The sequence below is a fragment of the Glycine soja genome, chromosome 4, assembly GCF_004193775.1.
Source record: "Glycine soja cultivar W05 chromosome 4, ASM419377v2, whole genome shotgun sequence".
NCBI lineage: Eukaryota > Viridiplantae > Streptophyta > Magnoliopsida > Fabales > Fabaceae > Glycine > Glycine soja.
Window position 1 is genome coordinate 5,950,854 of NC_041005.1, and position 121,896 is coordinate 6,072,749.

A 121,896-nucleotide genomic window follows, 5' to 3' on the forward strand; every position below is an offset into this window, starting at 1 on the left:
AGCAAGATGTTTTTCGGTTTCACCATCGACTTTGTCATATCAGCAATAATTTTCTTTTCTTCCTTAGTCAATCGCCCGGCGTATGGATGTCCAACTAAGGACTTCGCCAATTCATGATTATGAATCCCACAGATCAACTTCACCATCCAACCTTCCCCTCCACGCACTGGTTTCCCACGAAGCCTGAAGGGACAACCACATTTCCTACTCCCGGTGTCTTTTCTAACGAATTCTTTATTTCTACACTTGTACGTACCACTCCTTTCACACCCAATTAACACAAATGAACTTCTTCCTCTGCTACCGGTCTCTGTGTCAGATCTCATAATCACTACAACAAATCCATTTTCATGGGCAACTGTTCGAGCCCATTGCAAAACATCATCTCGAGTAGCGAATACCTACAACGCAACCCTAACACATTAATTTTCGTACAAACCATCAATTCAACCAATGACTCAAATTATCTATGATTACCTGAGATGTATTAAAAGCATTTGAACAATCGACATGTCGTTCATTCACTCCACATTCTTCTTGATTATCATAATCATAATCCATATGAACTTCTTGTGACATCGCAAAGTCATACCTCCATTGATCTTCGTCCATCTTAAGGACATATGCATCATACACAAGTACATTCAAATTATCATATAACCACATCCAAAAATTTACTACACCTTAAATAACAAACATATTAATAGGACATATGCATCATACACGACTATATTAAAATTATCACTATATTCTAAATTTATAACTACATTATTTACTTAAACTAAACTTATCACTATAATAAACAACTAATAAAACATTTTTGTACCATTATACATTTAAGTTACCTAAATCATTTAATATTATACCATTATACCTAATTAAATCAATAATCCACAACATATATAAACCAGAAATAAAAAAAAATTATAAAACAGAAATATATATATATATATATATATACCATTATAAAACAAAAAAAATTATAATCCACAATATATATCATTATACCTAATTAAACCAATAATTCATTATTAACTAACAGAAATATATATAAAACAGAAATTAAAAAAATTATAAAACAGAAATTAAAATAAATTAGTAATAATTTAACATTCCGGAAGAAGGTTTTCCGGAAGTTACGAAGGCCAATTCCGGAAGAAGTGCTTCCGGAAGAACTTCTTCCGCAATTGGCCTTCACCACTTCCGGATGAAGGTCTTCCGGAAGTTACGAAGGCCAATTCCGGAAGAAGTGCTTCCGGAAACTACTTCCGGAAGACCTTCTTCCGGAATTGGGCTTCGTAAATTCCGGAAGACCTTCTTCCGGAAGTTAAGAAGCCCAATTCCGGAAGAAGGTCTTCCGGAAGTAGTTTCCGGAAGCACTTCTTCCGGAATTGGCCTTCGTAACTTCCGGAAGACCTTCATCCGGAAGTGGTCATTCCGGACCTTCCTCCTTCTGTGCCTAAAATTTCTTCCGGATACATTTTTTACTGTTTTTCTTCTCTAAAAGCTAACCGGAAAACGAAATAAACGCGTACCTCGGACAAAATAGGAACAACAGCCACTAATAAAACTTCAAATACGGAACACGGGACCACCAAATCTTCAAATACAGACTGCTGAAGGGACCACCACCGAAACAACAGCAAACGGAAGAAACAAACAAAGCAAACGGAAGAAGAAACAAAGAAAACGGAAGAAGAAACAAAGCAAACGGAAGAAGAAACAAAGAAAGCGCAGTAAAACACAGCCTGAAGACGTTAATTTAAAGAAATTTACACAAGGGCAAAATCGTCATTACATACGCATTATAAAAAAAAACTAACTTCCGGAAGAAGCTTCTTCCGGAAGAAGCTTCTTCCGGAAGACAACGGAATTCTTCCGGAAGAAGCTTCTTCCGGAAACATTCCGGATGACGTTCTTCCGGAAATTGTCTGTGAGTATTTCCGGAAGACACAAATTGATCTTCCGGAAGAAGATTCTTCCAGAAACTTTCCGGAAAAATTATTTCCGGAACTTTTCCGGAAGAACCTTCTTCCGGAAGAATAATTGCTGAAGGGCAGTTTCGCCACTTCACTGTTTGCTGGGTGCCCCAGCAATAATGCTGGGTGCACGTAGCAACTCCCAAAGGTTAGAACCCACTAACCCAACCTACCGGCGCGGCCTGCTCCTCCAACATGGGCCGACCGTCCTTTTTCCTAAACTAAAGAAAGCTCCTGTCTTGGATGGAGTTGCTTAATTTAATACAAACATTCAACAATAGAAACATTAACATCGTCATCCCCTTAAAAAAAAAAGGAAAAGAATTTAGCAAGTGCACAAAACAAAACAAAAAGAAAAAGAGAGAGAGAGAGAGTTAAAAAACAAAAAGCGAAAAAGGAAACGATATTGCGAATTAGGAATTTCATGAGGCGGTAGCAATGCAGGAGGGGATGATGACGAGAATGGGATTGAAAGGCCTATGACTCATTCCAAATATTTTCCCGTTTGAATTATTCCTTGAGTGCGTGATCGTTTTTGAATATCAGTCAACGCGTTAAGAATATAATTAACTTGCTTCTTTCGCTAATTCAGGTATCCTATCCCCTCTTTTTTTTTTAATTATCCCTTCTCAACCCTCTCTAATCCCCTGTTAAAGTAAATTCAATTCTATTATTTACCCTCTTTGAGTAACTATAACCATACCATATGATTGTTATTATTATCATTTATTTAACATGAGAATTAAGATTGCTTGCTGCTATGATGATTCATTCCTGTGAATGACTTTGGAAATGTTGTTTCTTAACAGAACCGAGGTTTGGTTTGATAGTTAATTATTCAAGTTGAGGAATAATTTGGAATTGTGATTGTGATGCTTTTGATGAACTCCATGCTTCCTTTGGTAGACTTTTATGGACTTTGTCTCGCCATAGCTACATTCTGAAGCTCCATTTGACACTCACCCCTTGTTGATGGCGCGCCCTACTCATCATGTCATTGACATCACGGGGAGTTCCCGACCTTCCACTTCGTCTTCTTCCACGCCCCATGATAGGCTTGCCAATGATGTGGATTTTGGTGCCTTGAATTCTAGGACTAGAAGGCGAGGGGATACTACGCGTAGTAGGCAGCATAGGAGTCCTTTGAATTCGGGTTTGTGGATATGTGTTGAGTTAGTGATCACAGTGAGCCAGATTGTTGCATCGGTTGTTGTTCTGTCTTTGTCAAAGCATGAGCACCCGCATGCCCCGTTGATTGCTTGGATTGTTGGGTATGCGTCCGGTTGTGTTGCTACCCTCCCTTTGCTATATTGGCGGTATTATCATAATCGTGGTGTTCGGGAGCAAGAGTCGTCTCAGGCCTCTCCGAGGAGTAATGATCCTTCAGGTACACTTCTTTCCGATTCAACGACCAATGGAGGGGAAGATGCTCCGGCATCTTCCAGAACTAGAAGCAATCAAGAGTCGTGGTTGATGAATGCAAGGTACTGAGTTGCTATTTTGTTAATTGGTTTTGCTTAAATTCAAATGTTTTGCCGTTTGCTGTTTTGTTTTTGTCTTTGCATAATGCTGAAAGGGATGAAAGCTATAGTGCCAAATGAACTATAAAGCTTAATGTTTGTTTGATTCTCCTTACTATTGTGGAAGATGGGTTTGTTTGAGAGCACAGGATTTGTTTAGAATTTGAACATTTTAGTCTGCAAGTTTTAGCTTTTAGCTCATAAGGGTTTTGATTTGGACATTATTTCCTTCTCTCATTGTTCTGTATGATCAAATATGTACGTTTGTTACAAAGTGTTTTTGATGGAATACTTTAACCATTTAATCAGCATTTCTTGTGCTGATCACATTTCATATGAATATGGTCTTCTTGGTGCTGATTTGCATTTCATCATGGTTTTTGTGCATTTGTAAATTTAGAAGTTGCATTTTCTTTTAGGGGTTGTATGGAGAGAGTATTATTGAAAACATGTGATGTGATATTAATTAATATTACACCCTAAAGAATTTACAAGACTTGGGAACCTTAAGGAAAGAGCTAAGGTTGTTTCTTGATTTTTGCTGTTTGAGAGATTCAGTTTTGAAAATTTAGCGTTCAATCATCAATTCCTATGACTTAATTTGGAAATAACTTATGAAGTTGCTAAGCTTGCCTGTACTTGTTTAACAGATTGAAGCTACTTGTGGAATACTTCAAAATTGCTGTAGATTGCTTTTTTGCTATATGGTTTGTTGTTGGAAATGTATGGATTTTTGGAGGACATTCATCTGCTGATCAAGCACCTAACTTATACAGGTATAGCCTCTCAGCAGCTCTTACATTTAGCATGTGTTTGGTAAAACATTTTTCAAGAGAAATAATTTTTCAAAAATTCTCTCATGAAGCTAGCAAAAATAACCAATTGTTTATCCAAACCAAGTTGAACAAAATACACAAATAATCTTCTGATTTTTTAGAGCTTCCAGATTTTATCTGCTTCCTTTTGCTTGGCAGGTTATGTGTAGTGTTTCTTACTTTTAGCTGCATCGGTTATGCTATGCCCTTCATTCTCTGTGCAACAATTTGCTGCTGCCTGCCTTGTATAATTTCCATCCTTGGAGTTAGAGAGGATATGGCACAAACCCGAGGTGCATCCTCTGAATCAATTAATGCTCTGCCGACTTATAAGTTCAAAATGAAGAGAAATAAAAGCAAAGGGGAAAGCAACTCAGCTGTTGGTGAAGGTGGAGTTGTGGCTGCAGGAACTGAAAAGGAACGTATGATCTCTGGAGAAGATGCAGTAAGTACAACCTGATCTTTATTTATTCTGGATGCTTAAGTAAAACTTTATAACACCCTAGCATTATTTCATTGTTTGTCTACTGTCTAGCTACACGCCTACACCATGTCCAGTTGGGTAAGAAAAACCTTATGAAAAATCATGTATCTCATAAAACTGGACACTTTGGATTTGTCTATGGAGGGACCAATCTTAGGCAAGCTTGAGTATATACCTAATAAGCCTGTACAAATTCTTCATAGTTTGTTTCTTTAAGTTACTGTGTAACTGATGTCCTCTTGGAACCTTTTTCCCACCCATAAATCTTAAAATATTTTTCGTCATATATGCTCAACCTCAATCCTTTAGGCAATTAGGGTTGATTTGATGTCACTGCTATTTCATCAACTTTTGGTAAGTGCTAGAAAAAATTCTATAATTGCCTATGTGAGAGTACAATACTCGCTTCTGTTACAATCTAGCTTTTATACTAGATCTAAGAGTCCTACAATGCAAGCTTCTAACAGTTAGCTGCCAGCTGTCACTAAGCAGCTGGGTCACTAACTCCCACACTCTTTTCTCACTTTACCGAGTACAATACTCACATATTGCCTGCTTAGTCTTTGTAATAATTGATATTATAAATTGAGAGCCAGTTTTGTGGCTTACGGGTAACTATGCAATTTCATGATGTAAATTGAAACTAAATAGGGAGATCCATTTATTTTCCTACCTGATCATTCTCTTTAGTTTTGCCTATCCTATCTATCATTTTTTAAGCATTCATTGGATATTGTCTGCTAGTCTTCCTTCCATGCAATAGTGCATAACTGCATATGCTTATTAGAAATCCAGAATCCCTGATTTCTTGCTGCCCCTGTTGTTTGTTGAGTTACACTCCTAATTTTCAAGTTTCTCTGAATCAGTCTTTTGCAGATCCTGTTCTTATATGCTTTCTTGTACCAGGACTTTGGATTTGATAATTCTTTTGTTATTTTGTGATGACTTTAATTTTTTTTATGTCGAATAAGTTTGTGTAACTGGCCTTGACTGTGTTACTGTAATTTCTGTTATTGTCTGTAGGCTTGCTGCATCTGCCTGGCTAAGTATGAAAATAACGATGAGCTGAGAGAATTGCCTTGTTCTCACCTATTTCATAAAGATTGTGTCGACAAGTGGTTGAAGATAAATGCTTTATGCCCCCTTTGCAAGAGTGAGGTTAGTGAGAACGTAAGAGGATCAGTCTCTGGGGTAGATGCCAACCAACATGAGGGTGAAAGCAGGGTTGAGAATGGCCTCACCAACACCTCATCGTAATGTAGTTTATATACATAGAGTCATATACACACTTTGTAGTCTTGTAAAGCTTTTCCTATGCTACCAACTCTTCATTGGATGGATGTTTGATCCTGAGGTCAATCATTCCATTTCATTTTTGTTCATATATTTTCTTTATCTCGCTGGAACTTAAGTTGGCTGATACATGGCTATGGCCTTCTGTATCCTGCTGTTTACGCTGCTGAATTATAAGTGAATGGAAATTATACTTGCAGAGGTTTTGCTTCTCGTAGCTCAGAAGGTTTAAGTTGAATTTTGATGGGAGAGAAAAATGAGGAGAAAGTGGAAAAAGAAAAAGAAAATGAATGATAGAAACAATATTTATGAATGTGAATATCTTGTGTATTTAGTATATATTGACATCTTAGTATTTCAATATTTATAATTTCTTTATGTAAAAAGTTAGAAATATTTTTTTTTGCTTTATTTATGTTTGAGTGATGTAGATGAAGTTTTCTTTCAAAATTTTACTATTTTATTAGTCCATGTGTATTTTTTTTGTTAATTTTAATATTAGATATTTTTCAGTTTTATTATTTCTTTTATAATTTTCAACTTTTTAAGCCTATGTTTGGTTTAAAGTTAAAAAAGTATTTTTGTGAATCTTAATAGAAAATTGTGTTCCATGGTATGAATTGAGAGGAAAAGATTTGTTGTAAGAACTTTTAAACTCTATTTTAATCCGCGAATATGCCCTCAGTCATTTTTATTACTACTGTTTTTTTTATATATATAATTCATTACTTTAGTTTGTGGGCTAAGTGCGTTAGATGGGTGTTGCAACCAGGGCCGTGGTGGTATGGTAAAAACTCAAAACGATAATGTTTTGAATTGTTAAGGAGTTGCCACTAATATTTTTTACTAGAAAAATATTGGAAAACCTTTTTATGCGAAAAATAGTCTTTGAGATTTTGGTTTGGGAGTCCATTACGCGCAGGAAAGGTGTTAGCATCCTATGACATTTATTATTTTTTAAGTTTCCTTTAATTAATTAAACAAATAACTTTTAAAATATTTATCTCACCTTAAAATACAACTAAGAATTAATTATAACAAAAGCTATGAATTTATTCATCTAATTATTTTTATTTTTATTTTATTTTTAATTTTGATAAATTTTGTGTTTTATTATATTTGATTTGAAAACAACACACTAAATGGAGATATGTTGAACACTAAACAAATTGAAAACAACTCAAAATGACTTATGGTTTGGTCTAATTTTTTTAATTTGCTAACTTGTTGATTCGGTGGTAAACTCAAATCGAGTTTTCTTAAAATTTATCGAGTCTATCAAAAGTTTACTAAAAAGATAAGTTATACATGAGTCAACTCACAAAAGATAAGTAGACTTGTTAGGAAAAGAAGTTTCCTACATGTGCTGTAAAAATAGTCCTAGATTGCACATTGAGAACACAATTAACTCATCTCTTGTTATTCTCAAAACAAAAGCACCAAAATATTTTTAATTTTTTTTTTGTTCCACTTGTCAAAGAAGTTGACAAGAGAAGTTAATTCTATTCCAAACAACTAATATAGAAATAAGATTTTGAATTAGAATGATTTAATTCAAGTTGTATCTTGTCAATGACCATAACTAATGTCGGGTCTGCTGTTGCACAAGAATCTGAGTGAGCCAATAATTTGCTTGAACAATGTTGCATCAACGGGCTTTTCATCCAGTTCTTCTGTTAATTTCAAGTTTGGCATCACGAGTACTGAGACTGTGTTGCAATTCTCCATATTAAAGCGTTTCAGAACCTCACCAGTGTATTTTCTTTAGTGTAGGAAGATTCCCTTCTGTGTATGCATAAATTCAAAACCAAGAAAATAATGCAAGATTCCAAGATCTATCATGTCAAACTCTGACTTCATCTTTTCTTTGAATTGCTCTATTTCTTCATCCTCGTCTCCTGTAATGATCAAATCATCCACATACAGGCATACAAATAGCAAGTTCTTGTGCTGAGTTTCCTTTACATACACACCAAACTCTACTGTGCATTTCACAAATCCTTGTTTGCCAAGGAAATTGCCAATCACCCTGTTCCAAGCTCGAGGGGCCTACTTGAGGCCATAAAGAGCTTTAAGTAATTTGTATACTTTGTGTTCCTTCCCTTTTATTTCAAATCCTGGTGGCTGCAAGATGTATACTTCTTCTTCTAATGGACCATTCAAAAAGGCAGTTTTGACATCAAGCTGACATATGGTCCAATTCTCGAACTAGCAATAGCAATAACTAATCTGATTGTTTCCATTCTTGCAACTGGGGCATATACTTTTGTATAATCAATCCTTGGTTTCTGAAGGAATCCTTTTGCAACGAGCCTGGCTTTGTGTTTTGCAATTGAGCCATCTGGTTTGAGCTTTACTTTAAACACTCAACTCACATCAATTGGATGTTTATTATGTGGCAAATCAACCAGCTCCTGGGTTCTATTTTTCTCTATGGCATCCAACTCTTCTTTCATAGCAGCCTTCCATTCTCTGATGTTCAAGGCCTGCTTCCAATGTACAAGTTCTGTGACAACCATAAAAGCGAACTGTACCATTTCACCAACATCAGAGATTGAACTGTTATTGTACAACTCATAATCTGCAAGTCTTGTGGAGGGAAATCTTGTTCTCTATGACCTTCTTATAGAAGGTTGCATTGAGCTAGCAGGGTTAACATCCTTGGCTCTTGGACTGTCCTCAAGAATATATGAGTTGTGAATTTTATAATCATTTTCCCACTTCCAGGCTGCAATTTCGTCTACCACGGCATCTCTACTAACCACGACATCTCTGCTAATCACCACCTGCTGCTTCAAGGGGCTATAAAGTTTGTATGCACCAGTTGGATGATATCCAACTAGGATAAGAGCTTCACTTTTATCATCCAACTTCTTCCTCCTTTCGTCTGGGATGTGTCTATAGCTAAGAGACCCAAAGATCCTTAAATGATTTACTGTAGGCTTGTCTCCGGTCCAAGCTTCTTCAGGTGTTATAGATTGAAGTCTCTTGGTGGGACATCTATTCAAAACATAAGTTGTTGTGGTGACAACTTCTCCCCAGTAGCAATTTGGTAGTCCTTTCCCTTTAAGCATACACCTAGTCATATCCAATAGGGTTCTGTTTCTCCTTTCTACCAAGCCATTGTGTTAAGGTGTATAGGGAGCTATTACCTCATGTTCAATTCCTTTAGCTTCATAAAATTCTTTGAACTCCTTAGAGTTATATTTACCCTCTCCATCTGTTCTAAGGATCTTTAGCTTCAATTCAGATTGTCTTTCAACTGATTTGACAAATTTCACAAAGAGAGAAAATACTGCACATTTCTCTTTCAACAGATATATCCAAATCTTCTTGGTAAATTCATCCACAAAAGTTAGGAAATACCTGTTACCACCAAGGGATGGAGTATCAAAGGATCCACACACGTCTGAATGAACTATTCCAAGAGGTTGTTTGGCTCTTTGTGGTGCCTTGGTTTTGAAGGCTTTTCTGGGTTGTTTGCCAATCAAGCATCCTTCACAGGTTTTCTGTGGCGAGTGAATGGATGGCATTCCAAGCACCATTTTTTTGTTGCTTAGTTGATGCAGACTCTTAAAATTTAAATGACCATATCTGTAATGCCATAGCTAGCTATCTTCTTCCGTGTTAACAATGGACAAGCATTGAATTGCAGCAGTACTTAAATTCACCTTAAAGGTCCTATTTCTGGATAATGGTGCCTTGAGAACTAGTCTTTGTTTATCATCAAAGATCTTAATATGGTTTCCCTGCATTGCCATGGTAAATCCTTTCTCAAGGAGCTGCCCCAAGCTAAGTAGATTATTTTTCGTTGAAGATACATACAATACATTATGCATATATGTTGTCTCTCCATTCTTTCTTGTGATCATCACCTTCCCAATACCTTCTGCAAGAATGGTGCTATTATCTGCAAACCTCACACTAGTGGTAACATTTGGGTTGAAATCAACCGGCCAATCTCTATTGTCTGTCGTGTGGTTCGAGCATCCGGTGTCAAGATACCAAGAAGAATAGTCTTATTTACTACTCGTGGTTACCATAAGCAAAACTTGGTCTGAATCAGATCCATCTTCTTTCTGTGCCAAGTGTGCCTGATCATTCTTCTTGCATTTGCTATGGGCATTGTTGTTGTCAATCTGCCAACATTCATGGGCAAAGTGCCCAAATTTATCACAATTGTAACACTGGATCTTTCTTTTGTCAATGGGCCTCTTACCATCTTGACTTATGAAAGAGTTGCCTCCTCTAAAACTGGAATTATCACGCTGCTCATTTGAATTGCTTCCAAGAATATGCTCTTGGGAAGTTGAACTTTGTGTTTCTGCATTTTGATCACCACTTATACCTTCTCTCTTTCTTCCTCTTCCACTTTTGGTCCAGCCACCACGACCTCTAGACTTGTGGTTGGTTCTGGCTTGAAGTGCCTGCTCTGCAACTTTATTATTATTCTTTCTTTCGAGCACCGTTTGCTCGTGTGCCTCCAGGGAGTTTTGCAATTCTTCCACATTCATATTCTCAATATCTTTCGATTCTTCAATGACTACTACAATGTGATCAAAGTTGGGTGTTAATGTTCTGAGCACCTTCTCCACAATCTTTGAATCAGCCATTGCTTCATCACAGGCTCGCATTGAGTTTGTCACCACCTGAATTCGATTAAAATAATCTATGATGGTTTCCTGCTCTATCATTGATAACAACTCATATTGTCTTCTGAGAGATTGTAGCTTGACCTTCTTTGTTCTCCCAGTATTGCCATATACTTGTTGCAAAATATCCCATGCTTGCTTCGAGGTTGCAGCTTGTGAAATTTTTTGGAACACGTTTGCAAAAACACATTGATGCAAAAGAACTCGAGCCTTGCAGTCTAGTCGCTTGTTCTCTCGATGCAACTCCTTTAGTTATGCAGTTGGATTCTTGGAGGGTTCTTGAAACCCATCTCTCACGATTTCATCAAGTTCTTGGAATCCAAGAATAGCATCCATCTTCACACACCAATCTTCATAACCGTTCCCATCAAACACAAGGAGATTTCCAGGTATGGCATTCACAGCAGCCATAACAACACGCCTGCAGCAGTGCTCTCAACAACAACAACAATGTTGCTTCCTTTTCATGGGTCCCTGTCTATGCACAAGCTCTGGTACCAATCTGTTAGAGCAAGCTAGATACACATCTGCACACTGAGATGAATAAGAGGAAGCATGAAGATAAATGCAAGATGAGAGAAAATAGATTTTCTCATTAACTAACTTTTTGTCAATACAGGAAATGAGTTTTTATATACAACAACATACAACTGGATGGTATGTATATCTGTAACCATATTAACTAACTTTCAGATTTTTGGATTACACACCAACATACCTCATCCTAATGTAGCTTATAAACATGCAATGATGCAATCATATACACAATTTGTAGTTTTCTAAAGCTTTTCATATGCTGCCAACTCTTCCTTGGATGATGTTGCAGTGATATGTTCAAATTAAAGTATATAATGGATATTTGATCCTCAAGTCAATTCATTCCATTTCATTTTTGTTCATATGTTTTCTTTATCTTGCTGGATGTATGTTGTTGTTTATGCAGCTGAATTGTAAGTGAATGGAAATTATACTTGCAGAGGTTTTGTTTCTCACAAAGTTCAAGTAGTTCAAGTTGAACTTTGATGGGAGAGAAAATGAAGAAAAAGGAAATGAGTGATACAAACCAATTTTATGAATATGAATTTGAAGAATATTTTTTTTTCGGGTATCATTACTCAAAGTGAAGTCTCTTTTTCATTTATATATCGATCTGTAATTGATATTTTGCCATTTTCATTATTTTTTGGCAATTGTTTTCTCTATGTAGAAGTATTTGTTCCTAATATTTCAATGACAGACTAATTATAACAATTAAATTATATTACAGTGTAATTATTTCATTGAAAACAAAAATTGAATACATGAAACTTTAATAGAGAAGAAACTGTAGCTCGTAATAAAATAACCGCCCTCTATAAAAGAAATAGTATTCAAAGATACAAAATTTTGAAAAGTTGTATCACATTTTGTGTAGTTTCTATGTTCTAACTTCCAACTCAATTTTTTAATCGTTTGATGATTTAAAAGGTAAGAAATTTGAAATTGATAAAAAATAGTGAATGTTTAGTTTTATGTTGAATTTTTGATAAATCACATCAAAAATATGATTTCAAGTATTTGTATTTTTTTTATCATCATGATATTGATGTAAAGTATGCATTAGTTTTACTGATTATTAGATATTGTTTAAAGGGATCGAACTCAGGACCATTGGGATCAATGACTTATTGATAGTATTTATATTTGATTTTATGTTGTAGTTCTAGTTGAAATAGTTGTAGGTAAGTTTTGCATTCATTTAAAATTTTTAGGTAGTTTTAGGTAATTTTTTTATATTTAAAAACAAATTCTAAAATGTTTTAACATAAAAAATATTCAATTTTTTCAATATTTCTAAATAAAATTTAAAATTAAAATAAGATTTCAATGATCTTATATTAACAGTGTAAAACAATTTTATATTATAAATCAAATCATCAATATAATAGGTATTCTTATAAAAATTAACAATGATTGGATAATGAAATAAAATTATTTAACATTATCAATACATATCTTATTTTCTCTCTAGATAATATATACAAAATTAAAATAATACATGTAATATGCACAGTAAAAATTTAATCAGAATACACATTTATATTCTATCTTCTCATTACAAAATATTATATAATTAAATAAATTTATTTTTCATTTATTGTGAGTATAAAGATTTTTATACTATGAAGCAATTAAAAAGCATCCTACTAATATATTGATACTATCATTTAATCAAATTGTCATATATATATATATATATATATATATATATATATATATAATTGTTAATTTTTATAATAATTTTTAAAAAATTATATTTGTGATAATTTTTAAAAAAATTATATTTATGATAATTTTTAATTAATATGCAATATAAAAATTAATTAACAATATATTAAAATTAATTACCTTATATAATAATCCATATATATATATATAAATACCAAAAATTAATTAAATTAACATTAAAAATTATATAGTACTTCCCTTCAAAAAAAATAAAATTACGTAGTGCTTGGGAAATTTTTTGTTTTTAAAATATAGAAAAAGGAAAAGAAGGTAGTGGAACGACGCGTTTAAGGATAAACTTTAGAAGAATCAGGAAGTTGAGATGCGTTTAATATCGCGTGACTTGTTGATATATCTTCTCGCTATAGTTATCGTCTTCTTCCTTTCTCCGTCGAACATCCTCTTTAGGGTTTCCACTCTGCTTTCAGCGCCGCCCATACATAGCAGCTCCCATTCACTTCTTTACAACTTTGCTTTGTCCAGGTACCTCATAATTCTCCATTCGTTTCGTTCTATCGATTGTTTTCTACTTTTCTCGGTTATATGACAAAGTAACACTTGCTCGTGCCATTGATATTGCTTCTTCCGCTTTTCCGACATTAAATTCAATTACGGGGATTCATCTGTCGAATAATTGGCATGTGTTGTGGTTCTTTTTTAGCTTTTATTCGATGAGTTGATTAATTAATTGTTGGTGTAATTTAATTTCATCGGTGCTCTTTGTAATTGTTAGATTAACGAGACTGTTATGGTGATTGCTATGAGATTAGATGTCTGTTGTTTATTTGTTGTGTGATTTGTTTGAGTGTCTCTCACTCTCTTGATTTGGGGTTTGTAACGTGTTATGAACTGTGTGTGTAAAATTTATGTTTGAGTCTCTTGGCATGTGTTCTTCTTTTATGATTTTATTCAATTAATTAATTAATTAATTGTTGGTGTAGTTTAATTTCATTAGTGCTCTGGGGCTGGGCTCCACTGTGTAATTGTTAGATTAAACACTTTGGGATAGTATTTTGTTTTATGTTGGATGAGACTGTTATCTTGTGGTTGCTATGAGATATCTTGTATATTTGTTGTGTGACTTGTTTGAGTGATTGAGTGTCTCTTGATGATGGATTGATGGGTGACGTATCGTGAACTGTTTCTGGTGTGTTTTGTATACTTTATGTTAGATGATACTGGTCTGAAATGTCCAACAATCTGGTTTCAGAGCCGATACCAAGTATGCAGATGGCTCAACTGGAGCCCCTTATGAACAAGGTTGATTCATCAGGGAGACAGGTGGAAATGGGGCTCTTGGGTCCTGTATCCAGTGATGTTATTGTGTCACAGTCGCAGGGAACCTCGAATGAGCATGTTGGATTGTTGAGAGCTGTACCTGGTGAAGCAAGTAATCCAGGAATGCATCAAATTCTGTCCGCTAACAAACACTCCATGCTAATGGATATACTTCCAAACAGCTCAGGGCCACAGCAGCAGCCAACAACTCCCAAGCGCAAGGCACCGATGGAATTATTGTCCAGTAGCTCCTTTAACAAGCGGGTTGCACAGATGGGAAGTAGACCTTGGTTGCAGCAAGTACCTAATGTATCAAATAAAGGTTCTCTGCAGATGCAATCCCCATCACATGCCTCTAGGACACAACATTTGGCAGCTTCTAGTAAGAGAAAAACGCAGTTGGATAACACTCCCAGTAAATCTGGGACACCTCGGTCCATGAGTTCTAAAAGTCAAAATACACAGATGAAGCAGTCCTCCAAGGTTCAAACTGAATCATCTGATAGTGTTAGGTCCAAGATGAGAGAGTCTTTAGCTTCTGCTCTGGCCTTGGTTTGTCAGCAAGGTAAACTTCAGCTCCCAAACAATAATACACCAAATGATGCTGCCAATAGTCAGGGTAAATTAGAGAACAGCTCTCAATGTGCTGGATCAGCACCTGCTTCCATTGATGCTTCACTGGAGCAAAGGAAGGATATTTCTCAATCAGTTAATTCTTCTTTTGCTGATGCTGATTCAGTTGGCAATGTGGTGGGAGAGCACATGCAAAGTACAGCTTATGAAGATTTTCCAGAAAAATACAAGGACTACGAAGCAGGACCCACAAACACATCAAACAATGAAAGCATACTGAGTTCTATGCATGTCTTGAACCGTGATAAGCAAGATTTCCAGTCAAGTTACTTTTTGACTACTGATGCTGTTTCTTTCAGTGACGGTTTCTTTATGAAAGATGATCTTTTACAGGGAAATGGTCTTTCATGGGTATTATCTGATATGGTCGATGTGGGAAATCAAAGGGAAAGTCAAATTAATATAGAGCAGAGATCAGAACCTGAGGAATCAGGTGGAGGTTGTAGGGTGGAGGTCCCTTTGCCTAAACTTTTGGCATCAAGAATAGAGGCAGAACTCTTCAAACTGTTTGGAGGTGTGAATAAGAAGTACAAAGAAAAAGGGAGGTCTCTTTTATTCAATTTAAAAGATCACAATAATCCTGAACTTAGAGAAAGGGTCATGTTTGGTAAAATTCCTCCAGAACAATTATGTTCTATGACAGCTGAGGAACTTGCTTCAAAGGAGCTCTCTCAGTGGCGGATAGCCAAGGCTGAGGAGCTTGCTCAAATGGTGGTTTTACCTGATTCAGATGTTGATTTTAGACGTTTGGTCAAGAAGACACATAAAGGTGAATTTCAAGTGGAAGTTGAACATGAAGACAATGTCCCTGTGGAGGAGGTTTCAGGTGGCACAACCTCTGTGGCTCAAAGCCAAACAATAAAAAAGGATGTGGAAGATGCTTCTCCTTCCAAACCTGATGTGAACACTGATGGTGAGAAGGGAAATTTACAGAAGGATGATACATTTTCCATTACCATTTCTTCCAACGACGGGGCTGATCCCATGCAAGGGCTTATGACTGATGATGCATTAAAGGACCCTGACTTTCTTCCACCTATTGTATCTCTTGATGAATTCATGGAATCTCTTCATTCTGAGCCACCATTTGAAAATTTACCAGTAGAATCTGGGAAAGTGACACCTACCTCAGACAAGGATGATTCTGGGGTTGGATCTAAATCTAAATCTGCTGATTTAACACCAAATGAGCAAGCTGATGTCAACGCTGATAATAAGTCTGAGAAGTTTCAGAGCACGCGTGTGAATTCAGATGCTGAAAAGGAGAAAAAGATTAATGCTGAATCTGGGGCCATTTCTTCTGATGCGGGATACTGTGGGAGTCAAGCTGACATGAAGTCAACTGATGGTCATACCAAGGAAAGGTCAACTGATGATGTGAAGTCTGCTTCTAGCGATGCTGAGTTGAGAGGCAATCAGTTTCATCTGGAAGAGAGATATGGTAATAATAATAGGTACTCAAAGGATGCAGTTCTCACTAAGGGTGAATGCCTCTGGGAGGGAATGCTTCAACCAAATATCTCTAGCACTCATTCAGTCGTAAGCATCTTTAAGAGGTAGTCTACTTATTGAGTACATCTTTAGCTGTGAACTTTTATGCATGGATTTTGATTGCTCCATTTTTTTCATTTATTATATGTATGTTGTAGCGAGGATCGTGAACTGAATAGTGTCATTCTTTTTCTTAACCGGATCAGAGTTCATTTTTTCCAAACCCATCCAACTCTGAAGATAATTTGGTTCATAGTTATCAAGAGAAACTGAACCATATTATCTTTAGAGTTGGACTGGTTTGGGTGGTGGACCACTTGCCATTATCTTTAGAGTACTTCTTCAGTGATTTTTTCTGATCTTACATTAATATTCTTTGTGAAGTGGTGAGAAAACTGCTGCTGAAGACTGGCCTGGGTTTCTTGAGATCAAGGGAAGGGTGCGATGTGATGCATTTGAGAAATTTCTGCAAGACCTTCGACAGTCCAGAAGTCGGGCAATCATGGTATCTCAAGTTTCCTTTTGTTGTGCTAGAGCTAGATTTGAATATTGTCTGTTGATCTCACCACCATCCATAAAGAAAACAAAAAAGGGAAAAAATGTTGCAGTTTGATGCTATTTCATTTTTTAATTGCATGTTTAAAATATCTTGAGTTATACAATTTGGTTGTTTCTTTTCCCTTGCTGATAAGGGGGCAGTGACGTGGTTGGGGGGTTGTCAAGGAATGACGCAAAGTTTTTAAGACTGGCAGGATGAGGTAGAAATTGTGTTATGAAACCATGAATATGTGTTATGGTGGTAGAAATTGAATATTTGGATTTAGATTTTTTTAAAAAAATGTTACTGTTAGAATATGTATTACGAGATTGAATTGATTTTGGTAAATATAATATGATAGCTGGTGACCGGAACTAATTTCTCATCCTTTATGCGATTGTCTCCAGGCTACGAAAATTTCTATATCTATATATAGATATATAGATATAGATATATAATATTTTGACAAAAAATGAAAAATGGGGCTAAAAAACTCAAGAATGAGTTCTATATTAAAAATAATGCAAAAAATGTCCCGAAACTTCTCTTATTTTAGTTGGAGACCAAACTGACTGTGTTTTGATGTGATGCATGGGACCATAAGAATGTGAATACGCTTCATGGCTTGAGTCAGACCACTTGCCTTTTGATGTTATAGTACCTTTTCTGAAGGAAATCTGTATAACTAATGAGAAACTTTCTTTTTGGGCTAAGTAAAATTAAATGTTTCTCTGTATTGCAGGTTTCACATTTCGTTTCCAAAGAGTCGGATGATCAATCAACTCTCAGTGAGGTAATGATAATAATGTTAGTTTGGTTCTCATGTCTACTTTTTAGCGGCGGATTGTTTTTGATATATATGATGCTTTTGCATGCAGGTGGCTGACTCGTACGTTTTGGACGAGAGAGTAGGGTTTGCTGAGCCTGCCCCTGGAGTTGAACTTTACTTTTGTCCACCTCATAATAAAACAGTTGAAATGCTCTGCAACATAATTCCAAAGGAACAAATTGAGGAAGTTAATTCTATTGATAATGGCCTAATTGGTATTATTGTATGGAGAAAAACTAATTTAACTTCGTCTATATCACCCACCACTGAATCACATCACAAACATAGCTCTAAAAGACAATACTTCAGTAGGAGACAGCAAGATATAAATATGAATGCCAATTCTACCCTTAAAGCAGTGCCCTCTATGGGTGTTAAGATGACTGAGAATGATGATGATGACGTGCCTCCCGGATTTGGGCCACCAGTGGCCCAAGTGGAGGATGACCTGTCAGAGTTTAGTTTCTGTTCAAATCCATCACACTTGGGTCAAAAACCAATGGGGTCATCAAATGTGGTCCCATTACACCCGGTTAACCCAGCTCCACCATGCCCTGCAGAACAAATGAGGGAACTTGTACACAAATATGGGCAAAACAAACCAAATGTACCTTCGATAAACTGGCAGGATAAATTTGGGGGAACAATTCAACCCTGGAATGATGATGATGATGACATACCTGAATGGCAGCCCCAAAACTCCCAGAATCAGTTTCCTCCCCAACAGACAATGCACAACTTTCATCTTAGACCTCACATTTTGAATCAATCATTTCCGGGTTCACAGCAACAGCCAATCATGACACCACAATATCTGCAACCCCCAATGAATGTGACCCATGGCCAACGAAATTTTGACCCTCAGGGGGTTCCTTCTCCACAGGGTAGCAACCTACAGCCAAGAGGTGGACCACCCTATGCGCAAGGCACTACCTGGCCTCAACATGCGTCTAGCAGTACAGGATATTAGTTTCTTTCAGTAAAGTTTAGTTTCCTCTTTCATATACTGTAGTATGTAAGCTTATTGTAAGGTGTCGAGCTATTTTTTTTTTTCTGTAGCATCAATACCTCGTAGATCAAACAAATGAACATTTTTCTCTTGTTTTAGTTTTGCCAGCAGTAGGTGTTACGTTGAATATATACGAGGGCAAAACAATTTTCCATGCTTTAGTTTTTACCGTAGTTTTAAATTTCCATAGTGCTTTCGTTACTTTGTCTGTTTTATATAACATTGCAACATGCATACTATATGTTTGGGAAGCAGTTGAATTTAATGCCAATAAACTTTCAAATGAAAGTTACAATATATAGTTTTGAAATTTTTGTATTGTAATGCATAATTTTTTGGTTCATCAGTATGATTTAAATGCTAATCCAAACACATATATTACGGTCTTTGTATTACTCGTAGTCGTACGTACCTTGCTTGATCCTTGGGATATTTGCTTAAATTTTGATGTAAAAAGTGTTTTCAACGAGACTATTTTGGTATTTTTCTTCTTTGATAAGGAATCTCGTGAATTCTGCACCAATCAACGTGCACGTTTGAAAGTCAAGGAGAAAGGTATAGTCGTGGTTTATGTGAATAACGTAAAATGGCTCGTATTTTGCCTATTTTTTCTGGTACGAATAAGTATTACTCTCAATAAACAACAAAAATGACGTGCTAGAATCATTTTACCGGAGTTTAGTATCGCGAGAGGTTCTGGGCATCCATGTATCTGAATCAACACGTGGCCCAGATGCGATTCTGAATATTACCATTAAAGCAAAGAAAAGAAAAATGAAACTACAGCATCATTGTCTTGTTTACAACCCAAAATACCTTTGCACAAGATGTATGAACAAACTTCCTTTCGACTGCTACATGCAATTTAGAACCTATTGTATATACGTCTTTAGCGAAGAATTACAACAATGAGAAGGACCCATATACTATAAATCGTTGAGGAAAAAAACACAAATGATGAAAAAGAAAACCAAGGATCACCTATGCGAATATGAGAAACATCAAATAGGCATGGAGATAGATGACAACATTAATTCAAAGGAGCAAAGTCAACTTCCCAGTGCTCGTTTGAGTCCTGCTCGTTGCTCATGGGTCAACCTTGTTGGAAACTTCACATCAAATTTGATCCTCAAATCACCCCTATGACCAGGCTCCTTTGTTATTGGCATCCCTTCATTTGCTACACTCATCTCATAACCAGGGCTCACTATGTCACTGACTGGGATACTCAAACTGCGTCCATCAAGTGCCGTGAGATTTATTGTGGTTCCTCCAATGGCCTCTGCCAGTGACACCCTTTTGCTCACAATGAGGTCATTGCAATCTCTCTTGAACAAATCATGAGGCTTCTCATCAATCACAAACACAAGGTCTGCTGCCAGTTGATTTGGTTGCTGATTCCCTTTTCCCGGGAATGTAATCTTTGTCCCTTTCTTCCAACCCGGCTTCACATCAATGGTTAGTATCTCTGTTTCCGGAATTGCTTGCCTGCAATTTTTGCCATCATAACCTTAGAAGGTCATTGTAAAAATATTTACATCCTCAACTACTTAGAAATCATTAGGATTGACTTTTATGCCATAATTTATCATTTATAGTAAGAGTCTAACAATCATATATTGTCATTCAATCACAAATCATCAAAAGTCAACAAACTTTATCATGAATGATCTACTTACTTTGACTTGAAAACAACATTAAAATGGGAATATAGAGGTTAGTAAGATAATTGTACTTACCCGTTAACATCCACGACACTCCTTGAGATCTTCATTTTCCTGGTAGATCCAGAGTATAACTCCTCCAAACTACAAGCTAGTTTGGTCTCCACTGGTGGTGGCTTCTTTGGCATGTTCCCCCGTCCTGTTCCTGTACTATACGTTCGAAAATTATTGTCAGTTGCACTGAATCCACCAAATGTTGTTGCCCCTCCATCAGATGGGAACCTCTTGGACCTTCCTGGCCCTGATGATCCAAATCCAAAAGGGCTACTTCCAAAGAATTCTGCAAATATATCCTCTGCGTTTCTGGGATTAAACCCACTTGATGCCGGTTCATTACCTGGTGGTGGCCTATCTTTCAGCCCTTCCTCTCCATACTGATCATAAACCACCCTCTTTTGTGGGTCGCTCAGTACCTGAATTCACACAAAAAAATTTCTCAATTTTTTTTCTTCACAATCCAACCCCATTAAATCTCAAATTTGCAGTTAATAACAAACTATTAAAATTGTAATTGCACCAAAACAAGTACTACTTTTTTATTATATTCTAGCATTGCACAAAACTATAAGATAGTTTTTTTTTAAGCATGGATTTGGATAAGGGAACTCAATCTCAAGCAAAAAAACTGACAATAATAACTGAGTGTCATAAAGCTCTCATTTCTTTAGAAGTTCACATGTAATCATTCAATTTATGACACCACACTTTGATACAGAATCCACACAGAACGACTCTCTCAAATTTTGTCACCATGAGTATAAAATCACCGATGTGCCTTGCACAATCATATTGACGCAATTCTAACCTTTTAAAAAAAATGAAATAACCGTGTAATAAGAAACAAAAGGGGTGAAAATTTCATTGTTCTTTCTTTATTTTTTCCTTCCCTATTCCCGCTAACCATATTATTTCAGATGTTATCAAATTCTAATGGCTAAACAGACATTAAAAGAAGATAAAAAACGATGGGAAAAGGTTTCTTGCTTCGTAAGCCTCAGAGATCTGTTTGAAAGTTGCTTCTGCTTCTTTTTTGTTGGTGGGGTTCTTGTCAGGGTGCCATTTCATGGCCAACTTTCTGTACGCTTTCTTCAGATCATCCTCCGAAGCATTTCTGTTAACCTTCAGCACATTGTAGTAATCCAAACCCATGTTTTATTTTTCTTTTTCCAACAAAAACTCGAATATTGCAATTGTTACAATAAGAATCCGGACTCCAAAATACAAAACCTTCAAACTTATACTCTTTTCATGGACACCCGATTACGAATTTCAACCCTTCTTCCATCAAAGTTTAAAACTTCCTTGGAGGGTCAATTGAATATGTGAGCTGACATGAAAAGAGAACAAGCATTGCTTAATCAAATCAAATGACAACAATTCAGAAATAATCCGGAAAATTGCAATTGATGTTGTCGGATTGTAGCGTTCAACGGTCTGCTATTGTTGAATAGAAAAAAATTTGAATGCAACGCCACCGTTGGAAGTGCACGAATATTCTTTTCTTTTCAACAGACCAAAAACTCGTTGAAATTAAACGGAAAATTTAGGATCATCGAAATCGACGACAATAACTGTGACCGAGAGCGACGGGAGATACGTACGGAAGTAAACTCTCAAATTTGTCCACAGCATATATACGTATTATTTGTTGAAAATGAATAGCTCTAAAATCTTTAAATTATAATGATTAGTTATGTTCATTGCTATTAATATAATAAATAGTCAATTTTTGTCCTTAAATATGTAATTTGTGGATAAAGGATTGAAAATACAAAATTTAGTCCTTGAATAATCAAAAGTAAGATAAATATATCAGGCCCTACTCGTCACCGTTAATAATCACCGTTAATAAAATAGCCTAAATAAGATACACACAAATTTGTCACTGAAATGACTGGTAACATGGTCATTTCTAATTGTCAGCATAGGAACATATTTGTCATATAATATTTTTTTTTTTTTTACTTTTCATCTCCCCACCTTCTGACAATATGTGTCTTTGAAAGATAAAAATACAAAATTTAATCTCCGAAAGTATAAAAAAATACGATAAATATATCCGGACGTTAATAGTAGATTATGACTAATTGTTATAATTTAAAAAAATTTATAATGATTATGACAAAAGGATCAAATTAATAATTTAATATTTTTTTTAACTTAACTCATCTTAAATAACAAACAAAAGTCAATGTACATTTAAAATTTTCGATTTGATTGTTAACTCAAATTCAGTTCATAGAATTAAGGTTAAAGAGGTAAAAGTAAAAAAATAAAATATAATAAATAATTATTTTTGTATTTGCTTTATTAACTTTAAATTAATGATAAAAACTCGTAAATTAAATTGAGTCTAAAAGAAAAAAAAATACTCATTTTATAAACTCGTAAATAATTTTTTATGAAAGGTTCAAGTAAAAAAAATGTTTATTATAAATCATTATAGTTAAATTAGATCCATAAATAATTTTTAGGAAAAATTACAATTACAATGATACTTTTAATTTGTAAAAAACACTCACCTTCTTTGGAATGATTTTTTTTTCAAGGTTATGATTTTTTAAATGACCAGTCAATAAAAATTAATTGTGTATGATTTAAAAAAAATTAATTTAAAAATCCACAAACTTTTATTATAATTTATAATTTGATGTCATTACATATACTAATAGACATTCATATTTTATTATGAAAATTAAAAATAATAATTAAATAAATAGTGTTTGATTAAATCAAAATAATGATTTTCTTATCATTTTACAGTAAAAAAAATTCTTTTTTTCCTCTCTTGATAGCTTAAAAATTATATAACGGAAACAAACACTTATCAGTGTGATATAGCTCTCCCAAAATTTTGTCTCAATCATTATAAATTTTTTCAAATTATAATAATTAGTCACAATCTACTATTAATGTCCGGACATATTTATTGCACTTTTTATACTTTTAGGGACTAAATTTTATATTTTCATCTTTTAGGGACACATTTGTGAACAGAGAGTGGGAAAACGAAAAGTAAAAAAAATATTGTATGACAAATATGTTCCTATACTAGCAATTAGAGATGACCACGTTGATAATCATTTTAGGGACAAATGCGTCCCTTTGTGCTACATAAATTATTTTATTAACGGTGATAGACGGAAGTTAACACCGCCTATATTTGTTGCATTTTCTACACTTTCGGGGACTAAATTTTATATCTTCATCTTTTCAGGGACACATTTATCCGTGAATTACACATTTAAGGACAAAAATGACTATTTACCCTAAAAATAAATGTATACAAAATTTACGATTAAATCAAAATTGGAAATTTTTTAAAATGTGAAAACTAACCAACTAAGCTACATTTTTTAATAATAAAGATTATGTTTCACAAAATACTTAAGTTAATTTTTAGTTTTTTTACTAGCTAAAAAACTTATTTGACGATTTGGCAAATAATTTTTTTAATAGTTTTCAGTATTTTTTGAAACACTACTTGAAGTAGTGTTTTTTGAAAACATTATCTTTTAAATTTTTATATTTTTTTTAATTTTTATCTTCAATATATTTATTCAATTTTCTAAGTAAATTTTTTTAAATAAATTATAATTTTATTATTGTTCTGTTATTTTATATTTTTTTAATTATATATTTAAACAATTAATTTTATTAAATAGTTATATTTTAATAAGCTAACTTCGCAAGCTTTTCAACTAATTTTATTAAAACATCGGAATGAATATAATTAAATATGTTCATGATGCACATTATTTGTAACTACATGATAATGAGTATGAACTAAAGAATCTGAATACTTTATTCTTTTTTTGTTTTTTTATACTCCAAGTTTTTAATTTTATTAACATAGATTCTTTAATTAAAAGTAAAATTATTCCAAAAATAGAATAAACTATTCTAACCAAAATTGATATATATATATATATATATATATATATATATATTATTTGAGATCTTAAGTGAAAACAATTGTACATATATTGTCTGAACTAATTTCTTATTTTATAAACAAGAACTGTAATCAAGTTGGTTTTTTCAGTTAAAAAATATGAATTTTGGTCGATTGATAATTTATTTGCATTATCATGTAAGTTCTGCTGAAACTTACGCACGATGTATATTAAGCACACAATCCATTGTAGAAAAAAATACCATACGTTTGTAATTTTAATTATTATCACTCTTGTTATGTCAAATAATAAAGACAAAAGTCTCATTCAAAAGTAAATCCTTTTAATAATACAAAGTTAACAAATTCATATTGTTTAGTCATACATAATAAAGCCTTCTTCATTTTTTTTTACAATAACAATAATAAGAACTTTAGGATCCTATATAAATTATCCAAACTCTCCAGTAGCTTGTTCACTAATGTTATTCTACCTGTTTCCTTGTTTTTAGAAAATCATATATATATATATGAAATGATTAAATTATATCGGTGTAAGTTTGATGATTATTATATCATTTTTATAATCTGATATAAAATATAATTTTTATTTATCCAATTATTGAATTATATCTATATATTTCTAAGATTATATATATTAAATTTTATCAAAATTGAAAAATAATAAAAAGGTAATCAAATAATTTATATTTTAAAATATTTATATTAAATTAATTTTAATCTATAAGAATAAAGTGATAAATAATTTTGAATTAATATAAAATTTTGCACATACTATCTATGTGAAATAAATAATAAATTTTAAAAAAATATTATTCAATTAAAAGTTATAAAATAATATAATAATTGTTAAATAAATCAGCTGTATCTTTTATTCCAGGTAATTATTCGTCTAAAAGAAATTTTAATCATTATTTATTTATTTATATATTTTTTAAAACAAAGAACGAAGGGGTAGTCATGGGTCTAATCCAACTTGAACCTGATCTGATCGGGTAAAAAAAAATTAAAATTAATAAAGGAAATTTGTAATATGTGAAAACACTCAGTTATTGTAAAAAAATGACAGCAAAAATCTACATCATACAACTATGCATCAAGATTACTAGTTAGTTGATACTTGATAGTCTCATTTACATGTACTTAATTTTATTATAAGCTTGACCATTCAAATAAATATAAAGGATTTATATTTTTGGTTCTCCTTTCTTACGTCAACCAAATGTTCTCACAAGATACAATATATACATACTGTAAGAAATGTCACTTATTGTTATTGCGTAAAAGGAATTAAGAGAGGTCAATAGAATTGTCGCTTATTGACTTGTATTATATCCCCATTGCAAAATCTCTAAAGTATTTCACAAAGAACAGTGCAGATAGACAACCAGATACTTGCAATAACAATTGACAAGTGAAAATCACTTTCATTTAGTTTTCTGTTTTCCATTTTACTATCTTTTTTGGTCTTTCATTTCATACAAGTGAAAGCGGCACAATTAATGGCCCACAGCACAAGTAACATAAGGCGCAGCTTGCTTAGAACTATACAAACCACAAAAAAAACGAACCATGTATATGTGTGCTGTCCATAGTAAACTTAATTCCCTATTTGTACACTTTTGCACCAATGTGAGTTGCAAATTTACTCACTTGTTAGTTGAAGCAGAATCAGCTGCAGGTGCAGATTCTGAAACATTATCGATATCCTGTGTCTCAGAAGACTCATCACACTCAAACTGTAAGGTGAAAAAAATTACCGGTCAGAAAGTGTAACATAGAGAAGTATTGTGCACATTGCACATAAAATTGAATAATTCCTTTATGCTGTTGTGAAATGACCCAGACTCCAAAAGTACTCAGCTCCTATATATGCTGGTGTTTGAGCAATTACGAAATTCTAGGGAGTATTGCTATCATTTTAACTTCTCGTTATCATTTGCAAATATATCGGAGAACATAACAAATATTCTCCCTTGCATCAGGTTCTTCCAAGCAGTGACATGTATGAAAACACAATAGATCACACGAAAAGTTAAAATACACACGCAGTGTATGAAAACACCAAAGGCCACACAAAAAAATGGACAGTATTATGCATTAGAGAAGACAAAAGGCATCTTTAAAAAGAGAAAGACTAACCACTAAAACAAAGGAAGAAGGAAGACATGAAATATGAAGAAACAAATTTAGAGGGAAAACAGAATTCCATAACTTAAACTTTGCCTTTGGCAATCTCAAAATAATCACTTTGTAGGGTTTAGCAAACATAAGATGAAAATCTTTGCTTCCATGCAATGCAACCTGAAGATGACAATCTATAAGTAGAAAAAACAGATTGGGGATTTCCACTCATCAGCATCATACCATATCCAGTGATTCATTCAAAAAATACTACTACTGCATATAAAGGCACAAAAGTTATAGATAATATAAAAACCTTGAAAAATAAAAAAGATTAATTACCTCAAGATGGTTTTATATGAGTTGGTGTTACTTGGTGCCCAATTAAACGATCAATAATAATAATAATAATTAATAAAGGCAATTACCCCATTTATTATACACATTTACTATTCTTAAATTACCCTTCAACTACTTTTAAAAATCACTTGCAATCACAAAGTAGTTACTGTCAAATATTTTTCTTCAACATGACATTTATTATGTATAACTATTAATAGATGCAATGATTCCATTCAGTATACAGACTTACTATTTCTAATTTATCCTTCAACTACTTTTAAAAATATCACTTACAATCACAAACAATTATGTCTAATAACATTTCAGGATGACAATTATTACAATTATATCTAACTAGAAAAACAAAAAAGACAGTTAGTTTTTCAACTACTAATAATAGTAATTTATAACTATTAATAAAAGTAATTATCCCTTTTGTTCTACACATTTTCTAAGATAACTTTGCCCTCATTGTTAGATTGTTGAAAAAGAAAAACATGTACTAGTTAAAGGATAAGTTGGGAAAATAAGGTAAACTGACATGAAAACGTGTATTTCTTTCTCTTCTACATTTTTTTTTGCGTCCTTTGCTCTCATTCTACCCACCCACGAAAGCAACCCCCTCACCGTTTTACACAGTTAAGAAAATTGAAATAATCCTTCAAATGCAATGCTACTGGAACGGTTCATACCAATTTTGACATACACGATCCTTTGGTCTTTACTATCCAAAATAGTCTCCCATTTTCTACTCAAGTCAGAAGGCTCTCACAAAATATGTTTGATCCCATTTTGCCTTTTCTATTTTTCCTCTTCTTTTCCGTTTTTCTTTTTGGCACATTGCTTCGCCTTGATCTCCTAGAGATTTTGGATTTGACCCATTTTGGTTTTTAGGTTCTTCTCTCTGATCAATGGTTGTTGCAGAAAATTTAACAATTGCCTTCTTAAATTTGCATATAGCGGAAGAAGTTTCCAGTGAATATCATTTAATTATCTTATATGACAGATAATATTAACTTATTTCAGTTGAGATTCTCAAATTTAAAAATAAAAAATATTAAAATTTTATTGATAAGTATAATCAATTGAGAAAATCTTTACAAGGCAAACATGTAACAACTATTCAAGTTTATTATTTTTACTAGCATTTTTCGCACTTGGTGCTTGTGGAGAAGAAGACAATAGTGTCCGCATGTTTCATGTTATTAAATTTGTAGTATAATCAAACTCAGTGTGACGTTTTTTAAAAGTGAATAAATTGTGGATGATGTATTTACAAAGAATTAAGAAGAATAGGTAAAAAACTATTTAAATTTAATATTTATTATTTTATTAGTATGCTTTCTTACCGGTTAACGAAAAATAATGATGATAAAATTGATAGTTGATTCCTGTGATTACAAGGAAGCTAAATATCATCCCAAAATTCATGTATTGTTTGGTTTATCAATTAAGGAATATTTATTATTACCAATTATCAAAGTTTTATACATGAGCAATATTTTTACTTTTACTTTGATTCCCAAAATATTTCTAACATTTTTTTTTTGTGTATATACCTAAAGTTCTCTATATTACTGTTATACACTCCAATGCATATAGTAATATAAATTGAAAAAAATATTTCAATTTTAACGCAAAAGCAAGCAAGAGAAATAGAAATAGAGACACACAAGCATGACAATGTTTGTGTTTCCCCTAGCAATAATTAAAATAAAGTAAGAGAAAGGATTTGTTAAGGGTGTTGACAAATTGAATTGAATCGATTTTGAAAAAAAAAATCATTCAAACCAATCATTTTGTTTTTTTTTTAATTTATCCTTCAATTTATTTAATTTAAAATTTTAATTCGATCTTATCTTATTCAATTTAAAGCCATTTGATTGAATCGATTTTTTTGTTTTAATCATATTTTTATTTATTTTTTAAAAAATATTAAATAAAAGATAAGATATATGATAAATTAAATGAGGAGAGATCAAATTAGACATACATAACTTTGATAACCATTATATCATTTTTATAATTTAATATAAAATATAATTTTTATTAAGCCAATTAACTGTTAAATTATATCTATATATTATTAAGATCTTAAGGATAATCTGTGTTAAATATTATTAAAATTAAACATCAATAAGAAAGTCAATTTTTTGTTTAGGAAATAAAAGTGGAAAAAAAATGCATGAGCAAAAACATAGTTAATTCAAAATAAAATAAAAACGCTTCTTATCTCACAGTCACACCACTAAAATTTATATAAAGTAAAATTATTATTACTAAAAAGATTAAATTGATTTATTTGAAAAGTAACCGGTGCTATGTATTTTACTGTTTAGATTTAGATTTATATTTAAATTAGACTTCTAGCGGAGGACAAATAAGTAGTACTTTTTTAATCAAAATTTATTAAAAATTATACTACTACAATCTTGTGGTGAGACTTATTAAATATAGTAAAAAGTTTGCTTTTCTCTAGATTTAGTGTATGTTTTAAAAATTTGCACGATAGGCTGATGAAACAACAATTGACACAAGCAGAACAAAATATATATCCTATTAATCCCAAATTATATTAATAATAATTTTTTGGTGTAATCATATTAATAATAATATAGCAATAGAGTTTATTATTATTATTAATGTAATATTAATAAAAAATATTTAAAATTACACAAATTTCGTATAATTTTTTCCCATGATATGTGAGCTAACAATTATACAAAATACTATTAACAATTGTAGTTGTGGAAAAAATATTTAGGTTAAATTGATCCCGAGTCTCCATATTTTGCATCAAATTTTAAATTAGATTTTTTTACCTTTTTTTCTTGTTTTAATTATTTCTTTTAATTTTTAAATTGGATTTTTTCCTCTAATTGTTTAAATTTTATTTTCATAATTGATATTAATAATTTTAAAATTTAATTCAATAATTAGATAATGCTAATCCATTAAATCCAACTAAGTGTACTTCATAAAATAATTTTAAACACTATTTAATTAGAGAAAAAAGATTATATACTAACGACATAAATTTTTTTCATAATCACCAATAATCACAACAACCTATTATATAAGATACTTTTAATTATCTTAAAATAATTCAAACAGTAATTTATTATTAGATGATAGTATAAAATTATTTTACATTGTTAGTGTATAGATATTAAACTCATTTAATTATATAAAAAAACTACTTTCTTTAAAAAAAATATATAAACTACTTCATTATAAACCCATTTTTAAACAAAGAATTAAAAGATAATTATGAGTTTAACTCAACCTATTTAAACCAGTTAAAAGTAAAGTAAAAATCTCGAGTCACATGCTCATACATGCATAAATGAAATTGATAGAGTTGAATCACATGCACATACATGCATAAATGAAATTGATAGAGTTGAATATATCTTCCTTTCCATTGCAATTACAAATCCCAAGCAAAATCATTTCATTTAGTTTTATTTTTTCCTTTTACAATATATCTTTTTTGGTCTTCCACCATTTCATACAAGTGAAAGCTGCACAATTAATGGTACACGTCAGAGTCAGACCAAAAGCAAAATAAGGCGCCGCTAGCTTAGAACTATGCAAACCACAAAAAACGAACCATGTACGTGTGTTGTCCAAGGTAACCTTCCCTATTTTTACACTTAATGCACCAATGTGAGTTCCAAATTTATTCACTTTTAAACTTATGCCAGATTTGACGGAGCACTAGCTTTAGCTGCTGGTACAGATTCTGGAGCATTCCCAATATCCAGTGTCTCACAGAAGACTTATCACCATTAATCTGTAAGGTAAAAACGATTACTGGTCAAAAAGTAGTATAACATAAAGAAGTAGAACGTATATTGCATATAAATTGAATAATTAGTTAAAGCGATATGATTGTGAAGTGACTATGACTACAAAAGCACTCGCTCCTAAGCTAGTGTTTGATGAATTAAGTTAACCAATGTATGATAATTCTAGCAATTCATTATATCAGGAAACAGATTGCCCCTACGTTAAAAGGTAAGAGAAATTTTAGGGACTATTGTTAACATTTTAAATCTCATTATCATTTGCATATATATTAGAGAGCATAACAAATCTTCCTTTGCATCAGGTCCTATAAGCAGTGATATGTATTTCCATCCCTTAAACAAAATAATAGAAGGAAAATGAAAGAAAGGTTAAAACATACACACACATAACAGCGTTTGGAAACACCAAAGATCTCACGGAAATGGACACAGGATTATGCATTAGAGCAGAAAAGGCATCTCCAAGAAAAGAAGACTATCCACTAAAATAAAGGAACCATGAAGACATGAAATATGAAGAATGGCCATTTAGAGGGAAAACAGAATTCCATAATTCAAACTTTGCCTTTGGCAATCTGAAATCACTTTGTAGGGTTTAACAACCATAAGATGGAAATCTTTGCTTCCATGCAATGCAGCCTTAAGATGATCACATCAGGGAGAAAATAAGTATTAAAACAGAAAGGGGAAATGGACTGTATAAGTATTTCCAAGTAGAAATTTCCATTCATCATCACCATCATCATCATATTCATACCATATCCAGCGATTCATTTAACACTAACACAGACTAAACAAAAAATACTGCATAAACGCACAAAACTTATAGTTGACAAAGCCTAAATTAAATCTTGAAATAAAAAACTTTGCCTCATCATCATCAAAGTGGTGGAGCAAGTCAATTGAATAATCCAGATCAGAACTGTTTGCCAAGTATGCATCTCTAAGGGACTGTTTAGCATAATCAGGAAATGCCGACTTTAGATATCCAAGTTCCAGGTCAGCTTGTCGCACTTTCCATTCTGTCACATTCTTCACTTGCAAAGACTGAGGCATGTTTTTAGTCTTAGATTGAAGAAGGTGCTGATTGTACTGAGGTTGAGGATGTGACTCACCATGATTCTTGGAATCTTTTTCTGCATTCCCTTTAGATAACAAGTTTGAAAATTTCATGATTCTTTCATACACCCTTTAGAGAGTGGAACATGTGGATTCAATGAAGACCTTCCTTTCAATGTGGACTTGATTCTTGGAACCCCATGCGCACAAATCAAAGAATCATACAACAAAGTTAGTAAATTCAATCAACCTAACACATTACTAGTGTATATTCTTGAATGAACTTCCTTTTAATTTCATTTTAATATTCTTCAATTCCAACAAGATAACAAGTTTGAAAATTTCATGATTCTTTCATACACCCACTACTAAAACCTCATTTTTCTAAGTAGTTTATAAAAAAGAAAAAGGGGTTCCAAGAAAATTATGGAAGTGAAATTTTGAGTTTGGACATGAATGCAGGGAAGAAAATAATATGGGACATGAAAGAGAGGAGGGAACAAACCAAAACCAGTTGAACGCGGAACTCTGATTGATAGACGAATGAATTGAACTCTGAAGAAATTTGGAAAAGGGAAATGGTTTTATATGATTTGGTGTTACTTGGTGGCAATATATATATATATGGGACCACTTGACACGTCACCGTTCCATTTCATTTCACTTTTTTCATATTTAAAAGTACCCTTTTACTTTTTTTAAAACAATCCATCCTTAATACAGATTTCAATAGCATTACTTGAAAAAAAAAGCTAAGAAAAAAAAGAGAGAGAGAAAGACAAGACATATTATCATGATGAAAAAAAGCCAAAATAATTTTTAGATGTTTTGTTTTTTTTTTTATTCTTGCCCTAACATAAAGCAGCTAGAGTGTCTTCTTGCAAAAGACATTTAAATTTTTGTTCATTCTATTTTTCCTTCTTTTTCACCATTATTTATTTATGAATTCTATTTTAATTTTTGAATTTAATAATTTTACAAAATGAATATAGAAAATAAGCAAAATAAAATTAAGTGTGTCATTTTAGTCTCCAAAAAAAATATTATGATTATGTATTTTTTATTCTTTAATGTCGTGTCAGTATTAAATCATTATATGAGTCATCACATTAATATGCTAGAATCATGTTATTCACAAATAGAGTTGTTAGTTCCCTAGCTTTTCCATAGAATTCCATAATTTATATATGTTACCTATAATAAAATATAAAACATGTATTATTAAATGTGAGTTGTAGAGATTCAATTGCAAGTAGGGATGGGAATAGGGCAGGTCAGGCCAGACTTTGAAAGGCCTGAGCCTAGCTTATGATGAATCTTTGAAGCCTGAGACTGGTTTATAACCTATCAAAGGCCTGATAGCCTTTTTAAAAGTCTTCTTCACAATAAATATTTAATATTTTATGGAGTAGGAACGTAATATGAAAAGTTAAAGAAAAAGGAAAGTCAATCAAAATAATAAAATGGCACATGACTCACACCTAAATTGTAATTAAAGTCCTTGATTATAGGAATAGAAGTTTATGGCGCACTAATGTGTAATCAAAATTTGACAGTTTTAAAAAAATTAATTGTATTTAAAAAATAATTATATATATATAAATAATATAAATATATATATAGATCGGTCCATCAGGCAAGGCTTTTTAATAAGCCTGAACCTACTATTTTAATTAAATAGGCCAGTTCAGGTCAGACTTTATGTAAGCCAGGTCGTAGGCCCCTGTAGGCCGGCCTAGCCTATTCCTACCCCTAATTGCAAGTAAGAATTTTTTTCTTAATTTGTTATCTCTTTTAAACTATTTTTTTCATATTTATTTTCAAATTAAGTTTTAATATTTTCAATTGTTAACAAAAAAATTATGATAAATTATAATTTTGATCATTTCGTCAATTGATCGTCTAAAGTCAAATATTAACTTTGATATGATGTATTATTATTAACATGATGCTTACATAGGCTGTTGACGTGATGTTTTAATAAGAGGTTAAAAAAGTAAAACATAAAAAAATATTGATAAAAATTGATGACCTTTACTTAAAATAAAATAATAAACAACTAAGTCTCTTACTTTGTTTAATCAAGTTTTATAAACACTAATTTATATATATTATTAGTCAAGAGTTATCAATTTTTTTTTTGAATTATAAAAATTTATAAATTAAAATAAAATATTTAAATATTTAATTTTACATGTATCTATTTACTTTATAAAACTTTATTTTAACATAAATTAATAAATTATTATATATAACAATGTGTTCTTATTTTACTATAATTTTTTTAAAAAAATTACATAAACTAATATATAGATTATTTAACAAAAATTATGCAATTTATACAAATTATGTAAATTTAAAATAATATTAAATAATATACAAATTACAAATTTATTAATTTTTATAATTAAATGAAAAATTGTATTATTTATATATAAAAATAAATTTACATAATTTGTATAAACAATTTGCATATTAATTTATGTAATTTTCTTGATTTATATAATTAGTACTAAAAAATTATTCAATAAATAATTTTTTATAGTTAAAATATTAACATGCAATTTTCTTAAAAAATTAAATATTATTTTTTAATTTAAATAATTAAAATAAAAACAATTTACATATTAAAATAAATTTACTTAATTTGTATAAATTAATTGATGTAATTATATTGATTTATATAATTAGAGTAAAATAATATATATATTAAAATCACTTTACAAAATAATTTATATACTAATTTATGAAATTTAATTATAAATTGGTAAAATAAAAATAAAAATATGTAGATTATTCAAAATGAAAATATATAAAATGATATAAATAAAATTAAAAATATTTATATATTAAATAATTTTTAATTTTTTTTATAAATTTTAAGAATTAGAAAAATAATAACTCTTGACTAATGATATATAAAAAATAATATTTATGAAATTAATTAAATAAAAAAATATCTTGATGATTTATTATCTTATTTTTTAATAAAATATCATGAGTTCAACATTCAAAATCTTTTTATTTTTTCATTTTATTTAATCTTTATCACATAAGCGTTATGTCAAGCACTTATGTTTTGATTTAGAACATAATTTAACCAAAAAATTATTGTCTAAATATTTATAATATTTTTTTTATCCAATTGTTGATGCTTAAAAAAAACTAACATAATGATGAATAACAAATTAAATTTATTTTTTACACTAAATTAAATATAAACAAAACACAATAAAGTCCATCCAATTTATTTTATTTTTTAAATAATAATAACTAATGTTACATTGAACCTATTTAACCCATTCTGTGTGAGAACAAGTTGAGACACATGAGATGAGATGATGTCAGAATAGAATGGAAGACTAGAGTAAGAGTAATAAAAGGAAAGTGTTGGAAAGTGAGATAATGTTACAGTACTGTGGTAGTAGTGGATGACACAACTGAGAGCTTCCAATGGTTTTTCCTTCTTCCTCCCTCTCCCTCCCCCTCTCGTTCTTCCCCATTCCCACTCTGCTACCTAATAACCTCATCTTCAGGTACTCCTACTTACTTAACCCTTTCAATAATTTCTGTTTATTATTTACTCTCTTTTTTCTAAACCCATTATTATTATTTGCCTATGTTCATCAGAAACAATAACTGGACAATCCTTAACCAACGCAAATGCCCATTGTCCGAGGAAAGACCACGCTTTTCATGTTGTGCTCTAAAACCCACTTCACAAAACAGGATTTTTAGAAGGGATTTGATGCTGTTGGGGCTTACTTCGCTCTCTCTACCAATGCCACTTTCAGGTATCTCTCTTTCATTCTTCGCGTGATGTTGGTGTTTGTTAAGAAAAGATGAGATTTTAAGAACTCATGTTGATGTTGGCTATGTGTTTTATTGTGTGATACTCATACAATTGAGACATGTTTGCTCTTATTATGTCTTGCAGTGACTCTTGCTGAAGAAGAACCGAAAATGGCTTCATTTCTTGATGAAATAAATGCCTATTCTTATATGTACCCTGTTGAGTTGCCTTCCGATAATTTTTCCTTCAAATGGTATGCCAACTACATACATTTTATTTAGGGTAAAATGTGTTTTAAGTTCCCCCAAGTTTTTGATCAAAATTTGTCTTAGTCCGTATATTTTAAAAACGGTGGTTTTGGTCCTTGTATTTTCTGAAATATGGTGGATTTGGTCCCTCGTAATGTCAAAACAATCTATAGGGTCAAGTATGAAATCCACGAAATTTTAGAAATACATGACTAAAACCCGTTTATAAACTGTAGGGACAAAAACAAATTTTGATCAAATCTTATTAGATCTAAAACACATTTTGCCTTTTATTTATTTATTCATAGTAAGTAAAACGATAGAAACTTCCAGCTTTATCTAATTTTTTTTACCCCATTCAACAGTGTCAGTACTCAGTAATATATCCAGTGAGCTTCTTGATCCGATGGGATTTAATGCTAGTGCATTTAACATAACTATATTTGGTTTACAACTCCACTTTTTGTCTGGAATTTTTCCTTGACTATGATAGGAAGCTAACTCTTTCCATATATTTAAAGGATTGAATCCAGAAAGCCTGAACGATATTCATCAGCAGCACCACTTTCTCGTAAGTTTTGTTCTTTTCCTTTGCAAGGCAAAACCTATCTTATCAATAATTTCAGAATAGAGGTCATGTTTCATTGTGAACTTGTTAGTTGTTAAAACTGCCATTTATATTTAATAGCTACCAGCTCTGTGGTTAAAACGTTTGAATGATAGGTACTTTTCACTAGACAATACTGATCTTTTGCTTAAAGATACTGGATGCCTGCTTTGTAATTTTCCTTTTCTGGATAAAAATTGCGCTGTAAATTCCATGCAGCTGATGCACGCCTGCGCATTGTGTCTGAGCGTGTTGACTTTATTGATAATGTTATCATTTCTGTCACGGTATTTTCTCAACCTCATGCTCATTTGATGGAGTTTTAGTTATCGATTCAAGGTTTTTGCACTCAATTCAGATAGGTCCACCAAATTCAAGCTATATAAAATCAAAGGATAAGAGTGAATGGACTGCAAAAGATGTTGCTGATTCAGTTTTAGCTGACAGATCTTCACTGGTAACTGGTCACTCCTTTATTACTCATGGTTTTTGTGTCTATGCCATTCTTATTGAAAACAAAATTTGTACTCTTTGGAATCATTTCAAACCACAAGAAACTGCTACCCAGTTGGTTAGTTTACCATTTATATTTTTGGGCACTAAGGCTAGGGGAATTGAGATAATAGTTTCAGTGTTTCACGACGTGCAGATGTATGTGCTATTATTGTTTAAATATTAGTCACCCTTCTAAGCCAGTAACTTTTGGATTGTCACATTAAATGTCTCATGTTGTTGAGATCAATATGGATTCTAATGGATTATTTAAGCATTTATATATGCAAAGTATCATGGTCTTTTGAACTTTATTGTTTAGACAGACAGAAGTAACACCCAACTATGCACATCACAAAGTTGCATTAATCGTGATCTGCATTGGAAATCCTTCAATTTATTTCTGATAACACCTTTTTGCAGCGAGTTACTTCAAGTCAGCGCTTAGAAGAGAGTTCAGTCCTTAATACTCATTCTAGTGAAGTAAGCCTCATAAAATTATCTTTATTTCTTGGATTCCAGTATTTAATGGATCTTTCTCTCTCTTTTTGTGTGTGTGAGTGTATACGTGGGTGGGTGTGGGTTTGGGGGGGGGGGATATCTAGTCATGAGGGGAGTTGATCTTGGTCATATTAACATACATGGATTATCAAGATTGTTTTAACTAGTTTTAATCTTATCCATTTATTTGAATTATATGGTTGAGATTAGCCCCTGTCATGCTATCATCTGTCGCCTAATATGCTTCCTATATTATTATGAGATTTGCTAAAGTACATTCACATATTCACTGTGAGTTATAACTTTATTTTCTTAAAACACATCCATCCAATGTATAGCTTGTTAAAATACTCCTTGTAAAAAATAGGTAGGTGCACATTACCAAACCTGCTGATGTGGTTTGCTAATGTACAGTCACCTGTTTTTTAGGAGTATTTTAGCAAGTTACAACTTCATTGTTCTTAAAATACAGTCAAGGTGTAGCTTTTTAGAATACTATTTTAAAAAACAAGTGGATATGTATAACATGTTAGATCAAATATAAATATCTGCTGATCAAATGCATTCATTAGATGTCTTCAAATAAGAACAGGAAGATCTCCAAACATGTTTTTGTTTGTTAATGATAATGAATATCCCAGAGATTAAAAATTGTTACTACATTTACATATTACATATTTAAGTTGAAGTTTATGCAGTGTAGCTTATCTGTCTGTCTCCTCACAGATTGATGGTGAGATGTACTGGTATTATGAGTACCTTGTTCGTAAAGCACCTTTGAGACTTGTTAGTACTTCCTTTTGCTATATTTTTTTCATGGAAAGAATGTGGCTGTAATGATTACTTTTAATTTGCAAATCATCATTGTACAGACTGATGAATCAAGCACTTACAGGCATTATCTTGCTTCAACAGCTGAAAGAGATGGTATATTTTCAATTTGTTTTTTCATTGGTATAGATTATTTCTACCTTTGCACATCTAATATGAGACTGTCTGCATATTGATACAATTATACAAAGTGCTTGAAAGCTCCTGTTGGAAATGATTTTATTCTCTTTTCTATTCCATTTCTCTTTCAATGAGAGCCACACTTGTTTCAGACGTACAAGGAACAATGGGATGAAAAACAAAACAAGACAAAATTATATTTCTCTTTGTTATGTTTTTATGGGATCACCAATGTGCTAATTCACATGCCATTGTTTCTCTTTATGCTACTTCTGAGCTTTTCAAGCTATATTATTTTTTTTGGTGTTGCATTTTAGAAATTGTCTTCTCCTATTACTAAACACTTGATTGCAGGTTATTTGTACTCTATCAGTGCTTCAACCGTCAGCCCTCGGTGGGAAAAAGTACCCTTTCTCTCACTCTCTCATGTCTGCATGTGTTAATGTTTATTAGTTGAAATGATTATATAAGAACCTGTAGAAGCAGCATAAAAACAGTTAGGAAATGAACTTCAAAATATGTAGCACTTCAAAATGTCCCGAAATGATTATATAAACGCTGACTGGGAACAAGTCACACTTTTTCATTAGTGTTTGTAGAAAAGAATAAAAGAAAGTTATTCAATTATCAAAAGGGGGTTGTAGAACCTGAAAATCAATGGCTAGGTGAATATTTTCTTTTCAATTTTACAAAACATAAACAGTATGATATGTTTAGAAGTGGTAATAAAAGCAAAATGGTTTGATTTTTGCTGAAATTCATGAATGAGTTGAAATGTTGAGACCTATAGTTGTATTTGAAATCTTCCGACCTTATTCAAGTTTGACATTTCTTTATGATTTTTAAGGCTTGGAGTCATTCTCTTGAAGTATTAAACTCAAGTCCATTTTGGATTAGCTTTTAACTCATTTGAGTTTGTTTTTTTAATTAAGATCAGTATTTAATACCTAACATACAAAAAAGCCCTCAAGAGTTTATATGGAGGAGTTAAACAGAGAAGTTTTAGGGCTATAAATTGATTTTAACTTGTACAAAAAGTTTGGTTCATGCTACTTTTTATGATTCGTTTTATTTTTCTTCTTCTCTTTAAGTGTTTATTGAGAAACTTATCTAAAATGTGGCTCAAAGTATTACCATTCTAAATAGAATTTCTTTGTGGTGTGGCTCTAAGCATACAATGTATTTGATGCAGCTCGGTCCTTTCCTTGATAAAGCGGTGAGTTCGTTTCGTCTTCTTAGTCCAACAGAAAATTATGTTCCTCCGTACAAAGATCCCTGGAGATTTTGGTGAAAACTCGTTTTTATTTTTAATTGTATTCATGTGATCATTTTTTAGGCGTGAAGTTTATGTAATCATTTAATTGTTCTTCGAAGAAGGCAAATCGAAATAGCATCCCATTTTATAGTTAGATTCTTGCGAAGAGAAGAGAGCAGAACTTGACGCCTTGTAAATTGTAATTGTATTTTTGCTAGATTTTATTTTATTTTTTTCAGCCCATATCATTTTTTATTTTCAATCTTTGTTTTAAGTGTGGTTCCGTTTTCTTTCTCTTTTTTTTTTTTTTAAAAAAAAAAAGACACTTGCTAGGCTTACGGAGAGGAGTTAAGAAGATGAAAAGAGTGGGAGGCATTGTACATTTAACATTTATAATTATATCGATTGCTTAACTAATTGATTTGTTCATAATAAAAGAAACTAATTCAGTTGACTTGACGAGACTAGCAGATGTTTTATTTAAAGCATCCCCAATGCGGTTTTTTCAAATGAGTTTTTTAAGTTATTTTTTGTGGTTTTTATAGTATTTTATGTGGTTTTCACGGTGTTATATCATTATCATTGTGAGAAATTCATACATAATTTCATTTCAATGGAAAGAAATTTTAAGAAACTTATATTTTTATTTTTTACTTACTTATGATATTATTATATATAAAATTAATATTTTTTATTGTTAAATAACAATTTCTTGAAGAAAATATAAATTTTATTTTTAAAAAATTCTTTATGTCTCCTAAATTTGTTGTAATGAAAAAGAAATTATAAGAAATAATTTTTTTATTTAAGAAATTTTTCAAAAAATCTTCGTTGGAAATGCTCTTAGATTTCTATCTAAATTCATTTTGAATAATAATTTTTTTCCTATTCCATATGCTTATTTTAGTACAATATTTTGTGAACTTTCTTGGAAAAAACAATAAAGCATTAAGCTTATATTTAGCCTTTTTGTTGTGGTTAAATTGTTAATTGAGAAGTGATTTCATCTGTTTATTTACCTTAAATCTCAGTAATTCATGACCATTTCATAATTCATTTTTTCAAATAATAAAATTTCTGAACTTTAAAAAATTAAAATAAAAGAAATCAATCTAAACAAGGAACTGATATCATGTGAGATATTTTAATTCTCCAGTTTGTTAGTTTAGAATTTTTATTATATTTTAACATTTAAAAATGAATTATAATAAAAAAAATAAATGAATGGTTGAAAGTGAAGATAAATAAAAAAATTAAAATTACTCATAGTAATTTAATTTCAATTTAACAGGAAGAACTTATTGTCCCTTTGGAGATCGCAGGGCAACAACCAAACTACGATACCAAGAAACCAACCCAAGAATCTTGGAAACAGACTCTAATGCATAAAGGATAATAAAAACTTAACATTAACCCGGGAACCAAAAAAAGAACACAATTGAATGCTCTGGTTGGGTCACCTCAGACTCTAGAAATATTCAAAAAATATATTTATTCTTACTAAAAATATATATTCAAAAAACTTGTACCGAAATAGTTACTAAAATACTTGTAGAAATAGTCGAACTTAAAAAAAAAAATAGAATTCTTACTTAAGATTTTGTCAAAAAATAATGAAAATAATTTCTTTTTTATTATCATTTTCTTCATATTTATTTTTTAAAAATATATATATTTGCACCACATCTCTCGGACAAGAATCGACCTTAGACATGAACAATTTTTATACTTATAATATAAACCTCTAACAAGAGGGTTCAGTGGTTCGGACTTCTGTGAGGCTGAAAAGAAACAAAATCCTCTTACACTGCATCCCTCATTCTAATCAAGCTACATTTCTTTTCCATTAATGTTGAATTTCTATACAAAACTAAGGTGGGATTATTAACAAGCTCCAACTGAGCAAAAGAATGAAATGCATCTTCACTACTTCTACCATTACAAAGAGTACCCCAAAAAATTCCCTCCCTTTGAACAAAACATGAGGTAAGTTTGATATTGGAATGAATTATTCAAGCTGCATTTACCAAGGTAAGACTGATTTTCCCAAGGAAGGAGCAGATGTTATTAGGATATTAGTTAATCCTGGGATGCAGAATATTCAAAAAGTACGCATTTGGACGAGCCATTTTTTAGGCACAGATGCAAACGACTTGTAAGTTTATAGGTCAAGGTCCATTCCATTGCCATCTGTGACTCCTTCATTTGCCTAACGATTCTGGCCTGCAAGAAAAACAGTTGCTTTAGATAATGATAATAATAATAAGCTTACCAATGAGTAACAATAAAGCCTGCTGTTCCAACATTGAAAGGATTTGGCAACTAATGAATGCTTCTACATGTGATGTAAGAACAATTAGATGATGTGTTATGGATACTTCAGCATGTCTGGTTAATGATAACCAAATATTTTCCCATGAATAAAAACCCACTCACTGGTCAGGGAAAAAAAATGATAAAAAGCCATTATTATATTCAGCAAAAAAAGAAAAGAGATAAGGAAAAAAAATCCCAGTTTAGAAATAGTTAATTATTCAGCTAAGTAATGATAGTAATGATGTCTACACTCCAAAAGGTTATTAATAAGTAACCATTTATTATTCCTAAACTATTATATACATGAGAAAATAGTGTATGCAGTGATTGTGTAAAGGGATTTTACAATGTCATCTAATTACAAATTATCATGTATGGTGAGTTTGTTGACTTCTACAATAATTACTTTAAAAGTCATACCCATAATGATTTTTTAATTAATTGACATTATAAATTCTTTTACACTGATAATACACAGAAATTGTAATATATATTAAGAATACTTTCTATGTTCTTCTCCATTACATTTTAACTATCATGATCAAAATAGAGCTTTTATCATCTGTTGCTTTATTTACAAAGAAACATTACAACTAATAATTTCCCTCTATTGATATACAGATCAATTGACAAGTGAAGTTGGCTGAAATTAATAGAAATCCAGTTCTTAGAAAGCAAAGCTTTGAAATATAAACTAATTTGATTATAATTACCTGAATACGTTTCCCAAGCTGGACTTCAACATCTGTACCAAATGATAAATTAGCAGCAAGTAACGTGAAAGGATCTACTGTAGCACCAGAAGAAACCAAACTAGGAATCTGAGGAGCGTAAACCAACTTCCACTTAGCCAGACCAAACTGTCCCTTCCCTTCTATTCGTGGCATTAGCTTTTCAAGAGTAGCAGTTGCAAGCTTTTCAAATGCAAGTTGACCATTGTTTTCCAAAATGGATTCTGCTAACTGACTATCAAGTCTTCTGGCAACCTGCATGGGTTGAAATAATTAACAAGACCATGCTGCCAGAAGGAAAAATCATGAGCATTGATCTTTCATAGATGAAACTATTGACTAACTTTAAAACTTTAGAATAATTAGGGCAACTTTTAGATCCAGCAGCACATGGAGATTTTTTGTGACCATAACACAGTTAAAGTGAATCCTGCCTAGGGTAGCTTTGCTATTCTTAGCCGGTCCCAAGCCCGGATAAAAGGAGAGGGTTGTGTTAGGCTTTCGACAGCCAACGTTAAACTTTGTCGAATCTCTATGACATGGATCAATTACGTAATAATGTGAATGCTAGGTCGTTGCCCGGAAGCAACGCGCTGTATGGCTCGAGTACAGTGTCAAAAGAGCAAGGGCCGCTGCATCGCCGCCCGGATGTAGTGAAAAGTAAGCAAGGGTTCCCACATTTTCGTGAACGGGTGTGGGTAAAGAAACTAGTTCATGACAGGAGGATTCGCTTTGGTACATGGAATATAGGCACACTTACTGGAAAATCTATGGAAATAGTGGATGTTATGGTGAGGAGGAAGATCAATTTTATGTGCCTACAAGAAACTAAGTGGACAGGTGAAAAAGCGAAAGAATTAGACAACTCGGGATTTAAGCTGTGGTATACGGGAAAAATCAGATCAAGAAATGGGGTAGGGATTATTGTGGACAAGGAGTGGAAGAAGGATGTCGTGGATGTAAGAAGAGTAGGAGATCGTATCATAGTCTTAAAATTAGTAGTGGGACAGGACACCTTTAATGTTATTAGTGGGTACGCACCTTAGGTTGGGTTAGCAGAACACTTTAAGGTAAAATTTTGGGAGGATCTAGAAGGGGTACTTCAGGATATACCCCAAGGAGAGAAAGTTTTCCTAGGAGGGGATCTCAATGGACATGTAGGTAGCGTGGCTAGAGGTTTTGAGGGGGTGCATGGGGGTTTTGGCCTAGGGGAGATGAATGGGGAGGGTAAATCCATCTTGGAGTTTTCGGAGGCTTTGGATCTTTCTATAGCCAATACATGGTTTAAGAAAAGAGAGGAACATCTTATCACTTACAAAAGTGGAGGGACATGTTCTCAGATAGATTTCTTCCTTATCAGGAAGTCTGATAGGAAGTATTGCTTGAACTGTAAAGTTATCCCGGGAGAGAGCTTGACTACCCAACATAGAGTTTTGGTTATGGATGTAAGAATTAGAGATAGGGCAAAGAGAAGAAGTCCTCTGGTAGCACCAAGGATCAAATGGTGGCACTTGAAGGTTGAGAAACAAGGAATCTTCCAACAAAAGATATGGGAGGGTTGATGTGGACAATCACAAGGAAGTGCAAATGATATGTGGAACAAGATGTCTCAAGAGATTATTAAAGTGGCTAAAGAGACGTTGGGTGAATCTAGAGGTTTTGGACCTAGGGGTAAAGAATCGTGGTGGTGGAATGACAATGTTCAGAGCAAAGTTAGAGTAAAAAAGGAGTGTTTCAAGGAGTGGTCTAGGTGTAGAAATTCTGAAACTTGGGACAAGTATAAGATAGCTAGAAATGAAACCAAAAAGGCGGTGAGTGAGGCAAGAGCCCAAGCTTTTGACGGACTATACCAAGCTCTAGGAACCAGGGACGGAGAAAGATCTATATATAGGCTTGCTAAGGGTAGAGAGAGGAAGACTAGAGATTTGGATCAAGTAAAGTGTGTTAAGGATGAAGAAGGCAAAGTCTTAGTGCATGAAAAAGATATCAAGGAAAGGTGGAAGGCGTATTTCCACAACTTATTTAATGATGGATATGGATATGACTCTAGCAGTCTAGACACAAGAGAAGAGGACCGGAACTATAAGTACTATCGTCGGATTCAGAAACAGGAAGTAAAGGAAGCGTTGAAAAGAATGAGTAATGATAAGGCGGTGGGGCCAGACAACATACCTATTGAAGTGTGGAAAACTCTTGGAGATAGAGGTCTTGAGTGGCTCACCGAACTCTTTAACGAAATTATGAGGTCAAAACGCATGCCGGAGGAATGGAGGAGAAGCACGTTAGTGCCAATCTATAAGAACAAGGGGGATATACAAAATTGTGCAAATTATAGGGGAATCAAGCTCATGAGTCATACCATGAAATTATGGGAAAGAGTGATCGAACGGAGATTAAGAAAGGAGACTCAAGTTACTGAGAATCAATTTGGTTTCATGCCGGGAAGGTCGACCATGGAAGCGATTTATTTATTACGGCGGGTGATGGAGCAATATCGCATGGCCCAACAAGACTTGCACTTGATTTTTATTGACTTGGAGAAAGCGTATGATAGAGTGCCTAGAGAGATTTTGTGGAAAGCTCTAGAGAAGAAAGGGGTTAGGGTTGCATATATTCGAGCTATCCAAGATATGTATGATAGGGTATCGACTAGTGTTAGGACACAGGGTGGAGAGTCAGACGATTTTCCCATCACAATTGGTTTACATCAAGGGTCAACCCTTAGCCCTTACCTTTTTACCTTAATTCTGGATGTCCTCACGGAACAAATCCAAGAGATAGCGCCGAGATGCATGCTTTTTGCAGATGACATAGTCCTCCTTGGAGAGTCGAGGGAGGAGTTGAATGAGAGGTTGGAAACTTGGAGACGAGCTCTAGAAACACATGGCTTTCGCCTAAGCAGAAGCAAATCGGAGTATATGGAATGTAAGTTCAACAAAAGAAGGAGGGTTTCTAACTCAGAGGTGAAAATAGGAGACCATATTATCCCTCAAGTCACACGGTTTAAATATCTTGGGTCTGTAATACAGGATGATGGGGAAATTGAAGGGGATGTGAATCATCGCATTCAAGCAGGATGGATGAAATGGAGAAAAGCATCGGGGGTGTTATGTGATGCAAAGGTACCGATCAAGCTAAAGGGAAAGTTTTATCGGACTGCGGTAAGACCGGCGATTTTGTACGGAACAGAATGTTGGGCGGTCAAGAGCCAACATGAGAATAAAGTAGGTGTAGCGGAGATGAGGATGTTGCGGTGGATGTGTGGTAAGACTCGACAGGATAAAATTAGAAACGAAGCTATTAGAGAGAGGGTTGGAGTAGCGCCTATTGTAGAGAAGATGGTGGAAAATAGACTTAGGTGGTTTGGGCATGTAGAGAGAAGACCGGTAGACTCTGTAGTGAGGAGAGTAGACTAGATGGAGAGAAGACAAACAATTCGAGGCAGAGGAAGACCCAAAAAGACTATAAGAGAGGTTATCAAAAAGGATCTCAAAATTAATGGTTTGGATAGAAGTATGGTACTTGATAGAACATTATGGCGGAAGTTGATCCATGTAGCCGACCCCACCTAGTGGGATAAGGCGTTGTTGTTGTATAACACAATTAAAGTGAATGTTAATGTGCACACACAATGGTCTAATACTATTTTTTTTTTTTTTTATCAGCAAAGACAATATATATATATATATATATATATATATATATATATATATATATATATATATATATATATATATATATATATATATCCGAGTACCAGAGATACAAAGATTACATATTTGTGATAGTTCATACAATTGGTTCCGGATATCAGACTTAACACAGTCTCAATAGGAACCAAAAGCTGACTACATACAAGAGTCTATATCTACTGTTATCCTATAGCTGCTAGCCTCAGCTAATAAACAAAACCTGCTCTAAGATTACTTGACCATTGGTTAAAATGGGTTGTAAAATCTTTCTCCAAACTTTTAAGCCATGTCCAGAGTAAGAATGTTGCATCATCCAACAATTTGTTGCCATTGAAGGTTTCATTGAAAAATAGTATCTTGTTCCTCTGCTGCCATATGGACCATGTCAAAGCCAACCACCAACACTGCCACCTATTGATCCTTATTCCATCAGCCAAACCAGTTACATGTTGAAGGAAATGTTGCCTTGGGGTTTGCGGGAAAGCACCTTGGATATTCATCCAAGACAAGGATTCCCACCATACAGGAAGGATTTTGCTGCAATGGATAAATAAGTGGATTGCATCCTCCTCCATGCTCCTGCAGAATGGACAGCACATATCATTGATCTCAACCTGTCGTCTTTGCAAGTTTGTTTTTGTTGACAATCTATCTCTAAGTAATCTCCAACCGAAGACTGAAATTTTGTTTGGAATCTTTAGTTTCCATCAAAACATCCATTATGATTCCCCTCTGTTGTTTTCCACCCTTAACATATTATAAGCACTTTGTGCCGAGTATTGACCACTTGGATCAGCCTTCCACACCCAATCATCTCTTCCTATGAAGTACCGACACAGATACGGACACCAGACACGACATGGACACGTGGACACCTCACCTCTTAAAAAAGTTAATGGGATGCTGATTTACTTATCAGTGTCGGTGTCGTGTCGGACACAGACACGGACACGTGTGAGACACCCGGACATGGCAAGGGGATGGGGTGTCCGTGCTTCATAGATCTCTTCTATGTGGCTGTATTATCTTGCCTTCAACATCTCTTAGGAAACTAACAGCCATGGCAATCTCACTGTCGAAAAGTGGCCTCCTCCATATGAATTCCCACTCCCACCTTGTGTCCTTGTGAGCTCCCATCTGTCGGATGACCTGATTTTGCTGACAAGAAATGAGATATAATCTGGGGTATTTTGCTAATAGTGTTTCCTCCCCAGTAACCCAACTGTCCTCCCAAAACTTGATCCTCTCACCACACCCAACCCTCCACAACGTTCCATTTTGAAGAGTCCGACCCTGTTGCGAATGATGAAAAGCCATTTTAAAGTCCCTCCACCATATGGATTCGTTGGTGTCCCGAGATGTTGCATCCAAGCTCCTCCAGCCACCATATTTTGACTCCAATATCCTAGCTCATAATTCTCCTTGATGCTGAAATAGACTTCATTTCCATCTGCAATGCAAGATTGAAAGTCTTAATGTCCTTGAGGCCCAATCCCCCTTTTTCTTTTGGGAGGCACACTGTCTCCCACTTAATTCAGGCAATCTTGTTTTGCTCAGATCCGCCACCCCATAGGAATCTGCGTTGTAAACACCAGCTTGTCCACCACTCTACTAGGGACCCTGAAAAATGAAAAGAAATAAATGAAAATTGATGTTAATACCGACTGTATAAGGGTCACTCTCCCCCCAAAAGAAATGTGTCTTTGCTTCCACTTTGTTAATTTTCTCCCACACTTGTTAATGATAGAATCCCACAACTGACATCGCCTCAGGTTTGCCCCAATGGGTATGCCCAGGTAAACGAAAGGAATGACCAGCAAGTTACAATTCAAGTAGTTGGCCGCATCTTGCTTCCATTGGTCCGACACTCCAATTGCTTCAAAACAGTTTTTTACAAAGTTAATTTTTAGGCTTGATGTGAGTTCGAAGGTCCTCAGGATAGCTTTGATAGCCTTGACATTCTCCATTGATGTCTCGCCAAAGAATATTGTGTCATTCGCAAATTGTAGGATGCTTATTCCCACATTATTTGAGTCCACTGGGAATCCTCTGAACAAATTTTTTTCCACAGCTTCTCTCATCAATCCATTTAGAGCTTCAACAACAACATTAAAGAGAAGGGGTGCTAATGGATCCCCTTGCCTAAGTCCTCTTTGTGGAATGAACTCAGTCGAGGGGCTTCCATTCACTAGTATCGAAAGAGACGCAGATCTTAAACATCCCTCAATCCATTTGATCCATTTGGAGCTAAAACCTGTCCTTCTCAGCATGTATAACAAGAATTCCCATGAGACTGAATTATATGCCTTCTCATAGTCTACTTTAAACACAAGGTATGATTTTTTACTCCTTTTAGCTTCTTCGATCACCTCATTTGCTATTATCACACTGTGCAACAGATGTCGGTCCCTTATAAATGCAAATTGTGTTTCATCTATTATGAGTGGCATCACCTTCTTCAGTCTTTTAGCCAACATCTTGGACACTATCTTGTACATATAGCCTATTAATGAAATAGGTCTATAGTCATTCAGGATTTGTGGATCAGCCACCTTAGGAATTAGGACTATAAAAGATGCATTACAATCCCTTGGAAAAGTTCCATTGACATAGAATTCATCTAGAAACCGAAGGACATCAGGTTTGATTATTTGCCAGAATTTCTTGATGAACTTGAAGTTTCGTCCATCTAGGCCTGGACTTTTCTCACTCTCACAGTCCCATATAGCCCGTTTTACTTCATCCTCCTGAAAGCGTCCCAACAGCATATCATTTTGTTGTTGACCAATGGTCTGAAAACAGATTCCATCCAACCAGGGTCTATGATGATCAGGTTCTTGAAATCTTTGCAAGAAGAACAATCTGACTTCCTCTTTCACTCTTGCCGGTTTGTTAATCCAGGTTCCATCAATCATCACTCCTTTTAGAGAGTTGTTTCTGCGATTAGCATTCATCATCAAGTGGAAGTACCATGAGTTGCAATCGCCTTCTTTAATCCATCTTGACCTCACCTTCTGCCTTAGAAGAGACTCATGTGATTGAGCAGCTACCCATAATGCTTCCTGTAACTACTTCCTTGTTAACACTTCTTGGGGAGATAGTTATCTATGGATTGTGTCCTCTTCCATTTTGTTTAACTCAGCCTCAATCTTCTTGACCTTCTTAAAAGTACTTGAATTTAAGTGTGAGGAAATTTCACTCACATGACTCTTGATATTCATGTTTCAGCTTACAATTTATAGAGTACAAAGCATAAGAGAGAGAAAGGGGGAAAAGACAACCTAGCCTAGTCTATGTGACAGCCTAGTCTAGTCTATGTCTGCTGACTTCTAAAACAAGGAAAAAATATTTAGTAATGATGCATACAAATCTAATTTAGAAACCCCAAAAGATATTCAACACTCCCCCTCAAGCTGGAGCATATAGATCATATGCACCAAGCTTGGAACAAATAGACTGAATCCTAGGTCCTCGCAATGACTTAGTCAAAATATCTGCTGGCTGATCATTAGAGCTAATGAACTCAGTGATAATTTCTTTGGACAATAGTTTCTCCCGAATGAAATGATAGTCAATTTCTATGTGTTTGGTTCTCTCATGAAAGACTGGATTTGAAGCAATATGGAGAGCGGCTTGGTTATCACAATATAACTTCATCTGCCCAACTTCACAGAATCTCAATTCTTGAAGTAGTTGTTTGATCCACATAAGTTCACATGTAGCCATGGCCATAGATCTATATTCAGCCTCTGCACTGGACCGGGCAACAACAGTTTGCTTCTTGCTCTTCCAAGAGATAGCATTCCCTCCAATGGAAACACAATATCCGGATGTGGATCTCCTATCCATAGGACAACCAGCCCAATCTGCATCACAATACCCAGATACTTGTGTATTACCTTTGTCTTCATAAAGTAATCCTTGTCCTGGAGCTCTCTTAATGTATCTAAGAATACGCATAACAGCATTCCAATGATCAACATGAGGATTTTGCATAAATTGGCTCACCACTCCAACAGCAAAGGAAATATCAGGTCTTGTAATGGTGAGATAAATGAGTTTTCCCACAAGTCTTTTATATCTCTCGGGATCAGGACACATTTCACTCTGATCTGCCAGAAGCTTCAGATTTGGATCCATAGGACTATCAACAGGTCTACAATTCTGCATGCATGTTTCCTCCAAAATGTCAAGGGCATACTTCCTCTGAGAGATCACAACGCCATCTCTTGACTGAGCCACCTCAATACCAAGGAAGTACTTCAAATATCCCAGGTCTTTGGTCTGGAAATGACTGAATAAGTGCTCCTTTAGCTGAACAATCTTAGTAGCATCATTCCCTGTAATCACTATATCATCAACGTATACTATCAAATAAACACATTTCCCAGGGGATGAATGACAATAAAAAACAGAATGATCAGCCTCACTTCGTTTCAACCCAAAAAGTTGAATATGACTGAATTTACCAAACCAAGCTCGAGGGGATTGCTTCAACCCATAGAGAGATCAACGCAGCTTACAAACAAGACCATACTCCCCTTGAGCAACAAACCCAGGAGGTTGCTCCATATAAATCTCCTCCTCAAGATCACCATGGAGGAAAGCATTCTTAATGTCAAGCTGATGAAGAGGCCAATGACGCATGGCTGCCATAGCAAGAAACAGACGAACAGTGGTGATTTTAGTCACAGGAGAAAAGGTGTCACAATAATCAAGGCCATAAATCTGAGTATAGCCTTTAGCTACCAATCGAGCCTTAAGCCGATCAACCTCACCATTAGGCCCAACTTTAACTGCATAGACCCATCTACAACCCACAGTCTTCTTGCCAGGTGGAAGAGGAACAAGTTCCCAAGTACCATTATTTTCAAGGGCCTGCATTTCATCAATCATAGCCTGTCGCCATCCAGGATGACTAAGTGCCTCATGAACATTAGAAGGAACATGGTGTGAGGATAAAGAGAAAACAAAGGAAGAATATGAAGGAGACAAGCGATGGTAACTCAAAAAATTATAAATAGGATGAGGGTTGCGAGTGGATCGAGTACCTTTTCGGATGGCAATGGGCCAGGCTGACTCAGAGTGATGAGAGACAGGTGAGGAAGCAGGATCCATGGTTGGAGGACTAGTTGGAGAAGGATGAGAATCACGAGGGGAGGTTTCAGGTACTGTAGAATCAGCTGGCCGTGTCCTGTGATGATATGTAAGCAGAGGTGGAGAGACAACTTCAATTGAATTTGGTAGAGAAGATGGGACTTCATTGACATTTTGGTCAGAGTTACCTAGAGGACAAGGAATTGGCAGTACTTCCTGGAGAGAAGAAGAATGATCTACAGAGGATGAGAAGAAAGGTGTGTCTTCAAAGAAGGTTACATCTGCAGACATATAATATCGTCTTATGATTGGAGAGTAACATTTGTAACCCTTTTGAAGACGAAAATAACCCAAAAAGACACATTTTACTGACTTAGCTGAAAGTTTGTCTAAATCAGGGGAAAGATCATGGACAAAACAAGTACAACCAAACACTCTAGGAGAGACATGAAACAATGGGTCATGAGGAAAGATAATTGAGTGAGGAATTTGGTTTTCAAGAGAAGAAGAAGGCATCCTATTAATTAAGAAGCACGCAGTAAGTACTGCGTCTCCCCAGTGATGTGTAGGAACATTAGAATTTAACATTAGGGAACGAGCAGTTTCAAGAAGGTGACGATTTTTCCTTTCAGCTATGCCATTTTGTTGAGGTGTATGAGGACATGTGGACTGGTGTAGGATACCTTTTGAGGATAAAAAAGAGGAAAGATCATGAGAGAAATATTCTTTTGCATTATCACTTCTGAAAATCTTGATTGTTTTTCCAAATTGATTTTCAATCTCATTGCAAAACGACTTAAATATGGGCAAAAGTTCAGATCTATCTTTCATTAAATAAACCCAAGTACATCTGGAGAATTCATCAATGAAGGTTACAAAATATCGAAAACCAAAAGATGTAACACGACTTGGTCCCCAAATATCAAAATGAATGATAAAAAAAGCCGAATCACATCTTTGTACAGTTTAAGGAACTGATGACCTAACATGTTTTCCTAGTTGACAAGACTCACAGTCTAAGACTTGAAGGTTTTTAAGACTAGGAACCATTATTTTTAGCTTGGATAAACTTGGGTGACCCAGACGATCATGCAAAAGTTTGGGTTTTGAGGATGCAAAACAGGATATCGGAGAGCTGGATTCTAAATAATACAGTCCTCGTGATTCACGTCCTTCTCCAATCAGTCGACCCGTCCCATGTTCCTGAATAACAAAGGAATTAGCGGTAAAGGTTACTGAACAATTTAATGAGCGAGTCAACTGACTTAATGAGATTAGATTATATGGACACTGAGAAACAAATAATACAGAATTTAATTTCAATGAAGGAGATAATGATACTTGACCACTTCCTTGAGACGCAACTTTGGACCCATTGGCTACAGTAACAAGGTGAGGAATCTTTGAAAAGAAAATAGATGAAAAGGAGGACTTGTTACTAGAGATATGATCAGAGGCACCTGAGTCAAGTATCCAAGGGCTAGGACTTCCGATTGATTGAGAAACACATGCTGTTGAGAAACATGGTACTGATGAAGATGATGCTTGATTGCTGGATTTCTCGGACTTGAGCTTCAAATACTCTTGGTATTCCTCATCAGAAAACTTAGACTCAGATTTTTCTGACTTGGATACCTGTGCCACTTTGTCAGGGAAGCCATGCAAAGAGTAACAATTTTCTTAAGTGTGACCCATCCTCTTACAATATGTGCATTGCGGACGTCCACTTCTTCCATTGCGGCCTCCTCTACTGTTACGGCCTCCCCCTCTCCCACGAGGTGCCACCATGGCTGATGTTTTCACAGCATCAGTGAGATTTTCATCCTTCAACGCATGAGGTACACGGAGAAGCCTAGTAATGAGAGAATCCATCGATGGGACTTGATCTCCAGCTAGGACCTGATCACGTACATGATCAAAATCTGAGTGTAGACTCCTCAAGATAAGGACCACAAACTTGTCCAGTTTCCTATTCACCTCTTCCAACGAATCAGCCACAAGAAACCTTCTCAGCTCTTCTACTGCTGCCCGAGCTTTACCCATATGTGCAATCATGTCATGGTTAGATTGCTTGAGAGCTGTAACTTTCACAGTCGCATCAAATAGGCTTTGAATATCGTTGGCGAAGATCTCTTGGGCCTTCTTCCAAAAAAGATGACATGTTTTAAAAGATCTGAGAATTTCCAAAACATCTTACTCGACCGATTGCCACAGAACAGCACATAGTTGATAATCTACCTTCTCCCATTCAAGTTTCTTGTCGTTTGGAACAGCATTGACGTTTTTCTCTAGGTGGTCATGGTACCCTTGACCAAGAAACCATAACTCAACTGAAGCAGACCACGACAAATAATTTTTCCAATTGAGCTTGGCAGTTGCAATGGTTGAGGTTCCAGAAAATGAAAAAACAGGACCAGAAGTAGCCATTTTGACCCAAAAAAAAAATTCCGGCGAGATTCCGGTGGCCAGAGTGTGGCGGCCGGCGGCGGCAGATGGTGGCCGGAGGTGGCGGATGGTGGCGGTGGCGACGGTGATGGCCGGAACCTGCTCTGATACCAACTTGAATTTAAGTGTGAGGAAATTTCACTCACATGACTCTTGATATTCATGTTTCAGCTTACAATTTATAGAGTACAAAGCATAAGAGAGAGAAAGGGGGAAAAGACAGCCTAGCCTAGTCTATGTGACAGCCTAGTCTAGTCTATGTCTGCTGACTTCTAAAACAAGGAAAAAAATATTTAGTAATGATGCATACAAATCTAATTTAGAAACCCCAAAAGATATTCAACAAAAGTATCTCCAAAGTGTTCCCTATTCCAAATCTTCAACCTTTCTTTGAGTTGTTTTATTTTTTCTTTAAGCACATAACCTCCCCATCCCTACTGCTGATTGGAGGTCCAGCATTCCTGAACAATTAATGGTCTAATACTTTGAGTTACTTGTTTGGCTTCAACCGGGGATTTTTAGAGCTTAATCAGCTCAAGGACTTGTTCCATCACTAACAAGACTGGACCAGTTGATCCTAAACCCTAAACCCAATTAGGAGGATATGGGACCCCAAGTTTCAAATATGATTACAATTTACAACTCTTATATAATAATGCTTCTTCAGCGAATAGATAACAAAAATAACTAAATTGGCTCATGCACATGCGAGAGTTCATTCTTTTATTATTTGTTGTGAAATGAGTGAAGTTGTTGACTTGTTGTCTTCCATTGAGAGTGCTTGTGATTGATTTATTTCATGGGTTAATAGAGAACAAAATTCACAAAGCCATACATTAAAAAGAAATAAGTTTGGCAGTCAGAGCAGGAGTCTCTTAGAACAGAGAGAATAAGAAGTCCGACACATCCAAAAAATTACAAGTGCAAATAATGGCCATTGGATGGCAAAGTTACTCAAGTTTACATTTTCCCCTTGCATGTGTTTTTTTGGTAGAATAAAATGACACTGAAACTTGCAGGGTAAGTGTAACTTTTAAAAAAGAATCAGCATAGATATGAACCTTATATGCGTCGTGTTTGACAATGACAACACATGTTACAAGTTGAACACAACACTATAGTTTAGAGCTCCAGATTGATCAAGCAAGATAATGGAGAGCAGTGTCATTTACCTCAATTGGTGACAGTGCATCCTGTTCTACAAAGTCCTGCCAATTGCTAGCTCGACGATGAATTCTATATTGCCTCTCAGATCCAACCAAGGTTAAATCTAGCATAGGATCTAGTCCATTATCAGGCTCAAACCTTGCAACATTGAGATGCTCCCGTTTTAACCTCACCTGCATTTAAAATGAATTTTATCAACCTAAACAAAGGCTTCAGAAAGTTAGGGGGAAAACCAAAACAAAACTATCCGAGAAGAAACTGTGATTACTGTTCATAAGAGTTTCAAAAAAAACTTCACACAAACCTGCATTGCGACTAGATCAACTTCACCATTCTCAAATGTCAGTGTGCCCCTAGGTTTTATACATTTGGGATGGGCAAGACCATTCAACTCAAGCTCTCCACTAACAGCAAAATTAAGGATGAAAGGATAAACTATCTTCAACTCTGGTCCAAGCACAAGCTTCAGATTACTAAGGCAGATTCCTATATTTGGTTTTATCTGCACTTCCTCCATATCCTTTTCCACCTGAATTGACTCATTGACTGCCATGTGTTTTTTTTTCCAAAGGAAAATATCATCATATACCCAAAAAATATTAGCTAGTTCCCTAGAATAGAGCTATATCACACAAAAAAAAAAAGCAAATCTTTCCAAATAAAAGGAAATAAAACAACAAACTTGTACTTGTACATAGAAAAAAATGGAAATAGCATCCTAAAGTAGTACTATTTACAATAAGACAGAAATAAACCTATCCTACAAATCTGTTCTAATAATAAAAAATCAACAACAGTAACTAGTAACATAATTATTCCTTTTATATTTATAACATAAAAAGTGTAACTTTATCCTCTACAGTTCTTTTTTCAATCAACTCTTTCCTCAGCCTACATAAATTTTCATTGTATCCCTTTTCCTTCTTCACAAGAAAACGTAAAAGCATGTTTATAATGTTGTATCAAATTGATATTTTCATTGGTAACATGATGTTACTAATTTTAAACATTAATTGCACTTTACCATCCTGACTCATTACAAGTTTGAATGCTGAAGATTACTATCTAAAAGTTATGATCATGATAGTTACATTGATATCATCATGGTTTATCACAATGCTAACTTCATGGTTGGCAGTTAAGCAAAAATAATTTGAGTAAAAATGTATATGCATGATTTAGATTGAATACACGCAGAGTCATTAATCCAGAGTAATACATTCACAATAATAAGCAAGTCAATTCTGATTATAGAGCAATATTATAAGGCAATGGGAGAAGATCACATGCTAAACCACGTAAAGTATTACCACAGTCAGAGGATTGAGAATTTTTGGCCATCGGAGAAGCAGCTTCTGAGCCAAAATACCGTGAAATATATCTTGAAGCAAATGATTTATCAACGCTACCACGGGGAAGTGCAGATGGATATGATGGGAATCCATTGGAAGCAGCACCACCCTTATCATGTGGCAAATACACTTCTCCCTGACTAAGTTTAATATTTCCTGAAATGTTAGGTTGCAATATGGAACCAGTTATTTGCACCTGGGAGTTGACCTGGCCACTGACAAAAGTAGGGGTTTTTTAAAATAAAAATCATATAAGGCAAATAAAATGTAATAAAATAAAAGTTACATTGTCAAAAGTCAATAATATTTGAGATTTGATGATCACATTAGCTTCATACATCCATTAATAAGTCAAAACATAGCTTAGATCCCTTGCGCAAGGTAAAAAGCCAACCTTAAAATATTTTTTGCCTGCACTTCTAGAACTTCACACTTAAACTCGATCTTGTCATTGAGAGCTGCTTCCTTTGTTCTGAGGGGAAGGTTCCCTTTTACAAGCAGCTTTCCCTTTCTGCCTATCCTACTCTCCAGTGAGGGGATGGATAACCTGTTTGATTTCATGTGCACAGTTCCACCAAAGTTGGTCAGTGAATTTCGGAACACGGGTGAAGAGATAGATGCCCTACATAATGATGCATATCCATTAAGCACTGGTTGGTCAACTGTACCTCTGACCTGTTAAGTCAATCCACATGACAATACTTCAGATAAGTAAAAATAATTATTTAACAAAAATCTATTGACATCACCCACCTCAAGCATGATATCAGCACTGCCATAAAGCCAATTGGCATAAGGAGTTAAAGCTGTTACTAGCATCATTCCCCCATCTTTTATATCAACATCAACCCTGACTTCTCTAACATCTAAAATTTGCCAATTTAAACCTTTAAGGCTTTCAGCTAATTGAGTATTCCAACCTTCTTCATTTCTACGTCTAGAAACTTTTTTGTCTCTGGCATCATCGGTGGCCCCCATGTTCTTCTTTTTCACCCATTCAGGAGCCCAAGTAGCCCTATTCTTATCTAATTCCACATCTTGCTGTGACATGTTACTTTGGAAAAAAGTAACAGGAATAGCTCCTTGAATTAGTACATGACCATTCTGGATCAAAGGTTCAAATTTTGCATTGAATAGAAAACGATTGGTTGAGGTCAGAGAGGCAACGACTTCTGCTCGTTCAAGAACAATTCCACCAATGGCACCATCAAGTAGCCTAATTTGAGCATCACATTCTGGTTTTGCTAAACTTCCTCTAAGATCTCCTTCCATATGCAAGATCCCCCTAATGGGTGCTAACAATTGCCACAGAGAATGAACAGCGTTGGATGCTGTAGAGTCAATGATCTGAACTACTGTTGGTATCAGACTAACAGGAAAGTTTAAGACAGCAAAATGAAGGTTGGATTTAGGTCCTAACAAAGTTCCATCAGCATGAATTGTGGCATTATCCTTCTGGATCAAAATTTTCTCCAGGTGCAAGCCATCAACATTACTATAAGTACCAACTGCCAAGACACACTGAGTTTTGTATTCTCCCCACTCCCAATCCTCCCCATGAAAGTCAAATTCTGCCTGAAATGGAATTGAATGGAAAGCCATTCATCAAAAAGTAGATGATTTATGCCAACCGCCAATAATACAAACAACAATAAATTTTTACCAGGGTGTCTCCATTCCCTCCACCACTTGCATTGAGAGAACCATGCCAGCGACCTTTGAGTTCAAGTAAACCAGGAAGGCTCAAATCTTCAAGAACATCATTTGACGGAACATGATGCTCCCTTATTAACTGCAAGTTGAGTATCATTAATGACAAACAAAGAAACTTCAATTTTTGCAGTGAATATCATTTGAATCATGAATAAAATTTGGATCATGAATTAGATACAATTTGATAGGTGTTTTTGGTGTCATTCTCAAATCAGAATTAGAGTTTCATCCCATTAATCTAGGTTGACAACTAGACATTTAATGCAAACCTTTATTATATAGATTACCGAGTTGAAACTCCAATTTTGATTAGAGAACAACACCAAAAGCACCTAACGAACTACATCTAAGTTGTTTCCTTAATAAATAAACATTACATGCCCAGTTCATGTTGGGAGCACAAACTCAGATGCATCAAGTATATTGTGGCTTTTGAAAAGAAAATAAAATATGATTCCTTGATGATACCTCAATCAGTTGTTGAGTGCTCATAGAATATAATCCTATCGACTGCAAACTTTGAATAAAAAAATCCTACAAGTGACATGGTAACACGCATAATCAGCATTCTATTTCTTAAAAAACTAAGTAAACAGGATGAACCACAGGTTTTAAGGTAACACACATTAGTATTATCTTTTCTCAAGGTCTATATATGTAATAAAAAACTGACAATCATTAAAATTTTCAGCAGATACATACCTGCAAACATATACAACATAAAATTATAGGGAAAAATTATTTCAAATATGTTATTGAAACTTGAATGTTCTATTCTATTAATTTACAATTATAACTCAAAAAACAGAGGCTGATTAGAAAATAGAAACAGAAGCATGGTGATATAGCTTATTTATTCAGATTCTTCAACCCTATAGTATATTCTTGTTGCCCAAGTTGAATTAATTTTCATACTTATGCTTCAAGTCCAGTAAGGTTAATAAATTTAATTATGGCCTCCATCACTTATTGAGTTCTCAAAAGAATAATCGGAGGCAGAAACAATGATTTAGGAGATAGATATTTGTTATAGGAATAAAAATTAATAACAGTATAACACCAGTAAACCTCCAAGAAAACTAGTACTTTACACACAAAGGCTTGTCATCAATACAATACAATACAGCAACAAATCCAACAATGAAGCCTTATCCCAACTGGATGGGTTCAGCTACTTGCACACAAAACTAATTAAAAAGAAAGTATTGGCAACATTAATGCATCAGTAACAACAATAACAACCAAGCCTTATAACACTCAATAGGGTTGGCTACATGGCACACAACACACTTAATGAGTTAATGCTAATGGGCTCTATCAAAAACTAAATCTTCAGTAAAACTATTTAGAGCAAGTTTCTTTCCTTTTTTCCTATAGATTCTCCTAAACTTTTTTGTCTTATTTAAAAAATTATCATAGCATAAAACTTCCTTAACATGAATGGAGATGAACAAACCCCTCAAATAGAGTTCAGTTCTCATTTACCAGGGTTTCACTGTCCTCAGCCTTTTAGATGCTAGAGTTTGACAGCTACATTTTCAAGATTTAATGCCCAAAATCGATAGAAAATCAAAGAGAAAGAAGTCTAATTCCATTTTGTACAATGCAAGTATTCTTGTTATCTTACAAAGAAGTTATTTAACTGGTTATAAACTTCAATTTGATATAAGAGTAAGACAGAATGTGATTTGTTATCTATATTCATTTTTTAACCAAGAGTGATATAGTTATTATCAGTTCAATGGTAGGCTTTAAAGCTTTCAACAAGAAAAATTTCAATATCACTGAAATTTGTACTTGATTAAAACTCAAGCAACAAGAAAAACAAAAAAGCCACAAGCATGAAGAACCTAAAATTGAATTTGGCTTCCTCTAGCTTTATACCTACCCATTTTTTGGAAAAGAAAAAATGCTTTCGGTGTGAGTTGGGGAAGGCGAAGCAGGGAAAGCCAAAGTACATTCATATAAACTTGAAACCTTAAAAAGTAAAAATGTGATGTTCTATGGTTTTCAATAGCACCAAATAAACCATGTGGTTAGACTCCTGAATTAACCAACTCACATGTTACAAAGATAGAATCATTAGCAAGGTATCTAAATCAACTGATCTAGAATCTGACAATCAATGACATATAAAGCATAATACAACCTTTGATCTTGAAAGAACAGCAGGATCCATACTTCGAGAAAGAAGCCTTGCAAGAGGGAGCATCTCAGCAACCTCAGCTCTGGGAACTTCAAGTTTCATTCTCCACCTACCCATCGAGGATATAACACTACCAAGATGCCCAGACAAGAACCTTTTTAAAAAGCCATCCCCTTTTATGTCAACAGGGTTATCATCTCGAGTGCCAGGTAATACATATTCACCTTGCATTTCATAATAACTGTAGCTTTGTTCCAAAATAGTTTTTTCAATAGTGATCTGAACAATAGAACATCAACTGACAATCAGTAACAAAATTAACATAATTTACAGTTCAGAAGAAGTTTTTATTTGTGCAACATAACCACAACATAATATCATTACTCATTACTACGACAATGATTCATAATACGGTCTTATTTCTGTTACAATATTCTTAAAATATGGGTTTGGGCCTAACTCAACCCAACCAAACCAGCTTGTAGTCGATGTGGGACTAAGCCACAACCCTCAAGGCTGCAATTCAGGCAGCCTCAAAGAGGCCACAAATACGGCAGGCTAGGGGTGACTGCAATTAAGGCAGCTTTTCAACACCTATAACAGACAACAGCTGTTCTAACAGAATGACAGCTGGCTAACTAATGCTGAGTCAGCTTATCACTAATGTACAAGATACAAAGAGTACTCTTAACACTGAGATATACTAAGTACTCTATCAATTAGGCAATTATTTTCTCTGTAATTATTTCTCACGCTATATAATAATACACTCCGTTGTGTACATTGCCACACGGATTTAGTCTCATTTCTTTCTTTCTCTTATTCTCAACATAAGAGAATGAACTTAGGAACTCACAACATCTCCACTCCACCTAGCTGCCACATCCAGGGCTTCACCAAGCACTCCATTGAACTTTGGCTGAAGTACAGATATGATTCCATGTCCTCTTCTTTTTTGAAGATTAAGCTGGATTTCTGCCTGAAAAAAAAAAGGCAACCAGTTGAAAAACACCACATTATTTTCCTTACATGACCATTAAATAATGCCTTCACCAAGTCATCATTCAGGCAGGACTGAACAGAAAAAGGGAGAAGTAAAGAGTTAAAAAAAAATCTGATTGAAATGCCAAAAGTTGGATATTTCTGCCTGAAAAAAAAAAAAAGGCAACCGGCTTAAAAACACCACATTATTTTCATTACATGAGACCATGGCCATTAATAATGCCTTGACCAAGTCATCATTCAGGCAGGACTGAACAGAAAAAGGGAGAAGTGAAGAGGTAAAAGAAATGGCAACAAATCTGATAGAAACATCAAAAGTTGCGTATTAGAATTATTTTCCTCTAAGTTGTATGCTGTGTACATTTTTCATGTATGTGCATCTTTGCTATGTTTTGTCTTAGAAATATCTATACTGCTATAGAAAGGGATTCCTCCATTTGATGTCCACTTTTCTTTTACCAAAATAAAAAGTTAGATTTTTATTGTAATTTTAAATCGGAAAAAATCACCATTTTAAGGTAACCACAAAGTCCATCTTATAGACACCGTCCCGACATTTTAAGGAATTTTATTTTAAAAACTATTTTAAAAGAATATTTGTCATGTCTTTATATGATTAAATAAAAGTATATTCTTTTCTACCACCATCATAGGTACCCCTCATTATAAAAATATTCTAGACTTCTCCTAATAACTTGAGCTTTTGGGATACTGATCCTTAACACTGATTAGAACCTACTGTTTTGTGTACATCCTTTAAGCCCAAAGGCTTTTACATAAGCAGGTACACATATTAACTACAAATAATCATTGCTTGATTTTGTAGCAGTTTAAGATTTGGAGATGTTTATCAACTACTAATGATCATTTTTTGTCCACAAAGCCCTCTTACATTTACTCTATAAGCAATCTAGGGTCAAACCTCAAGATGAACTCATGCAGAACATAATATTGAAAACTGTCTAATCTCCCTGACAAAACTGGGTCAACTTCATTATGATCAAAACGTGCATTGGAGGTTACAGCAAAGGACAAGGATAATAAGGAATTATGAAGCCAAATTGGTAATATTACCCTCTGTATAGTTCCCTTGAGAGAAGCAAGTTCCAGCTCATCAAGTGGAAAATGCCATACCTACAAGTACGGCCCACAAAAGCAAGAAAAATGAAAAGAATGATTTTCAACATTAACTTTTGGGCTAATATTGAGTGCCAAAAAATATGCCAGCATAGAAACAAACATATCTGGATTCAAACATTGGGCCCAATATTTAAATATAAGTACCTCCAAGCTAGCTGAATGACATGGTTGAAAATCTACATTAGCCCTCAACTGGCCCTTATGAAGGGAAATGGACATCAGTTGTCCACTTTTCAGACCACTTTCACCACTGAGCTGTAGTGGCCCAACAAAATCCATCACAAGACTTTCATCAGGCCTACCAGAGGCATTCAACTGTGCTCCAATAAAGAATGGAAGTTAGAAAATCTAATATATTATTGTATAGCCAGACAATATGAAATGGTTTGCCACAAGGAAATCCAAAACTTGCAGACATAAAGATGTCTACCTTTCACAAATAACTAATTTTTTTTTAAATGTGGAGACTATGGTGGAAATTTTCCTTTTGGAATTAAATATAAATATAAACTTGTACAAAGGAGAAATATGAACAGGTAACAATTCACGTGTGAATGAGTTGACCAAGACTTAAAACTACGCTGATATCAATCACTTTTCTTAACTAAGGGAGAAAATCATAAGCAAAGCAAGGCCAGCATAAATTGTAAGGAAGAAGCAGTATAACCAGTTCATAAGTTTCTACACTGAAGAACCCATTCTTTCTCTAAAAGAGTTTCATCTTGAAGGCCAAATCTGATTTTTTGTTTCAGATAACGTTATCTTGTTTTTTCAGATGGGTTAGGCAATTTTGCCTTGTACTCTTTTTCCTGTATGCAGTACACCTAGTACTACATTATATATAAAATTATATATAGATTTTTGCTGTGCAAAAAAAAAATCTTGAAGGCCAAATCCAGCCTTTTTAATTTTTATTTTTTAAAAAAATGGATCCAACAAACTGCTATGTATTAACTTAAAACTTGCACATAAACCAATTCCAGGCTTTATGTATCAAACATCCTCAAAATGATTTTGGTGTGTGTGTAGGTGAGTGAGGGGTTAAGTGAATCATGAATTCACTGTATGGGAATACATGTATAGATTTCATCCATAAAAATATAAAACATGATAATCAATGGATATTTCAAAAAGGACTTCTTGGTAAAAATATTGCTAGTAAGGAACAATTAACCATTCAACTGTTAAATTAAGTCAACAAGCAGTTACTTATTAACTGTTCTTTCAACATATTAGCTGCTATCCCAATAATTGCTATGCATTTAAAAACTTCTTACCCCCATCCCCACCCATATTTAATACAAATCTCTTTGGTGGAACCCCTAGTCCATGATTTTGTAAACCCACTCCTCCCCACCACCCCCACCCCAACAAAAAACAAAAAAAAAAAAAAAAAACAGAATCATTGTCCATGATTATACTACAATGTAATACTGCCAAGCAGTTTGTTAAATTCATAATATCTCAATGAAAGATTTTTAGGAAGAGAAAAGTTTATTCATCACCTTGATGCAATCAGGAGAAACACTCAATGACCCAGACATCTGAGGTGCAAGCATCAATTGATTCAATTTGAGACCAGAGATTGAAACCTCACCAACAAGACTAGCTGCACTTCCTTTCTCCAACATTTGCACATGCTGCTTGTTCTTGTCAAAATTATGTTCAATAATAGTGGTACTAGGTCTTAAAACCTTTCCCTGAAACTTGATCCTTCCGGTTGCTTTCAAAATCAAAGCTCTTGGAAAATCCAATGTATAAGGCGTGACCAAACTAAAGAATTCAAATCCACGCATGTGCAAATCAAACTCAACTCCACCAACAGTGAATAGACTGGCTCTCGGTGCATAAAACTCTTCTCTTTTAGAAGAAAAATTATCAGAAAAAGATGTTTGAACTTTCATATACAAATCTAATGCAGCCGAAGCAGAATTAACAGTAATGAAATCATGTGAGATTATGATATCTCCTTGCGATTTACCTGGGAAAAGGGCTCTGTGGGAGGATTTGAGGCACCTTAAGGATTCTGATCCAAGTGGCCTATGGTGCTTTTTAGGGGATTTCAACACCATTAGGAATCAGGGGGAGAGAATCAGTATATCTCAGAGGTCTGATGTTGTTTCAGATATCTCAGACTTCAATGACTGGATATCTGAGATGGAGCTTCAGGACGTAAGATGCTTTGGGAACAATTTCACTTGGTTTAGGCCCAATGGCAGTGCCAAGAGCAGACTAGATAGATTTCTGGTGTCTGATCAGTGGCTATCCTTGTGGCCTGATACCTCCCAACATGTCCTTCAAAGAGATTATTCGGATCATTGCCCAATCATTCTGACAACGCAGATGGTGGATTGGGGCCCTAAGCCTTTTCGGGTGGTGGATTGGTGGCTTAACCATAAAGGGTACCACTCTATGATTAAAGAAGCCTGGAACTCAGATATGCAGGGCGGATGGGGGGGAGTTGCTCTTAAAAATAAGCTGAGGAATCTGAGATTGGTTATAAAACAATGGTGTAAAGAGAAGGGGGACATCAAAGCTTCTCAGATTCAGAACCTGAAGCAGAAACTTCATGATTTGGAGAACTTAGCTTCTCATAGAACCTTATCTGTTTCTGAAGTCATAACCAAGAAATCTCTACAGCAACAACTGTGGGATGTTTCAACTGCTTATGAATCATTGCTGAGGCAGAAATCTAGGGCTAAGTGGATCAAGGAGGGCGACAGAAACACAGCCTATTTTCACAAATTGATAAATTTTAGAAGAAGCTCAGGTGCTGTTCAGGGCATTCTTATTGATGGTGTGTGGGTCCACCAACCAGACCTTGTTAAGCAGGCAGTGTTCAATTTCTTTGCTGAGAGGTTTACTGAGCAGAATCATCATAGACCTACTTTGGATGGGGTCTTCTTTCCCTCCATAGACCAACATCAAAGAGAGGGGTTGACTGCTCCCTTTTCTGACATAGAGCTCAAGGATGCTGTTTGGAGCTGTGCTGGAGATAAATGCCCGGGCCCGGATGGTTTTAATTTTAATTTTATCAAGGAATTTTGGGGGATGTTGCAACCTGATTTTAGAAGATTTGTGGATGAATTCCATGTTCATGGCTCTTTTCCTAGAGGGAGCAATGCATCTTTTGTGGCTCTTATCCCCAAGATAACCCAACCACAGTCCCTAAATGATTATAGGCCCATATCGCTCATTGGTTGCATGTATAAAATCATGGCTAAGCTTCTAGCAAACAGGTTGAGGGTGGTGCTTCCAGACCTAATAGATGAAAGGCAGTCAGCCTTCATAAAGAATAGGCATATCCTTCATGGAATTCTTATTCTTAATGAGGTGGTGGATGAAGCTATTCGGAGGAAGAAGCCTGCTATGATATTTAAAGTGGATTTTGAGAAAGCCTATGACTCGGTCTCTTGGTCTTTTCTGGATTATATGTTGATGAGATTAGGCTTTTGTCTTAAATGGAGAAAATGGATTTCTGCTTGTCTCCAAACAGCTACAATTTCAGTCCTAGTAAATGGGAGCCCCACCAAGGAGTTTGTTCCTTCTAGAGGATTGAGGCAAGGGGATCCTTTAGCCCCTTTGCTTTTCAACATAGTGGCTGAGGGGCTTACTGGTATGATGAGGGAGGCTTTGAACAGAGATCTGTACTCAAGTTTCTTGGTTGGGAGACAAAAAGTGCCAACAAACATTCTGCAATATGCAGATGACACAGTTTTTATTGGAGAGGCCTCTTGGGAGAATGCTGTAGTCCTGAAGTCAATGCTGAGAGGTTTTGAAATGGCATCGGGCTTGAAGATCAACTTTGCCAAAAGCCAGATTGGTGTTGTGGGGGTACAGGCCAGCTGGATTCAGGAAGTAGCAGATTTTTTGAACTGTAGACACATGGATTTTCCTTTCTACTATCTGGGTATGCCTATTGGTATCAAATCATCAAGCAGGGTTGTATGGGAGCCTATGATATCTAAGTTTGAAGCTAAGCTATCCAAGTGGAACCAGAAGAACTTATCAATGGGTGGTAGGGTTACCTTGATAAAGTCTGTTTTGAATGCTCTCCCTATTTATCTCCTATCTTTCTTCAAGATCCCCAAAAGAGTGGTTGATAAGCTGGTATCTCTCCAAAGAAATTTCATGTGGGGGGGAAATCAACAGCTCAAGAGAATCCCTTGGGTAAAATGGGAAGTGGTTTGTCTTCCAAAGAGTGATGGAGGTTTGGGGATAAAGGATCTGTCCAAATTCAATGCAGCATTGAGGGGGAGATGGATTTGGGATCTAGCTGTTAACCACAATCAGTTTTGGGCCAGAGTTCTCATTTCCAAATATGGTGGTTGGGTAGACCTGCAGAGTGGTAGAGATAAAGCTTGGCATTCCCATTGGTGGAAGGACCTTAGAAGACTCTATAATCAGCCTGATTTCCACAGCATCCATCAGAATATGGTTTGGAGGGTTGGTTGTGGGGACAAAATCAAATTTTGGCAAGATACCTGGCTGAGTGAGGGATGTAACCTTCAGCAAAAGTATAATCAACTCTATACCATCAGCAGACAGCAGAATCTCACCATTTCTGAGATGGGAAAGTTCTCTCAGAATATTTGGAGCTGGGAGTTCAAGTGGAGAAGGAGATTATTTGATTATGAGTACGCGATGGCTGTTGACTTCATGGATGATATTTCAGGCATATCTATCCAGAATCAGGCCCTTGATAGCATGTTTTGGAAAGCTGACCCTAGTGGTGTCTACTCCACCAAGTCAGCCTATAGGCTTCTGATGCCATCCATCAGCCCTGCTCCGTCCAGGAGGAATTTTCAGATCCTTTGGCATTTGAAAATCCCCCCACGAGCTGCGGTTTTTTCTTGGAGGTTGTTCTTGGATAGACTCCCCACTAGGGGAAATTTGTCCAGAAGAAGCATTCCTATTCAGGATATTATGTGCCCTCTTTGTGGCTGTCAACATGAGGAGGCTGGGCATCTTTTCTTCCACTGCAATATGACTAAGGGGCTGTGGTGGGAATCCATGAGATGGATCCGGGGTATAGGAGCTCTTCCAACTGATCCGGCTAGCCATTTTATTCAATTCTGTGATGGGTTTGCTGCTTCGAGTAACCACAGTAGGCGGGGCATGTGGTGGATTGCTCTATCTATTACAATATGGCAGCATAGGAACTCTCTCCTGTTTCAAGGCACTCTTTTTGAACCGCAGAAAGTCTTGGAGGAGGCATTATTTTTAGTTTGGTCTTGGCTAAAAGTTGGAGACAAAGGTTTCAATACATCTTATAACCACTGGTCTACCAATCTTGTGGAGGCCTTTGGTTAAATGATATCTGTATTGGTGTCCTTTGTGTGGGGCTTTGTTGGGGTTTGGTTTTTTTGTTTTTGGAAGGTGGCACCTAGTGCCTTGTAATTGTTATCTTCAGTACCCCTGGTACTGTTTAGTTTATTAATAATATTCTAATTTTGCCTTCCAAAAAAAAATGATATCTCCTCTAGCATCACTGAAAGGCCCTTCTGCCGTCGGTGCAGTCCATTTTATATCAAACCTCCTGCAATTAAAAAAAATGATTAAAAAGAGTCATATTGAGACAGGAAAGGAGTATTAACGAGTTGGGACAAGCCAACAGGAAGTACAAGAGATATCCATGATGAAAAAGTGGAGAAATGATTGATAATATAAATATATAATAAGCAACAACATTACTAAATCTTAATAAATAAAAACTAATCAAAACTGAAAAAAGTAATAATCTTACGGTCTTAAAAGAGATCCTGAAAGTTTTGTGTTTTCACTTAAAACCCCAAATTTGAGTGGCACCAAATGATGATAACTGGGAATATAGCGAAGCATAATTTTTTCAAAGGCCAAACTTCCAGAGAAGTTTGCATCTATTGCTGTCTCATCATTCACAGCCTGAGAGCAAAATAGTATACATTAGCAGGGGTGAGGGACAAACTGTAGAGAAAAATGGGGCAACGGCATACACATGGGAAAAGACATTCACATTCTGAAATTTTGTTTTAGTCAAATCAATGAAACCTGCGAATATCCTGATTTGTGAGTGTGAGAATCACTACCTCAGTGTGTGATTAATTTATCACTTGACTGTGTCATGGATTATGGAAGAAAGACATTTAAACTTTAAAGTGAAAGAGAAAGAATAAATTAGTATCCTAAGCAAACAGGTGACAGAAAATGCAAATAATTTATGGATAAAATTCATCCCCTCCCTAAAAAACAGTCATAGAATAGAATAAATTAGTATCCTAAGCAAACAGGTGACAGAAAATGCAAATAATTTATTGATAAAATTCATCCCCTCCCTAAAAAACAGTCATAGAATAAGTGTGTATAATGGTGGCAAAATTAGATGATTGTGCCAAAGCTTCCAAGAAATCTGTCCCCCCTCAACGTGCTAACTATTTGCTTAATAAAAGCATGCTATCTCACGGATAAGAAAAGAAAAAAACAATGCATGCTTTCTAATAGATTACAGGTAGAAATATACCTCTGAGCATATCCATACAGTCCCAGCCCCTCGAATTTCACCACCATCCACAAGGCTCGCTCTAATTCCATACAAATCAGCAATCTGTGCTATGCAATGGAAGTGTTACCAAACATAAACAATGAGTCACAACTCTGAAGTCTGAACCACTGTGTGCAAAATTATTACCACTTTCAACTTACACAGCTATCAGTGTTGAAAGTGAAATTGGCAGATACATGTGAAAATGGTACACGATCAAATGCTGCCAATGCTCCAGCCTCCTTACTTTTAGCAAGTGCTTCAGATGCTACAGTTGTAGGAGTGTCAACATGCAAAGAAGAGAATGTCCTTGAAACCGTTCCAGTTCCCACAAATATAGGAGTATCCAGTGGGCCTTGACAATTAAATAGAGCAGTTATCGATCCTGCTAGCTGCAATAATTAAACTTTAGTTATGAAAAAAACAGAGAAATAAAGGATTGATATTGCATCAGCTAACATTTTGGTTAAATTATAAATTTAGTCTCTACACTTTCACACTGTTTTTTTGTTTGTCCTTACATAAAATAAAATATAAAATAAAACCTTACATTTGGTTCCTATAAGGAAAATCATTTATGAATCAATCCTGTTGTTTATTGAAATTATAAGAGTGTTAAATTTGTTCCTATACTTGACACCGTTTTTCATTTTAATCCCTTAACAAAAAAAGATAGCATTGCATTTAGGTCCCTACATGTAAGTCTATATGTAGGTCCCTACAAATGACATGCTGTTTTTTTTTGGTCCTTATATGAAAAATACTCTAACCCCGTCATAACTTTGGTAAATGGTGAGGACCAATTTTGCTAAAAAAAATCATATAGGGATCAAAATGTAGGGTCTTCAGGTAAGAACTCATTGAGATCTCACATCGACTTTACATATGGCCAAAGTAGAGCCTATAAAGGCTTAGGTAATTTGCACCTTATAAGCTAGCTTTTGGGGTTTAGTTAGGCCTGGCCCAAATTCAAGAGAAAAAAACTAGCATACCCCAGTGCCCAGAGGCTCCTCACTATGCGAAGGTATGGGGGAGAGTCATTGTACGCAGCCTTGCCCTTGCATATGCAAAGAGGTTGTTTCCGGATTCAAACCCATGACCTGGTCACGAAGGCACAACTTTACCGTTGTGCTAGGGCTCGCTTTAGCGACCAAAATTGTAATTTAACCTATCACTTTATTTAGGGGGAAAAGTTGAAATTGACCTCGGGCATTAGTCATGTCTCAAATTTTGAAAATCTGTGTAACTTTTATAATAGTCATAGATAGCTTCTTAAAAGTTTTGGAAAATCTGACCTAAATTTTATCAAAAGCTCACTTATAAGCTATCAAGTATAAAGAAATGATGGTACATTGGTACTGCACTTTAAAAATAACAAGGAAACAATGAAGCAAAATGAAAGAACTTTATGAATGACTTGCATAAAACTTCAATGTTGCTATTTTCAATTTTAAAAATTACAAGATATAGAAAGGAAACAAACAAAATATAAGGATGGAAATGATCATTTTACTCAAAAACTTTTAAAGTGTTAAATCAATGCATTGAACTCAAGAAAACATACTGGGAACAAGAGAGATCTCATATTGAAAGTTCTCATCAAAGCATTCACTTCAACACTAGGAACCTGGAAAATTGGTCAACAAAGTATTAGAGCAGATAAAAGTTTAAAAATTTATTTAGACAAGAAAAATGAAAGAATGACAGCCAACAATGTATTATGAGATGTTACTCACACTTATACAATAACCTTATGCAACTGTTTATACTACTAACCAGGTCAAGCCCTAGTACAAACCCAAGCCCACTATTAGTAAACCTACTATCTACTAACAATAAATAAATAATTATGTACACATAATAAGTACCTGACACATAAGATGAAATTCTCCTTCCTCAGGATGAATGCCAAAATCTCCTGATGCTTCTAGAGGAATGCTGCCAAACCAGCCACATGCATTGTGTAAAAATATACTTTGACCACGAAAACATAAACTTCCTGATATGTCCTGCAAGAACAAGCATACAAAGTACAAACACAAGAGAGGAGAACATCTTTTAATCAAGTGTGCCAACAACAAAAATATTAAGTATGGTTGTAGATCAATATGCCTAAACACTTGATATGAGACCAAAGATCCAGTAGTCATCAACAGTTACTAGTACGTAGTTGTTACTCATTATTACTCATTAGCAGAAACAAATAAATAAAAAAACTAGACGACAGGGGGTTGTACCAAACATGATAACTCCTCCCATATAAATCACATTTTCTGACTTCCACTCAATGCACCAAATCAAACAAGAAAGGCCAATCACCCCAACAAATATTGCTGCTTTCTTCTTCCCAGGCTTCATAACAAATATCCTTATTTGTCAGAAAATAAAGAGTAAAGTATTATTTTTGGTACAAAAATTTCACATATTTAACTAATAAACAGAGCTTCTAATATTTCATAAAGAAACTAATGAATATAAAACTCATTAGGCAATAGGCATGTGTCACCTTGAATATAAAGTATATTTTTTGTTGAGCAATATAAAATACAATGCATATGTAATGGCCCACTTGCCTTTCAAAAGGATAAAAAAAATATCGCAAATGAAATTTCAAGTGTCAAAAAGGAATTGCACAAGGCATTCTAACATAGATGAAATGAAGACATACAGAAAAACACGATGGAGCATTTAATATTTGGAAGTTCAACCCTGTTACGTCAAGCTGTCCATGATGATTTGGAAAAGTTTCACCCTTTGACATGCACAAGTGAACCTAAATATAGGGAAAGAATATATATCAAATAGGCGAACTTATATCAAATTATTAATTCTCATGTAACTAAGGTTAGAGAACCACCTGACCGCTGGCCATCCCTTTAGACCATGTAATTGGAATGTCTAGGATCCTTTCAAACAGCTGCATAGAGCATAACCCAGACATAAAGTACATAATCATACATACAACTTAAATGGAAATATAGGAAGATAACAAAATATTGAAACTTCAAATTACTATATTTCTTACCGGGACAAAAAAATGGTCAATCTTCAAATTAGCATGCCATTTCTGCTCAACAGTGTCAACAAAAACAATGACAGACAACCAGCCATCACCTTCACATATATCATCTGATCTCCAAGTCTTACAATTTCCACCCAGTTTTACATTTATACGGTTGTAGTAGTGGTTATGAAACTTCACATGGCCATTGGCATTCTCCATCACCCTGAAAGTAAAACATATAGAACACTCAAATTGATGCAAATCATAATTTTCAACAGAGTAAATTAAACTGACACACCCTGAGGTTTCATGAGATTTCACAAACTCCTGGTGTTATTTTAACGTTCACAATAACCTTCCTTATAGGAGGGGACACAGTGTAATGTTTTTCAAACAATTAAGGGAGGCTAGTGTAAGGGTAGAAAAAATAGCATTTGGCTAGTTGACTGCCATACACTTTTAGAAAAGGATCTACAGAAACTCTCTAAACACCTATATCATTAAAATTATAAGCTGGGTAAAAAGGTTTGTTCATCATTTCATTTCTATAATAAATGATAATAGCTCTCACCTAACTTCCCTGTCACCATATGTAAGTAGCATCACAGTTGCACCTCTAAATTGAACAGAATCCAATGTAACAGGAAGAATCTTAGTTAGGTCTTCAGACTGCAGAACATCTACCCCATCTACATTTTCAGCAACGGTACCTTCAACTTTCAGACTCATTTCAGACTTCAACTTTTCAATGGGACCAGCAAGGAAGAAAGATGTCAACCCCTCAATGTTTCTAAAAAACGAGGTTAAGCCAAATTTCATAATCAAGGTCTCAAACGAAACCTGAAAATATGTTGCCAGCACAGACCTAGGCTTCACAGAAACCAAATCTCTTTGGCCCCTAGTTGCACTAACATCAATTGGATTGTGTGCAACATGAAGTCTCAACTCCTCCTTTTTCTCTGTACTAATATTAGCATTGGCATGTTCTGCAACATCCTCACTAGATTGTAAATTTTCATGTTTACTCTCCCTTGTCTGTGAAGACAGATCACCGAAAAAATTTAAATCTTTTGAATTACCATTAATATTTTCATTTGCCGAAGGAGACCAGACTCCCAGATCTCTGAATTGTGTTCCATTACGGTTATCATCATTTCTATTATCATCACCACTGGCAACAGATACAGCATTTTTGTCAAAATCACTTTTTACCCATTGCCTATCATGATCTCTAGAATGAAAACATCCAGAAGATGACAAAGGATGCTCAAACATCCCATGTGATTGACTGTGAAAGTATGCATTTGCTGCAAATGCACCACGTTCAAGAATTCTTTTTCTGAGAGCAATACCAGATGCACTGATGTCACTTCTTTTAGCCTTCTGCTTAAATTTGTGTTTTCTATGCCCTTTTATGACTCTTTTCCAAAACTTAAGTCCTTTTTCAGGGAACTTCACCCTAAATGACTCCTCCAAATCAGCATGTTTCATATCATAATCAACACCTGTGTCCACACAACGATGACCATGCTGCTCCACCTTCTTCATGCAGAAAAAACCCTTGGAGTTTGTTCCTCCTACTGAATGAGTTGCAATTTCCTTTAAATTATCATCACCCTTGGATGGACCACAATTCTTCTCAGAAACAAAGTAACCCATCTCTGCAGCTTCCCTAGCGGCATCATCCCTGTCTCTAACATGTTTAGCAGCCGCCTCCTCTCGTGCAACCCTCCTCACTTTAGTGCGATGATCAAGTCCTTCGTTGGTTGACAAGCGCCTCTGAATGCCCCCTTGAGACAGCGGTATCCCTAACCAGCTATAGTCTTTCTTTTGCACTACTAAGACACACGGATGTGACAAAACTGCATCAAACACAAACTTCCCCCTCCACAGACTGGCAAGGGGGCGAAAACGAACCTTCGCAGTGGGAGCCTCACCACAGGAAAATTCCTCTTCACCTGGCCCAAATGAACATGACTCCAATGTTACACTCAAGGGTGAGATTCTCACAACCTTGCCAAAGCAAACATCGCGCTGAACATACTCACTGATCACTGAACAAACAGAAGGCAAAATATTTGTTTCAACAAAACCCTTGGCTTTGTTCCTTCCAAACCAAACCAAAAGACACAAACCAGAGATAACAACAGTGAACACAGAGGCCCTCATCAAAAGAACACCCTCTTTCCACAATGAGGTGAAATAACTAACACTGAGAGAAAAGGGTGGTTCCTTTTCCTTGAAGCATTTCAACCTCGACCCACTTGCAGAAACATGGGGTTTCCTCAACAAGTTTACATTTTGGCTACAAAACCTAAAAGCATGCCTCGATGGGTAACGAACATGTTTTGCAGAAACATTGCACCTCTTGCTTCTAGGGAAAACCCTTTTGATAGTGTTGTTAACTTCCAAAGGAGCACGAAGCTTTATCCCGAAAAACAAAGTGTCCATTGTCTCCTCGCATGAACCTGCAACAGGGGAGAGACCAAGAAGCTCTTATTCTCTGTCCCTTAACGGTTCAGAAAAGCGCGCGCATGCGAAATGGAACATAGGGATTGAGAAGTGAAGTAGACAGCGATCAAATGAGAGTGAGATCTTGATCATTGATTGTGGAGTTGAAACTATTATAGTGCAGTGTGTATGTTTTGGTGGTGGGAAGTGGAAACAAGAAACGAACGAGACACGAAGAATATTACGTTACTGGTCTTGAGGGAAATCGAATGAAAAAGAAAAGGTGCCTTTAACGCTGTCGTTTACTAATATATATAGAGCTATGAGCTCCCGGCGCTTGATTTGGATTGAATGTTTTTGGTTTTTATTTTTAAAAAAATAGAAAATAAGAGTAAAAATAAGTGTATTTAAAATTTATAAGATATTTTATATGAAAATATTTTTTTAAATAAGTCCAAAATTGAAAATAATACATCAATATTTTCTATTTTTTCTGAAAAAAATAAGACGTGATAACATCTTATAATACTTTTTTCTCAATATATATTTTCTAAAATTTTAAAAATAAAATAGAAAATAAATACTCAAATCAGGAGTCACTACACTTGGTTTGGTTTGAATGTTTTCTTATTATATTTTCAATGAAAACAAAATATAAGAGTGAAAATACTTTTATTTAAAATTTTAAAAATATTTTCAAAATTGAAAATAGCAAACTAATGTTTTTTATTTTTTTTATAAAGAAGTAAAAACGTGATGGTACTTTAAAGTATTTTCTTTTTAATACATGTTTTCTAAATCCTAAAAATTTGTAAATAAAAATTATTTTCAAAAAATGAAAACATAAAATAAAGACTCAAAAAATGAAATATCAATTACATATTTGGTATGTCGGGGTTTATACTCATAGGGATTATGTAAGTGATTAATGATCAAATATTCATTATCCTTTAGAGTAAATTGGGTTCTTATTGACTCAAGATATGATCTGGTCAACTAACGCTCAAGTCATAATTAGATTGAGAAATATTTCTATGTAGTGTTTTGAGAAGTTTAAAAAAAATCATCATTAACATGATACATTATTTTTAGTGAGATTTGTTGTGAGATACAAATGATGTATTTCACATATAGGGTATAAACTCATAGGAGTTATGTGATTATGAATGATTGATAATTAAGTAATTATTGTCCTTGAGACTAGACTAGACTCTTATCAATATGAGATATGAACAAGTCAATTGACACTCAAGTCAAAATTTGATTGAAGTTGTCATGAAATATTTCTAAACAATGTTTCAAGGAGTTTAAAAGTTCTTTCATCATGAACACGATACATCTTTTTAGTGGGATTTATGCAAGTGAAATATTTTATATATGGGATCTAAACTTGTAGGAGTTGTGTGATTAACACTAATTGATGGACATGTAACCATTATCCTTAAGACTAGACTAAACTCTTATCAACATGAGAGATAAATTGGTGAAAGTTCAATTGAGATTATCATAGAATATTTATAGGCAATATCTTGCAAAGTTTAGCAATTCTTTCATTATAAACATGATATATCTTTTAAGAAAAATTTGTTGTAAGATACTAGTGTTTCATATGTGGAGTCTGCAGTTATGATTGACATTGATGAATAATCAAGTAATCATTATTCTTGATAAGACTAAATTTTCTCAACATAAAAGGTTAATCAGTTAGTTAGCTCTAACCAAGTTATGAATTTAACCTTATTATATTTTAAAATAAAAAATTATATAAAATTGACGCAATTTTTTTTTTTTTAATAAAATTTGCGCTAGTCGCATTCGTAGGTGATGTCATTTATAATCTCTTCCGGTGCAGCGGTGCTATCATTCTTTTATCTTTTTTCCCTTAATTTATTCATTATATGTTTTATTCTTGTCCGACTTAAAGTTGAAGCCATGCCTTGAAGGTATGAATTGTAATACACCTAGTTTTTTTTTTTTTTATCGAAGTGATTATAATTATAATTCTTCAAAAACTCCATGATATTTTCTAGTTTAAGTGTGAAAGTTATTAAAATATGTTCTAAATCATAGTTGACGAAATGCAATACATGTGTGATATTCATTAAAAACTAATCACATGGTCAAAATCATTTCATTAATCGGCGGAATTGTTAGGTACAAAAAATGTACTTATATACACGTTATTGATAGCTAATAGACTAATGTATCATTCCTCTGTTAAGAATCGTAGGATGTGGTGTAACAGTTCAAGATCCTCAGGCTTTCATCGAAGCATGTTCTGAAGAAGAAGAAAAAAAGTTTTTTCCTCCTTTTTCATACAAAGAAATATAGAGAAACTATCGTCCTTAGTGTGTGAGAAGAAAGCTTATTTCATGATTCCATTTATATCTAAAGAAATGTTAAGAATAATGCACCATCTATTTCTCTTTTTACACTTTATTACTAAGAATTAGACTATACAATAATAATGTATTCTCTCACGATATCTTTCTATTAATTCTCTTATGCTATTATATAAGAAAAATATTAAATGAAAAAAAAATAAAAACATGTAATATCTTTAAAAACACATTTAATTCTTTGTGAATTTAATAACTAGAAAGAAATTATAAGATATAAAAGTATTCTACACTAAAATGTGGATTGCACTCCCTATTTATGCTATGTTATAAAGAGGAATAGCATTCTTTCTAATATTCTTCTTAATATCAAGTGACATTCTCAATCAATAAACAGAAAAGAACAGAAAAGAATCATGTAATATGCAAGTATCACCCACTCATGCCTCCTCACAAAGCCAAAAACCTTTCAAATATTCACTAATAAGATGTATAATCACGAGTTTTTTCATGAAATTAATTAAAGAATAATTGGTTTTATTTATTGTGAACTTGGAAATGCTTATTCAAAGGATGAAATACAACTATGCATCATTTTATATAATAGTATATCTTAATGTATTTTTTATCATGTTCATAAATCTTACGAATGACCTTTCTCTAAATTAGCATAGAGAATATTTTAGTAGAAAACAAGCGTTACTACAAAGTACGGGTAGCATGTTTTGTTACTTAATCCAAAGGTGCTCCAGTCCAGTCTCCTGAAAAAACAATGGAGGACAACCCCTAGATGAAAGAAATCAAATCACTCCATCCAAGCTTATTTTACTACAACACACATCACCTATCTACATAATTTTTACCATCTAATGAGAAGTGAGAACTAACTTCTCGCTTTTTGCAGATCTTCATTCTATTCTATTCTATTCTATTTTTGACACCTCAGATGGGAATCGACTAAATCAGAGTGCACTAAGGGAATTATTCGTTTAGATTGATGATAACAACTGAAAACATCTGTATACTAATACAGTATCTCAAGCTAGATAACTTAGAGATAGCATTCTCTACCACTATTCCGATTGAACCGAAAACAACGATGTCAAACGAATTGGATCAATTTAGGCAAGGTTTATAATATAACCTTAAAAACAACACAAGAATTTCTATAGAATAAACACTCAGTCAGAACTAATTGATCACTGATCAGCCACAAAGATATATAAGAACTACAATGCACAATTATGTAGTTCGGGTAAAATATTTAAAGCTAAAATTTTCTATGCCAAAATAGCAAGTCCAGAACAATTGAACAACATTAATTTCCAAAAAAAACTAGATGAAAATTTCCCAGGTCCACTGAAATACGACCAGAATCATCACCATTCTCACCAGAGCCTAAAGCCCACTGTTTATTTGGCATCATCATATGAACAAGAAATACAAATTCCTGTATTGATGTCAAGGAGCAGGGTTCTTTTACCGGATGGGTTGCTGGTTATAATGGTTCTTCTCTTTTTTCTTTGCAGCAGCAAGCCTTGCACTCCTTGCAGCAGCCTCTTGAGCAGCAGCTCTTGCAGCAGCATCCATTTCTTTACTAGACTTCTTCTTCTTTGTAGAAGCAACTTTCTTGAGACGCTCTTTCACATCAACAGTAGATGTATCCTCCTCCACATTTTCGGTGCCTGTGGCCAAATCGGGCCCATTGTTTGTGTCAGAACTGTTGGGTTGATCTTGAGATTCTTTCACCTCCTTGGAAGCTTTATCCTTCTTTTTCTTCTTCTTGGAAGTTTTGGATTCTGCAGGGACATTTTCTTTCTTTTCTCCATCTCCATCAGTCTCAACACCTGTCTTATCCTGAGCACCTGCAAATGCAATTTCACAACATCTTATTTCAGCAAGATTCAATAACAATAAGCTTTGAGTGCTTGCATCTTGAAACACGAAAAAATTACTTTTCTCAGATAAAAGAAGATTAAAAAAAGTGGTTTGAATAAAAAGGTTTGTCTTCTGTAGTTAAATAGAAAAACCTGTTGATGCAAAACAAAAGAAGTGGCCAACAAAGAAGAAGAACAAGGCTAATTAATAAACTAAACTCACAAAACACATAATATAATATCCAAAATAACATGGCACAGTTCTACAAATTTACCTTGAGACTCATCTTGACCATCTTTACTTTGTTTTGGTGCCACTCCAAAATCAGCTAGAAGAGCCTCAAGCTCTGCAAGTTCCTTCTTCTTCCTTTCCTTTTTAGAGAGCTGCCTTTCTGTCTCTTTTGGTGGTGGCAAAGGGACTTCAGCATCCTTCTTAACCTCAGGTTCGGGTTTCAAAGATTCTTCGGGTTCATGATCATGCTCTTCCTCCACCTCATCATCCCCTTCATCCAAAATATCTTCCTCACTCTCACTATCCTGTAATAAGAAACCCTGTCAACTATAAAGCACCAAATCTGGAACAGCTGTCCTAGCCATTCGACTTAGACTTAGCAAAAACAATACCACACAAACACAAACACAAACCATTATATACTTCCATTACATGCAGACAGTAACCTCAAAAAAAATATCCTTGTGATTACAATTTTAAGTTCAAAGAATCTCTAATTTGCCAATACATAATAAAACTAGTAGTCTAGTACAAACTAAATGGCAGACAAAAAAAAAACATGCGGCATGTATTCTTCCCAAAGATAAAGCACAATTATAACAAAAACATTACATCGGAAAAACACAAGTATGTCAAACTTACGGCGTGTTTGGTTCCACATCCCGTACGTAAATTTTCACATTTACTAATAGTTCATTTGGAAACTCGTTGATATGTAAGAAATCACACACTTGAAAGCTATATCTATTTAGAAGTGGAAAATCACATCCAAATCATAGAATCAAACTCCGTACAAGAAGCTAATAGTTATAGCTTTCACATCCCAGACCTGATTTCTTATTTCTCAACTAGTTTCAAAACACACATATAAACTGAATTCACAAGGAATCAACTCACATAACAACCAATATAATAATAAAGAATATTCAAACTTTATAATAGCCACCCGATTTCACCATCCACAAAAACTAGACACCAGTATATCCAGTAATTCAAGAGAATCACGTTATCTATCCACACAGTAAAAAAAAACAGATAAATAACAAAAACAAATAAACAAACAAATCCTCGCACCTCAAAATTCCCATGTTTGTCCTCCTTACTGTGATGAGGTTCGGAAACGCCCCACACCGATTGGGGCGGCGCCGTGGTGGCGTAGTAATCGTCGTCGTCCTCGTCGTCGACGTCGGCCCAAGACTTGGCGTTCAGCGGCGCCGGGGCCCAAAACACTTGGGCCTCGGCCTTCGCGGACTGGGCCTGCGATTTTGTCGACGAACCCTTGCTCTTCTCCTTATCGGACTTCTTCTTCTTCTTCAGAGTATCCAGCGCCGCAAACACGTTCGTGTTGTTCAACACCAACGACCCTTCCTCCCTCCTGTTTCCACCTCCCACCATTTTTTTCCTTCCTCAGATCAAACACTCTCCTCAACGCTTCCACGCGATTCCCCTAATAATACCTGTAACTTTTTTTCTCCGAAATTCGAATTCTAACGCTCGACCTCGCCGTTTATCGATTTAAATAGAAACAGAAACTTAATCAAAACAAACAAAAAAAAAAATCAACAAGTAAACTAAATTTACTCTCGAATGTTAAAATCGGGTGAAAACGTTTGTTTTTGGTTAGGATGTTAAAATAAAATTGAGCCAATTTTTGTTTGTTATTTAATCGATGAAAACAAGAGCGGTGCTTAGAGATCTGGCGATCGGTGAAGACCGTGAGAATTGAAATCGGGAGAGAGCAGAATCCAGATTCGGGTTTGGAAGAAAAGAGAGGAAGAGTTGAGGATGAGTGAGACGCAGACAATGGACGAGAGATGGTAGTTCTTCCGAGCTAGGGTTATAACAATACGGAGAAGATAACGAAATGAAGGAAGCACGCCCGGAACAGAGCTTTTATAGGGTTTTTTTATTTTATTTTGTAATTTCATTATTATTTGTAACTTTTTTATTAATATTTTTTGTCCTTAAATTATTTGAACTTTTTTGCTTTTACTCTCTAATCAAAATTTTGACTAGCTTTCCTTAAATTATTTTTCCATTAACATTTTTTTCTCTAATGACGTGATAATTGTGAGTTGTAAGTTATTAAGTACATGTAAGTTATTTTAGAAATTGTATGTTTAATGATGAACATTTTAAAAAATTTATTTTTAGTCACTCAACATTTTTCTACTAGTCTTAGTTTCTCATCTTATTCATTTTTACTCGCTTGACAATTTTTTAGGCACAAAATATTATTTAGTAGTGATGGAAGAGACTAAAATCAATGATAGACATCGGTCAAGGATTAAGAGTGATCACAAAAGCATTAAGAGTAAAAAGTAAAATTTGTGAAGAAATGAGAGACTAAGACCATAAAAAACATGTTGAAAGACTATAAGTGAATTTTATAAAAAGATAAGAGATTAAAAAAATTAAAACAAACAAAAATTATACGTGAATATCATATCAAATTAGTTGATAACGTCGTAGTCACTTGTCATTATTTAATCGTGATACTTGATGATAAAAATCAAAATGTTAAGTATAAAATATTTTTTAATCCTTAGATAACATTTAATAATTAACAACATTTATTAAGTGCTACCTAAATCATTTTGATGATCAAAAGGGATTAGTTTCAAAATTAGAGGAATACAAATAAGATTAAAAAAAATAGAACTAAAATCAAACTTCAAAAAATTTAGAAGAACCAAAAAGTAGAAATTTCTCATGCAAGACTTAACCAAGACATTAGCTAAGGAAGTAAAAAAAAAAGTGTTTTATTGAGATAAGTAAAAATAGCTCTCTAATTACTTTTAGGTTTCAATCTCTTTAGATGAATTTGAAATAAAAGTTATAAAAATTGGTATGAATCTCACCTCTCCACTCTATTATAATTCAAATATTTCATTTCTTTTCATCCCTTTCACTTTCTTACCTCTTTTATATCTTTAAAGTAAATACAAAGTTAAATACACTCCCACATGTTTTCAAATAAAACCTTTTTTTTTAATTCTTTAATAAGTACCCTAAACAAGATCCTTAAGACTTATTGTCGGCATTTTTTACAACTTCACCAAGGCTGCAGGTTTAAAAGTTAGACTTGCAAAATCTAGAGCGTATTTTTTTTTTAGTTTTAAGGTGGGAAATGCGCTTCCACTTCCTCCATCCGACGCACTCACTCACCAAGTCCGAAGAATTTCTTACAAAAATAAAAAAATTAATACATAAAGAGGAAAAAAACATACATATCTGTGTAACCCTCCGACCTTTACAAATGAACATTGAGCAGATAAATATTTTCTTTTTACAGAAAATTTAATGAAATGTTTATTAAATAAGTTTATTCTATTAAAATTTATATCACAAACTCTCTTTTCTTAGAGGAATTTATATTATAAACTTAGCGTAAGCTTTACCAAAAAATTTGAACAAAATTATAAAAACATCATGCATTACATTTTATAAATCTAAACAACTTTGATACAAACTCTTGTACAGTTCCAGATTAGCTTATGAAATCGTTTCAGAATGTAAGGCCATGTATCACTGGATCAATTTAATCCGATTGGAAACCGTGTTAACCTTGTACATTCAGCCTGCTCAAAATAATTTGTTTTTTTTTTATCGATAGTTAACGAAGAGATTTGAACCCTCGACTTTCTTACTCCACCCTCATGCCCCGTCTCCAACTATCAAACCACCTTATGACTCCCTGTCAAAATAAAGTGTACGTTCGGCTACTCAAAAAGTTTTATATTTGCAGTCAAGCTACATACGACTGAACATGTAAAAGAAATTACAAGATATATTATTTTCTATTCTAAATATAGTAAATCGTATTAGCAGATTGAAAAACCAAAAATTGTACAACGAGCATTATTGCAATTGCAATGATTTACTATGTTTTTCCTATGATAAGCTGCGCATGGACACATTATCAAGCTACTGTTTTTCTCAGCTCCCAATATAGATAGATTTATGCATAAATATTACAGAAAGTCTCCACTGGATGGACAATACACAATTCACATAGTTCTTAACCTCGTTATATGTATCGATACGTACAAGTATAAAATTTGACAAACTTGGTCCTACGCTAAACTCTGCCAGAATGAATATAGATTTGGAGAAAGAAATATTAATGAAATACAAAAGGCTTATCACCAGTAATAAGGGCGTCATATGTGTCCTCGTTTTCATTTCTCTGTCATTAGAATGACTATGCCACAAAAAATAAGAAAACCATAAGAAAAAATATTAATACAAAGAAAATCTTGATCATCAGCCACCTATTAGAAGATATGCTGTTCAGATACTTCAACAAAGCCCCTTGCGCCCCCTCTACATTTGCCAGTGTATCATCCATATTTTCATCGATCCTGCAAATTAAGTACCTCTATCAACCCCACCAATGTCTCCATTAAAATAAAAAATTAAGCCAAAGTCAATTCACCTTGTCAGCAATCAAAGTAAAGGAATCCAATTGTTCACGTCAAATTACATTAGTTTCAAATTATTGCAGCAAGGATGTCAAACAAGCAAGCTCATGGAGGGGCACACTCAACTCCTACACCCCCCCACTTTAGTTAATAGCCAACAAACCCTATCCCGAGAGAACCCAATTTGCCCCAGCCTGCATGGGGCAGGAATGGTGAATTTAAAACATGCTCTGCTATGAGATAGGGCAGGTGTGGACTTAGGGTCAATCTGCCCTACAGCACCTGTCAACATAAGCATTTTTTATGCTTATCTTAGCTACCAATAAAGAAAATTATATTAACTCATGTTTACTAGTTTAAACACTTTTAACTGTTGTATAAATTTAATTTAATTCAATATATTCAGGCGTAAGGGACAAGATGGGTATAGTGTGGTTCTACTAATAATTTTCTAAACGAGTTTAATTTTAAATCCCTAAAGGGTGCAGTTGGGGGTCAGGTTGAGCAAAAACACACTCAGCACTCCCACATGCCCATTGACATGCTGAACTAATAACAATAGACTGATATCCATCACAAAATATCATTACAAAGATTTAAAGGGGGGAAAAACTGATACTCGGTTGATACATAATATCTACTCATCATAAATCCAAAATTACAAATTATGGATGACTTATTTGATCATAACAGAATCATGAACAAATCAAGCAAGCTTGTATCTTATAATAAAATAATCATATGTCGCATTCAAATAAAGCAATATAGGACAACAAGGATGTATCTATACAGTGCACAAGTGAGGAATACAAAAACCTGATGGCAATCTCTCCTTGTTGGGAAACAAGAGTTGCTAGTTGATTAAAGATGTTGCTGAGCTCATGAATGGTGGACTCAACATTCTGAAGAGCTTCAGCTCTGCTTTGCATGTAACTGTCTTGCAAGGGAACTACCTCTTGCTGCTGCTGCTGCTGCTGTTGCAGCAATGGTTGACTCTCCCCATCTACCTGCTTCCTGTGGATTTAAAAGGCCATAAAATAAATCATGTGAAAGCGTAATTTCAGATATAATTCATCACAACCTTAATATTGGAGAATAACCAAAGTTCTAATCATTTTTTAGAAAGGGATCCAATCATGCCTTGTAACCAGAGCCTCACCAATTCTTTTGGGTCAGACCTAACATTGCAACTTCCAATTGAAAAGGTGCCATTTTATTAAGAGGGGGGAACAACAGTGCGTTTTTGTTAATTTTGCTGAAATTTGAGATTTTGAATCTCCCTAACCATAAATGCATTTTATTCTCCTTCGCTTCTGTTCCTTTATTGTCTTAGTTGAACATATTGCATATTTTCTCCCTTTTCTCTTAACACCAATCATCCTTTTGAAAATTTGGTGAAACTTCTTATCCATTCCCTTTCTCATATAACCTACTTTTGGGATAACTTTCTAGAGTTAGAGATGGTACTCTAAAGAGAAAGGGGACACTACCATCTCCTTGGAATTTGCTTATCTAGGCTCTTTGAGGTATACTAACAACTTGAAAATTTAAGGAAATGAATTTTTAGCACCTTTTCATTTCAGGGAGGTGTATTCTATAGTATAACTTAGGAATTGTATCCTTAAATAATTTTCTAAAGATTGGTGCGAGGATATGTGGAAAAAGATGTTAGGATCCATTGCAAGGTATGGGACTTGAGTCCCATATTGGATGTATGGGATTCTAGTGTGGGATTTATAAGGCCTGGGGATCAGTAACTACAATACAACAGCTTGCTTTAGTGGTGTGATTCTCTCAACATTCTTATCAATTGGTCTTAGAGATTTAGAGCCTTCCAGGTGTCTCTTAGCTACAAAATACAAATGAACGGTGTGAATGGCGACACCGGCGTTGCAGTGTTCACCGAAGACTAGCCAAAGGGGTACTGCATAGCCTGCCCACGTGTGTGCCAAGGCTACAAATGGGATATTAGGATCTAATTGCACAGTATGGGATTCTAGTGTGGCTGTGTAATAAGGCCTTGGACTCTCCAACTATCAGCTAGCTTTTATGGAGTGGATTCTCCCAAGGTCTTATCATACTATCTGTTTGCTTCTCCATAGTCTTTCTGAAATGATTAGATGGTTCTTCACAGTAATGAGTGGATAACAATCATGATGACAAGTTTTTTGTTACTTTTGTGATTATTACTTGTCATCATGATTATTTCAACCCCTATGCAACTTTTGTTATTTGCCTGTGACGCTATCTGCTATAGATATAGAGGATTTTCGGCTTCCCGCCATTTTCCTCAATCTGCTATTGATAACACTGCTTCTTACTCATACACAATTTTATATATCCCATTTAGATTGATTATTTTCATTGTTCTAGCCCGTTTATATCTAAGTTATGCCGCATGATTTAATACAACCTATTGTATAAATAACATATGGAACAAAAAGAACAGCATAACTTACTTAGGAAACAACTGAGATGAAGATGACCCGGTAGCCCATGGTGGAGCGGGGGCATTAGAAGTATTAGCAGCCGACCTTGTAGCCAACGGCCGTTGCCGGACAAAAGGATTTGCAGAGTCCTTAGAACCATTGGCCGAAAACAGCTGCCTTCTATTCTCATGCACTTTCAAGTTCTTCACAAAAACAATAGCATCACATCAGTGTCATCGGCAATTAGCAAGTACACAGAAGCACACCAATACGACAAATAAGGTACCTCAGTTCGCATGGTGAGAACATCCTTAAACTCTTTAGTGGTGCTCATCAACCTTGTCTTCAGGTCATCAACCACCGTGGTTGAATGGCTAGTCGTGTCGGTAGAAGCGTTCCCACTCTCGTTCCTAGAGTTGCAGAGTAACTGAAGATCCACAACCGCAGAGTTTAGAGCAGTGATATCTTGCTTAATAACCCCCGTAAGCTCTTGGATTTCCATAGTAGGGTCATCAAAAACCGAAGTCCTTTTCGCCACTGCGAATCAAGACGAATAGAAAGGTTCAGGACTTCATCACTATTATTAATTCATATCAAATGGTTTTAGAATCGATTAAAATAGGTTATTGTAATTTGCTTACACTTGGCGAGCTTGGCGAGCTTCTGAGACGTTTGGTGAATCCCCAAGCCGATCTTGGAAGCTCTTCTGTTGAACTCTGATTGATTTGCAATCGCCGATCGCTGTTCCTCCGATCTGGATGAGCTGCTGCTTTGTCCATTTGGCGCTGATCCTGTCTTCTTCAACCTCTCCGCAATGCTCTGGAATTCGTGCGTCCGGTCCCGAAACGATGACTGCGCCGATTTGGTGTGCATTTTGCCAATGTATTATCAAACAGTGATGCGAGATCCGTGAAGCCAGCGCCGGAAAATCGGTGTTGTTCTCCGGCGAGGGAAAGAGAAACCCTAGATCTAATTGGAATTGGATCGCATTAGCTGTTGTAGATGGGGGAATGGATAAACGAGGAGGAGGAGGTGTGGTGTGGAAATGGTGCGTTGCACAAAGCAAGAGCAGCACCTTGTTGCTCTATTCGGATTTTGGACATTTTACCCTCACACTCATGTTAACTGCTTCGTCTTTTGCTGCTAAAAGCAAAAAATCCCCACTGTGATTTTACCTTATAATAAAATAAGGTAAAATTGTATTTTTATCTTCTGCTGTTTTTAATTTTAAGTTTAATTTTTCTTTAAATTTATTTATAAATTTAGTCACTCTAATGTAAAATTTCGTAAATTTCATTCTCAAATTCGAATTTAAACGTTATTACGTGTTACATCTGATTGGATTATAAATAATACGTTATTTTAAAGAGTGTGATAATTTTATTTTATTTTTACCCCAACCTAAAAGCTTATCAGAAAATCTCCAAATGTTTACTGCTGGAGATGGAGGAACCATTGAAGTTTTTACTATGTTTCCGGGTGGAAATGGAGGAACCATTGAACTTGTTTAAACGCACGTGAGCCTCAAATTTAAGACTTCTTTTGTTTGTTTTTTTTTTTTTTGTTCTTATGATTATAGTTAAATTGCTAGCACATGCTCCAACAACACTGGCCCCTGCCCGGAATGTCTGGACACTGAGATATACCACGAGCTTGGAAAATGGTAGTCTTGTGGTGAGTATGTTTTGTCATTTGGTGCACCATATAAATGCCGGGTTGTGTTTGCTTTAAATTCTTCTTGATGCATTATATAGATTCTTAGAATTTATATGTAAGACTATTGTGTTGTGTTTTTATAAATTATTCTTTGATGGGAGGGAATGTAATATATTTTGGATTTGTTTTTCTTCCAATACTATTTTTACATGTTTGTGTGAGGTTATAATGATATATCTAGTCCATTCAGGATGTGACGTTCCAATCAATATTCTTATGTGATAGTTAACGTTTAAATTTGGATTTGGGGATCTAATTTATAAAATTTTATATAATTAAAAAACTACATTCATAAATAAATTTAAAAAAGAACTAAAAGACAACCAGGAGAATTAAAAATATAATTTTTTCTAAAAATAAACTAACAATCAATGTAATGTATAAAATATAAAATTAAAATAAAAGATAATGCGTCAAAATTAAAATAAAATATTTCTATCATTGTTAAATAAAGAAATTGTTCCTCTACTCAAAGATGAAAGAATTCATTCCGAAAAAATAAAAAATAAAAACATGGTTAAAATAAAAATGAATTTGAATGTATTAACTCATTTTTGTAATTTTAAAAAAAATCTGGGATAATAAACAAAAGTATAGCAGTTGTTTTTAAAATATAACTGAAAAAAAGAGTGGACATTCAGTTATAATTTAAAACAATCATGTAACTTCCTTGAATTTGTGTATTTTTTTTAATAATTAAGGACATAATTGTCTTAAAAATATAATAACAAAAAAGTGTTCAACAAAAGGAATGTCCCCTTTATCTACGTTGGAAACATAAACATTATCGCATCTGTGTGTCTACATACAACATTTCTATTTCATTATTAGATTTTATTGCGTTGAAGTTTTTGCATTGTAATAATTTCTCCTGTATATTTTAGTTTAATATGTTTTCAGAATACATGTTTATGTATAAATATTTTGTTTACTAATTATGACTGTGTTTATTATGGTAACATGGTATGTCAATATATGATCTTTTGTTTATTATTCCAATTTTTTTTTTAAAATACAATTAGTATTATATATATGTGTGTGTTAATGTGTGTGTGTTTCTAAATGATTCTAATTGTCTCTAATTTCAGCAAAAATATTAACAAATTTATAGATTCATGTGATACACGTATGTCTAGAGAAATACGAATGAAGATGAGTGAAATATTATTAAACTATATGTTGACCTTGGAAAATAAAGTTTCTTGCAGATTTGCTCTTAAAACCTTGTCATATTATTCTTCAAAGGACTGAAGCCTAAAGCAAAATACAAAGTGACAAATAATAAAAGAAACATGCAGTTTGAAACAAAGTCATACCAATCATAAAAATGAAAACAACACGTACAATGGAAAACCCTATAAACTGACAGTATTATGCAGCACGTTTTTATCAACAACTCCAACACAAATGAAGGTGCATTTGCTTAGACAGATATTCATTCTATCACTCAATGTAGTTAGTTTGTAATGTGGCTTCCTAATTTACTTGCATCTCATGAATATGAAAAATGGATTTTCCACTTGAAAACTAACATCCTAAATGGCTTTACTTCTGAATTCAAACTGAACTTATCATCCAATCTCTCAGTACACTTCCTCTCATTAACAATGAAATATAGGAAAAAATACACAAAAGATAGCCTAAATAGTCAACAGACATGACTTCTCTAAAGAAAAAATTAACCGTATACTAAAGGAAGAGTGTGTAGTTACTATAGCATTGGAATAGATATACAAAATAAATAAATAGCCCCCACCTAAATTTAAGACATGATTCCTTACCTCAGTCATGGTGGTGTTCACTGAATTTTTAGACATGGTTGGGCTTCCAATTGGATTTCATCGTTCTCTGCAATGCCTAAATTGATAAGATAAAGAGAAAGCAATTCACAACATAGGAGTTTATAACGAGTACACAGGGGATTTCCCTACAACTAACCCAAAATTAAAATCATGAACTGGAATGAGCCTAATCGAAAAATAATCCAGAAATCTTGATGCAAACATGTACAGATCAAGACTGAACGTATGTGGGTGCCGTTTTATTTTAAAAATTTTAAGAATCGAAGTTGTCTAAATATTAGCCAATAAGCAATGCATTTTAATGGAGATACTCAGTGCAAACAAAATAAGAATGCATTTCACTCAATAGAGACATGGGTGTCATCATTTGCAAAAAGAATTCGAAGTTGTTTACCATATGTTTTCAAACTTCTATACACTCAAGACTCAAGTGTTTTTATGTAAGTGTCCCATTGAAACTCTAAGGGGTGAATATGTGTGTGTGTGAGAGAGAGAGAGAGAAAGACAAATCAGGAAAAAAAACTAATTTATGTAGAAGGCAAAAAAGGAATGATGAATTGATGATGACTACTTTGTGGACTCTTACTTATTTTGTGCTCTATCACTTCAGCTACTTTGCCAACACTGAACCAACACCATTTCTTCATTGTTGCTCTTCTTCTTTTACAACTAAAATGGATCAGGGGTTAATAACTATGTTGTTACCTGTTAGGAGTGGAGTCCTCCATACACGTATTTAAAAAATAAATAAAGAACATGGTTTGAAAGTTATAAAAACAAAGGGAAAAAAGGAAAATGTAATCATCCTCAAACACAAAATGAAAATGATATGAAGGAGAAAGAACAACAAAAAATGAGAATGAGGGGAAAGAAAAGGGTGGGTGGGTCCGAGAATGTGAAACAAACGTGGGAGAGTATGCGGTTACACCAAGTTGGGTCTGTTATTCAATTTCAAAGGGAAAAAAAGAACAAAGAAATTCAATTTCAAAAAAAAAAAATAGAGAATGTGTAGTTTTTTTTAAATCGTGGAGTGTGCAGTTACTCTTGGTGGCCTTGTACAGTTCCTCTGGCAGTTGAAGGATGAAATTTAAAAATAAAATGTAATATCCATTCGTAATATTATTGGAGAATACATGTTAAAGGGTAAAATAGAGAAAAAATGTGTATACCAAATGGGTGTATTCCCATTATATATGGGTACAACATTTTGCGTTTTTCTTCACGTGACAACCATCATCAAAAGTTATTTTATAATTAAGGTGTATAATATATAAATTTAGTAATTAACCTACCTTGAAACGTCATGTCACGTGAAGAAAAACACAAAATATTATATAATAATGATGAAAACACAGTATTATATAATGAATATATGTTGGATATAGTTCAAAATTAAGATTTAAAGAATAATAAAGATAAAATCAAAATAAGATTTTATATAGGATTTAAAGAATATTAATGAAAGATAAAAACAAGACTAACAAAAATAGGTATAAGATTTTATTAATATATATATATATATATATATACATATATATATATATATATATATTCTAAAAGTTTATCTTCGGAATTCTGAATCATAATTTGGGAGATACATTTATGGAATAGGTATATGTAATTCTGGAAATACATTTCTGGAAAGCAAAAAAGATGTATTTCTTTAAAAAAAAAGGGTAAAATGGGTAATTGAGTAAGAGGTAGAAAGGGGTACAGAGTGTAATTAGAAAAAATGAGGGTGTAAATAACAAGGGCCTAAAAATAATTGCTATCGACACAATTCATTTGTAGTTGACTGGTCAGCTATTTAGCCCAACCTTAGTCCAGAAGGGTCGAATTAAGATTTTAGACACGAATCTTATATGTTATAGTTTAAAATTAAAATTAATTTTATAATCAATTCAAGACCTACTTTCTGCACTCAACTTTTCAACAATTTTCTACATTTTCCATCGTAATCAATTTCCTAAATAATAACTCCATTTTTTCTCGCGCAAGAAAAAAACAATATAGCTAAAACTGAAAAATTAAAGAATTAACACATTTTGTATTGCTGCTTGTTCAAATTTGTTCTTCTTAGAGTGCATTTTATTTATAATTTTTTTTAAAGTAGTTATTATAAGTTAAAACTTAAGCAAATATTGTTAATGATTTTTTTTTTCATATTACTTTTATCTGTGATCAGCTCCTGAACGCATTATTAAAAAGAAAAAAGAAACATATCCTTGCATAAAATATTACAGAAAGCCTCCTCTACTGTAGTATAATAGTCGTGAACACGGTTCTTAACCTTGTTACATGTATGTAGCAATACGTACAAGTATATTTATTTGACAAACTTGGTCTTAAGTTAACTCTGCAAGAATGAATATATATATTTGGAGAAATAAATATTAAAGAAATACAGAACGCCGACACTCATGTCATTGTTTTCATTTCTGTCACCCAAATGACTATGCCACAAAAAATAAGAAAACCATAAGGAAAAATATTAATACAAAGAAAATTTTGATCATCAACCACCGATTAGAAGATATGCTGTTCAGATACTTCAACAAAGCCCCCTGTGCTCCCTCTACGTTTGCCAATGTATCATCCATGTTTTCATCAATCCTGCAAATTAAGTACCTCTATCAATCCCACTATGTCCCAATTGGCCAATATGAAAAATCAAGCAAAAGCCAATTCACCATATCGGTAATTGAAGTATTCGTATTCAATTGCTCACGCCAAATTGTCAAACAAGTAAGCTTCATTAAACTCGTGGAGTTTGCCCCTGGCAAACTCCACTGGTAAACTAGCACATTTGCTATAACTAAGTAGCATGTATTGATATCCATAACAAAAGATACTAACTAGAATGATTTAAAAATAACAATAAAACCCTATGGATAAATAACATCTAATGATCACAAATTCTATTCATAATTGCACAGTGGCAGTAAAATTTATAATTTCATAATCATACATAAGTAATTAAATCCTAGCATCAAGAGTCAACAACAAGTTGAGCAAGATCTTCAAAATAAATCATTTAGAAGAAAGAAAAACAAAAACATTCTCACCATTTTACCAAGTTTACACCATGCTTGAGTATAACCATTTTGCAAATAAGTTAAACACATGTTTTACAGGTCAATTCACAAGTTCGACAACATTGTTGCATGACTTTCTCCCTTTCTACTCTGTTTATCATTTTTTTATAATAGGAATCACATATATTCAGAAACTGATTAAAAAAAAATTCAAAACTTGAATAATGTAGCCAAGATAAATCCCAGCATTGACTGACATGCATTAAAAAACCAAGTTTTCACAGCCTCTTCCACCAGTTCATATCCATCAAACTAGTCCTCATTTAAAGATTAAATAAGGAAAAGCACTAATTAGTCTACAATGTCCTACTTCTATTGTATACATAGTTTCCAAGATATCCCAAAACATAAGAAACAATTATTTAAAAAGGTCATAAACAAGGAGGGAAAAGGAAAGAAACTGTAAAGTGAGCACAAACTTTCATTGCCAATTAGCCTCCCCCCCCCCCCCCCAAAAAAAAAAAAAAGAAAGAAACCAAAGATGTGTCAGTAATTTTAACTGCACATTGGAACAAGGAGGGAATGTAATAGAAACTGGTAGTATATTAAAGGAAATAGGTGAATTTCTAGGAGATCAACTCCTTTACAGCAGATAAGTATAACTCAATCCCAGAAAAAGAAAAAAAAAAAAAGAGAAAACAGGAATAACAATGCAAAAAAGGAAAATAACAACCAGAGCTGCAAGAAGCAACCTCTGTCCCCTGGGCAAATGCCTAACCAAATTCTGTTATGACCCTTTGCTACTCTCCCCCTATCCTATAAACACATCCTCCACTATCTTTCCCATCATGGCAGAATATTCCAGTGCAATGTCCTCTTGCCATGTGGACATTCTGTTATGCATATCACAGCTTCTGTCTTTGCATTCCCATGCTTAGCCCATTTGTTCCCAGCCCATCTCCTTTCCTTTTACCCCTCCTCTTATAGCATGGGTTAAAGGCACAACAAAATATTTCTATGGCAAGATCAGCACATATCCAAAGGAACAAATAGGATAAAGGAAATAATTAAAGCAATACAGGAAAGCCATGTGATTTAAGTCCTCTAATAGTCTAATTATATAATGCACTTTAGAGAGCAACAAGCATGTGAATGACCATTCATAAGGAAGACATCAAAGGTTCAGAACCTTTCAAGTACAAACTTGTCCATAAAATTATCGTGACATAATTTGTTTAGTTTTTCATCAACAAACAAATAACAACACAAGCCTTATTCTACTAGGTGAAGTCGGCTACATGAATCACATGGCATCATTAGGTTAAAGACCAAATTTACAAAAAGATTCATGAGTGATTCATGTTAGTTAGATGTATTGAAAAGTTTTATATTGCCTGCCAATACAGAAACAATGAACAATAAGAACGTATATATATATATATATATATATATATATATATATATATATATATATATATATATATATAGCGCACAAGTGAGACATAAAAACCTGATGGCAATCTCTCCTTGTTGGGAAACAAGTGTTGCTAGCTGATTGAAAATGTTGCTAAGCTCATGAATAGTGGACTCAACATTCTGAAGTGCTTCAGCTCTGCTTTGCATGTAACTATCTTGCAATGGAACTACCTCCTGCTGCTGCTGTTGCTGTTGCAACAATGGTTGACTCTCCCCATCCACTTGCTTCCTATAGATTTAAAAACCATGAAAAAAGTTTAAAACAAAATTTGGAAGAAGCCAGAATTCCAGAGAGAATTTGACCCAACCTGAAACAACCATAAAATATTAGAGCATAACAAAAGTTTTTATCATTTAAGGGAAAGGATTGACAAATCATGCCTTAAAACTAAGCTCTTAATTTGGACTGAGAAGTCCACTGTTTGCAGGGTAGACCTGACATTTCAACACCCATCCCTTTTGTTGGGCCAAGCCAACCCAACAAAGGAAAATGTCTTGAGTAGGCCAGCCTGCTTCTCTACATGCATTTTGGACCAGCCTGTTTGACCCACCAAATACTCCTGGCCAGGCAAAGTTTCAATAGTCCTAGAGTTTCGTTGGGCCAGGCTAGGCCAACAACACAATGTCTGAAAGAGGGCCAGCCTGTTTAACAGGTCTAATTGTAATCAAACAAGCAACTGAAGTCCACTAGTTAAATTAAGTGAATAAATTAATCAATTAAGTAAGGCAGCAGTTGTGAACTTATGCTTGTTTGATGCAATCTCAACAGAGGGATAGACAAAGTTAATAAGTTGGAATTAACATTGGTACAATGGTTGCTAAAAAAATGCTGCAGAATTGAGTTGGACTTCGATAACATTTCAAGGAAAAGAAATAAACAAAAGCTATTTAAGTTTGTGACCACACTTTTACTATATATTAATAAACCAACTACTCTTAGAATCATCGTTCCTTTCAACAAAAATCATGCACTGAATAATGTAACCAAGCATAACAACACACATTAATGTGATGAGGAAACATATCAATTCTAATAATATCGCAATTTAGTTTACCTGCATTACACAACAAATAGCAAGAAAACAACAAACACATGCTACTAAAATCCTACAACCAACAAAAGAACATGTAGAAATAAAAATGATTAACTTACTTGGGAAACGCCTGAGATGAAGATGGTGACCCATTAGCCCAGGGAAGAGCAGGGGCACTAGAAGTACTAGCAGCCGCCCTTGCAGCCAACGGCCGTTGCCGAATAAAAGGATTCGCAGAATCCTTAGAAGCAGAAGACGAAAACAACTGTCTTCTATTCTCATGCACTTTCATATTCTTCACAAAAACAACAGCACAACATCAATCAATCTCAACATTGCACCCATAAAACACACACAACAAACGCACCAACACAACAAGGCACCTCAGTTCTCATGGTCAAAACATCCTTAAACTCTTTGGTGGTGCTCATCAACCGTGTCTTCAAGTCATCGACCACCGTGCTCGAATGGCTAGAGGTATCGGCAGAAACATTTCCAGTCTCATTCCTAGAGCTACACACCAACTGAAGATCCACAACAGCAGAGTTCAGAGCAGTGATATCCTGCTTAATAACCCCCGTAAGCTCTTGGATTTCCATAGTAGGGTCATCAAAAACCGAAGTCCTTTTCGCTACTGCGAATCAAAACGAATAGAAAGTTTCATAACCTCACAATTACCAATTCATATAATATGATTCTAAAATCGATTAAAATAATTTTATTGTAATTTGCTTACATTTGGCGAGTTTGGCGAGCTTCTGAGACGTTTGGTGAATCCCGTAGCCGATTTTGGAGGCCCTTCTATTGAACTCCGATTGATTCGCGATCGCGGATCGCTGTTCCTCCGATCTGGAAGAAGTGCTGCTACTACTGGGCCCATTGGGCCCTGATCCGGACTTCTTCAACCTCTCTGTGATGCTGTGGAATTCCTGTGTCCGATCCCGGAACGATGACTGCGCCGATTTGACGTGCATTTTCTTTTACCGTTTCCGAAATTCGAGATCGGTGAAGGCAATAGGACTAACCCTAGGTTCAGCTCGAATTGAATTTGAATTTGCGGTGGGTTAAGGAATGGTTGGGGAAGACACGGATACGAAGGAGGATATGTGAGTGTGCAAAAAAAATAAAATTGGGTCAAGGGTGTGTTTGTTTACATTCAATGATAGGCTCATCCTTTAATGTGTAGAATAATAAATTCGTTTAAGAGATGAACATTAAAATTTAGTTCTCCAAATTGAATAAAATTATAATAATCATTTAGAAAAAATAAAAGATAAGTATAAATTAGAACAAACATATTAATAAGTATAATATTAATTAATAAATATAATTTATCTATTGTACAAACATGTTATCAAATTTTTAAAATTTGAATTTTCATCATATATGAATTTATCAACGTTCTATACATTTAAAAGCAACAAAAATAACTATTTACTTTTGCTGGAAATGAATTTGCTTATTCGTTCCCCTCTAACTTCAAAGTTGTAAGATCGTGTAATTTGAGCTAAGGTCTTTATTTGACATCTTCATTATTGAGGAGTATGCCTTTTTTTTAAAATAAAATTGTTGCTATTTTTTCTAATTAATTACCAAAATGGACAGATTTCAAATAAATTACTAGAATGGATACCTCGCATTTTGAAGCACGATTTCAAATATAAAAAATCGTCATTGTAAAGACAATTTTGTTTTTTTATATTTTTTTAAATGAAGAAATTGTCATCTCAAAAACAATTTCAATATTTTAAAGTTTTTTATGTTAATAAACTGAATTCTTCTTTTCAAAGATATTTTAGTATAATCATAGTTCTCGTTTTTTTAAGCAAAAGGACAATAACAACATGGAGATAACTTAGGATTGGAATGAAACTATTTGAGAATTGGGAGTCGCAAAGGAAGTGGATATTCCTTATCGTGGTAAAAGAGAGTCTGAGGAGAAAAATGTTGTTCAGTTTCATTGAAGCAACTATGGTATGATGTAAGGGAAACATCAGAACTAGAGTCAATTTTGACAACATTCATTGTGATGTTAGACATAGTAGTGTATTTGATTATGACATTGGAATATTTGATTGCCCCGGGAAAATGGTGATGCACTAAACATGTTGGATAACAATAAAAATTGTGACAATATCATTTGCCTTCAAATTCCCAAATATTCCTAACTTGCTCACCTCTATCTGATCTCCAAAATTTCCAATTTGTGTCATGCTTTTGGCACACAAGAGGACCCAAATTTCAGAGTTATCCCATTAGTGACCAAAAGCATAACCTTACTTTGGACTTGATGGAATCAAATAGAAATGAGCGAGTTGGGAATATTTTGGAATTTAAAGGGGAATGATACCATCTCATTTTTTATTGTTATCCAACAAGTTTGGCACATCACCATTTTTCATATGGAAATCAAATACTAAATATCATAACCAAATACACTATTATGTCCAACATTACAATGAATGTTGTCAGTATGGTCCACTGACTTTAGTTCTGATGTTTTCCTTACATCATACCAAATTTGCTTTAGTGAAACTAGAACAATAAATTCCTTCTCACACTCCTCAACCACTTCAAGAAACACTTACTTTTTTCACGGGTCCAATTCTCAATAGCTTCATCCCAATCTAGGGTTATCTACAAGTTGTTATTGTCCTTTTGCTTCAAAAAACTAAGAACCATGGTTATAATGAAAAACATCTTTGAACAAAAGATTTTAGTTTATTAACATAAAAAATTAAAAGTACTAAAATTGTCTTTACAATGACGATTTCTTTACATATGAAATTGTGTTCCTGAACACGAGTTACACATTCTCAAAATTTATTTGAAATCTATCCATTTGGGTAATTAATTCGAAAAATTACACCAATTTGAAAAAAAAAAGCCCCCAAAGTGAGTTATAAATTAACACATTGAAATGATGGGGTTGATAAAAAAAATAAAAAATAGAAATCAAAGAAGAACATCAATGTATCTCAGGAAAAAAAACATCATCAAGATCTATATGACTATCTTCCATTCATAAACATGAGATTTATAAATCTAACCAACTAAGAAAATTAACATCATTTAACCATAAATCTAACCAACTATGAAATATTGAAAAATAATCAATTTTTTCCCATGTGAATTGATAAAAAAGAATGATTTTTTAGAAGAAGAAAAATAGAAAGAAAGAGATTGAAGAAATAGTATCTCATAGTTACCATTCCCCATTTGCTTTTCCACTCGCAATCAAAGTGCAAGGATAAATTATTGAAACTTCTCATCACTGATATTTGTAAAAGAGAGACAAAAATAACTTTTGAGGATGATTGAAATTTAAAAAAGGGAATCATATGTTTGAACCTCATATTTGATTATTTGAATTTCGAATGAATAAGTGAACAAAGGAGACGAGTTTTTTAGTGTAGCAATTTTGCCTACAACATGAGCGTTTTGAGAAATTAAAGATCTGCATAGAACCCTAGGTTTTGTTTGGAGCCTTGGATGATGCGTTCATTTTCCCATTTTCTTCAAAATGAGATCCGGATTTTGTAGATCTAGAACTCCTTGACTTCAATTCACATGTTGTCGCACTCTTCGCCAACATCATCGCCCTCTCTCTAGAATCAAGAAAAAATGAGATTTGGGTTTTTGTAAATCTGGATTTTGAGAAAGGGTGTATGGTGGCGCATGTGCGACAATTGACAATGGTGCTAGCAGGGCGTGAGGAAAAGGAAAGTAAAGAGAAACTGCGGTTGACACAAAGGGAGAAAAGGCAAATTGAAAAGAAATAAGAGGAATGATGATGGAGCAAAGGGAGAAGAAGAAGAAAAAAAGACGGAATAAGGAAAAAGAAACTTATATTTTGTGGTGATTTTTAGGAAAATATTTTCTTTCTAGTCAATGAACAAGTCCATAAGAAGAGATAGATCATATGAGTTTATCAATATCCTATTGATCCCACATAACTCATGTAGTTATTTCTCTCCTAATGACATTCTCCATTAATAGGAGAGGAGCTTAACCTGATTTTTAGCCATCAATATTTTTTTATCTCATTAACGACACCAACTTTATATGAATGGAAGAACCATTTTAAATCAATTTAAAAAAAAATAAAAGATTAAAATAAAGTTTTTAAAGAATAAAGTACCAAATTGAAAAAAAAAACAAAGGATTAAAAATGTCATTTAGCCTTATTATTTATGTTAAAAATAAAGTTAAAACTAAAATATAATTTTGTTCTATTAAGTTTTTTCTTCTTATTAATTTGTTATTTATGTTTTAAAATTTATAATTTAATTCGTTGGGTTTATGAATGGATCTATTTTAGTTTTATAAATTAAAAAAAAAACAATTTCATTCTTTCGTGTTTCGGGTTAATATCATTAACTTTTATATATTAAAACAAATAGTTTTAATATTGTTTTTTTGTAACAAAAGCTAAAAAACAAAAACATAAGAAACAATAACCTAAACTCTTTACAAAATTAACCCCACTTGCACGGTAAGTAAGAATAGAGCAGAATCCAGAAGGTACTTCCATTCCACCAACGTCATCACCATTTTCTTTTCTTTTTCATTCATTCACTCATGTAAATGTGATTGTATCCACTCGCCAGCTCCACCCATTCTTCGATACAGGGGTATGAGCTACGAATACGATACGAGGTTCCTTCCGTACATAATTTGGAATCTACAAATGACAATAAAGAAAAATCAATTATGAACATGAAGTAGACAAGTTATTGTTACATGTGAAGTTTTGAATTTTATTCTGATTAATCATGATATATAGATAGAAACAGATACCTTCAAGGATTAGGTGTAGCCATGATTTGATTAAATTGTGGGAAATAAGCGAGAGAATGGCATGCAGAAGAGATCTAGGTGATAAATCATGCATTTTCTTGTTCCTCTAATCAAAATTGTTCACTTTATGCCACATCTGACCTGCTAATGCTCTCCCTAACACTTTTTTTGTTGATGTTTTTATTAAAACTCTGATAATGAAACCTTAGTTCCTCTGTTATCACATGTTTTTGCTTCTTTCAAATGTCTCAAATGATCCACTAATATCTGTGATATATATATATATATATATATAGAGAGAGAGAGAGAGAGTAATAGAAAAATAAAATCCTCTTAATTTAATCTGGCCGTATAATATTATTAAGAGAAAAATAGTGTTTCTATTAATATTTTGTTTAAATGATACATATATAGCTCACATGATCTATCATGCTTCAGCATATAGATAATATTGCCTGTTCTGAATGAATTACTTGGTTTTGTATTTATCCTACCATGGAATGTTCTTGTTGCATGCTAGTCTAACTTACTGTTTCTATAATCTAATAATACTTTTTACGTTACTTTTGGCTTCTTTTTTTTCATTCACTTGTAAAGTTATACTGGTCTCTCGCTGCCAAAGATTGTAATTTGTGATGCCGGTATTGTTCTTAAAAGAGGGGTATGCTTAGACACATTATTTGCCTCCATGTTGTATATATTAGTATAAATCACATTTCAATTAAATAATATGGTGGAAATGAGATATGATTAGAGTACACAGTAAGATGATATCTCACGTGAATAGAAATAAAAAAATTGAATATCATATAAATAAATAAATAATTCATAAACTCAAGTTTTAAAATTTTAGGTTAAAATATCATTTCAAATGAGAAATTATAGTATCCATTCTTATACTTATTTTTTTGTATTCGTAACCCTATTTTGCATTTGATACATGTTTGTCCACACGTAAAATTGAAGAAATACGTGTTCCAAAACTTGGTTCAATGAGAAGCAAGAGGTGTATGAGAGAGGGTTTAATTCTCACGTGGTTCAAGATAAATCATGAGTTGATATCAATGCGACGATAAGTTATGGTGAAGCTAGTCGTTTATTGTGATTAATATTATAGGAGTTCAAAGAAGACCCACTAATGTGCATAATATTATATGTAAACTAAAAATCACATAAATTTACGAGACTTTTTCTACGTAAGACTTCTTCTCTTACATTTGACTCACTACTTTTCATTGATCGATTGCATAACTTGTGTGGGCATTGACAATTCTTCTTTTGCCTCCCTTTTAGATATTGTGTTTTATCTTTTTAATATTCTTTTTAATCTTATTTTGCAACTTTTTACGTAAAGTGGATGCAAATTAGAACTCTAGGGTGATCTAGCTGAGATGGAGATAAACTATTTGAATTTTTTAAAACGAGTATGGGCATGTTAAGTGGTTAATCTTTCATTCCGACCATATCTCTCAAAGCATATCATATGGTCGTAATCTTTATTCTTATTCTTCACTACCACCAATTCACCGTGCTAGTTCATTATTATCAGTGAGAGAATTGGCGAAAGCAAAAAGGGCTCTTCTTGGCCCTTGACATCTAATAATTTAATATAAGGGAAATTTGATGGTATCCCTAAACATTTAAATATTTTAGTACTGTTATTTTTTTTTATAAATGAGTTTTGGTTTGTTGAAAATGTTTTTTTGGTTGCACTAAGATTTTTTTTTTCAAATGATGGTCACAATAAAATTAAAACTTATCACCCTATACATATTATCCAAACCTTTAACTACTAAGTTGACCCCATGGGTTTTATTGAAGTTGGCTATTTTATTTTATTTTATTTCTATTGGTGTGATTAAACTCATTTAATTATTGAAGTTGACTTTTTTATTTTATTTCTTTTGGTACGTTCAAACTTATATATTTAATTGATTCAGAAAATAATGGCACTAAAACTCTAAGGGGCTTTTAGTACAATAATTTTTTTAGTTTTTCGGAAATCTGAAATGTTTGGTTTACTTTTAAAAAAAATATATTCACAGGAAATAATATTTTTTTGGAAATGTTATTTTAGTTATGCTTCTCACACAGTTATTCTCATGGTGAAGATAGGAATCTAGCTTTCTCAAGTTAACCAAATTACTTTGATTATTTAACGTGATAAATAATTAAATTTTATGATAAAAAATATCACATATTCTCTGATTTTTCAAAAAAACTTATATAAATATTTCTAAAATATTTTAACCAATCGAATAAATTTTACTCCTTTCTCATGATCATAATTCTCATGATTCAATTTTAGAAATCATGATTTGCCCATATGAAGAGTGGTGAAGTTCTCATTGATTAGTAAAGAAGCTTTTCTTTTGAGAAATAACCATAAAATCATTTTTCATGTTTATGATTAATTGCCGTATAGATTCTATAATGGTTAAAGAACACTTAAATCAACAACTAACTATTTATTCTAATTTTTAAAAATTAGAATCGATGTTGTAGAATTTAGGACTTTTGTTCTAGGATATATCTGTGATTTTTTTTTTACTTCGTATAAAAAAAATAAGGAATACTAAATAAACATTAAAATTCCAACATTATTGGATACCATATCAGTGATATGTAAAAAATACATTTTTAATCATCTTTGACAATGGTTAAGAGATAATACAAATTATAAGAAAGGAGAAAGGAATTTAACACTGTTAGTAATGGTAAGTACCTTTTGTTGGGCGAATCCTGAAAGTTGGAAATGGCGTCATGCCATCATTTGTTGGATAAAAATTCTGTAGCCAGGTTAATTGAGGACTGCTATCCCTTGTCAAACCCATAATCATTCAAGCATATCAAATCTTCATATTTTAATGGAAATGGTAAACTCATTAACTCAGAATGGAAAGTTTTTTTTTTTCCTTCTTGTTTTCTGCCACTGAAAGTACGTATAGTAATTTCCCTAGAGTGATTATATATATATATATATATATATATACACGTATAATAAAGTCAATAATTATTTAACTGAACCAACTTTTATAGAGTAAGCACTACGTAGTACATGTTAGCATCTCATATGTATGCAGGCAAAGGGAACAGAAGCCAGCAACAACAGAAGTGCACTCTACACGGGATATAATCACTATAGAACCCAGCAAAGCTCATTCAGTGTCAGATACCAAAAGAAAAAGAAATTTAAGACGTACAATAACTTGCTCCAACATACAATATAAGAGGGGTTACTGCTGTGCTGGATCGAGGCTCCTAATTAGGGGGTTACTGATATATGGTCATGGTGCCTAGCTTACATTGTAAACTTTTTATTATTATTCACAAGGGAGTGCCCTAACCTCCTAATTAGTTAGTGTCATGGACTAAGTAAAAGGAGTGTTTTATACAGGTGCCTGCTGAATAGGGAGGTGATGATGAATTAGGTGTAGACTCGGTTGCTACTTGGGGGAGCAAAAGTGAAGCTCAAGTTTGCAGCTCGGTAAAGCAAGCGAGACTCAGGTAATGACTACCAAATGTTTTAATTTACGTACTAATTAATGAAATGATAGAGGTTGGTTTGGTAGCACACCATTTTACAAATAGGGTTAAAAAAAACTACAACTACAAAACTTAATTACGAAACCATTCCTGTAAAACATACTGATAAATGCTGAGGTACAGGTACTTACAAAGAATAGAATATGACAGAGAATTTTTGACATCCTTTATTATACTTTGTATCCTTTTCCCAAACGCAACGAAGACTTGTGTTGTGTTGGACTTATTAATATTATATATTTATTTGCCTATAGAAAAGAATATAATAAAGAAAAATATTTAAAAAAATAATATTCTATAGAATAATTAAGAATAAAGTTTACAACTACAACAACAAAACTTTCCAAACGATTCTTGTAAGACATACTTGATATATGTTGAGGTACTTATATAAAATAGAATATGAAAAAGAAAATAATATTCTAAAAATAAGCAATATTCTTTTTTGTCGTTGTTAAAAATAGGGTATTTTTGGCCAAGAGTTAAAGAATAATCTCCCAAGCTATAATTAATATTCATTTAAGAGACTTCTCTCAATAGATGTTATTCTATGTATATGGACATAAGAACCATTCTTACAGGCATGCATGACTATTTGCCAATTACCATTACCACACCATATTGGTGTAGGCCATAAGTAAATTCTATAAAATATGAATAAAAGTCTCTCTCTCTCTCTCTCTATGTATATATTAAATAGAATATAAATATAAAATAATATTATTAATAATATTCCTCATAGAAAATAAAATAATTAAAATAGTATTTACACCAGATAACACTAGGCAAGGATATTGAAAGCAATAATTTTCTGTATATTCATAATTCTTTCTTGGATAAAAACTTATGTAGCCAGTGTGGACAAGTTATTCTCAAACCATAATCATTCAAGCATCATATCTTCAAATTTTATTCCAAAACTTGATAATTGATATCATTAATTTGCTCACAATATATACAAATAAAAACAATAATTTTCTTGTAAGTATCGTTAACATGACAATTAGTACAGTTAGAATAACTTTTCAAGTAGTGTTTTTTTAGGGTTATATATCTAATTAAAAAGTTAATCATTGTATATATATATATTATTAAAGTCAATTTGTGTTAAAATCTTTCATGTTTGGTCACTGCTATTTCAATAAAATCATATTCGAAAACTCTGCTATAAATTTATGGAGAAAACTCTAACCTTTTTATGATTTATTGTTTTCTATAAAATCTTTAATTTTTTTTATTTAAAAAAGAGGTCAATTTGCATCATGTGAATAATGCTCAGCCAAAAAGCAATATGTAGAAAGAGGTCAATTGATGAATCACAGCACGACGACATGACAATGAGACATACAGGTGGAAGGAAATAAAGATAAAAAGAGAATACAGCAAACTTAATAAGTGATGTTACAATATATGAAGAGACAAATAAAAATAAAAGTGAGTGTAAACATGGCATAAAGAGAAACAAATGTGAAAAAATATTGACAGTGACATACTTACTCGTAACCATGTAGGCACGTATATGTAATATGTATATGCGCAGATAGAACAAGAGCCACCAAAAATTGAAGAAGTACGTTCATGGTAAATATATATATTCTTATATATATATACCTTACAGATACAAGACAGGAGTGAAACTCCATTTCACTATCAAATCCCAGATAAGATTAATTGACAGAAAAAGAAACTTGCATATGCGACGCAATTATTCTAAGCCGTACAATTATTCACACTAGAAGACAAGCAAGCAACAACATGGTAGCTAGATAATGATATATGTATTCTCCTATTTAATTAAGTCCAAATTTTTGCTTCAAACTTGCTCTTCAGGGCCTTCATGCTTCCAAATAGCATTAATCGGCTTACCATTGGTCCAATCCCTGAGCTTAAGAAGCACAAAAACAATCATCCCACACAAGAATCCAAGAGCAGCACTGGACCCCACCAACGAAACCGCAGTACAAAGAAGCATAACAAACGAATCTTCCTTAGTATTTATGTCCCTAGAAGCCATGGCTAGTTCAACCCCAGCAAACAACAGCAACACCCCTAAGATCCCCACAGGAAACTGGTTGAAGAAATGAGCCAAAGAACTTCCCAACACAAACCCCAAAATCAACTTAGCCGCACCAAGAAGTGCCACACAGCCTCCACTCCTCCCTCCAAACTTATACTGCCCCGCAAGCCCACCAGCTCCATGGCAACATGGCATGGCCCCAAACCACCCTCCAACAAGGTTCATCAACCCTACAGTTACTGAGAGTGATGTCACTGAAAAATCTTTACCTGGAAACAAGTCTGATGAGAGCTTGCAAACGGCTATCACGGAGTTCAAGATTGACAACGGGAGTTGAGGGATTGTGCCCTTTATGAAACCTTGCTTCCATGCATGTCTAGACATTTTCACCACCTCTATAGAAGAGGGTCCAAATTTAATCTCATGCATCACCCTAGGCCTTCTTATGAAAGTCAGCACCACTCCCAACACAAACACCAAGAAAGCCGAAGGAAGCGCGAAAATAACCCTTCTTATTTTTCTCACTTTACTTATTCTAGCTTGGGTTTGGTGGGTTGATTCTTCCCCATGGCCATGGCCATGGTCATGGTCATGGTCCTCGCCAGCACCATTGACTATGACAATAAAGCAAACACATACGATGGCGAGAACCAACCCATCGAATCCGAACCAATATCTTTGGTCCAATGATTTGGACCGAGGCAAATCTTGTACTTTTCTCACATATTTGACCGCGGTCAAAGCAAAGGACAAACCCTGTGCTAGCTGAATTCCCCTCACAACACATAAGGGAATGAGCTTGTAAACTAGCTGCATGAGCCCAGTGACACCTAGGACCAACAGGGTTGCTCCAGTGAGAATACCGGAGGCCATGATCTCCGGTATGGAGAAGGTGGGGTCGGCGAGGGCGACGGCGGCGATGGACTTCATGGGCTGGACGGGCATGGGGACGCCGTAGATGGCGCCGGTGATGATGTTGTACATGCCAGTAAAAATCAATGTGGTGCCGAGGTTGAGGTCCCTGGCTAGTGTTAGGGACAAGACAATGGGTATGTATGTGCCTAGGTCACCCATGGCGCCGTTGAGTTTCGGGCCAGGTTGAACGGAAGACAAGGTTACTTTTCACTTTCTGTACGGCGGAGGAACTTGGCTCTGAAGTGGGAGGGAGGTTCGGTGGTGCCATGGAGTTACAGGGATTCGATATGTGAGTGGCGCGGGAATGAGAATGGGAAAAGGAAATTCTGTAAATTTATAGGGATACTGAAGTCACTGTGGAGAGCATTTTTTTATATTTTAAATCAATATTTGTGCACAACTCTGGTCTCTCGCACTGAAATGGTGCAGCAAACAGAGAAGAAGACATAGGGTTTAAGTGGGTGTGGGTTTCACATTGAGGAGAAGGTTTTCTTGAGTTTTATGGGCCACTTCACCGGCCTAATTTTAAAAGAATTTTAATTTTAATAAAAATACAATACAATACAATAAAATTAAGTTCAATACAAATATAAATAAAATCTCAATAATTAATCAATTACATCAATAAAATAAATAATGTCTTAACAAAAGAAAATCTAAGCAATAAATCTAAAATATGAAATTTAAACATCTCTAACAACAAACAACAAATGATTCCATATTTGAAGTAGCTTGAGTCTTCTCCATCTTTATGTGAGTTATTTTTTATAATAAAATATATTGAAATATCTTTAAAAATATTTATTTAGCAATTATTTTTTACTTAAATGATAAGAATTGATATTTTTATTATTTATGACTTACAGATATGAAAATGATAGATTAAAAGAGAAAAAGATCGATAAAATATCAAAAAGAAGATTTTTAGCATGTTATCAGCATGTTATCACTTATCTTTTATTTATCTTATCTTATCCTTTTTTTTTATCGTTAGCATCTTTTAGTTTAAATCTTTATCTTATTTTCTTTATTTGTTGTTTTAAAAGAAAAGGTTAAAGTGAAAGAAGAGAAAATCAAATCTAATATAATTAGGTCAAGGTCACATAAATAATCAAACCTAATGCGAGTTGCGGACAACCCGCGGATCCCGTGGGTCAAACCCGCATAGTCCGCAGGTTAAACAGAGCAGGCCCAAAAATATGATATAACTATGGACCGTTTAAAAAAATTGATCCGTAACCCGCGCGGATCGCGGGCCAGTTCATGGACCTGGGCCCGTTTACCCATCCCTAGTTATAAGTACTGGATCCCTATAAATGATATATGAATTACTTTTTATTTTAAATATTTTATTACTTTTTTTATTGCGGAATTTATATATGCATTTTTTTTATTTCTCTAGATCTTTGATAACATATTAAATGCTCATCAAATATTTTTTTAAGTTATTATATCGGTTCTAGTTATTCTTTATATAAGTTGAAATCTTATAATCGCATTTCTGGCCACCTCCAAACCAAAGCATAATTGTCACCAACTAATCCAGCCACTTACGATTATTCTGGCCTTCATCTGCATTACTTGCAACGCCACGATAAATTGAATTGTATATAGGCAATACCATTATTCCATTAATGATTTAATGTCCAATCAAAGCACAAAATATTGCTTATTTCCACTGTCGCCAGGCATCTAATGTCACGACTCACGACCATATGTTGTTTACATATTCAATGATTAAGTTGAAAAATTATCTTCACATTGACCTATTTGTCACATCTACATCGGGCATCACCATTTTGCTGGTAGCCTGGTAGACACTAGCTATCATTTATAAAGAATATGTTTTTCCTTCACACGAGTTGACACATATACTTTATTTATATATACTTTCTAAAAAATATCTCTTATAAAATTTTAAAAATATTTTTACGTGTATATATATAAAAAATTAATTAAAATAGTTTTATAGTATAATTATTTTTACACCAACATCTATTAATAAGTGAAGTTAATGTTTTTATTTTTATATTAATTAACTTAGAAAATATATCCATAGTTAACTTAAATTAATTGACAATGTAAACTTTTTTATATTCACAGTATATTAAAATTAAACTATATGAAATAAGTAAGAAATTAGTATAAAACTGATAGCTGATTTTGTAAGTTGTTTGATTGTGTAAAAAAAATATTATCTATGAAATGACAAAAATATCTTAAATAAAAAAGAGATGTATAACAAATAAAGACATTTTTGTATTTATATTCTTTTAAACCATCTTATAGCAATATATACTGAAGCCTAATAATTAAGGGAGGTCCTATGAAGCAACCATAGAGCTGGGCATGCGATAAACACAATTGAAGCCCGCAATCCAGGTTAGTGTTTAATTTATGGATAAATAATCAATTTTTTTTTCAAAAATGTAATATAATAATAAATTAATTTTTTAAAAATATAAAAATACAAATTAAATCCCTAAATATATATAAATTATAATAAATTAATTTTATGTTAAATTTATTAAATTATTTTTCTTATTAAGTTATAATGTCAATTTCATAATAAATTATATTTTTTAAGAATAATTTAATATTAAGTTATAAAATTTATAGATTAATTTATCATTAAATTATATATGATCAAATTATTGCATATTTTAGACTAAATTTAAAATATTTATCTTTTAAGAATCAATTCACCTCAAATTTTCTTGGACCAAGACTATTTCCTTTGAGAAATCAAAACTGGCAAGTTGAAGCCCAACATCTTGATGAGATGTACAAACGGGCTTAGCCCAACAAGTTGAAGCCCAACATGTCTACCAGAAGCAGAGAACCAGAACGGTGACTCTTGTTCGTTTGTGCTTGTTCTCTGGTGGCGTCCTCACACTGTCTCTCCCTCAGTCACTTCGACTTTTACTTCTTGTTAATCCCAAAACATTGCATCCCCTTCGCTGAGTCGAATGCGACCAAGGTAAACTAAACTAAATTTCCAAATCAAAATTTTCTACTGTCCATGTTACAGGATTTCACACGCTTTAATTTTCGAGAATGTGGATGATAAAAATGTGAGAACAAGAATGTTAGGTACTAGGTATTGGTTGAATTGAAAGTGTCACTTGTTAATGGTTGTAGCGCAAGTTCATGAATTGGAATTGAAAATGGGTGTTATGTTAATTTTGTTTTGGGTATTGTAGATGCCGAGAATGGAGGACATTCTGAACCTTCCTGTGCAAGACCCTCTTTATCCCGAGTTTTCTGCTGCTCACATAAATTGGGTCAAATTGGAAGGTGGTCGCCAAGGTGGTGATGATATTGCTCTCATTCCTTTTGCCAGAGTTGATGATTTTGTCAAAGGGGAATCTTCCAACCCCGAATGCCCTGCGAGTTTCCGCATAGAATCAAGAAGGAAAAGACCTGTAGGAAGCATTGCCAAACCAAGGGTTGATGGCTATCTTGAATATACATTGTAAGATTAGTTTTCTTTCAATTCAAACTTACAAATTATGGAAATATACTTACTATTTTTCTTAGTTTAATTTCTATGCACTCTCAACCAATCAGAAATCATTACTAGTATGGTTTTTAAGGTAGTTGTTGTAAAAGTAAATGGACTTACCGTACATGGTAATTTGAGTTGAATAACAGTATAAAAATCATTTACATTGTTAGTGTATAGACTATTTATTCATTTTTCCCCTTGAATTGACTGGCTCTTTTTGTTTTTATAATTTGTGATTTAATCTTATGTTGACTTCAAATCTGAAAAGATTTGGCTAATTGGCAATATGGAATTATGCGTTGATATTTAGATACTGGTGTTCTTATGGTCCTGAAGACTACCGAGAGAGTGACTCAGGTGTAGGGGATGGCACAAGCACCAAACCTGCTTCTGGGAAGGGGAGCAGACCGGGGAGGCGTCACATGATGAGAGGGTGCCTTTGCCATTTCACTGTTAAAAGGCTTTACACCCGACCCCTCCTTGCGCTAATCATATATAACCAAAGAAGGCATGTAGATAAATCAGGGGCACCGTGTCATGGATTACTTGACAGGGATGCGGTAGGGACAAGAGCTATGTATGCTCCGCGAATTTCGGATGAGTTACGCCAGAAAGTGATGTCTATGCTTTATGTTGGAATATCGTTGGACAAGATAATCCAGCACCATGCAGAGGGGATGCAGAAGCAAGGTGGCCCCCAAAACCGTGATGATTTTCTCACTCGAAATGATGTGCGTAACATGGAAAGGACAGTTCGTAATTCTTCACATGAGCTACACGAAAATGATGAATGCAGTGTAAAGATATGGGTTCAGCGGCATCAGAAGCATGTTTTCTATTTTCAAGATAACTCAGGTTCAGAACCATTTGTGTTGGGTATACAGACAGATTGGCAGTTGCAACAAATGCTTCGTTATGGAAATAATAGTTTCATTTCTTTTCATTCAAGTTTTGGCTTGAAGAAGCTTAAGGTATTGCATATTGTTTTTGTATTTACCTTCTCAAGCAAGGAAACTATTTATTTACCTTTTATTCTCAAGTTAGTTACGCATGAATCAGGATGCCAAGGGTATAATTTTTAGCTTGTTTACATTGAATTTTAACGGGGAAAAAACATATTTAGATGAAACATATATTGTACATGAATAAAAGGTAGTATCATGTATGCATATCCCTCTTTTTGTTTATGATGAAAAATTATTTATGTCAGCAGTATCCTGCAGGACTTCAGAATGTCTTATACTTTTTTGTTTCTCATCCTTGACAGTATCCAATATGTTCTTTACTTGTTTTCAATTCATCTCAAAATGCAATTCCGGTTGCCTGGATCATCACCTCATCTTCTGTTGGTAAAGCTATTCATAAATGGATTGTATTGCTATGTGAAAGATTACGAACCAAGGATCCTAGATGGAGGCCTAATGCTATTTTGTTGGATGATCCATCTTTGGACTATTCTATCATAAGGTAAAGAAATTAGAGTGGTTCTTTTTAGTTTCATTAAACTCTTTTTTGTATTTTTAAGAGACCCCCACCTTAATAGCAAATGGAGTGAGATCTTGCTCATTGCAGAGAGGCTTTCCAGTGTCGCATCCTATTATGTGCCTGGCATGTTCGCCGTACTTGGATTAAAAAACTTTTAAAAAAATGCTGCAACATTGAAGTGCAACGGGAGATGTTTAAGCAATTGGGATGGATTCTATACTGTACAAAATGTGGGCCAAATGCTATGGATGCAGTTGAAGAGCTTATGCAAATTTTTGTTGACCAGTGTGCCTTCATGGACTATTTCAAGAGCCATTGGCTAGCTAGTATAGGTATTCTTCAAGTGATGATTCATTTTGTGTTCATTGAAGAAATACCTGCTCTTGCTGTTGTAGCCTCACATCATAGTCAGTTTTGATCAGAAACATTCTGATTCAGATTTTATATCAAATTCATTTCATTCTTAGTCCCACCTCCAGATGAGTGCCTTAAGTTTTCTTGGGCAGCACTCACACTAGCATTTTCGACAATTGACTAATTATTTTCATCATAATTAGTGGACTATCCAGTCATTTGAGTATTCTGCATTAATATTGTTTCTTGAATAACCATATTACTGTGCTTCTCATGCAGATATGTGGATTAATGCCATAAAATCACTCTCTGTGACAACTCCTGAGCCACATGCTGCAATAGAATCCTATCACCTAAAATTAAAATCCATGCTTTTGAAGGAGAATTATGCCAATTTCTGGCCAAGAGTTGACTGGTTAATCCATGCTTTAACTACTGAATTTCACTCATTATACTGGCTAGATCAATACAGTTTAGAGACTGGGTATTTTGAGAATCTACGGGACAATTCTTTCTCCTCTAATGCTTGGTATCATGCTCTTCATATTCCTGATGTTGATGTGATACTGGATGAGCAAAATCTCCATCTTGCCAAAGTCTTATCTCAGACTGACAGAAGCTTGGTGTACACAGTTTCGAATCCTGGTTCAGAATTTTCACTTTGTGATTGTTCCTGGTCTAGGCTGGGGAACCTCTGTAAACATGTCATCAAGGTGGCAACTTTCTGTAGAAGTCGACAGGTTGCAAGACCATCATTGTCTGCTCAAGTTTATAAACAGGCTTTGCTCACCCTTCTCCATAATCCTCCTGATGATCCCTTAGTTCTGGACCACACAATTCTACATGTGGCCCATTTGCAACAAGACATTAAGGCCTTGGAAGACTTGTCCAACAATGGATTGCTCCAGCCTATAGCTCCTGATTTAAGTTCTCAAATGGCTGAAAATCCTCTGCTTTTTCAGCGCATCCAGTGACTGGCCCATTTTGAAAACAGATTGACCGTGTTTGGGTTAAAACTTATTTTTTGAGGCTAATGTTGTGATCCTTGATCAATCAATTTGCAAGAATCAAAAAGGATATAATTTTGCTTTTAAGAAGGTCCACAACCATTGGCTTCATGAAACCACAACACTCTTTTAAGAATTGGTCTGAACCTTCATTTGTCAATATTCTTTTCTTTCTTTCCATTTATTTTCCCTTTGGAGTTGATGGGGGTGTGAGGGGGAAGATTTGTGCTATTAAAATCCGTTTAGGAATGTGCATGTTATCTTTTTTCCTGATACATTTGTTTATGCATTGGTTCTTTCAAGTAAGCTAAAAGATTATTGACCTTCCAAATACATTATAGGTGGAGTTTGACCCATGTTTATTGGAAGGTTGAGGCTGCTTCTCTGTAGCATATTCGAGGCTGTTATCTGGCAGGTACAATATACCATCAGATGCTTTCACCACTTAGAGGGGAGGATGAACTCTAGGGTGCCAAAAGAAATGAGAAGGCAAGGAACAAAGCAGTTAGGATCATGTTGAGGATCATAACATGCATTGAGACATTGAAGTGTTTTGCAGATCAAACCATCATGCAGTCAATGTAAGAAAATATTTCTCAAATCTAATATAACAAATTTGTCTTAATGCTTTTTGCTAATTTGCTTTATATTCACTACATGTCTATATTTAATGTCATTTAGTAAATTTTTTGCTGCTGTTCCTTTCAACTAACCTGAATGTTCTTGATCTTCTGGCTGCTGTGATTGAGAATTTGATCCTTTGTTTTTGTATCAGTATGCCTTGTAGGTAGCTACTAAAATTCAAGTTATTCATGCTTAATGATGCAGCTTTCTAGATATTCTATGACTAGATGCATTTCTCTCTAAGCTTGAAGTTGCTTTGAAATCTACCTAGTTGAATAGGCATTTTCATTAAATTTCATATTTGATTCCCACCATACAATGATTTATTACATGTCTCAATTGATTGGATGATTTTCAGGTGGTGATTATTGAAGGAGGGGATATTCATGTGGTTGCCAGGCATGCCGCAAATTCAGTTATGGTGTCTTCTGGTGTAGGGTACACAGGTGATAAATCGTTAGATGTCACGTAATAAAAAGACGTGTTGAGGTACTTAAGTTCAACAAGAGCATCATTAGAAGGGATATTACTATCTCAGAAGGAAAAATAGAATTCCACGGTTGAGGTATCAACCATTTGTACAGTTTGACATCGGTTGAAATTTCAAGATTACTGGTTTTCTCTCGACCTAAGGGGACATGCTCATTTGGGGCTTTTTGACTAGTTTAAGGCAATTTTAAAACAATTTATCAAAAAGTAAAAAATAAAAATACTAGTTGAGTAGCTTTTGTTATGTGGCAGATCAACCATTATTTTATTAAATTTTGAAGTTGTTTTGCTTGGTGCAGATGCAGAGGTGAAACACCATTTTCTTAAAAAAAATTAAAAGTTATATTAAGATGTGTTGGAATTCAGGTTTTACTTACCTGCAGAACTTGCAAGACGCACACTGCATGAACAGGGGTGTGCAAACGGGTCTGATCCCTATCCGCATTGGAATCTGTGTCTGGTTCAGTTCGGGACGAGTCATGAGTGGGTGTGGGTTCAAAGTTTGTTTAGGATGGATTTACACAAAACCGTGGAGACTTGAACCCGCTTGACTTAGGAGTTAGGATGCTTGCAACTTCTATCAAACCATGTGAGAAGCCCAATCACACGGCCCATACCAAAACAGCTTAGAGTAAGGGACTAAACCTAATTTCACCAATCACACACCCCTAGCATTATAAGTGTGGTTTCGCTCTTGCGTTATCCGAAGTTTAGGAAATAAAATACCATCCTTGATAATTATTTGTTTTCTTCCCTGTAATTAAAAAAAAAAAAAGATGACATGATTGCACATTACGCCGTCCAATAATTTTTCCATATCTCGTAGCTCCTTGTCATAGGTGTGGCCACAATATATACGTCAATGTTGGGTGTATTACATAATTTTTTTGTGGTTATAGTAAGAGACAAATACCATAAGTATGGTTGAATGTAAACGTAAAGTTTTATTAGGTTTAAGTTAGACAATCTTCATATAAAAAAATAATTAGACGTAATCGTAGGAGTAATTCTTACGCAAACCAAAATCAAACATTTAGTTTGATAATTTGATTTCACGCATTTTATTTACGTGTGCACACGTTTTTTGCGAGGAAACGGTTGTGTATAGGTATAGTTCGGCCCTCTATCAGAAGATATTTTCATACTAATCCAATTAGTAGCAACTAAAACTATGTAACATTGCTCACGTGCATATAAATTTATGGAAAATGTTAACGGTGTTTTAAAGAAAATGATTAAAAAATCAAAACCAAATACACTCATATATCAAGAAGGACCTCAAATTAAAAGTAATAAAATAAAATAAAAAATTATGTTTCGACCCTTAAAATAACGTTTAAGTGATCATGTTATCCAATTTATAAAATTTATATCTAATATATTAAAAATATACATGACAAATTTATTTCATAGTTTTCACGTCAAAGAATTCAAAAATAATATATCGTGTTACAATATTTCTTTAGTGTACTTTGCTTTCTTAGATTAACTGTATTTTATATCAAGATTTAGTCATTTAGACTGATTGATTCTCATATGTTTTAATACAGAACTGGAGGATGTGAAAATTTCTTCCACTGCCACACATGTGGTAAGTAATATTCTTCATATCCTATATTTTTTAATGAATACTAAATATCAAGGGTTTAAAATGATTTACCTACTGATCATGCTTTCATGATTTCTTTGCACAGGTTGTTGCTACTCAACTCAGCTGAAAAACAGTCACCCTTGCGTGGAAGGAGCAATACATCACGATTGCCCCATTTGTTTTGAGGTAACATTATACCAATTTCCTATTTCAGCACCGTGACTATTACCAATTTGTTGAATTGCTGAAATTGACACAAGTTTACCAAATTTGGTGATTACAGTATTTGTTTGAATCTGTAAATGATGTCACTGTTTTGCTCTGTGGACATACAATACATAAGAGCTGCTTGAAGGAAATGAGGGAACATTTCCAGTGAGTATCACGGAGCTCACTTGACCACTTCTATCTGCTCAAAGTCCTACTGCAGTATATGTGATGATTTTTGTCTATGATTCTGCATCAGGTATGCATGCCCTCTCTGCTTAAAGTCAGTTTGTGATATGTCAAAGGTTTGGGAGAAATTTGACTTGGAGATTGCTGCTACACCAATTCCAGAACCGTATCAAAACAAAATGGTCAGCATCCTTTGTTTTTCCTTTCTATATGATGATGTTGGATATTGTAGGTCATCATCATGTTAACCATGCAACAACTAAAATATATATTCCTTGATTTTGTTGGTTAAACTGTTGAGATAACATAATATACAATAAGCAGTCATTGTTTGATGATTGTTCATCTTCTTCTTCACAGCCTCATTCACCCGTTCCCTAGACAAAACAGCAGCCAAGTTTGGGAAATGGATTGCTGGAGTGCTAAGCTGAGAATTTGAAAAGGAAAAGAGAGAGAACGGCGTAATAACATTTTTTTTTTATAATAAATGAATCCTTAAACACAAGCAGTCGATTTTTTTTGTCTACAATAGCAGTAGTGAAGATCGAATTCAAATAATCATGCATGCTACTCCGATCCTACCACTATACTTGATCCTATGCATATTACTCAAACCTTATCACTATGCTAATCCTAGTAGCTTAGCTGTCAGAAATTTTATTTTAATTGCGGATGAATCCTTGAGTTTTTGAGGTATTAGATTCTCACCAACGTTATGTTTGAAATATCTGTTTAAGTGTTTTTTTCAGTTTCTTTTTACTGCAAAAAAAAAAAAATTATGATTACTCCTGTTCATCCCTTCTTTTAAGTTATTAAAAGTATTATTATATTATTTCTTATGGGATGTGTCAATAATAATAATTATTTTTAGTCTCAGTTTTATGATTTTAAAACAAGTTCAAATTTTAGGCCGTGGATTGTCATCTAAATAAGAGAAGAAACATTTTCAAGTTACTGTACAAGTTCAAATTTTATGCCGCGGATTGTCATTTAGATAAGAGAAGAAAGTTTTTCAAGTTATGGAAGGTTTAGATATTTTTATTTGTATAATTTTAGTTCCTAAATTTTATTATTTTTAAAAATTAAGCTCCTTTATCTTACAATGTGAATTATGAGTCTAAATTAGCTCTATAAAATTGGCTTAAAAGATAAAAAATGTCATTACTTATATATTTTATCTTGACATTATCATTAACCAGCGTAGAACTTAGATTTTTTTTTATAGTAATTTACTGATATTGAAGATCTTTTACTTAATTGACAGCATGATGTATAACTAATAGTGTGAAACATTTGAACTATCTAAATATTTTTTTGAAATAAGATTACGTGAAATTTTTTCACTTTCATTACATACGTTGTATTTACCCATGGTTGAAATAACTGAAGAGACAAAAAAATCACTTTTCTTACATACATTGGTGTATTTGTCCCCATGATTTTTTTTAACTGGGAATCAAAGATAGTGTTTGGGATTTCCAACAATTCACACACCCTGCCTGCTAACCAATTGAGTATTCCTTGACATTTGTCCCCATGGTTGAAACAACTTTATAAAGAAAAATATATATTTTTTAGTTGTATTTGTCTTTCAATCAAGAGATAATTGATATCAATAAGTTGTTATAATTTAGATGACACACTAATAGAGAAATCCAATTTTAACATCTGATTTTGAAATCTAGAGACTAAAATTGCTTAATTATAAATAAAGAAATCAAAATTATATTTAAGTCTTTAATAAAAGTTAGGCAAGCTATGTCACGTTTCAGTGTAAGAATGAATTTTTCGCCTTTCATAATCTAATTGAAAAATTTATGCTATTCTATTTGATACGACTCGCATATTGTTTAACATGTTGGAACCACATGGTAATAATTAGATTAGAACATTCAATTAATTAGTTTTAAAATAAATAAATATGACATACGTTAAAAAAAACATGGATTTTATTATTCTAGTTAATTGCAGTTAATTATGATGCTTAAAATATTTAACTAATACAAGATCCGATGTTGGTTCATTAAACTCGAATGGCTACTGAGAAGATGAGCCCAGAGTACGAGCCAACAAAACGAGCTTGGTTTTCCATTGAACCGAATTTGAGTTAGGCACTTGGGTTTAAACTTTAAAGTCTACCTTAGCTCTTGCTCGATTTACTTCCATTCGAGATAAAGTTTATACCTTAGCACCTAATACTCCTTCTAAGTTTGGACTATAATAAATAAAAGATAAAATATATTTGGGATCCCGTAGAATTTGAGAATTATTAATTTCATTTTCATAAAATTTTTATATTAATTTAGTCTATGTAAAAGTAAAAAATATTTTTATTGGTCTTTAGTGATAATTTCATTAGACAATTACTTAACTTACATTTGTAATCTGATTATAAAATAATTAAACAATTTGTGCTAGCTAAAAACTCTGAATGAATTAGATAATTTCTGGCAACTAAAAACCTTCCAAAATTATAATTTTTTGTTTTTTTAGAATGATTTTCTCATATTTTCTAATGAAATTAGAGAAGAGATTAAGCAAGATTAGGTGTACATGTCTTCTGAATATGCTGAATATGCTTGGAAAGATAGAAACAACAAATAATTAAGTCTTTTAGTCACATCAAATAATCATTTATCAGAATTACTACTAAAGACCGACAAAAATATATTTTATCCTTACAAAGATCAACTTAATAAAAAAAAAATTATGAAAATAAAATTAATACTTTTTAAAAAAATTTAGGACCCAAACATGTTTTATCCATAAATAAAACTAAATTATGTTAGCTTTAATGCTTCATAAGAAATATGAGAAACATTGTCATACAAGGAGGAGGTTATTTTGCAAGATAATCCGACACTTTCACCCTTGCTTTTGACACGTAAAAGCTAACATAAGTACATAACTTTTTTAACCTAAATTTTTATTACAAAATTTTATATATCAAATCAAAGTTCAAAGTGAAAACTTCTTGCTCGATATTTTCTTTTTGAAAAAACTTAAATACATCTTCATAAATATTTTTAGTACTATTTTCCAATAAAATATAAAGTGTTATCTCATTCTAATTAATGAAGAGCACCAACTACATCTAAATTTTGTACTTCGCAACACACCAATGTTTAATCTGTTTCTGAGGAGCAGAGTTTGATGTCGAGCCAGAGTCTCACTTCGGCAAACGCACCCTTGTCCTTTTGAAGCATTAAAGTTCTATCTGAACAAAGACATTTTGGATTGGAGAACATAGAAATTGCATTTCCATTTGGTTTAAGTCAATAAAATGTTATTTCGAAAGTGAGGAACTTCCACTGTTGGCATGTGAGGAAAATGAAAAGATTGGAAAGAAATTACTATGTTGTATGACAGTATGATAAAAATGTATTTCTTTGAACTTCAAAGTGAATTTTTTTTTCTTTTTACCAAAATAGGAATCACAAGAACCATCTAAATGAAGCATAGTCAAGGCAAAAAGGAACCAACACTCAGTTCAGCTTTCCGATTTTCAGTCCAAAACTCGCAGGAAAAGGCAAGGGGGTTGCATAAACTATAAACTAGGATAAATAACATATAATAGAAGTCAAAAACTATTTTTTTTTTTTTAGGGGGGTTGTATACATGGACACAATACAGAGAAAACTGCAAGGAAAATTCAAAAGGGGAAGCCAGAAAAATAGGCCTCAACCCTTTAATTTTCTGCAGGGCTATCAATGGTTTGATAACATATATCTCTATTTATATGGAAAAGCAAAAAACTAGCTTAATGAGAGCCACAATTCACCAAAGACCATGACATAGCTTAAACACCAATTCCAGGCAAACGCAATGATGTACAAAACGATCATCCATGGCTGCTAATAGATGCACATAAAACAGCTCCAATTGTGAACAGATGATCAGGTGCGTGTACCATTTCTCATGGACCAAGTGGTGCATGTGGCAGATAAGCCTCTTTATGTAGCTGTGAGAATTCATGTTTCAAAAAGTAGCTCACCAAGTTTCGGATTTGGAGAGTTTTCACAAGGAGGGTTGGAAGTGGATTTCTCTAGTTCCTCATCAATCATGATCTCCATGGCACGGCACGTGAAACTGCAAAATGCCTTTTCACCCCTGCAACATATCAAACCAAGCCAACCTTAGAACCAAATTCAATATCCATCTAACAAACATTGATAGCATGTTTGGAAGAGTACAGAATTGAGATGTTGAAGTTATCACTATTAGCTTCTTAAAATTACATCTTGAATGTGAAAAATCACATATGAGATGTCGAACTAATAGAAGAGATGCTGTAGTGCTAAGTGCTAACTCACCCATAAATATAAATGTCTTTCCCCTCTTCTAGTTTCTTGTTGCAATGGTGGCAGAAACTTAAGAAGTCACTTGAGGGATATGGGTTTGGACTCCCTAACTTGTTGTTACCCAATGGATTCACTCGCTTCTCCTTCTCTTCACTCTTGAAATGGGTTTTAAATACATTAGAATGAGTCTCCAAAATGCAATCCCCAAAAATGTGAGTTGTTTTGGGATTGGGGCCATGGGAAATCACACAAGTGTAGTCCTCAGAGAGTTCGATCTCACTAGCTGATAGAGACTTGATGAATTCATTGGAAGAGCTAATGGAAAGTGTGGTTGAATTCGGCTTTGTAGGTGTGAAGTTATTTGAGTTCTGGCTTCCTCCAATAAAATGAGGAGGGGAGCTCACATCTTTCATAGCAAAATTATCAGTGTCTGAATCAGAATAGGAAGTGGCAACACCAGAGAGAGCTTTCAGTGGACTGCATGAGTCCAATGAACAAGACCTGGTTTTCCCAAACAGCTCAAGCTCAAGGCCACTTTCCCCAATCTCAAAAAGAACAGTGGACTCAGATTCACATTCACCCTTGTGGATAACAGATCCATTTTGGGGGGCATAATAAGGAGCCTTACAGAAATCCTTGGGCAAAGACTTAGATCCCTCAAAAGAATCCCTATGGATTTGGCAATTTGGGGCTTTGATCATAATTTGGGGGCTGAGACTAACTCTCTTGCTCTCTGGTGACTGGAGAATTTTCCCAGAAAACCTAGAACAGTCTTCCAAAGACTCCACAATGCCTAGACCTACTTTGCAACAATCCCACCTCTTTTCATGAGGTGAAGATCTTGGCTTCCTAACAGGATTGCCTAGATTTGAAAGAACTCTAGCATCAAGTGGAGAAGTGGGGCTCCTAACTGAATCAGAATCCAACAACCCTTTTGGACCAAGACCCACAAACAGACAAGGGACATTGAAAATTGAGTGTCCCTTGATGTTGTTGCGCCCCACCAAAGCATGATGAGATTGAGAATAGTGCTCCGAATTGGCTTCACACATGTGGTGTTGATCCTTCTGCACTGACCTGTTCCTCTTCCTCAGCATTATTATCTCAAAACACCTGCACAACACAAACACACACAACCAACCAATTTCAAATCAATTAGCCACACCCCAGAGGAAAAAAAATCAAAACTTTAAATGCATTTTACACTGCAAGTGCAAGATTCTCTAGAAACCCAGAAGAGAAAAAACATGCAAATGAAGAAACCAATAATGGAAGCCAAAGCCTTTCATTATTCATTCCAACCCATATACTCCAAATGCAAAAAGTGAATTAAAAAAACCCCAAAAAACAAAACTTTTTTTATGCCATTGAAAGATGAGTGAGTGAGTGAATGTACCAACTCCCAAATGAAGCCACCACACTAACTAATCCAGAGTGAAAAAAAAAAAAAGAAGCTAAAGGGCACAATCAGTGAGATGAGGTATGAAAACCAGAGAGTGAAAAAGAAGAAAAATCTGAGGGAAAGGAAAAGAAAACCATTAACCCACCCAGTTTTCTCTCTGTGCTATGGAAACTTGACAGAGATGAAGATGTCGAGAAGAGTGAAGAGTCCCAAATGCAGTAAAAACATGAGAGGAAGTGTGAAACTTGTGCAGTACGACTCCTCTCTCTTCTTGCATGCCTCAAAATCAGCGAAGCAGCGAGCTTCTGAAATACTCCACACACACTCTCTCTAAATAAATGTACTATGCAGTATAATAGAATCATTTTTATTTATTTTCTTAAAATTTAATTATTGTAAATATAATTAATTTAAATTATTATCTTTAAAAAATGAATAATAAAAATAAAAAATAATTTTAAAAAATTATTCTTAGAATAACTTAATATCTCCTTATAATAATAAAACTGTATCTGCCCACAGAATTGTTTTCCGTTTGTACTTACCCCATTTTTGCTCAACGGTTGCAAAAGGGTGCTTCTTTTTGCACAATTGGTAATACGACTCAATTGGCAATATTAATTCATGGATGTGGTGAGGGGTTATGGTCTTTTAATTAAATTAATAAATATGGTTAAGACAACTGTTTGCACTTTCTGTGGACAATAG

The 121,896-nt window shown here is 34.0% G+C and overlaps 11 protein-coding genes, 1 non-coding gene and 2 pseudogenes across 20 annotated transcripts; 5 read left to right on the plus strand and 9 right to left on the minus strand.

The window, feature by feature from the left end:
- Positions 1-2,313: 2,313 nt before the first annotated feature.
- Positions 2,314-6,308, plus strand: LOC114409009 (E3 ubiquitin-protein ligase At1g12760-like). Of its 2 annotated transcripts, none has more exons than XM_028372279.1 (5): positions 2,314-2,571; positions 2,886-3,463; positions 4,150-4,275; positions 4,474-4,759; positions 5,822-6,308. In XM_028372279.1, exons 2-5 carry the CDS (start codon positions 2,952-2,954, stop codon positions 6,053-6,055), a joined length of 1,158 nt encoding a protein of 385 aa, XP_028228080.1. In that variant the 5' UTR covers positions 2,314-2,571; positions 2,886-2,951; the 3' UTR covers positions 6,056-6,308. The 2 variants fall into 2 exon arrangements, with proteins under 2 accessions (XP_028228080.1, XP_028228079.1); XM_028372278.1 differs by having other exon boundaries at positions 2,315-2,571; positions 2,789-3,463.
- A 7,017-nt stretch (positions 6,309-13,325) lies between these two features.
- On the plus strand, positions 13,326-18,974 carry LOC114409010. 3 transcript variants are annotated; one of them, XM_028372280.1, is made up of 5 exons: positions 13,326-13,494; positions 14,159-16,478; positions 16,798-16,918; positions 17,694-17,744; positions 17,830-18,974. In XM_028372280.1, exons 2-5 carry the CDS (start codon positions 14,200-14,202, stop codon positions 18,748-18,750), a joined length of 3,372 nt encoding a protein of 1,123 aa, XP_028228081.1. In that variant the 5' UTR covers positions 13,326-13,494; positions 14,159-14,199; the 3' UTR covers positions 18,751-18,974. The 3 variants fall into 3 exon arrangements, with proteins under 3 accessions (XP_028228081.1, XP_028228082.1, XP_028228083.1); XM_028372281.1 differs by having other exon boundaries at positions 14,184-16,478; XM_028372282.1 differs by having other exon boundaries at positions 13,327-13,494; positions 14,222-16,478.
- Positions 18,975-19,496: 522 nt separating this feature from the next.
- On the minus strand, positions 19,497-21,890 carry LOC114409012 (annotated as a pseudogene).
- Positions 21,891-30,300: 8,410 nt separating this feature from the next.
- On the minus strand, positions 30,301-32,351 carry LOC114409013 (polyadenylate-binding protein-interacting protein 6-like). The gene is made up of 3 exons (XM_028372283.1): positions 32,272-32,351; positions 31,578-31,955; positions 30,301-30,691 (listed from the first exon to the last, which is right to left on the minus strand). The coding sequence occupies exons 2-3, from the start codon at positions 31,878-31,880 to the stop codon at positions 30,578-30,580; spliced, it is 417 nt and encodes a 138-aa protein (XP_028228084.1). The 5' UTR covers positions 31,881-31,955; positions 32,272-32,351; the 3' UTR covers positions 30,301-30,577.
- A 2,747-nt stretch (positions 32,352-35,098) lies between these two features.
- LOC114409014 (psbP domain-containing protein 5, chloroplastic-like) lies at positions 35,099-39,856 on the plus strand. Of its 3 annotated transcripts, XM_028372287.1 has the most exons (12): positions 35,099-35,302; positions 35,397-35,560; positions 35,704-35,812; positions 36,329-36,378; positions 36,634-36,701; positions 36,773-36,871; positions 37,330-37,389; positions 38,134-38,193; positions 38,280-38,334; positions 38,713-38,762; positions 39,551-39,574; positions 39,695-39,856. In XM_028372287.1, exons 1-12 carry the CDS (start codon positions 35,220-35,222, stop codon positions 39,698-39,700), a joined length of 828 nt encoding a protein of 275 aa, XP_028228088.1. In that variant the 5' UTR covers positions 35,099-35,219; the 3' UTR covers positions 39,701-39,856. The 3 variants fall into 3 exon arrangements, with proteins under 3 accessions (XP_028228088.1, XP_028228085.1, XP_028228087.1); XM_028372284.1 differs by having other exon boundaries at positions 39,551-39,856; XM_028372286.1 differs by lacking the exon at positions 38,134-38,193 and having other exon boundaries at positions 39,551-39,856.
- A 1,533-nt stretch (positions 39,857-41,389) lies between these two features.
- On the minus strand, positions 41,390-74,651 carry LOC114409015. Its single transcript, XM_028372288.1, has 24 exons — positions 72,510-74,651; positions 71,960-72,161; positions 71,792-71,851; positions 71,603-71,707; positions 70,803-70,943; positions 70,499-70,561; positions 69,096-69,326; positions 68,914-68,997; positions 68,161-68,318; positions 67,907-67,953; positions 63,920-64,395; positions 62,559-62,729; positions 62,349-62,408; positions 61,129-61,251; positions 60,276-60,551; positions 58,595-58,660; positions 58,077-58,205; positions 57,167-57,988; positions 56,808-57,088; positions 56,372-56,628; positions 55,366-55,607; positions 55,067-55,234; positions 42,643-42,915; positions 41,390-41,836 (listed from the first exon to the last, which is right to left on the minus strand). The coding sequence occupies exons 1-24, from the start codon at positions 74,387-74,389 to the stop codon at positions 41,693-41,695; spliced, it is 6,459 nt and encodes a 2,152-aa protein (XP_028228089.1). The 5' UTR covers positions 74,390-74,651; the 3' UTR covers positions 41,390-41,692.
- A 3,208-nt stretch (positions 74,652-77,859) lies between these two features.
- LOC114409016 (general transcription factor IIF subunit 1-like) lies at positions 77,860-80,709 on the minus strand. Its single transcript, XM_028372289.1, has 3 exons — positions 79,912-80,709; positions 78,881-79,142; positions 77,860-78,593 (listed from the first exon to the last, which is right to left on the minus strand). The coding sequence occupies exons 1-3, from the start codon at positions 80,230-80,232 to the stop codon at positions 78,208-78,210; spliced, it is 969 nt and encodes a 322-aa protein (XP_028228090.1). The 5' UTR covers positions 80,233-80,709; the 3' UTR covers positions 77,860-78,207.
- A 2,061-nt stretch (positions 80,710-82,770) lies between these two features.
- Positions 82,771-86,830, minus strand: LOC114409017 (syntaxin-32-like). Of its 2 annotated transcripts, none has more exons than XM_028372291.1 (5): positions 86,332-86,830; positions 85,977-86,227; positions 85,721-85,893; positions 84,078-84,275; positions 82,771-83,163 (listed from the first exon to the last, which is right to left on the minus strand). In XM_028372291.1, exons 1-5 carry the CDS (start codon positions 86,561-86,563, stop codon positions 83,115-83,117), a joined length of 903 nt encoding a protein of 300 aa, XP_028228092.1. In that variant the 5' UTR covers positions 86,564-86,830; the 3' UTR covers positions 82,771-83,114. The 2 variants fall into 2 exon arrangements, with proteins under 2 accessions (XP_028228092.1, XP_028228091.1); XM_028372290.1 differs by having other exon boundaries at positions 82,771-83,201.
- Positions 86,831-91,445: 4,615 nt separating this feature from the next.
- LOC114409018 (syntaxin-32-like) lies at positions 91,446-95,913 on the minus strand. Its single transcript, XM_028372292.1, has 5 exons — positions 95,490-95,913; positions 95,137-95,387; positions 94,873-95,048; positions 93,754-93,948; positions 91,446-91,821 (listed from the first exon to the last, which is right to left on the minus strand). The coding sequence occupies exons 1-5, from the start codon at positions 95,725-95,727 to the stop codon at positions 91,662-91,664; spliced, it is 1,020 nt and encodes a 339-aa protein (XP_028228093.1). The 5' UTR covers positions 95,728-95,913; the 3' UTR covers positions 91,446-91,661.
- A 2,032-nt stretch (positions 95,914-97,945) lies between these two features.
- On the minus strand, positions 97,946-98,037 carry LOC114410993. Its single transcript, XR_003666381.1, has one exon. It is a non-coding gene; the product is annotated as a small nucleolar RNA snoR26 (small nucleolar RNA).
- Positions 98,038-104,661: 6,624 nt separating this feature from the next.
- Positions 104,662-106,488, minus strand: LOC114409019 (annotated as a pseudogene).
- Positions 106,489-108,878: 2,390 nt separating this feature from the next.
- LOC114409021 lies at positions 108,879-113,735 on the plus strand. Of its 2 annotated transcripts, none has more exons than XM_028372293.1 (7): positions 108,879-109,011; positions 109,235-109,506; positions 109,850-110,510; positions 110,807-111,006; positions 111,112-111,356; positions 111,658-112,966; positions 113,368-113,735. In XM_028372293.1, the coding sequence occupies exons 2-6, from the start codon at positions 109,235-109,237 to the stop codon at positions 112,350-112,352; spliced, it is 2,073 nt and encodes a 690-aa protein (XP_028228094.1). In that variant the 5' UTR covers positions 108,879-109,011; the 3' UTR covers positions 112,353-112,966; positions 113,368-113,735. The 2 variants fall into 2 exon arrangements, with proteins under 2 accessions (XP_028228094.1, XP_028228095.1); XM_028372294.1 differs by lacking the exon at positions 113,368-113,735 and having other exon boundaries at positions 111,658-112,524; positions 112,727-112,966.
- LOC114408331 (probable E3 ubiquitin-protein ligase RZFP34) lies at positions 112,741-115,836 on the plus strand. Its single transcript, XM_028371355.1, has 6 exons — positions 112,741-112,800; positions 113,368-113,477; positions 115,049-115,089; positions 115,193-115,275; positions 115,373-115,464; positions 115,556-115,836. The coding sequence occupies exons 1-6, from the start codon at positions 112,741-112,743 to the stop codon at positions 115,731-115,733; spliced, it is 564 nt and encodes a 187-aa protein (XP_028227156.1). The 3' UTR covers positions 115,734-115,836.
- A 3,218-nt stretch (positions 115,837-119,054) lies between these two features.
- LOC114409022 (FCS-Like Zinc finger 10-like) lies at positions 119,055-121,506 on the minus strand. 2 transcript variants are annotated; one of them, XM_028372295.1, is made up of 3 exons: positions 121,334-121,506; positions 119,799-120,899; positions 119,055-119,595 (listed from the first exon to the last, which is right to left on the minus strand). In XM_028372295.1, exons 2-3 carry the CDS (start codon positions 120,881-120,883, stop codon positions 119,457-119,459), a joined length of 1,224 nt encoding a protein of 407 aa, XP_028228096.1. In that variant the 5' UTR covers positions 120,884-120,899; positions 121,334-121,506; the 3' UTR covers positions 119,055-119,456. The 2 variants fall into 2 exon arrangements, with proteins under 2 accessions (XP_028228096.1, XP_028228098.1); XM_028372297.1 differs by lacking the exon at positions 121,334-121,506 and adding an exon at positions 121,183-121,319.
- Positions 121,507-121,896: the final 390 nt, after the last annotated feature.

Bases quoted from the DNA above. Each gene is read 5' to 3' on its own strand.
- LOC114409009 (XM_028372279.1), top strand. From the start codon at position 2,952: ATGGCGCGCCCTACTCATCATGTCATTGACATCACGGGGAGTTCCCGA. The intron at 3,464-4,149 runs GTACTGAGTTGC...CTTGTTTAACAG, and splicing joins TCGTGGTTGATGAATGCAAG to ATTGAAGCTACTTGTGGAAT. The intron at 4,760-5,821 runs GTAAGTACAACC...TATTGTCTGTAG, and splicing joins TGATCTCTGGAGAAGATGCA to GCTTGCTGCATCTGCCTGGC.
- LOC114409010 (XM_028372280.1), top strand. From the start codon at position 14,200: ATGTCCAACAATCTGGTTTCAGAGCCGATACCAAGTATGCAGATGGCT. The intron at 16,479-16,797 runs GTAGTCTACTTA...TTCTTTGTGAAG, and splicing joins GTCGTAAGCATCTTTAAGAG to TGGTGAGAAAACTGCTGCTG. The intron at 17,745-17,829 runs GTAATGATAATA...TTTTGCATGCAG, and splicing joins ATCAATCAACTCTCAGTGAG to GTGGCTGACTCGTACGTTTT.
- LOC114409013 (XM_028372283.1), bottom strand. From the start codon at position 31,880: ATGAAATTTTCAAACTTGTTATCTAAAGGGAATGCAGAAAAAGATTCC. The intron at 30,692-31,577 runs GCAAAGTTTTTT...TTTACCTTACAG, and splicing joins ACCACTTTGATGATGATGAG to ATTAATGGTGATAAGTCTTC.
- LOC114409014 (XM_028372284.1), top strand. From the start codon at position 35,220: ATGGTTTTTCCTTCTTCCTCCCTCTCCCTCCCCCTCTCGTTCTTCCCC. The intron at 36,702-36,772 runs GTATTTTCTCAA...CACTCAATTCAG, and splicing joins ATGTTATCATTTCTGTCACG to ATAGGTCCACCAAATTCAAG. The intron at 38,194-38,279 runs GTTAGTACTTCC...ATCATTGTACAG, and splicing joins GTAAAGCACCTTTGAGACTT to ACTGATGAATCAAGCACTTA.
- LOC114409015 (XM_028372288.1), bottom strand. From the start codon at position 74,389: ATGGACACTTTGTTTTTCGGGATAAAGCTTCGTGCTCCTTTGGAAGTT. The intron at 70,944-71,602 runs GTATGTCTTCAT...TTGTTCTTGCAG, and splicing joins ATGCTCCATCGTGTTTTTCT to GACATATCAGGAAGTTTATG. The intron at 61,252-62,348 runs GTAATATTACCA...TTTTTTTTTCAG, and splicing joins TCAAGGGAACTATACAGAGG to GCAGAAATCCAGCTTAATCT.
- LOC114409016 (XM_028372289.1), bottom strand. From the start codon at position 80,232: ATGGTGGGAGGTGGAAACAGGAGGGAGGAAGGGTCGTTGGTGTTGAAC. The intron at 79,143-79,911 runs GTGCGAGGATTT...TTCTTATTACAG, and splicing joins ACAAACATGGGAATTTTGAG to GATAGTGAGAGTGAGGAAGA. The intron at 78,594-78,880 runs GTAAATTTGTAG...TTGCATTTGCAG, and splicing joins TGGTCAAGATGAGTCTCAAG to GTGCTCAGGATAAGACAGGT.
- LOC114409017 (XM_028372290.1), bottom strand. From the start codon at position 86,563: ATGCACACCAAATCGGCGCAGTCATCGTTTCGGGACCGGACGCACGAA. The intron at 84,276-85,720 runs GTAAGTTATGCT...TTAAATCCACAG, and splicing joins TCATCTCAGTTGTTTCCTAA to GAAGCAGGTAGATGGGGAGA. The intron at 83,202-84,077 runs GTTTTTGTATTC...CTTAATTTGCAG, and splicing joins CAAGGAGAGATTGCCATCAG to GATCGATGAAAATATGGATG.
- LOC114409018 (XM_028372292.1), bottom strand. From the start codon at position 95,727: ATGCACGTCAAATCGGCGCAGTCATCGTTCCGGGATCGGACACAGGAA. The intron at 95,049-95,136 runs GTGCCTTGTTGT...GTTTTTGTGAAG, and splicing joins TTTTGACCATGAGAACTGAG to AATATGAAAGTGCATGAGAA. The intron at 93,949-94,872 runs GTAAGTTAATCA...TTAAATCTATAG, and splicing joins TCATCTCAGGCGTTTCCCAA to GAAGCAAGTGGATGGGGAGA.
- LOC114409021 (XM_028372293.1), top strand. From the start codon at position 109,235: ATGCCGAGAATGGAGGACATTCTGAACCTTCCTGTGCAAGACCCTCTT. The intron at 110,511-110,806 runs GTATTGCATATT...CATCCTTGACAG, and splicing joins TTGGCTTGAAGAAGCTTAAG to TATCCAATATGTTCTTTACT. The intron at 111,007-111,111 runs GTAAAGAAATTA...TGCTCATTGCAG, and splicing joins TTGGACTATTCTATCATAAG to AGAGGCTTTCCAGTGTCGCA.
- LOC114408331 (XM_028371355.1), top strand. From the start codon at position 112,741: ATGTTTATTGGAAGGTTGAGGCTGCTTCTCTGTAGCATATTCGAGGCT. The intron at 115,090-115,192 runs GTAAGTAATATT...TTCTTTGCACAG, and splicing joins CTTCCACTGCCACACATGTG to GTTGTTGCTACTCAACTCAG. The intron at 115,465-115,555 runs GTGAGTATCACG...ATTCTGCATCAG, and splicing joins GAAATGAGGGAACATTTCCA to GTATGCATGCCCTCTCTGCT.
- LOC114409022 (XM_028372295.1), bottom strand. From the start codon at position 120,883: ATGCTGAGGAAGAGGAACAGGTCAGTGCAGAAGGATCAACACCACATG. The intron at 119,596-119,798 runs GTGAGTTAGCAC...GATATGTTGCAG, and splicing joins AAAGACATTTATATTTATGG to GGGTGAAAAGGCATTTTGCA.